At 36.7% G+C, this 140,760-nt stretch overlaps 15 protein-coding genes and 1 non-coding gene across 26 annotated transcripts; 8 read left to right on the top strand and 8 right to left on the bottom strand.

Annotated features, from left to right (window-relative positions):
* Positions 1-5,575: 5,575 nt before the first annotated feature.
* On the top strand, positions 5,576-8,518 carry LOC103958554 (inactive beta-amylase 9). The gene is given in 4 exon segments (XM_009370828.3): positions 5,576-5,926; positions 6,874-7,356; positions 7,456-7,650; positions 7,652-8,518. Coding segments are annotated over 4 exon segments (1,593 nt in total). The 5' UTR covers positions 5,576-5,698; the 3' UTR covers positions 8,339-8,518.
* A 1,221-nt stretch (positions 8,519-9,739) lies between these two features.
* LOC103958553 (tubby-like F-box protein 3) lies at positions 9,740-12,727 on the bottom strand. Its single transcript, XM_009370827.3, is given in 7 exon segments — positions 9,740-10,041; positions 10,280-10,753; positions 10,990-11,084; positions 11,086-11,170; positions 11,260-11,389; positions 11,654-11,741; positions 12,260-12,727. Coding segments are annotated over 6 exon segments (1,179 nt in total). The 5' UTR covers positions 12,569-12,727; the 3' UTR covers positions 9,740-10,041; positions 10,280-10,281.
* A 5,803-nt stretch (positions 12,728-18,530) lies between these two features.
* On the bottom strand, positions 18,531-25,172 carry LOC103958552. Its single transcript, XM_048584434.1, has 13 exons — positions 24,828-25,172; positions 24,408-24,503; positions 24,009-24,095; positions 23,602-23,648; positions 22,496-22,553; positions 21,954-22,067; positions 21,511-21,636; positions 20,966-21,077; positions 20,258-20,346; positions 19,690-19,794; positions 19,352-19,473; positions 18,992-19,205; positions 18,531-18,855 (listed from the first exon to the last, which is right to left on the bottom strand). The coding sequence occupies exons 2-13, from the start codon at positions 24,487-24,489 to the stop codon at positions 18,803-18,805; spliced, it is 1,209 nt and encodes a 402-aa protein (XP_048440391.1). The 5' UTR covers positions 24,490-24,503; positions 24,828-25,172; the 3' UTR covers positions 18,531-18,802.
* Positions 25,173-33,364: 8,192 nt separating this feature from the next.
* On the top strand, positions 33,365-37,898 carry LOC103958551 (sodium/hydrogen exchanger 2-like). The gene is made up of 15 exons (XM_009370824.2): positions 33,365-33,571; positions 33,860-34,110; positions 34,309-34,427; positions 34,758-34,855; positions 35,128-35,187; positions 35,271-35,317; positions 35,405-35,599; positions 35,723-35,769; positions 35,861-35,927; positions 36,026-36,126; positions 36,242-36,343; positions 36,464-36,602; positions 36,693-36,755; positions 36,936-37,019; positions 37,122-37,898. Exons 2-15 carry the CDS (start codon positions 33,970-33,972, stop codon positions 37,476-37,478), a joined length of 1,620 nt encoding a protein of 539 aa, XP_009369099.2. The 5' UTR covers positions 33,365-33,571; positions 33,860-33,969; the 3' UTR covers positions 37,479-37,898.
* Positions 37,899-38,090: 192 nt separating this feature from the next.
* Positions 38,091-41,534, bottom strand: LOC103958550 (vesicle-associated protein 2-2). The gene is given in 9 exon segments (XM_009370823.3): positions 38,091-38,456; positions 38,716-38,793; positions 39,289-39,347; positions 39,350-39,557; positions 40,003-40,182; positions 40,266-40,381; positions 40,745-40,826; positions 41,065-41,135; positions 41,276-41,534. Coding segments are annotated over 9 exon segments (966 nt in total). The 5' UTR covers positions 41,331-41,534; the 3' UTR covers positions 38,091-38,339.
* Positions 41,535-48,894: 7,360 nt separating this feature from the next.
* On the top strand, positions 48,895-52,372 carry LOC103958548 (acyl carrier protein 1, chloroplastic). 2 transcript variants are annotated; one of them, XM_009370822.3, is made up of 4 exons: positions 48,895-49,056; positions 50,235-50,342; positions 51,718-51,840; positions 52,031-52,372. In XM_009370822.3, exons 1-4 carry the CDS (start codon positions 49,000-49,002, stop codon positions 52,154-52,156), a joined length of 414 nt encoding a protein of 137 aa, XP_009369097.2. In that variant the 5' UTR covers positions 48,895-48,999; the 3' UTR covers positions 52,157-52,372. The 2 variants fall into 2 exon arrangements, with proteins under 2 accessions (XP_009369097.2, XP_009369096.2); XM_009370821.3 differs by having other exon boundaries at positions 48,906-49,056; positions 50,232-50,342.
* A 1,009-nt stretch (positions 52,373-53,381) lies between these two features.
* Positions 53,382-54,161, bottom strand: LOC103958588 (classical arabinogalactan protein 25-like). Its single transcript, XM_009370871.3, has one exon. It carries the CDS (start codon positions 53,981-53,983, stop codon positions 53,591-53,593), a length of 393 nt encoding a protein of 130 aa, XP_009369146.1. The 5' UTR covers positions 53,984-54,161; the 3' UTR covers positions 53,382-53,590.
* Positions 54,162-57,377: 3,216 nt separating this feature from the next.
* On the bottom strand, positions 57,378-63,624 carry LOC103958547 (serine/threonine-protein kinase RUNKEL). Its single transcript, XM_009370820.3, is given in 11 exon segments — positions 57,378-58,795; positions 59,361-60,230; positions 60,503-61,474; positions 61,476-62,141; positions 62,250-62,309; positions 62,399-62,477; positions 62,577-62,638; positions 62,826-62,901; positions 63,025-63,077; positions 63,206-63,295; positions 63,405-63,624. Coding segments are annotated over 11 exon segments (4,089 nt in total). The 5' UTR covers positions 63,453-63,624; the 3' UTR covers positions 57,378-57,682.
* A 10,882-nt stretch (positions 63,625-74,506) lies between these two features.
* On the top strand, positions 74,507-96,537 carry LOC103958546 (chromatin structure-remodeling complex protein SYD). Its single transcript, XM_048584508.1, has 35 exons — positions 74,507-74,659; positions 75,481-75,595; positions 75,712-75,773; positions 76,474-76,562; positions 76,678-77,499; positions 77,885-78,060; positions 79,564-79,730; positions 79,835-79,899; positions 80,008-80,571; positions 80,741-80,910; positions 82,716-82,813; positions 83,290-83,475; positions 83,631-83,811; positions 83,896-84,090; positions 84,158-84,201; positions 84,490-84,546; positions 84,744-84,840; positions 84,927-85,099; positions 85,183-85,396; positions 85,540-85,665; positions 85,763-85,852; positions 87,321-87,437; positions 87,515-87,595; positions 87,752-87,859; positions 88,011-88,180; positions 88,811-88,889; positions 88,988-89,062; positions 89,223-89,320; positions 89,399-89,506; positions 90,066-90,123; positions 90,255-90,485; positions 90,600-91,812; positions 91,911-95,200; positions 95,541-95,859; positions 95,941-96,537. The coding sequence occupies exons 2-35, from the start codon at positions 75,491-75,493 to the stop codon at positions 96,321-96,323; spliced, it is 10,011 nt and encodes a 3,336-aa protein (XP_048440465.1). The 5' UTR covers positions 74,507-74,659; positions 75,481-75,490; the 3' UTR covers positions 96,324-96,537.
* Positions 96,538-100,465: 3,928 nt separating this feature from the next.
* On the top strand, positions 100,466-105,398 carry LOC103958545. The gene is made up of 2 exons (XM_009370818.3): positions 100,466-100,681; positions 102,031-105,398. Exon 2 carries the CDS (start codon positions 102,189-102,191, stop codon positions 105,051-105,053), a length of 2,865 nt encoding a protein of 954 aa, XP_009369093.2. The 5' UTR covers positions 100,466-100,681; positions 102,031-102,188; the 3' UTR covers positions 105,054-105,398.
* Positions 105,399-106,146: 748 nt separating this feature from the next.
* TRNAP-UGG lies at positions 106,147-106,218 on the bottom strand. The gene has a single exon. It is a non-coding gene; the product is annotated as a tRNA-Pro (tRNA).
* Positions 106,219-106,397: 179 nt separating this feature from the next.
* On the top strand, positions 106,398-112,687 carry LOC103958544. Of its 5 annotated transcripts, none has more exons than XM_048584376.1 (10): positions 106,398-106,837; positions 107,178-107,723; positions 108,282-108,338; positions 108,744-108,836; positions 108,930-111,145; positions 111,224-111,493; positions 111,571-111,651; positions 111,784-111,895; positions 112,152-112,218; positions 112,399-112,687. In XM_048584376.1, the coding sequence occupies exons 1-10, from the start codon at positions 106,723-106,725 to the stop codon at positions 112,493-112,495; spliced, it is 3,654 nt and encodes a 1,217-aa protein (XP_048440333.1). In that variant the 5' UTR covers positions 106,398-106,722; the 3' UTR covers positions 112,496-112,687. The 5 variants fall into 5 exon arrangements, with proteins under 5 accessions (XP_048440333.1, XP_048440332.1, XP_009369089.2 ...); XM_048584375.1 differs by having other exon boundaries at positions 108,744-109,361; positions 109,404-111,145; XM_009370817.3 differs by having other exon boundaries at positions 106,399-106,837; positions 108,744-108,827; positions 108,915-111,145.
* Positions 112,529-117,709, bottom strand: LOC103958542. Of its 4 annotated transcripts, XM_048584378.1 has the most exons (9): positions 117,549-117,709; positions 117,313-117,396; positions 115,888-116,259; positions 115,325-115,484; positions 114,853-115,165; positions 114,378-114,450; positions 113,930-114,020; positions 113,770-113,849; positions 112,529-113,579 (listed from the first exon to the last, which is right to left on the bottom strand). In XM_048584378.1, the coding sequence occupies exons 2-9, from the start codon at positions 117,367-117,369 to the stop codon at positions 113,439-113,441; spliced, it is 1,287 nt and encodes a 428-aa protein (XP_048440335.1). In that variant the 5' UTR covers positions 117,370-117,396; positions 117,549-117,709; the 3' UTR covers positions 112,529-113,438. The 4 variants fall into 4 exon arrangements, 3 of the variants coding, with proteins under 3 accessions (XP_048440335.1, XP_048440334.1, XP_009369085.2); XM_048584377.1 differs by lacking the exon at positions 117,549-117,709 and having other exon boundaries at positions 117,313-117,542; XM_009370810.3 differs by lacking the exon at positions 117,549-117,709 and having other exon boundaries at positions 115,325-115,439; positions 117,313-117,542.
* A 4,402-nt stretch (positions 117,710-122,111) lies between these two features.
* On the top strand, positions 122,112-126,561 carry LOC103958540. 3 transcript variants are annotated; one of them, XM_018650210.2, is made up of 4 exons: positions 122,112-122,130; positions 124,544-124,640; positions 125,588-125,736; positions 126,321-126,561. In XM_018650210.2, exons 2-3 carry the CDS (start codon positions 124,550-124,552, stop codon positions 125,710-125,712), a joined length of 216 nt encoding a protein of 71 aa, XP_018505726.2. In that variant the 5' UTR covers positions 122,112-122,130; positions 124,544-124,549; the 3' UTR covers positions 125,713-125,736; positions 126,321-126,561. The 3 variants fall into 3 exon arrangements, with proteins under 3 accessions (XP_018505726.2, XP_018505727.2, XP_018505728.2); XM_018650211.2 differs by lacking the exon at positions 122,112-122,130 and adding an exon at positions 124,263-124,407; XM_018650212.2 differs by lacking the exon at positions 122,112-122,130 and adding an exon at positions 124,278-124,437.
* A 4,011-nt stretch (positions 126,562-130,572) lies between these two features.
* On the top strand, positions 130,573-132,928 carry LOC103958587 (peroxidase 24-like). Its single transcript, XM_009370870.2, has 4 exons — positions 130,573-131,081; positions 131,386-131,577; positions 131,707-131,872; positions 132,045-132,928. Exons 1-4 carry the CDS (start codon positions 130,848-130,850, stop codon positions 132,446-132,448), a joined length of 996 nt encoding a protein of 331 aa, XP_009369145.2. The 5' UTR covers positions 130,573-130,847; the 3' UTR covers positions 132,449-132,928.
* Positions 132,929-135,319: 2,391 nt separating this feature from the next.
* Positions 135,320-139,537, bottom strand: LOC103958539 (probable 1-deoxy-D-xylulose-5-phosphate synthase, chloroplastic). The gene is made up of 10 exons (XM_009370809.3): positions 139,127-139,537; positions 138,845-138,976; positions 138,591-138,755; positions 138,324-138,474; positions 137,565-137,836; positions 137,183-137,456; positions 136,637-136,944; positions 136,210-136,491; positions 135,829-136,113; positions 135,320-135,713 (listed from the first exon to the last, which is right to left on the bottom strand). Exons 1-10 carry the CDS (start codon positions 139,250-139,252, stop codon positions 135,564-135,566), a joined length of 2,145 nt encoding a protein of 714 aa, XP_009369084.2. The 5' UTR covers positions 139,253-139,537; the 3' UTR covers positions 135,320-135,563.
* Positions 139,538-140,760: the final 1,223 nt, after the last annotated feature.

The following is a 140,760-nucleotide window of genomic DNA, read 5'->3' as shown; positions in this document are numbered from 1 at the left end:
GATAATCCATCAAGTACACGGATCCGAACTATTGAAATTTGATCTAATGGTTACAAATAGGGGCCCACTCTAAAATATTTTCTCTAAAAGCATTTTCAATCATTTTAAAAGCACATTCAAATGAGCCCATAATAATTTTAGCCGTTGAATCAAATTTCAACAGTCCGAATCCCTGAACTTGATGGATTAAGAGGAAGGGATCCGGAGAAGATCCTTCCCATAATTCAGACCAGGAAAAAGCACTAGTTCAACATTTGCCAACGGTTTTTGACATTGGCAATGCCTTATCCAGCGTGAAAATCGTGTCAAATTTCAGAGCTTACTTTTCTTGACCTCTTTTCGTTTAATATTTTGTCACATTGCAATTGGTATCCCTTTTTTCTTGATGGAATTAGAGAAATAATTCCAAGTTTTCCATCGGTATCAGGCTGAGCAGAGGAAGATCAAACAATCAAACTTATTACAATAAAAACCAATTCGTAATACGGAGTATTCATGCAAGTGTCCATTATTCTTCTGCGATTGGGGATTCACACTCCCAACATTGAATATGATAATAATTTTGACCCTATTTATTATTTATTCATCTGCAATCTAAATTGGATATAGCTCCAAGAAACCGCACGAGATTAATTAAAGACCAAGTTTCTTATGCTAAAAAGATTGTCGCAAGTCACGGGCTCATGGCGTAGATGGATTTATAGAAAACTAATGAAAAATACTTGAAAACTTTGAATTTTAACAATAAGGACAAAATAAAAGGTAAAATTAATAGTACCATAATTAACTTTTTAGTGTAAAAATGTGGTTTTTCGTTAAAGTGAACAGTACCGGAAGCTTTTCGTTAAAGTTCTCTTAATTTGTATATCTTAAAATCGTAGATCTCGTAAAAAGTTGGAGGTTTTAACCTTGCAACTACTCTTCAATATACGAAGTAATCCAACTCTTTATAAACACACGTGAGATTTGTGTTGGAAAATTTAAGGGAACTGTTATTAGCACTCCAAAAATCTCATTCTACATTCTTCACGAGTGTATTTTTCTTTCTAATTATAGAAAGTTTGAAGTGCCAATAACAATTCTCATTTAATAATATTATTATTATATATTAAATTTGTTAATTGAATTAAAAGTGAGGTCTTTTGGCAAAAATATGTGTTTATTTAAATGAAAAATTGCAACTTTTGACTCTTCATGAATGATCACATGTTTTCCAAAGAGGTATCTCAAATTCTATAAATAGGGAAGCCTCGTATAGTCATTAAATAAATTTTAATCATGCACATATTCATGTACTAAATATTAGAGTCTCATTGAGTCCATATGAGAATTTTTAACACAATTGTGGTTAATGGAGTCTTGTGATTGGGAGACAAGTGCCGATCAACCATAAGCACCGTAGTAGAATGTAAACTTATCTTAAGGACATAGTGTCCAACACATGCATTGACTATATTTTTAGGTTTTTCTAATTCATTATGTTATGTTCATTTAACATTGGTTACTCATGTGCATATTTTGATATATAATTACATGAATTATTTCTTGATTTTCTGTTTATTGATTTAATATAAAGATTAGACCTTGTTTTCCGGAAGAAATCTTCAATTTAAGGCAACACTCGACATCCTAAATAATGCTGTTGGTTATATAAGGTAATCAAGAGAGCTCCTAATCGTTTTGAACACGTCTGAACAAGTGGCTGAGGCTGATACGATGCCATGTCAGAGTTTTGCAAGTTGAGTTGCTAATTGAAATGGAAGATGATTTTCTCTGCTCCAAATTTTTTTTTTTTTTTCCTTTCTTCCTATTTGAATGATTACGGATTAATCACATTAATATTTTATATTGATTTTTTATAGAGACAATAAGATAAAAAATAATATATGAGAGAAAGGGAGGAAAAGGGATGAGAATAGGAGATAAGAGAATCATTTTCCAATTGAAAGTATTAATAACGCGTTTACTAACTCGTAATCAGAATGAGAATAAGGAATCTGATTCCGATTACGGATTATATCTATATTTACTAAAATTGGCTATCCATCTTGGGAGACAAACTCCAATCAATCATAAGCATCGTAGTGGGACGTAAACTTGTCTTAAGGACATAATGTCCCACATATGACTCGACCATATTTTTAGGTTTTTCTAATCCATTATGTTATATTCATTTAACATTGGTTACTCATGTGCATATTTTGATATATATATATATAATTATATGAATTATTTCTTGATTTTTTATTGATTTAATATAAAGATTAGACCTTGTTTTTCCGGAATAAATCTTCAATTTTAGGCAACACTGGACATCCTAAATAATGCAGTTGGTTATATAAGGTAATCAAGAGAGCTCCTAAGCGTTTTGAACACGTCTGAACAAGCGGCCGAGGCTGATACGATGCCATGTCAGAGTTTTGCAAGTTGAGTTGCTAATTGAAAGGGAAACTGATTTTCTCCGCTTCTAATCTCTTTTTCTTTTCCTCTCTTTCTATTTGAACATTATGGTTTAGTCACATTAATATTTTATATTGATTTTTTTTTTATAAAAATAATAAGATAAAAAACAATATATGAGAAAAGAAGAAGAAAAAAAATGAGAATAAGAGATGACAGAATCCTCCTCCAGTTGAAAGCATTAATTGCTTTGTGCTGACTGTATTTGTGTAAACGAACAGAATCTAGATGCTCACTGCTCACTGCTGACTCTTAATTATTTATTAATTCCTAGTCCAATCCCAACTCCTCTTATGCACAGCCACAAGATCTGAGGGCTCTGATGTTGTGGGCTTTGGGAGAGATCAATTTTTTACTCTTAATTATTTATTAATTCCTAGTCCAATCCCAACTCCTCTTATCCACAGCCACAAGATCTGAGGGCTCTAATGTTGTGGGCTCTGGGAGAGATCAATTGTTATAGTATGAATATACTTTTATATAGTAGTATTTTATGTACCGTCAAGCGGCAAAAAAAGCTTACAAAAAATATTACATATGCACTTCGGTATGTGCTTGATTTGCGTATGATGATGACAGCGTAATGATGATGCACCAGCTATCTATGGTGAGGATACGCTGCCAATACACTAAATATCCAATTTATGTGCACAACTCAGGTGAACGGATGAGTAAATCTCAAAAAAACTTATACATATATAGTATTGTATAAGTGATAAGAAAAGTGTTATCCTTCTCATCGCTGGACCCGTATGGTTGGCGATTGATCAATCTCATAAGAAAAAGAGAAAACAAAACAAAAACTGAGGCATCAAAAATCGGAACTCAAGTTTGTCCATGAAAATATATTAGGTAGCAGGCTGGCCTGGACATGAGTCACCAGCACCACAAACAATATTTGCTTCCTCAATTATTTACCACATGCGCTGCCACACCAATCCAAACCTCCTTCCTTTCAATATGCCAAAATATAAATCATTGAACTACTTTTCTGAATAAAAATAAAAAGAGAAGAGAAGTGGGTTTTGTGATTGGTGGAAATTGGACTGAGGTGGCTGCCAGATATTCCATGCAAACCAAAACCACCGCCCAACTCATATCCTCCTCCTCTATCACTCTCTGACTACTTGACTATGACTACTCCCTCCGTTCTTTCCACGCCACCCAAATCTATTCAACTCACAATTCTAGAATTCTTGGTTAAATATAATGTTGTCAACTAATTTTCTGTAATTTTTCTACTAACAATTAACGCTCTATATTCAATTTATCTTTCACAGTTTTGAACTACTCAGTCGTATGAGAAATAAATGGTGAATAACTGAGAAATGAAACAGGTAACTCTAAAAAATCGACGAGAAAGAATATTTACAAAATCAAAACTATTTGGCAGGTTGTACTGCCAAAGGCAATCGGTTCTTGAACTTTACCTTTGCTTTCTCTTCAGCTCGTGATGTTAATCCTCGTTCTTTAGCCTCATGCATTGGTTACATTTTTTTCATTGCATTATGTACTACCAAAGTATCACAGACATAGACATAGCATATATAATATCAGTTTATACCAGCAGGATCCTCTCTGGATCCTTTTGATGAGGATCCTGAAGATTCGTAAATCGTGTCCGTTTATCGTACATTGTGCGGATCAGTTTTTGTCAGGTACTATTTGTATTTAATTTTAAATAAAAATATTTAAAATAATTTCTAACCGCACGATATACGATGAATATATATAATTCACGGATATCCAAAATCCTCGTAAAGAAGATCCGACGAGAATCCGGATTCCAATTTATATACCATTATTGACATTTGTTTATATAATGATTTTGACAACATCAAATTCTTAATAACAGTATCTAGATACATCGCATGTACTCAAGCTTCTCGCTATTTTAAGGTTTGAATGATTCAAAAAATAATTTTGTTTTTGGAATAATATAAATAGATAAGCATGTCGTGCATGATTAATAACCTAACAAGACATCACCAAAATATCATTTGGATAACGAAAATTTTTCGGTTTCTTATCCAAATAGCCCTGATTGAAATATAACTCATCATTTTAGTTTTTGATATTTAAAATCAATATAATTGGTCTATGTATTTGTTAATCATCAATCATTTTATTTATTTCGTAAAAATCTCAGTTAAATAATGATAAGATGACTAAAAAATGAGAATTGAAAGATATTTATTTCGTAAAAATCTCAGTCAAATTATTTTGGCACATTATTTATTAAATTGAAAGTATTATTTTTATCATTTTGGTCCTTATGTAACAAAGATATTTCACGGCGGGCCAAAAAAGATTTATGGTGGATAAATTCTGGGACAGTTATATTGAATTTAAATATCAAGGATCAAAGTGAGAAGTTGTAACAGGAACAGGATCCTCGCCAGATCCTTTTCCTGGGAATCCCGAAGATCCCGTGATCGTAATCTTTCATCGTACATCGTGCAGTCATAAATCATTTTAAATTTAAAATCCAAACTTAAATATAAATAGTACTTAACAAAAACTAACCGCACGATATACGACGAACGATCACGATTACGGATCCTCGGGATCACTTGTCTGTTATAACAAGTGATCATTTTGGAGGACCAGGATCCTCTCCTAATCTAAGGATGAGGATCTTCATGACCAAGGGATGTGGACCATTGGATGAAAATCCAACGGCTACAAACAGGGGATCCCTTTAAAGTTATAATAATTATAACCGTTGAATTTTCATCTAACAACCCACATATCTTGATCATGAGGATCCTCATCCTTAGATTAGGAGAGGATCCTGATCCCATTTTGGATAAACAATCAAATTTATAGGAAAAAAAATATTAAAAAACAAATTTCAAACCATATTCTATCCCTTCTTTTGAAAAAAAAAATTTCGAATAATTTAGCGCCGGACTACTTTAGCCACCTGTGCGATCGACACGTGGTAGAGTCTTATTGGCCTTTCGTTTTATTTTTTATTTTTTTCCAAAGATAAAAGACGCGTACGAGGTCCTCTTTTGTGTGTATAAAGCTCAGCATCGGGGCCTTAACTAGTCAAAACTCGTCAGCGCCTCATTCGTATGCATTCAGAAGCTCTCAAACTTTCTGGATTTTCATAAATTAAAGTCACAAAAATCAAAATTTCAATTGTTTCTTTTCTTTGTTGTTGATCTTTTAAGTCTGTTGATTTCGGGTTGTGAAAAGTTTTGAGTCTTTGGGGGAATCGGGTGTTTGGGAAATGGAGGTTTCGGTGTTTCGCGGCTCTCAGGCGGTGGTCAGAAAGGCGGAGTTGGCGCGAACGGAGCTTGGGTTTTCTAAGTTGAATGGAAATTTGAAGACCAACCTCTGCTTTGGTCAGAGCAAGAGCTGGAAAAGCGCCCGGCTTCAGTTTACTGTGAGGGCCGTACAATCCGATTCACCAGTCCGATCCGATAAAATTTCGGGTCCTGCCAAAAGATCCAAACCGGTAAGTGGTTTTTTCTTCCATTTTTTTTGTGTTAGATAACTTAGATTTTTGTTTGGTTTCTGAGAAATTGGAGAAAAATGGGAAAATAGTGATTGAATTTCAAATTTTTATTATATAAATTAGAATTGACCTCAAGTTTATGAAATTATAAAGGGGTTTTCAAGAAACATGATAAGTTTTGAATTTGCCTACAATACTTAGCATGATAATTTAATGTTTTGTAGTTTCTTAGTTGGTTTGAAGCCTAGAATTTCAGCTAAAATGGTATCTGGAATTTGAATAACTTCTCACTTTAGTCCTTAAGATTTGAAACCTATAGAAGTGGTCTATGATTTTGTTCAGCATCAATTATTTTTATCTTTTTATCCTCGTTTAATAGTGATTTTTCATGGAGTAATCAAAATGATTAAGGGTCAACAAAATCAGAAACTATGTCTATTGATTTCAAATCTCAATAACCAAAATGAGGATGTTTGCAAATTCATTTTAACTAAAAAGCCTTTCAGTTAAAACATGTTTGGAAGCAAGTAAAACAAAAGACTTTTTAGCCAAAATGATCATGAGAATGTCGTAACTATTTACTTTGGTCCCTAATATTATCTACCGTCAATTATTTTGATCATTTTAGTGCAAAAAAAATTCCATTAAATTAAAGAAAATCTAGTTCAAGAAGAGGTTAATTTGACAAAAATATTCTCAATTAATGGAGACCTATCGCCAAAATGATTGACGGTGAACATCTTATGAACCACTTCTATTGATTTTAAATCTCAATGATTAAAATAACGAGTTATGCCAATCTCACTAACCATTTTGGATAAAAAGGCCAAAATATTAATTTAACTTATTATCTAGTCCTAGAAGTTTAATGTTCTATTTGTTGATTTTCCGGCCTGATTTATGTAACTTAATTTACTCATTTTTTTGTGATGTGTTATACTCTGCAGAATGATGGAGTAAGATTATTTGTTGGGTTACCTCTAGATACAATTTCAGACTGCAACGCGGTGAATCATGCTAGAGCGATTGCTGCCGGATTAAAGGCTCTGAAGTTGTTGGGGGTGGACGGTGTGGAGCTCCCGGTCTGGTGGGGAACGGTTGAGAAAGAAGCCATGGGGAAGTACGAGTGGTCAGGCTACCTAGCCGTTGCAGAGATGGTTCAGAAAGCCGGCCTTGAGCTCCATGTCTCGCTCTGCTTCCATGCGTCGAAACAACCGAAGATGCCACTCCCTGCGTGGGTATCTCGCCTTGGCGAGTCTCAACCTGGTCTATTCTTTAAGGACCGGTCAGGGCAGCCCTACAAAGAGTGTTTATCGCTTGCTGTCGATGAACTTCCTGTTCTGAATGGAAAGACTCCAATCCAAGTTTACGAAGACTTCTGCGAAAGCTTTAAATCTTCATTCGCACCTTTCCTTGGTTCCACAATCACGGTAAGGAGTCATGATACTTGAAAACTCCACGTTTCATTAGTCATCATATGTTTTGTATGCGTACTAAATTGTCAATTTCCTGTATTGGCTAAATTTCAGGGCATCTCAATGAGCTTAGGACCAGATGGTGAGCTTCGATATCCTTCTCAGCACCGACTGGTCAAAAATAAAACTCCTGGAGTTGGAGAATTTCAGTGTTATGATGAAAACATGCTAAGGATTCTTAAGCAACATGCTGAAACAACCGGAAACCCTCTGTGGGGTCTTGGTGGTCCTCATGATGTTCCTAGCTATGTACCAGTCACCAAATGCAAACAACTTCTTCAAGGATAATGGCGGTTCATGGGAGTCTCCGTATGGTGACTTCTTCCTTTCCTGGTACTCGAACCAGCTCATTTCTCACGGAGATCGCCTCCTCTCTCTTGCCTCGTCAACTTTCGGTGACACTGAAGTGGAAGTTTGTGGCAAAGTTCCACTAATGCACTCTTGGTATAAAACAAAGTCTCACCCTTCTGAGCTGACTTCTGGGTTCTACAACACATCATCTAGAGATGGTTACCAAGCGGTTGCTGAGATGTTTGCGAGGAACTCGTGCAAAATTATATTGCCTGGAATGGACCTATCAGACGAACATCAGCCACGGGACTCCCTTTCAAGTCCCGAGTTATTACTTTCACAAATTAAAACAGCTTGCAGAAAGCATGGGATTGAGATTGCTGGCCAAAACTCATCAGTTATGGGAGCTCGCGGAGGCTTTCAACAGATAAAGAAGAATTTGTTGGGAGAGAATGTGATCAACCTATTCACATATCAGAGAATGGGAGCTGATTTCTTCTCACCCGAACATTTTCCTTCGTTTTCTGAGTTTGTTCGGAGCCTTAATCAACCACAACTGGAGTCGGATGATCTACCTACTGAAGAAGAAGCTGCTGAGCCCATACCTACAAATTCGGAATCAGTCATCCACCTGCAAACCGCTTAATTTCAATTAGAATTTATAGTTGTATTTGTGTATATTAAACTTGTTTGCTATACGTATATCTGCAGAAACGACGCAAAATTGTATAATCCAATCAGAAGAACAGCAGTATACCACTGCGTTACATTGTACCAAAAACTATGGTCCTCAAGCAATTTTTAGGCTTTTATTCTTCCTGGTAAATGTTACTACTTTAGGCTCCCAAATTTGTTTAAGTTGTATCTTGTTAACCCATTTTTTTCTTTTTTTCTTTTTGAAGTGCCGAGTGCGGGAGAAAACGGTAAACATGGGGTAGGGGTGTCCGAACACACGCTTTCGGATCCCTATAAAATGCATCGGATCGCACTATATTTTAGTACCAGTCGACAACAAGCTATCCCACTTGATAAGAAAGCTCTGTAGTGACGATGCTGGCGTTAGTTGACCTGGTTAAAAAATATAGAATACGCTTCAATTAGGCAGGGGGGAGCGACGAGGATTAGACGTCACCCATGTCCTGCGGTCTGTACCTGGTGCCGTCTTAGGATGGGGGCTGGCCCTAATGCCTCCTAGGCATGCAACAGTAAGTAATCTCGGTTGTATGCTGTACACAGAATGCACACCAAAGAGCCAAGGTTTGGTATCGACCTCTGTACCAAATGGCATGCAAACAAACTTTGCAAATTCCAGAGTTTGACCAACTCAGAGAGCCCTGTTCTGAAAACTAGCAAAATAAGGGCAGCATACAACTCAAAAGACCTGTTCAATCAGTACCACAGTCGAAATACGCGTAGATTCTTGATAAGAAACAGAAGACGATGAAGTTTGTTGGAATTTTTTTATCGACGGGTTCAAGGGACCCACTCTAACGACACTGATACTACTCCCAACTTGGTAATTATCATCTACCCAATCCGTCTTATGTGTGATTTTTATGACAAAAGGTCTCGGTATTAGTTAGAGTGGAGTAATCCTATTTAAATTCATTATTTTTCTTTGAACCCACCGATGTGGGATAGCTAACACGCCTCCACATATGGAACCCCATTTAGTGACTCACATGGAGATCCACACATTGGCAATTGAAAATCAGAGGTTAGTTTCAATGGAGTACAAACTTGTTTCCAATCCCTTCAAGAGGTGCTTCTTAAGAACTCAAATGCCTGACTCCATGTTAAGAGTCCAGGCTTGTTTCCAAGTCCACACTTCCTGATGACAAGCAGTTCGGCTTGCACGGGCCTGTAACCAAGGCTGATACCATGTTGAAATTTTGAAGTTTGTAATTTTTCTTCTTCTCTTCCTTGTCAAAAGGACATAACGGGCGAGGTTTGGAACAGTGCCAGAAGAGCCACCGTCCATGGATGCAGCTTTGCAAAGCAACTCGTTATAAGAATTCTGAATGCAACGGGGGATCGAACAGCCTACTTGGACGAAACAAAATATACATATAAAATTAAATGTGATCAAATTTCGGGAAAACAGGGTTTTGTTAAAATAGCTAATATATACATTCAAAACGTTAAATTTACAGCACATGGTGGAGTGATCAAGAACCAAGGCTCTCCACCTTTATATTCCAGAACTCCGGGGTTTGGCAAAATCATGATACAAGAAGGTCTGGAGCGTCTGAGCACGCTGTATGCCTGCCAATCCCAGCACTACGAACACCTTCAGTGAACGGCCTCATTGAACTCAACCCACTAAGTTACCTTTAAACCTAGCTGCTACTAGAATACGAGAAAAAGATAGGGTCAATCATACTCGTTTAGCAGATATTGGCACCTAAAGAGCAACCGACTCCATCAACATTACAAACAAAGCACAAACAACCGTATGAATTCTGGAAGTGTTACGGGCGCTCGGGGTGAAAGAGTTGTGTTCAAGTATATAATAGTTGGTTAACTTAGGTTCAAAACTAATTACCAGACTCTGAAAGATTCATCATTTAAATTACTAAATCTATACCTTTATTCACAGGCAATCTTGGTGTCAAAGCTGCTGAGGCAGATTGAAAATGCCTGGAACGCTGATATTGGATACCGGTAATCCATGGTAAATTGATCCTTGCCCACTTTTCCAAATTGGAGGATGATCTTCTCGTGTTCTGGCCCAGGGGGTCCATTTTCCGGAGAAGCCACCAACTGAAAGTTCTTCACTGAAGCAACTGTTACTCGTCCATGAAAGTTCAAACACCAACACTGGAGTTGCTCGTGCCACCGAGGAGACTTGTTTCTTAACACCAGCACCCCATCTTTCTGTCTGGCCAAAGGCCCTGACAGGAAACTCTCCATACGGTTTGATTTCGATCGATTAAATGAGAGGGATGGAAATAATTCTGCATTGCTATGTGAAAACTCTGCCTGTGTGGGGGCTACTCCTCCAGGCTCAATTGAAGAGGATGGAATTGAATCCATGGTACACTGCATTCTCCTCGGACCCCTGCTTGCAAGAACTCTGTGAGCTTTCTAATTTCTCAGTATTAAAATGAAAATGCACCCTTACCTAAGTGTACTGAACAAATTATGATCACAGCTCACAATGTTCGTTGTGAGGATTGCGGAGAATAAGAGAAAAGAATGAAAGCATCACCTATGCCGATGGAATACTAGATGTACTCTAATAATTTCACTTCTAAAGTACGGTTCTATAACTTGTCCTACAAGCATAAGGTTTACCTGGAACCCAACATATTTAGTTCATATTGAATTTGAGCCACCGGATAGTTGCCAGCAGGGACTCTAGGGGAAACTTGTTTCAAATTGACAAGCCTAGGTGGAGCGACTTTTTGCAATCCTGGCTCCCGAATGACTCGGCTGCCCATCAAAGATTGTAAACTTTGTTCCCAAGAAGTTTGATCTTCACAAAGAGAGGGGGAAAAGTGTGTTAATACTTAAGCTCATGGTGAACAAGAAAACAGGTTACATCATATGCATCTTTCGGCACACCTCAGTTTCCCAACATAGTTGCTGCTCCCCTTTGACATTTCATCAGCACACAGTGAGATAACATAATCAGTGCAGGTGGGGCGTTTAAACTTGCGCGCAGCAAGTAGGAACTTGCCTTCGTCAATTAGAGCTGCCATTGACACCAGACAAACAAGAAAAGTTAACACAAACTTATAGCTCAAAAATGAAACCGAAAGAGGACAGGTCCACTATTTACAGAAAGCAAAAGCGATTTCTTAAGAGAGAAATCAATACCTACATGACCTAACTGAAAAAAAAACTAGAGCAAATATGGAAAACCCATATCTTCGAAAAACAAACAAGAAAAGTTTACCTGTCATTCAAAATGAACTCAAAACAATATTACTTCCCTTCTCGGTTAAAAAATGCTCACCAGGGGTCAAACCAAGAAAAAGATAATATGTTTGGTTGGAACGGTTCCGTTTGATAAAGCACTGCACGAGATCATCCCTTGGACCAGGCTGCAATCAGATAAAACACATATTGAAAATATGTACAACGACCATTTCAAAGGTAGGAGAACACTGAATCAAAATTTTGGTAAACCAAAGATTTTCCAACCCGAAAATCGAACATAATAAGAATTCAGAACGTGATTCACGTGATCTTAGGCTCTTCCCCTCGCTTGTTAAACCAATTTACACTACATGGTTACTAAAGACTGAAATTTTGCAATTTTAGCCACTACAACCGTTAAGAAAAATTGCTTTCCAATTCCAAAAAACTTTACAAAGATTGAAGATTTGGCTAAACTTGCCTGGAAGGCCAAGAATTATGCTAAAAAGTTCACTCCAGTCACACTCCAGAAGCATCACAAACAAATCAAGCAATGCAATTTCCACTGAAACCCAATTGTAATACATCCAGAATCCATGAGAAATGCAAACAAATGTAAATTTTGGACATAAACTCAAACAATTAGAGAAGAAAAAGAACTCAATCAAAAAATTTTCCTTTTTTTCTAGAGAAAGAGAGAGACCTGCTTGACGGAGATGGGGAAGGTCAACTTTCCAGAGAGTTCAGGAGCCTTGACGATCTCCTTGGTGAGGTGTCTCCAACTCCGGCAGACACCGGCGCAGGCGACGACGCTCTTGCGCGGCGGCCAGGCGGCCTCGGAAGCCTCGATTCTGACCAGAACCTCTCTGAGTAACTCCTGAGGCATCTGAGCCCAGCAGCTCTGCTTCAACGACTCCCCCACCGCCTGGCCGCCCGACCGAGCAGCCGAGTCCTGCACCACCCGCTGCGACCGCGAGAACTTCATGTCCTGGATTATACTCCTTATCGACATATCCCAATTGATTCAAACTCCACGACGAAGCAGAATACGATGGGATAAGAAGTTGGATTTGGAATGGAGGATTTGGGAATTTTGAAGAAGAATCGAGTGGCCAGAGCAACTAGGAATATTTATTCTTTTTATTTCTCTGTTATTTTGTACTCTTTCTTATTTGTTGTTTGGTGAGTGGGAAAATTTTTCTTTTTCGTTTTTGGGGCATCATTATTATGCTCTTCATCATGTAGAGGGATTAACTACCCGGGTGGCAATTGTGAGTGGAAATTTTCAAACTCGTATTTCACACGATACGTTTGGGAATCACACAATAATAATTAAGGATTTCTATGAGTTTTTTCGGTCCCAAAAGGTTGGACTATAAAAAGAAACATTATTTGGTGGGATTTTCTAATTAATTATTCGAAATTGTTCCGCAACAAATTGTAAATCTGTGAATTGGAAAACGTGATTTTATTATATTTTTTTTGGAATAAAACTCAAATTCTAAGTTCTAAACTTACTCCAATTTGCTCCAATCTTGAGGTAAACATGAGTTTTAACCCAAAACTCAATTTTAGTGCAAATTTAGGCTAGAATTCTCCGTGAGTTAAAAGAATCCAACCGGCAAATTTAGGCTATATTATTTTAGTTTTATATTTATAATTTCATAGAATCCAACCGGTAAATATTTAATATGATTAAATCCAACAATAAAACAAAGATATAACAATCCAAATTTAAATCCAACGGCAAAAGTAATTAAAAAAAATCATTTATGTGTTTCATATTCTTTCATAATGTTCCATAAGTTTCATAATGTCGGTTTAGTGTTTTTTTCAATATTTAGGAATCAAAATATTTTTAAGGGGGTGTATTCAATTGAGATTTTGAGGGATTTTAATTTTTTTAATGAATCTAGAGGTATTCAATCAAGATTTTAAGTAATTCTCTAAAATTCAAAGTGTATTTAATTAGAATTTTAAGATAGTTTATTAAAATTCTTAGAAATTCAGGTGTATTCAATTAGAATTTTAAAGAAGTTTATAACATTCTAAGTGTATTCAATTAGAAATTGATTTTAAACAATTTGAGAAAGTTGAAGAATTAGAGGGAATTAGAGAGATTTCGTAGTGTATTTTAAGCATCCACAAATCTTACATCTCCCCATGGGATTTTGAGAGAATTGAATCAGAATTTTATATGGAATCTCTACAAATCAATTAAACTCCATAAAAATCCATGGATTTATAAATCTATTAAGGTCTCTCAAATTCTTAATTGCTAAGTTAAAATATTCATAGAATTAATTAGGATATTATATATATATATATATATATATTTTTAATATTTTATGAAAAAAAAAATTATTCCTAAAATTCATTCTTTAATAATTTCATACTCAAATTTAATTCAAAATTGTTAAAAAAAAGAAATTTTTTTCTAAGTTAAAATCTAAATTTTTTGAATTTAAAATTTTAAAGTTCAAATCCAGAGTTGAAAATTGTGAAAAGAGGATTTGGTCAGCCTTTTTTTCCATATTTTCCATAAATATATTATTATACATCTAGACTTTTCAACTGTGAAATTATTTTATAGTGTACACGTGGCGAAGTGGGATGATTGATGTGTGCGATGAGGAGATTTATTTAATAGTGTGAACGCAAATCTTAAATTTCGAGCACTACCAAGGGCGTTGAAAAAATAACCCCTCAAAATGGTTGAAGGCGAGTGTCAACCATAACATCATCCAAGTCAAAAATAATTTTCTCTTATATAATATGCATCTTATTGTAATTTTTATTAGATTAGGAATGCGATTGTGTAAATTCTAATATATCTATAATATTTATTGGGATTCGACCATATGTCTTAGATTAATATTATACTATTACAGTTGTAATCATGTTGGGTAAAGAATTTGCCCTCCATATTATTATAAATAAAGAGATTGCCTAGGTTAGTGATCTTCTTCCTAAAAGTTGGGTACGCCCATCATTTCGTACAATCAAAGTAAATGTTGATGGAGCTTGGATCACGGCATCGAGTCATGGTGGATATGGATAGGTGGCAAGACATTATGCAGGTATCCAAAGTAAATGTTGATGGAGCTTGGTTCACGGCATCGAGTCATGGTGGATATGGATAGGTGGCAAGACATTATGCGGGTATCTTTCAGGGGGCAGACGACAGTGGAGAATTGCCATATGAATCTAGTTTAATGGTGAGGGCTGAAGCGATACAAGCGGCAGTGTTGGCTTGTATTGATAAGGGCTTTGAGGTGGTTTAGATAGAGTCGAACTCCAAATGTCTAGTGGATATGCTTAATGAGAAAACTTAACTTGATATTGTGATTGAAGGCATCATCTTTGATGTTCAATGGTTGAAACAACAGTTAAGGTCAGTAGAAGTTATCTTTGCTCATCGTGTTTGCAACAAGGCAGCACATCCAGTGGCTTCTTTTGTTACGCGAGAATGGGGCTTTTATAATTGGGATGGTCTTGAGCTAGAATCGCTATTTAATACTTTGGCTTTAAATGTAAACATTTACATTCAAATATAATAAAATTTCTTTCTTTTGGAAAAAACAAAATTACTATAAATAAAGACATAGCGTAGCATAACACACATCTCACAAATGCTCATCTCTCTCATCTCTCTGTGATGCACTCCTCTCTCACTCTCCTTTATATTGTTCAGTAAATTAGACTTACAACACATCTCTCAATTTCCTTTTCTTTTATTTTAGAAATCTTGAAGAAAAAAAATACAAACCCTAAAATATAAAAAGTAAGTTTAACTGTACCAAACATGTTATAATTTTATTCTATTTTATTATTAAAATCATAGTATTAACTATAAAATACTGTTGTCACCTAGTAGTACGGTCAGTGATATTCATCTTCTTCATTTGTAAGTGAGAGGTTTTGAATTTGAATCTCATATTATTGTTTCGTCCATTATGAGGCTTAGCCTACTGGATAATATCACTTGTTCAAATAAATAAAAAAACTACAAAATATTGTTTACGCATTTTAATTGGAATACCAAATTGCCACTTAGTACTACGGTCTAGTGGTATTCCTCCTCACTTGTAAGTGAGAAATCTTAAGTTCAATTCTCATCAAAGGCGAATTTGAACCACATTATTGCTAGCTCATTATGAGACTTAGGACACTTCTTCCGTTTTAATGTAGATAATATTGCTTGTTTAAAATAAAATAAATTTAAAAAAAAATGGAATACCAAGTGATAGTTCTACACTTGCACTGAAAGTTTATCCCAAAAAATTAATGGAAAATTTTATCCGAAAAATGAATGGATAAGGTTGGACTTTAGTGGAAAGAGTATTTAAATTCAATACAATTTAGCCAAAATAATCAACCAACTTTTTTTTTTGCCACTCAATATTACGATATGTGGTATTTCTCTTCACTTGAAAGTAAGAGGTTTTAGGTTCGAATTTCGTGGATGGCAAATTCGATACTAAATTAGGTTGCCCATTATGTGGCTTTGCCGAACTTCCCCTCCTCTTAATGCAAAAATATCAATGTACTAAAAAATATATATATTCAACCAACCTTTTTTTTGGTCAATAAACCAATTAACCAAATTAAGTTCAATCTAATCAAATCTAATCGAATTTGGTTCACCTTTTTATTGTTTTTCTAAAAAGGAATCAGCTTGTGACTTTGCCATGACAGCCTATCATTTCGGAGGTTGGGACGACTCACAGAGCCATTTCATCCTCCTCTGACGCCAAGAATCGATCCAGAACGTGCAGTGTGGAATGTTAATGTAGAATATCTTCTGCCGAAAGACCTTTCTAAGCAAGGCAAAGCCTAACCCCCAACTAATATTTTTTGTATCCAACAACAGCAAAAAATAATAATTTGGTATGGTATCCTCGTTTAATACGGTTGCTGCCGGCTGAAAATGCAACGCAAGAAGTCAGATGGACGACCTCAGAAATACAAACTACGTAGATAATCCGTCTAAATCGATGGGCGGAGATGACACAAAGTTTGCCGGCTAATCAGTGGATGGAATCTTATGGAACATAAGCAATTTGTATTCGACTAATCCACAAATTAGCCTTCCCTTCCTCTTTATTATACACACACAAATTTTTGTTTTAACGTAAAAGTAAAGTAAACTAGTATCCAAATTTTACGTACTCTACTAGTATGACAGCCCTTGGTTTTGTTTTTCATATTGCTTAGTACCCAAGTGATGATTCTGACGGGATTCTCTAACCTTAATTCATATTTTATCTGTTTTTTTGTTACGTTTTTCTAATCGACTTAACTATTTCTAATCTAAATTCACAATTATATCTGTTTTCTGTGTTTTAAACTCGACATTCCAACTCACAAGAACAACTTACATGGAACCAGTTCACCATCTATGTGCCATCCGGTCCAATAATGCATTGCCACATGAAAAAACTTATGCATAGCTATGCATTATTGAACTGAAATGCTACGGGACAGTGAACCAGTCATATATAAATCTTCCAGACAAAACTTGAACGGCAAGCAAAGTTCGTAAAGATAAGGGGACAAAACCAAAAGGAAACATATGAGAAGAAAACATGTGTACATGAAGACACTTGAATTGAGAGGAACACTTTGTTTGTCGGTTGTTATATTTCAATTATCTGTCTCTCCCTTTGTCTAATCAGAAACCACCAGAAAAACAAACTGGCAAATGCTCATACTTTGAGATATATATGAGATCCTCTTGGGGGAGGAGCCAAACCTGATGTGTTGAGGATCGTATTTGACCTCTCTCCCATACGAGGATCTAGGATTTACACGAGGTTGGTGTGGGCCTCTGGTTTGAGAGTATCATATTAGAGAGAGGTTTTATGTTGAAATATCAATTTTTTATCTGCAAATCACAGTCGTTTGTAAAACCAAATCATTCCAATCACATAAACGAGAGATTTAGATCCATTACACGTCAAACTGTGACTTGTCCGCAACATACGAGGAGACAAGAATTTTACTTAGTGCTAGCCCACAGGATGGATGGATGCTACCCCAAAAACCACCCACTCTTGATTTATTTGCTCTCAAAAAAGTATGAGCCCACATGCCAATTGGTAGGATGAGGAAAGTGACACTTCCCAACTTTTTAAATGGGGGCACTATTGCAAAAGAGAGGATGCCAGCCATATCAATCACACGGCCACTATGATTTCTCAAAGCATATTCCTACACCTACACCTACATCAGCCTTAAATCATCTTTTAATCACTTGGCAGAGAATTTAAGGAATTCTGACTGACACTCCCAAAAATTTTATCCAACACTTCCTTAGACGCAATTTCTCCTTTGTGTTTTTCCGAATAAGAAATGCAAAATGAGTTTTTTAGAACGGCAATAATTGCTCCCGAAATTCGTACAGATAAGGACGTTGATTAAAAATTTCTTATTTCGATAAACAAACGAAAGCATCAAACAAAAGAGACCCAAGACATAATTAACATTTCTAGGTGTTTCTTTTATCATGATATCTAGACACGCTTTCGGAACAAGACCCCATCACACACATAAGAAGTAAGAACAAGGACATAATTTAGCATTACCTTTAACTGGCGTGCCGTTTATATCTAAGGATCAAAATATCCAGGATATAATTAATTAAAATATCTTACCACAATAACAAGAGGCTGTCTTAAGTCTGTTGCTGTCACGCACAAGTCTTGTCTTGCGCTGCCTGCTGTTTTCACACATTAGGCCTGTGCTTCTTTCATTGCATAAATGATAAATGTTGATGGAAACTTACCAGGGCCCCGCCAACTGAGAGCTCCCGCTTAATTTCGTAATCGAATTGGAGAACATGTTTCCGTCACCACCAAACTTTCGATAGCCACAGGATAGGAAAAAAAGGATGACATGAAATTTTTCTCCATGCAGCAGATCGAAGATCGTACAGAAGAATTATAGTAAATGGAAGGCGACTTCAACGAAACTAATGTAACAGAGAGAATATTGCATCAATTAAAAGGCTACAAATAGTCATATTTACAAATTTGAGAGTAGCATTTCTTCGGACAGAAACTTGGGACAGCATGCACAGCAAGTGACATACAAACATTGCTCAGTCATTGATTATTATGTAGAGGCCTCGAATGAACGTTTTAATGATGAGTATAGTCAATTTCGGAAAAGAAACCTAAGTCCTAGCCTCAAGTATTAGGTTCAATTTGAACCTAAACCGAGGCAAAATTTCCTACCAGGACTCCTATATAACGTGAACGCTGCCAGTTTTCTGTTGCATGGTCCGCAGTGATTGTCCTACAAAACCAAAGAAATTGTCTGGGTCAAGGATTTATTTACCATTGTGGAAGTACTACAGAACAAACAAGTATGACCAAATCTAATGTACGCTTCTAATGAAATACTACACATCTTACAAAGGATTCAAGAATACCTGAGTTACCCGCAAAGGAATAAGGTTTCAAAAGAATTTTGCTTCTAGTTAAACCAACACTAGCCACCTCAGGCCTTGGAACATTATCCACAGGTAACTGATTCGAGAAGTCACCATCACGCTGGCAACCTACTGAGCTCCCCAAGCAAACTTCAGAATTTTGTGCGAGAATTTGAACAGGTTTCCGTAAAGAAGGCAAATGCTGTGAGTCTCTCTGTTTTACAAGTAAGTAATTATATCTCAGATTAGCTGTTTGTCACTAAAAAGTTTGATGGAAAAGGGAGAGGGAGACAATCTTGTTTTGATGCAATCCAAAGTGTTGTCCGATACTCATTTAACGCCTTCATACTAGTGACTCACCATGTCACTACAAAGCTCCTCAGTTGATGCCATTGCCTCATGATAAAGATGACTAAGATCTGACCGAAGCCGATTGCGTCTTTGAGAGTAATATACTTTAGTAGCAAGGGGAAGAGGACAATCTGATTAATACGACACTTTTTGTCAAATACTGTGAACAGAGAGCACGTACAGTAGATTATTGGGAAAGAATGATCATCAGGATAAACTTTCCCAAGAAGTCGATTGAAGTTCAAAAAGTACATATGATGACTCATCTTTAAGATCCAAGACCTTATTGTTAATCTTTGCATGCTAAAGTAAAAGAATTGAGCAAACTGACACTACTATTAGCATACCTTTAATTGGCAGGCAGCATTCAAGGGCTTGCCCGGACTTCATATACTTAAGAGCAGGATAAGGTATTTCACTTGCAGGAATGGCTACTTTTGGAGAATCCCTATCTGCACACATGCAAGAAATAGATACCTAGACGTGAATACACCATAAATTTAGAAGACTAGAGAATCAATAAAGTTTTAGTTATGTTAGAGGTGATAGTTACCATATTTATGCATATTTAAAATAATGAAACAATGAAATCCATTTGTAGTTTATTCCCAATTTCAGTTCTTCGTTTCCTCTAGGGTGTGGAGTGGAAATCTAAAAGTTCTCTGAATTAATGCGTAATGAGAATCAAACATCAAAATCAACCATATCCAACTTCTCATACTATGAAAAATGGTGGTGATATACGCAAGCCCAAGTAATGAGGGTAGCTATACATGAAAAGTTCGCTCTATTTTAACATTAGGGAGGATTTAAAATATAAAATAAAGTGATTGGATATTCAATACTCGACAAGCAACATGAGAGTGTACAAGATGATGATTTAATATAAAACTTCCAAAAATTAAAGATCCTCACAAGGACATGCATCCTGAGTACTTGCAAGTTTTGATACAGCAGATGCTGTTCCTGTATCATCTGATAGTGGCAGCTGCTGAACTGCTACCCTACAAGCGGGGGAAAAGGCATTTGCATCATTTAATGGAAATGAAAGCCAAATATCCAACACCATTTAAAGGCTTCTTCTATATAAATACAAAAACAAAACAAAAAATAAAGCGACTGAACATTTCCAACAAGCCATTACGTTTGACTTATATACAGGATGCAAGAATGAATCCCACTTTTGTAACATTGCATCACCCTACCCACAATGGGTAGGTAGCTAATAAACAAAAATAAAAATATAAAATTTTTGCAATAAGGCATCAATAAAAGTAGCAAGAAGAAGTCAAAGGAAGTGCCCATGGTCTAGACATTCTTTCTGACCCCACTACAGGGTAAATGTCTAAAGCCACTAAGAGTCCATTTCTCTAAATTGCTCATTAAACACAATGCACAAGTACTCAAAATCCTTATAAGAGGAAAATGAAAATTGACAGTCCAGAATTTGGCTGTGCATAAGATCAGAGGAAGTAGGGGAGTGAAAGAAACTGACTAAAGGGAAACAGCTAGAGCAGTTGTGTGCATTATATGTTCAACGTTCAAATAAACTTTTAAAGTACTTAAGTATGTATATAATCACAATGCAAAGATAATTAATGGTCACAAGAATAACAATCGTACATTTTAAATCGTTTTGTTGGTGGAAGTATCACAGATGTTGAGCCATTGGTATTTCCTGGACTAACTCCGGAACCATCCATCATGATTGTCACATCCGCGTAAGTTGAATTCACTATATGAAATGGTACACATATGAACAAATCCTTATGCAGAATAGCTGTATAATAATTTATTTGATTGCTTTATTTGGGAGCTCATTTTTGCTCTTTGAAAAAGTCATGCACTGCTTCCTAGTGGAAAATAAAGGAGGGAGGAGTGCACATTATGACTTTGCTAGATGATATTAAGAATAGAACTAAACTCTAGGGAGAATCTTATATATAAACAAAATCTGCAATATGCCAATACTTCATATACCAGGCCCTAAGTTACAGCCTGATTCATTTGTTCAGGAACATGTTTAAATGGAAAATTGCACCCTAATGGTGAAAAGGTAATAAGTCGGGCAAGGAAAGAAAAAAGGTGATAAAAACAAAACAGAAATTTAAAATTAGGAATGTCAAGATATCAAATTGAAGACAATATTAAGCACAATAAACAGTTACTTTTTGCCTCCATAAAAGAGCCAGGATTCATTCCCATTTTCCCATCCAACTGGAATCGTGACACAGAGATATCATCTGCATCTATAGATTCAGATCGTTCTAGCTCCCCAACTAAAGTGGACTGGTCTAGAAAAGGTTAAGAATCATCAAATTGTCACACCATTTGGTAACATTATCCACTGAATCAGAAAAAAAGATAAATAAATAAATAAAATAAAAAAATAAAAAATAAAAATAGCACCAAGATGCTACTTGAAAAAAAAAATTCAGAAAATGGTGTTATATTAATAACTACTATTAACTCTTCCATAACACTAAACTTTACTCCACTTTGTTCCAAATAGAAATGAATAAGAGAAACGGGATGAGGCATCAGTACAAAATGTAAGAAAGAACAAGGAAAACACTAAACTTTACTATTGAAATAAATAAAAAAAGGATACTAGAATGAGCAATTGATAACTTTTTCCTCTCCTTCTTCGGAGGCTTCCTTTGCCCCATACTTCCATCAAGCTCCAAAGTAGTTTCCTGCATAGAATTTAAGGACCTACAAAGTTCTGAAAATTTCGGGCCATCCAGCACACTTAAAGAGTTAGGAAGGAACCAATCGGCAAACACTACTTGCAGTCCAATAAACATGGATAAGGTATCTGCCATATTGAGAGATCCTAGATTGGAACATGAATTGGGCTATGCATGCAACACATTTTTCTCCATCGAGCATGCAACAGACCACATACAAACATTTGAGCAATAAATATTATGAAGAGAACTAATTCAAATCCAAAGGTTTCCACTGGTTGCTAGCATCGAGTATTTTCTTATATGGTAGCATGCTTCAAATGGTAAAGCGCAAGAATACTGGGCTGACACACATACACACACAAGAAAGGGAAAACAAACATGTGTGTCTACATATGAAAAACCTTAGGAACAGAGAGAAAACTATTTTGAAGGAAATAGCAGAAAAAAAAGACCTCCAAACCTGCATGAGCCACATACTGACTGGCCTTGACTGGTTTTTTACAAGCATTGCAACACACCTTCACAGTATGTTAAATAATCAAATTAAATAGAGGTTATGCATAGAGATAAAACCACACAAACACATCAGATATAAACAATTACACGGATCAATCAGGTACCTTTTTTATTTTTTACTTAAAGATTTAAAGCAGATCAGCTATATAAAAAGCAATATTCTTCATATCTAACACACTCCATGCAGTAAAGGCAACTTGTGTTGTGCATAATCAAAATGTTAATTTTTTGGAGATTACAGAAGCAGAGGGCTTATTGCTGCCACAAACACTCTCACAGGCTAAAGTAGTAACTAGTCAAGTGATGATATCTTGTTTAACCTACATAAATCTAAACCTGAGAGAAATGTATTAATTTCTCAGTCCAGTAAAGGACAGTGGATGGTAGTCCTCTCCCATCCACAAGACCTCAAACCAAGGTAAAGGCCAGATTCAACCCCTCGTCCCTGGATGTAAACCCCAAGGAACTTTACCTACTTTTCTGCTAACCACAAAATCATAGTCCATATCAATTACTGTATGCAAGAAGTCATAAGGTTCCTACAGCAATCACACAGAAAACTGTCGATAGTTCCACTCAGCCTCTCACTGCACCATAATTCAAACCAACACATTTGTAACCAATAATTTTGGTCCGAGACAGAGACCATCGTATTGCTGAACATCACATTGATCCACTGTACTCAATTTGACTTTTGATGACTTCGCAATCATTTAATTTCTTCAATGCGTTACTGCAACTATCCACTACTTGAAGTTTATTTGCCCCCATGAAATAAATTCATGCTCATTTATTAGCAAAAGAAGTCACTAGAGACTTAGATGGTTAAGGTCTCCTTTATTTCCAGTTAAGGAAGTATGACCACTATTGTATTAGTACTACAAGCACAAAGGTGGTCAATATGAAGTTTCTAATGTTTAGGACGGAAGAAATAAAGAATGTGCCAGCTTGAACAGTGTTATATACCCACATGATAACGTACAAGTTATTTCTTTGCAAAAGCAGAAATACTCAGCATAAATGGGCAGATCGATGTAATCTAAACCTTACCAAATGTAAAGGATCATCCATCGGCTTCAAACCAAACACATGCATATCTGCAGACCCAGATGGAAATCATCAAACAAAATTATCGAACTAATTATCGAACTACAAACTAAAGGCTTACGTGAAACTATAAAATGTTACAATACAGAATTGAACCAAAAACTGTGATACATATGCATCTTGAAAACCAGATTTTAAGAAACGGAATGAAAACAATTAAAGGTGCACATTAATCTGGCAAATTTGATAAAAATGTTCTTAATTATGTTTATAAATATATAGTATTATAATGTCGAATAAAAGATGTTCCTAGTTGAAACCACCATCACCAGATTATCATTAAGCCGTGACCATAGAACAAATACACTTGTTTATTAAAAAGGTGCGTCTGAATTAAATAAAGAAATCACCTTCTTCGTCAAGCAAATTAGCTTCACTTGCCCCACTTAATTCTCTGCAAATTATTTGAGCGGCAAACTTCTGATGGCCAACATCTTCTGTACATAGTATACAGGGAATGAGGTTAATGACAAACCAAAACGGGGCAATTGAGTACTGCTTATAAGAAAAAATAATTAGTTCCACTAAGCATAGATAGACCATAAGTGAGGCAGAGTGTAGATAGCCCACAAAATGCACAAAAACATACAACCCCAAAGTCATATTGTACCATGCAAGTGGCCATCAACAGTGATGGAGAGGAGTGTTGCCCTTGCTCCATGGCGTGTGTTCAAACCCCATCGGCTCTCTAATCTAACAAATCTATCGTTTGATAAAACCAAAAAAAAAAAAAAAAATTCATATTGTACCTGTTATGCTTTGTGAGACAGTCCCGCCCGCCAGAAGCCTTGCCATGACAGCCATCCTCCCACTTCCAAGTGAACATACCATCGAGACTCGTATACCTGTATGTAACAATACGCTCTACTAACTTCCACTGTCCCAGAAAGAGTCCATGTAAGACCGTACGAACACTATCCAGCCTCGCATCATTACCACAGAAAAACCGAAAATCACTACGCGGATTGTGAGCCTGGGAGTAAAAATAAATTCATACAGCAACACATTTCAAAATGCACGGGCAATTGCACGAAAGAGTCCATCTTTTTTTGCAATTCAAACGCATAAATAACCGCTACTCTAAACCCAAATTTAGCAAAACAAAACTAAAGCTTAATCAACCACTTGAAACAATCGAAATAAAAATTCAAGCAGCAGATGAACCTCACCTACACCACAGTCCGCACAAGCAGCCTTCCTCCGAGTCCCAACAAAACGCCTCGCAATTACCAAAAACGACACCGAATCGGAGAATCCCAACCGGCAGCAATCGAAAGTTCCGGCGAGCTCGGAGCAAGCAATGGTCGCAGTGGCGGAAAGAGAATGCGCGAACGTGCGTGGCAATGGCGGAAGCGGAAACCCTAGACGGAAGAGGGAGAGAGAATCCCACTTTTCTCTTTCGTTTCTTTTTTCGGAGTGAGATTTGAAACTGGAAAACGATAATTTGAGTGTGCGTGGGTTTTCTGCTGCTCCGACACCGAGAGGGAGCGAATAAGAGGTGGCAAAGCAAAGGCTACAACAACTCGAGTGGGGACGGTTGAGGGGTTTTGTCTTTTTATTCAATTTGTTTGGCTGCGCCAACTGCCAACACGTGCCCACGGGCCCCACTTGATTTGTAGATAACGTTTTAATTGTAGAGGTGAAAAACAATCATGTCTATACATTTTAGTGCGAGTTCGATCCTCATTGATCCCCTTACTTCTAATTGTGTTTAAAATTTATTCGATACGGTCGATATTTTCATGAAAATATAAAATATATATATATATGAAAATTAGGGTTTAAGTCTAAACTTCACCTCATATTAGAAAAACTAAGTTTAGACTAAAATCGACATATATCATCGATATTGTTGACACATTTTTTAAATATCTGAGGAACTTTTATATTATGTTAAAACTAATGTTTGACAATTCCTAAGGTTTCATTTTAAATTTTCATTATTTTCCTCAAAAGTAATCAATATTGATATTCGATATATCCGTTCATACTTTCACAAATTTGCATATCAATATTTCTACCGATACTGCTATTTTAAACATTGCTCCTTACAACTAACATTTTAACACGTTTGTTAAAAAAAACTTTGATTTATTTAATTTAAACTTTAAGAGAAATGGGATACCACAAAGTGAAATGAAAAAAAAAGTGCGAAAATGTCTTTATTTTTTATACAATGATATATTTACACTATAGGGGAAGAGAAATAATTCGGTTGCGGACTTGGCATTCATGAAATTTAAATTTAAAACCTTTCACTAACAAGTGAAAAGAAATATAATTAAACCGTACTACTAAATATTGAAAACAAAATGTTTTCTTATTAAACATTTTTGTTCCGTATTGTTATAGACACTGATAACTGTAACTCATTGAAATGATTAAAACTATGGACCTATTCTAAAATCCTAGCCCATCACCCAGTCTTCTTCTCCACTTTTAGCTAAAATCCCAAGGGCTTATGCAAGACATCTTCTTGAGTTCAAATTTTGTGTACACAATTTGTCGTATTGTTGAAATTAAACGCAAAATCTTGAGTCCAACCAATAATTTGATTTCAAACAAATTTTAACATGTTAAAGTGGTAATGGGATTGAGTAAATTTTCTTTCTTACTTTGATTTGTAGATAACGTTTTAACCAGTGGTGAAAAACAATGTCTATATATTGTAGTACGAGTTTGATCTTAATCGATTCTTTTAATCTTAACTAGTGTTTAAATTATTTTTTTTATACAGTCAATATTTTCATTAATGTATCCAAAAATCAGAGAAAATTGTGAAAATTGGGAATTAAGTCTAAACTTTACCTCATATTGGAAAAATTATGTTTAGACTAAAATCGACATATCGTCGATATTTCTAACACATATGTTAAATATCTAAGAAACTCTTATATTTCATTCAAACTAATGTTTGACAATCCCTAAAATTTAATTTTAAATTTCCATCATTTTCATCAAAAGTAATCCATATCGATGTTTGATATATCCATTTATATTTTCACAAATTTACATATTGATATTTCCACAAATTTACAGATCGATATTTCCACCAATACCGATATTTTAAACATTGCTCCTAACAACTAACATTTTAACTCGTTTGCTTAAAAAACTTTGATTTATTCAATTTAAACTTTAAGAAAAATGGGATATTGCAAAGTGATAAAAAAAGAGTGCGAACATGTTTTTATTTTTTATACAATGATTTATTTACGCTAAAGAGGTAGAGAAATAAATCTGTTGCGAACTCGGCGTCATGATATTCAAACCTAAAACCTTTCACTAATAAGTGAAGAGAAATATCATTAAACCGTAATACTAAGTATCAAAAGTGAAATGTCTTCTTATTAAACATTTTTGTCTCTTATTGATATAGCCATTGATAATCGTAACTCATGGAAAGGATTTAAACAGGGAACTTTAATGAAAAGCTTCACATTTGTTCACTTTAATGAAAAACCATATTTTTATACTAAAAAGTCAATTCTGGTACTATTCACTTTACCCTTTATTTTGTCATTATCGTTAAAACTCAAAGCTTTAAAGTTATTTTCATTAATTTTTCTTTTAAACTATGGACCTATTCTAAAATCCTAGCTCATCACCCAGTCTTCTTCTCCACTTAGCTAATCCCAAGGGCTTATGCAAAACATCTTCTTGAGTTCAAATTTTGTGTATATAATTTATCGTATTGTTGAAATGAAATGCAAAATCTCGAGTCCAACCGACCATTTGATTTCATTTAGCAAAACCACATAAGTGAAATTTTAGTTGTACACGTAGAAAGTGAAGATTGAATGTCGTTACATCCTCAGTGATAAGACCTAACTTTTTTATTAATACACTTGGCTAATACCTTTTTTTATCACCTTCATTTATCTTGGGTTGAAGACAAAATTGAATTGATTGGAATTTGGAGATGGTGGTAAACCAACCCAACAAGTATCCATACAGGCTTAGCCATGGAGCTATTGGATCCAAGCCCACTGACTATATAGCCCAGCCCAACTCCTTAAGAACCTCCTCAAGAACCCACAACAACCGTCTGGGCTGGTTAAGCCCATGTTGAATTTGATCTTCGTGATGTTCGTCTTAGGCCCATTATAATAAGATCTAGCTTTTCGGCAATCTTATTAGTGTAATATTACCATATATTTATGTTGTCTTTACAATGGTTGAAAGTATTTTGGTGCAAATATTTTTGGAACTAATTCTTAGTAAAAATGTAAATAAATCTTGAAAAATCACGTTTTTGGAACCCAAAAACGTTTTCTTTAAAAGCTCTTTCAATCATTTTAATAGCATATCCAAACAAGTTCTATGTTTATGGCATTGTTATTCTCACTCTCGATTTTTCGTTTGATTTGAGCATGGTACATGAGCTGCAATGGCGTAGCCAAGATTTTCAAATAATAGGGTCATAATATCAACCAAAAAGCTTCATTGGGTCATGTTGTCGAGCACCCAGTAGGTACCTGCCAATTTCTATCAACATATGTTGAAAGTTTATGCCAGTGTATGTCGACAACAACTATTACTTGTAGAGGCTTGTCAAGGGTGGATGTAGGACACTGTGGAGTAATGTTGAAGACTGTCAAGCCTTTTCAACCAAAGTATTTCGTGCAAGAGAGAAAATGAAGACAAATCTCTATTAATTAATGAAACCTTTTGTCAATCAAAAGAGGGTGAAAATACAACTTAGTCTTCTATCATATAAAACAAAATGATGGGCAATAATATAATTTCACAAGTCCAAATTTTACTGTTTTTTTATTGAAATTTCATCTACAAATAATGTTAAAATATATCTAATATTTAAAATAAATAAATAAATAAAACCAAAAACAAAAACCTCCCACGTTCTCTCTCTATCTCTCTCCTCATTTTCTAAAGAGTAATGATATTCATACCATATTTTTATATCACATTTTCATATCACCTTGATGTTATTTGATGTGGACAGCCACATCATTTGAATTAATCAGATTTTTAAATTTAGTTCACTATTTAATAAACTAATAATTTTAAAAAATTAGTTAATTAAATGATGATTGTAGTATACGAGAAGTCTTTCTCCTTCATTTTTTTGGGTTTTGCAAAATTTTCAAATAATGTGGCTGTCCACATCAGATGCCACCTAAGATGGTATGAATAACATTACTCTTTTCTAAAAAAATGTGTTCATACACACAAAGTGTGAAGGTAAATGCTAGTATGATATAAGAAAATAGAAGACGTATGAAGATGAGGTTGTAATTTAGTTTCCCTTATCTGTTTATAAGGGTCAATACAATATACAAACAAATATATATGGGGTTTTAAAATTATTGAGGTTAAAGACAACCAATGATCCTATATTGACTTCGTCACGGATGAACGGTATAGAATAATAAAATAATGTATGTAGTTGGTCTTCTGTTTCTAATCTCGTGTATGCTTATACTGTCATTCTGATTGTGCAATAAACATGATTTAATACCACTAACATGCTAGATTCAAGTGAAATTGTATTTTATTACACGATACAATACTTTACTTTCTCGATGTCAGATTACACTCTCAACGTGCACTTCTTACGTAGGATTTTGAATTTGAAATCATGCACGAAAAGTGGAGAGAACTTTTAATCTCACGCCAACCGGTTAAAAAATTAGGAGTGTTTGAAAGAGAAGATCAACACAATAATCATGATTAAGCACACATCCATGCGAGAGGCTAATTGGGAAACAGAATCAGTGAGATGGGTTTTGGGGTTTATACGAGTTGCGCAACTCATGCAAACAATGGGTCCATGCACAATGGGTAATATTAGAGATATCAAAATTTTAAACCAAATTTATGAAAATGATACGTCATCAATAGGAAATAAGCACGTTAATCAACGCTTAAGTAATAATCCAATCATCCACAATCATATCATTTGATTTATAAATTTGGTTTTGAAAATTTGGTCTCCTTAGATTATCCATGCATGATACATCTAACACATAGTCTATTAGCAAAGAAAGACGTATATGAAAGAAGTTCATTGTTATGATGGCATCAATGGCGTCATGAGTTACTAATATAAAGTTACGTGTACATCTCTCTTGCTTTGTATTAGTGGTTCAAGATACACTTAAGTCATTCTCCCTATAGTAACCTCTGTAACAAAATTCTCCAATCAATTTTCCTTTATGTGATCTTTAACCTTTATATGATGATATAAATTCACTATCAGTCTACTTTTAGCTACGTCTTTGAAATTCAATTTTGATCTCACTTTGTTTCCTGTAACTCAAAAGTTATCACTCTACTCTCTGAAATTCAAAATTCGTTTCACTTCCGACTTGTGAACTCAACATTCAACAATCATAAAACATTAAATTTAAAAGAAGAAATTAAGAATTGAATTTTTTTTTTTTTTTTTGGGGGGTTGCCTTGCTTGAGTTGCTGAGATGAAAAGAAAAAATGAATTAGCCTGGTGCATACAAATCAATCCCACATAACGAAATTAACAAAATTAAGGCATTGTGGATCGGGTTTTTAGTTTTATATAGAAAAATGATAACTTTTGAGTTTCAGTAGATAAAATGTGATTAAAATTGAGTTCTAGGGGCAAAATAGAGCAAATTTTGAATTTCAAAAAATAAAATGACGACTTTTAAGTTACAGTAGATAAAATAAAATTAAAAACCAAATTCAAAGAATTTAGCTAAAAATAAGTCTTTCACTATGTTATAACACGCCATGTTATAGTGTGCTCGTCCAAAAATTTCTCCATCAAACAATGAACGTGTGTACGTAACCACGTGGCAATAGAATGGTGATGATTGTGGACCATGCGATTGACTGATCTAATATAATGATGATGATTCTTCTTCCGCTACTCGATCGGTCCCTGTACCTGCATTGTATTGATCGATCTTTAAAGGTGCCGGCATTGAGCTAAGCAGTTATCATGGCTTTGCACCCATAAATGGTGCATCGTCAAGCAGCATGCACCACAAATTGCTTAATGTTACTCTTTCCTCTTACACTGCAAATAGATTACCATCATCCGTACAACTTAATTAAACACAATTCTCACTTGAGAAATGTTAAGAACGCTTTTTTAAAAATGAGAATATTTTTCACCTCATGTTTTTTTAGCAATGTTTTATAATGTTGACATGAAATTTAAGACATTCTTCAAAGATTTGCACCGTCTTCTCTAACACTGGCCGAACGGCAGTGGGTGATGGAGTAAGAAACTTAAAAGAGGATGCTCTTCTTTTAGGTTCTTTATGTTGTATCCGCATTTCCACTGAGTCAATTTGATCTCAGTGGTCCTGTGAGTGGTTGAAAAAAAGGAATAGGGGCATTTCCATTGCGAAGGAGGTTAGTCGGTTTAGGAAATACAGCTTGATCAAGTGAGGATGGAAAGACAAGCGAAAGTACGAGTGTGTTAAACTATGAGGTGGTAGAAAATTTATGAAGTGTCTCACTTTGAGAAAGCCTCGTTCACTTTTCTCTTCTCACTTTAGGGTTGATCCATATTCCACTATATTAGAATTTGTGTTCATAAACATATTAGTTTTGTGAGTCTAAATAGTCTTGTGTAAAGAAATTTTTGTTGTTGTGATCGGAACACGAGTGGTACACGAATTATTTTTATATAAGTGGTGGGAAAATTTACTTTTTAAGTTATTAACTTTTTAACATACATATCTCACCATTTGTATATTGACACATGATGTAGCATTCCGTATTCTAGTTACACTGAAAAATCTCTCGTCTCGCCTATTATTTAACCAGAGAAATGCTAAGAAATCTCTCTCAAAAATGAAACTTTTGTCATCTCATAATTTTAACGTCAATTTTCATACAAATATTATGCTAAAAATATGAATCGATTAAGAATTCATAGAGAATCTAAAGATATTTCTTAACCTTTCTCTTTAACCAATAAAGAAGAAGTCAGAAATATTTTGATGGCGATTGTGGGGATTATGATTTCCATAATGGTGGCCGTACGAACCCTCACCAGCACTGTGCCTTGCGAACGTGGGGAACCAGTGTGGTGCAGTGTTAGGTGGGGTTGGCCCATACGTTGAGATTCTTAAACGGTCCTGTTCAATTCAATTGTGAGAAGTCTTTAAGAGATGAGATATCTATTTTTTATTTATAAAAATACAGATTAGTTGTACGGTTCATACGATATTGAATTTTAACGATTTAAATTATTTATTTTTTAAGTTGCATCTCATAGATTATTCTCATAAAATATTAATCAAATCGAAAATATTTAAACATCTAATTGCGTTTTAAAAAAAATTAACGAATACTTTGTTATATAAGAAACAATAAATTTTTTAAATAGGCAAATGATTTTGAATTGAATTGAATATTTGTAAGGATGATTTATGAATCAAGACTTAGACGGTTCAGATCGTTGAAGTTCGATATAGAATGGACCCCATACCTAATCTCTATTTTTTTGGAAAAAATGAGAATCCCTTTGCATAAAGGGCCTGTTCGACTGTGTATTTGAGAATTTAGTCTATAGCGATTGCCACATTGCCTTCTCTATATTTTATGGGCAAAACCTACCTAGATTTTGTTAAGATTTTAAATAGTAAAATCAACTGCCTTGGGCTAAACATATTGATATTATATTTATTTTATTTTATTATTTGCACAGCATGATAAGTGTGAGAGTTTTAACGTAACTAGAAGCGGGATTTGTATTCTTCGTTCACCTTCAAGCCTACTGGTTAGGTAGAAGATTTGCTGCTCGTTTGGAAATACATTTTAAAATAACTGAAAGCGAAATTATTGACTATGATTTTAGTTTATGATAAAATATCAAATTGTATTTTCACTCTCTTTTGAGTGATAAAGAGAGTTTTTTAACGGGTGAGCTTGTTTGTGTTAATGGATTGTTACCAAGCATGAATGGTTGTATTACATTAATATTTTTTTCATAACAAATGAAAAAATTATCTACACTAAGTTTAAAGATGGTGAGTTGAACTTTACAATGGATTTAAAATAATGTGATTCAAATTCACCTTTGACGAAAATCGAACATAAAACCTCTCACTTATAAATAATAATAAAAAACCACAAAAACGTAGTATTAAATGATAAATTAATTTAACATTTTAGAATTCTATGATGGATTTGGATCCTCTCTTGAGCTGATGGATTTGGATCCTCCTAAGCAATCATCATGGACCATTAGATTTTTATCTAACGACTACAATCATTATAATTTTAAAAGGATTCCTATTTATAACCGTTGGATAAAAATCTAATAACTTACTATAATTGATCATGAGGATCGTCTCAGGATCCAAATTCTTCTATGACAATGAAAGCCCGATCCCTATCAATCGCATGCAAAACAAAAAAGCGACCTTCCACAAAAAAGAAAAAGTAACACAATAATAATAAAATAATAATAAAGGATCCTTCATTCAAGGCGACAAATACACAAACACAATGATGATGACGCACAACACAACACAACACAACAACAGAGAATATTTCATTCAATCTCAAGACCGTCAAGGCACCTCGTAACACCGCCGCTTAAAGTCAAACACAGGCTTACTTACATCTCCACCGTCCATCTGTTATCACTGCCGCTCAATCAACGGTCAGTTTCCGTCCAATTTCAAACTCCCCCTTAGGCGAGGCGACCGTATATATTCCACTCGCTTAGCGGTCTCTCTTCCTCTCCTCATCACTCCTCGCACTCCTCCCCTGCTCTGCTCTCTCTCTCTCTCTCTCTCTCTCTCTCTTTCTCTCTAAACTTTTCTGGAACTAACAAATCTTGAATTTTGGTAGTTTTTTTCAGTAGGAATTATAGAATCCAGATCCAAATTTGGACCATTTCCCCTCAATTTTCTTGTTCAAAGATCAAAACTTTGACCTCCAAAAACTGGTTAGTTACTCAAAAAATGAGTTTTTTTTTTTTTTTTTTTGAAGAATCTTTTTTATTTAATTTCGACAATTTAAGGTGAAATAGTTAGCCTCGGAAAATTTGACTTGGGTTGTCAACTCAACAGTCACTACTGTTTTGATGTCTAATTCTCTTCTGTTTTGCACTCCTCCCGAAGTTGACCAGATCAGTATGCTTTGAATAATATTGGTTAATCTAGTGTAAATTATCGTTGGAATAAAATAAAATGTTAAAGATGTAATGTTTCTTGCAAAATTTTCCACTTTTCAGCTTCCCAGAAACGAAGTCTTGACGTGAACTCGAAGTGCAACTTGAACTGAATTGCTCTCCGGTACTGCTAGCAATGGCAGGTCGATGCGAGCTCAATTGCAACGGAATCAATGAGAATTCTGATGGCCTCCGACCACACATCAGTGGTTTCGATGAACCTTTTCGTGGCGCTTCTCTGCGCTTGTATTCTACTCGGTCATTTGCTGGAGGAGAGTCGATGGATGAATGAGTCCATCACAGCCCTTGTAATTGTGAGTCAGCTTTTATTGTTCTACGACTGTATAGGAAATGATTTCCGCACATCCTGTTCATTTTTGTCCGTTGATTTGTTCAAGGAGAGGAAATGGATGTGCGGAAATCACTTACGTATCCGTATATGTATTTATTATATGTGTGTGTTTATGGAGAACCGGAAATGATTTTGCGGGAGTTTTTGTGTTGGTGGGCAGGGACTGTGCACAGGAGTTGTAATTTTGCTCACAACCGGAGGAAAAAGCTCACGTTTGTTAGTGTTTAGTGAAGATCTCTTCTTTATATATCTGCTTCCGCCGATCATTTTTAATGCCGGGTAAGTTCAATGCGGTTTTAACTGATTGTTTTCCTGATCAGATTCGCAATTTACTCATTTAGGTGTTGTAATTATGGGTTTGTCTAATCAGTTTAATTAAGCTTCAAAACGTACGCAATCGGTATATGGTTGGTTGCTTTTGATGTAAGTTTGCCAATTTATCTAAAGTAACATAAACGCCATGAAATGACCGGAGTTCTGCTCGATAACTCGATCGATGTAAACTTTAAAAGAGTATATTAATGGAATTTAGTAAGTATTTATTTCGATTATTTTACTCGCTAAGTTGGCAGTACATTGTAATTGATCTTTTCTTCTCAACGTCACCAGGTTCCAGGTAAAGAAGAAGCAATTTTTTCGTAATTTCATAACTATCATGACGTTTGGTGCTGTTGGAACTCTCATATCCTTTGCCATCGTATCGTTAGGTAACTCGACAACCTGAGGATTTTAGCTTTTGTAGCATAGGTTTCTGCTGGAAGGTTTAAAGATGCGAGACACTTGTGTGTTAGGATATTTGTGCAAAGTAAAAATGTTCGAAACAATAAATCGTTTAAAGTATGAGCAGGACTGCCTCTTCAGTATAATTGGTTTCAAACAAGCTTCTGCGTTACTAGCTTCTTCGATTTTGATTGACCAGCGGATCATTTCAGTGATGGTTTTAATGGTTGTTCATGAATTCTTTTGTATTTCGAACCAGGTGCAATGCACTTTTTTCACAAGTTCAGTGTCGGTTCCCTCAAGATTGGAGATTATCTTGGTATACTTTACGACTTCAAATTATTGTTGTTTTGTTTTTATCTTGTTATTTTCTGCTTAATTGGATCAGTCCCTTGGTTGCAGCACTTGGCGCGATATTTTCTGCAACCGATTCTGTTTGCACCTTACAGGTATGCATGGTCTTTGTGTCTTGTGAAGGATGTGCTCCTGTTGCAGATTTAAACGACGACTGAATTAATCCAAACTTTTGAATGCAGGTGCTGAATCAGGATGAAACGCCTTTGTTGTACAGCCTGGTTTTTGGGGAAGGTGTCGTTAATGACGCTACGTCAATAGTGCTTTTCAATGCAATCCAGAGCTTCGACCTCTCTCACATCAATACAAGCACTGCTTTGCAATTTTTTGGAAACTTTTTATATTTGTTTGTTACAAGTACAATCCTGGGAATCGCGGTAAGCCTCCCTCCCTCCCTCCTCTCCTCTCTCTCTCTCTCTCTCTCTCTCTCTCTCTCTCTCTCTCTCCCAAAATAAATTGCTGACACATACATCTTTTTTCTTAACGCTACTTTCTTGCAGGCTGGACTACTAAGTGCAGTTATCATCAAGAAGCTCTACTTCGGCAGGTTTGTATAATTTTACAGTGAAAGACGGAGTTTTTAAATGTGACTTCGAGTAGGGGTCTTATACTTGTTTTTTCTAATTTTCAATAATCAGGCACTCAACTGATCGCGAAGTCGCTCTTATGATACTCATGGCTTACCTGTCATACATGCTGTCTGAAGTAAGATTTGTGACAACTCGTACATCGTGTTTCTTTTGTTTTGTTTCTTATCTAAAAAGAACTCTGACCATAAAACAAAATTTTGATTTATCATTCAGCTATGTTATTTGAGTGCCATTCTCACTGTGTTCTTTTGCGGAATTGTTATGTCTCACTACACATGGCATAACGTGACTGAAAGTTCACGAGTGACAACTAAGTACGTTAAATATCCATAAACATCTTCCTGGAAAATTGAGAGGCATTCTCATTCGATCTGTCGAAACCTGTGGAAAACATTGCTGATGTTTCATTCTCTTTACAAACTAATGCAGGCATACTTTTGCCACTCTCTCGTTTGTGGCGGAGATCTTTATCTTTCTTTATGTCGGCATGGATACCCTGGACATTGACAAGTGGAGATTTGTGAGTGATAGGTATGATCAGTGCAGAAAGAGGAAATCAGCCTCCTTTTAAACTCGTTACGTCTTGTACAACGTGTTTAGTTGATCTCCGTTAGTTGGTTAATTTTGCTTTGCTGTATTTTCATTGTTCAGCCCTGGAAAATCCATGGTGGTGAGTTCGATACTGTTGGTACTGGTTCTGATTGGAAGAGCAGCCTTTGTTTTTCCCTTGTCTTTCTTATCCAACTTGACTAAGAAATCTCCACAAGACAAGCTTAGTTTAAAGCAGCAAGTAGGAGTTTATCCAATTCTAGCTCTTTTGGTGTACATTCTTTGAATCGAATGAAATATTACAGATCTCTGCACATTTCCTGGTTTTCAGGTTACAGTTTGGTGGGCGGGGCTTATGCGTGGCTCTGTTTCAATGGCACTTGCTTATAATCAGGTAAAGATTGAACGCTACGTAGTCCTTTCTGTTGCCTATGAACTCATTTTTTGTAATCTTAGGGACTTTTAAGACAGTTGGATGAAAGCGAGAAGAACTTCATGATTGTGTACTCGTGATCTTTGCTTGGGAAAGTTTTGTCACACAAACATTGATATTTTGTTGTGAATGCGTTTGCAGTTTAATAGGTCTGGCCATACGGACTTGCGTGCGAATGCGATCATGATCACCAGCACCATCACAGTTGTTCTTTTCAGCACAGTGGTAAGACACCAGCGACTTGAAATCCGGACTCATTCGGGACACATTTTGTATATAAACCCGCAAGTGATTGGTTTGGTATATTACATCCTTTTGTTTATGCAGGTTTTTGGTTTGATGACCAAACCACTTGTGAGAATCTTGCTTCCTGTCTCAAAACACGTCTCGAGTATGATATCTTCTGAACCGTCTAGTCCAAAATCAATCGTTGTGCCACTACTCGGCAATGGCCAAGATTCAGAAGTGAACTGTGGGGTGGAAGATTCAGAGGCAAACATAGGACCCACGGACATACCCCGTCCAACTAGTTTACGTATGCTCTTAAGCTCTCCTTCTCACACCGTCCACCATTACTGGCGAAGATTTGATAATGCTTTCATGCGGCCTGTTTTTGGCGGGCGGGGTTTTGTGCCTTTCGTTCCAGGCTCACCCGTTGAAGAAATTGGAAATCAATGGCATTGAGACGGAACTAACACACATATATAACTACTTATACACAATCACAGATGAGCACTAATTTATGTAATGTATAGGTTGTGCTTGAGAGTGGCTGCAGTGTGCATTTGTTCATACAAAGGAGATTTTGGAGTGTGGTGACAGCATTTTACACAGGATGAGCTGCTTGTTTCGTGTGGTGGTTCGGAAATTTTCATGTCTGCATAGGTTGCTGATTAGGTTAAATCCTTACCACAGTTGACGCCCTTGTAAGTTTTGTGTGATTGGTGTTGTAATGATCTTTCAAATTTTTTGATTTCGGAAATTGCATCGACTGAGTGGTCTAAGAAATCAACGGTTGGATCTTGCATATAGGAATCTAATATATCTTTGCAACAGTTAGATGAAAAATGAGATAAGATTTTTGGCTCGTCGTTTCCATTTTCATCACCTATGGAAGAGATTAATGTCGTTCGTACAAACAAGCAATCATCAATAGATGAAAATACCCTTTTGGCCTACGCCTTATGCCGAAAAGGAAGATTACCAACTAACTCTTCGTTTAGTGGTACTTCTCAACTGAATGTCGAATGTTTATCAATTTTTTGATTAACATTCGAAAACCTAATCACGCTCATCTGATCACTGAATTTCTTGGAACATAAGCTTCAGAACAAACTTCGATATCCACAGAAGGGCATTTTTTACAAAACAAAACATTATTGGGAGAAGTTCATACATGCAGAATTCAGATTATATCCACATATTACGCATCACACGGAAGAACATCTTTGGTATCAGAAACATGCATGCAGATCCTTCTCACTCAGTCAGAGAAGGAGAAACAACTTCGTTTCACTGTCTAAGATCCAGGACAGAGAATTGTCTCTACGGATGGATATAGTATCCGATTGCTAGACTGACGAGGGCAACCATACAAACATGGAAGAGAGGGAAGCCAACCGTGACTGTTTTTAAATTGTTCTTCCTCCTCCTCAACGACTCCTACGAAGAGAAAAGGCGGACATCAGATCCCCAGACGGGGCACATAAGAGCAGCGAGGTTCAAATGATGAAAAAAGAAGACTGAAACAAAATAATGAATTGATTGGATGGAAAATCTACTCATCCATATCTCTCATTCTTCATACTATCTGATTCAAAGGCGGTTATGGGAGAGAACGCATACTACATTTACAGATTATGCAGCTATCCTCTGATGAAGATAATAGAAAAGTGAAGGATTCACGGGATAAATTACTCACCAATTCATGTTTAAGCATATTCTTCTCTCGAGTGGACCTGCTACTCTCTTCCATTAACTTCATGATGGTAAGTTCAGCCTGCAAGGAATATGTGACAAATTTAAGATCACTTCTATTTACAGTTTCAATGAGGGGTCACAAGAATGTTAACATTACAAAGAGTACTAGAAAGTAGGATCCACATCCACCCAACGGCAATTTGAGGAGCGCACACACCCGGAATTGGGCCATGTATGGGATACGATCTTCCTACCCAGGAATGAAAAGAATTGATGCATTATAAGCCTAGTTGACCACAATGGAATATGGAATGTGGAAGAGGGAGGATGAGAGGAGGAGCGGGGGTGGGAGAGTGAGAATCTTACTGCTGAATGTATTTACAACAATTCACAGTTAACTACGGCACTTCAACATGCTTAAATAGTAACCTCTTCCCATATTATTCCCCTCTCAACTTTCTTAAATTCAGATATCTTTCCTACTATCCTTCCATGAGAATGACAACACCTTTTGTCAAAAATAAGTTTTTCATGGTTACCACGCTATAAAGATATCTAGATGAGAAAAACAGACCTCTTTTAGCTTTGAATCCACTGTATTTAGCTTTGATTTCAGTTCCTCAAAATCCTTGTTAAATTCAACTCAGCAGCACCCCTAGCTGGTTCCAGATCCTCCATATCCTTAGCTGTTTTCAATTCTTCCATATTTTTAGCTGGTTTCAATTCCTCCATATCTTTAGCTGGTTTCAAATCCTTCATGTCCTTAGCTGGTTTCAATTCCTCCACATCCTTAGCTGGTTTTGATGCCGCAACATCCTTAACTGCTCTTGACTCATCCACGTCCTTACAAGTTTCAAACGCGTTAACATCCTCAGCAACCCGGCACAATGGAAAACAGATTATGGTTTATTACAATATGTGAACAACTCTTTTTTGACACATCTGATTTCAAAATTGATTACAATATAAAATAACACTTGCACAAAATCATTTACTCCTACTAACATACAGATGAAAATCAATGCTCTACCACATTAAAATGCTAGTGCAAATATCATTTGGCACTCACACACACATGCAAATAATCAAGAAAAATTAATACTCGAACACATATACACAGAACAAAGAAACGATAAATAAAAGATGAACATCAATCAAACGAAGAAGGAATATTCGAACACATACACAGAACAAAGGAACAATAAATAAGAGATGAACATCAAACAAATGAAGAAGGACAAGAGATCAGTCAAGAATTCAGTTCAACGGACAACATTATTGCTCTTACCCCATGACTCGGAGGTACATTTTCAACTCCACTCAAAACCCTATCCTTTTTCACTGAAGTGTCATAGCATGGATCTTGCTTCGACTCTCCATTGATTGGTACAAATACTGGGGATGCGGGGCTGATAAGCATCACTTTTAACCTCCTTTCTTCAACGTATCTGCTACTATCTTTTGAAAACTGTCAAAAAATTGAGAAGTTAAAACGAGAATTTTACCAAACAACTTAGACCAAGAGACGGCCAATCATTCTTAATATCTTACCATCTGAGATGTAATCTCCTCTTCAGTTGTCCCAAAAGGAATAACAGTGCTCTGGATTAGGAACTTGTCTTTGCACAGCAAATCTGGTGGAGCTACATTCTGAGCTTGCATAGTAACTGCATTGACCAAAAAGGTGAAGAGTCAAAATCCATTTAGTTTCAGCGCTACATTTTGGGTCAGCGCCATAACAGGCAACTAACAATGTCGATGCAAGTTTACGCTTAACATTATGTCCTCATAATCTTACAAACAGACTCATTACAATACATGTATGAACAGCAAAACGTTGGTAGACTGTCAATTCCAATCAAGTAATTCGTGTTCCAATATCTGATCCGTGTTGACAATCATAACATATAATGCTTCGCCTAAGACGACATATCATCAATGCATGCATTAGGACTCAAACCACAGGGACAACAACACATTACAGAAAAACACAAAAACCCCAAGGTGTAGAGAGATGAAGAACACAAGACCTGTGAAATCACATGTTGTCTTGGGATTTACAATGCCTGCATTCGGGCGCACGCAATATTTCTTCGGAGAAGTGGTCTTCACCTGCAAACAAATTTTGCCAAATAGCAAACCAAAACATAAAGCACACCCAATTCATCTCCTAAATCCCAAATCAACCCAAATTTTTCTAATTTCGGCCACATTTTCATCAAAAGTGACTAAATCATATATGTTTCCATGCACACAACACACGATCTACAAAAAACAATAAGCAATTCAGAAAATTTAAAAAAAAAAAAAAAAAAAAAAAAAGTGTGAAAGTTTGAAGCAACTACATTACCTTGAAAGCAACATAGTGATCGGACTTGTTGCCGAGTTGAATCGAGCACGTACTCTGCTTCTTAACCTCAACTACAAAGGGGAAACAAAACAAGACACGATTAATAATAATAATTACACAAGAAAGTGCGATCGGTTGTTTCTTAGGTGTGATGAAATAATACTAATCAAAGTTAGGAACCAAAAAAAAAAGTGGGAAATTAGCAAATTACATGTGAATGTGAGCTCGGGGGGATGAACATCCAGAAGCTCTGGCGCCGTCGTCATCGGCAGTTCTTGAGGGAATGCAGGCGGATGAGAAGAACCCAGACGAAGAAACTAGAGAGAGAGAGAGAGAGAGAGAGAGAGAGAGAGAGAGTGGGATTCTAGAGAGAGAAAGTGTGGGAATGGAGGAATGGGTGGTGGTGGTGCTCAGCTGCTGAAACACAACCACTGACAGTGGCAATGGGTCTCTCTCAATTGTTGCACCGTACCCTCTTTCCCACTTTTATTTTCTTTCTAAGCAAGCACCCCATGCAAACCAAATTTACCCAATTGCCCCCAACATGGTGAGGTAAATAATTGTAGTTCTGGGTATGTGTTTGTTGTCTGTCTCATGTCAAAATCCAACTTCCAACTCAAATTATGTCTAATTTCACCCATATATTATACGTTTGAGAGAGGAGATATTGTAGCAAATGCATAGTTTAAGTAGCATCACCCGTTCATTAAATATTTATTAGTTGTTTGAAAATTACTTCAATTACTCAATAGATGTTTTTTATGCAGCGCCACTTGTTACGTAAGAGTATTTTATATAAGCAAATATAACTTATGTGCTCGAGTGAGGATTTTTTCTATTCTCTCAATTTAGATTAGTTCAAAGTAGAATATCACTTAAATAAAAATAAATAAAAACTTGTTGGATCTTAAATTTAGACTTGAATCGACATTTTACACTTGATAGTGAAGAATTGGATACCATTTGAATGGAAACTTCGACGCAGACTGAGACGAACAAAAAATTTAGGTCAGTGCTATATACGCATCTATTTTCACTTCTTACACACTCCTCTCAATTTTCGATAATCAAATCAAATGAATTGAAAAAAAAAATCAATAAATAAAAATTAACAAGAATGTGTGATAAGAAAAATAAATGTATAAATAAACGCTCCTCAAAATTTACCACACACGTTATTAAGAAAATTTTCACCACAAATGTTAACGTTGACGTTCCATCCACGGTAATTTTGTGCAACTTAAGGCATGGAAGGGCAAAGGGAAAGTAGCAAGTAGCACAGCAAAGCCACCAAACGAGACAAGAACTGGCCACTGCGTTCCACGTGGACGTGGACGTGGACGTGCACGCTATCCTTTTTACTTTACCGAAAGTTAAAAGCTTAAAAAGGAGAAGCCAAAAATAAATAACAATGATTTTCTTCTTCTTTTTTCTGCCCTTTTTCGGTTTTTCCTCTTCTTTTTCAAAAGGAAAAGGTGGGAAGTCAAAAATGAATCTAAAGAAATAATTGATTAATGTTATTTTTGTATGTGATGTTGTGTCACACGTGATTGCTATGAAATGAAAATGTGAAGTTTAGACTTTTAGGTTTGATTTTTCTTGTCAATATTATACAACGTATTAATTTAACTTTAGGCTTTTCTTTATATTTGGGTTGTGTTTGTTGTGAAGAAATGTACAAGGATGAGACACATCTCACTTCAAAATGTTTGTTCATGCATATGCATTTCACATCTACATTCATGCTTCATTCTGACTAGCTTAATTGTCTAGTCAGGCTTGCGCGCAAATTTCCAGCAAGCTGGGCACGAAAATTAAGACCTACCCACATGGGCTTCCTGATAGCTTTCTATCGATAGTCAGATCTCAGCCTTTAATCTTCTCTGATCAGTTTGTAAAACGACATGTGTTCCTGGTAAGTGAAAAACAAATCAAAGCTTTTGGAGTTAAGATCCCTAGCTAGGGTTTTTTTTTTCTTCTTCTTTTTTTGGGTATTTTAGATTATATTTCTAGTGAGATGTTAGTGTGAGAAAGGCATTAAGACTTTACCTACCTCTTTGTTCTTCATTTATGAAACCCTAGTTGCAAAACCTTCTTACATGCATTGAACACCCAATCATTCAAGAATATGGTTGCATTGTCTTTGGTTTTGCATTAAATTAGTGGTCAAATGTTTCTAGTTTCAAATCTTTAAAACTTACCCACTTTAGGATTCTTGTCAGTTTCTTCCTTCAACTATTTTACTGGAGAAACTGACTAGACATTTAAATCCAGATCTACATATCATTGTCACATCATCATATGCATAGTTTGTGAGCTGGTCTCGGTGCCATATGGTGAAAAGCTCAGGATGAGCTGCCACTTCGTGAAGATCGAAGGAGTCCATCTCGTGTAAGGCAAGCTTGCACAAAGGTAAAGTTGCTCCATAGATAGGGATCTAGAAATTGAGCTTGTGTGGCCTTTGTATGAACTTTTGTTTACACTAGTGGATTGGACTCAGTGGGGAGTCCTCGGTTTTTTAACCCAACAGCGGGTTGTTCCGGCCAAAAATATCTTGTGTTCAAGTTCTATTTATTATGTCACACATCCCACATATGCATACATGGTATATATATCTGTTGAATATTTAAATGGTATGTGCTCACTATCATGCCAACTTGACACATTAATAACCTGCAACGATCTACAACCTTGCTGACTAAGATAGTTTTTGAGAATTAAAATTGGTATTTGAATCTCAGATTGATAGTGGGCTTGACTAGTCAGTCTAGCGAAATATAATTTTTATATACAGGATATTCCACCTAGTACCAATTTCAGTCTTTTTAGGCAAAATGATTTGATAATGCAATAACCATCAAACTACGTTGTAACATGATATTACCCAAGAAAAATATATAATTTGCTTCCTTTTTCATTTTTCTTGTTGTCGTAAAATTTGCGATATTGAGTGAGAGAGGATTGCTTGAATACAAAAACCTTAGATGCAAGATATAAGCTCTTTATTACTTGAGCTGCAATTCTTTTGTTGTTTTGGAATGGGATGAAGTGGTGGTGGTACTCATTTGTGTAATCATCTGGCAATTTTGAAAGAAGTAAAAGGGATACCAAACTCATGTTTTTGGACTCATTTAGAAATATTTTTTAAATGATTAAAAGCGTTTTTGATGAAAATATTTTTGAAACCAATTCTTATTTAACATCCAAGTGAATTCTAGAAAAGCACTTTAAGTGCTTCTTGCAAAAATAACATATCTGGTGCTTTTTTTAAAAAAGCACTTAAAATGTTTTTGAAATCCAAAATGAATTTCACCAAAAATGATTTAGCCATTTAGTACACTTCCAATCGAGCCCTTCATCTCTTTTGAAATCAAGACAAAAAGGGAAGCTGGATTTTTTCTCTGCATTGGTACAACTTCACAACCTCTTCAATTGTAAATCGACTTTTAGATTTCAAATCCGTGATTTTTCTGTGTAGTTCAACCACTTATATGTCAAGAAATCAAATTAAAATTTGCAGAATAATATTTAAATTTGCCAAGCAAAACCTCAAATTATAAAGTTAATTAAGTAATGCTTTTACTAATAGACACTAAGTGGACAAAAGAAGCAAATCGTTTTGGATCCCTTGCAATAATAAAGTATGCAAAATACAGCAAATGTAGCAAGATTGCTAATTTTTTTATTACCAGGCCCTTTATTTAAAAGGAATACTCTTTTTTTTTTTTTTTTATATATATATCGAAATTGTGACTGATTATGGGGCTCATTTCTCAACAAACTTCAACGATCAAACCATGCACTTCATAGATCATCATTACAAAATATTAGTCAAATCAGAAATGTTTGAGATATTTAATTGAGTTTGAAGAAATTGAAGAACACTATGTTATAAGAAATATTGAAATTTCATTAAGACAATTAAATGGGTATATGCGGATTGAATTGGTTTTTTGAAAGGGTGATCTATAAACGAAGACTTGAAAAATAGATGGTTCAAATCGTTGCAATTCTATGTAGAGTAGCCCCACAACTAGATCCTATTTTTATTTTTAAAAAAATAGTTTTCCCTTTGGATAAAGACTTTGTTTTTATTATATCCTTTCATTTAAAGGAAAACTAATGAAAATGACTTGAAAACTTGGAGTTTTAATGATAAGACCATCTCCAATGATTGGGCTGAAAGCCAAATTTTTTAGCCTGAAAATTTAGCTTTTAGCCCAGAAACAGCTTTTCTGCTCCAACCATTCTAGCCTAAAATTTTAGCTCGAGATTATTAAAGAATGAACTTAGGCTATTTTTTTGTTAAATTAAATTTGAAAAAAAAATAAATAAATATGTAGGCCATCGTAAATTAATTTTATAAACATTTTAATCTAAAAAAATTTAAATTCTAATAAATATTGGGTAGAGTCCACTCCGATTTCTTGGCTAAATTTTAGGGGGAATTTGGCATTGGTTTAGCATTTAGCATTTAGTCCAAAATTTTCCCTTGGGTTGGAGTGGGTTTGGTGGGGAATTTTGGAAGGTAATTTGGCTTTTAGCCCACTATTGAATTGGTCTAAGGATAAAATAAAGGTTAAAGTAAATAGTAACAGGAATGCCTTTTTAATGTAAAAATATGATTTTTTTGTTAAAATAAACAGTACCTGTGAGTTTTTCGTTAAAACTTCCTTCATTTAAGTATATATTTTGCAAATGATAAATTTACACATGCAAGGTCAACCCACTTGCTGGCACTTTTTAATCGAACTCGCAAACAAAAAGCATCACCCTTTGTATGAACAATAAAATTATATGACAAAGACTATAATTATAATTATATTAAAGAAATGCTAAGAAGACTAAAGTGGGACTCTCCACAAACTTTGTGTCACCTCACAGTTTAATGTTAATTCTCATACCAGCATTATAAAACATTGTGCCAAAAATATGAGGTGACAAATAATCTATGGAGAGTCTCACTTTTAAGAGTGTCTCCTTAATATTTCTCATTATATTATTCAGAACACAAAGCTTTATCAAAAGAATTGCATGTCTCTAAGTTTGAAAGATGATTTTTACATGCTAATTTTGGCTTCTCACATAATTTTCTTTATTTATGATCATTAAATAAAATCAAACAAAACTAACAATCGTAACTAAATAAGGGTTTGTAAAAAGTTTAAAAAAAAGTGCGTGTTGATCATTCTTCTTAAGTTTTAGATCTCTTATCCTATGAGCTTGTCAATTCATGCTTTCATCGAATTAAATTATGGATTTATGATTGATTATGTTTAGCAAATGGAAAATTAAGTTGGTTGGAAATTTAATGAAACAACCAAAAAGCCAAGGCAAGCACTCCATATAATTCTTGTTTACCTAATGCATTGTGCTCTAAAACAACAAATTATACGCAAGTATAAATGAACCCACAATTTGAATTAGGGAGTTTTAACGAAACATTCATGGTACTGTTCATTTTTAATGAAAAATCACATTTTTACATTTTCTTGGTACTATTTATTACACCTTTATTTATCATTTTTTATTAAAACTTAAATTTTTTTGGACTTTTCGTTAGTTTTTATTTTGAATTAAGCAAACAAAATTATGTACGTTTATCGAAGATGTTTCAACAATTTATGTTCGTAGAATGAATAGAGTATTGCTAGGGTTAGTAGAGCAGGTTTGCGTGGGATGATTTTGATCACTGAAGCATGTGGAGCTCATGATAAATAAGGGTCAAAATTAAATTACTTACGTGATATATGGGCTATTGCAAATGACGTGGGGATTGCTTCGTTCGAGTTTACTTGTAGGGAAGGTACACGAGCGGCGCATGTCGTGGCTTTATTTGTTCAAACCCATGGTGGTTCGTTTAGCTGGTAGTGTATTGGTACAGAGTTTCATTTTAATATTCTAGCTAATGATGTAAATCTTTCAATTCGTATTTAATAAAGATCTATCTTTCGACAAAAAAAAAAAAAAAATGTATGCACAAGCGATTGATTGTGACATCTTTACATGTGAAAACCTAACACACTGTCTTTCGTAACATTGCTAGTAGGGCTCAAGGCATTCAAATAAGTTGGTAGACTTTGGGAATTGGATCCTCTCCGGATCCAAAGAATTGAACCTACTCATTAAATGATTCGGGTCATTAAAATTTGGTTCAATGGCTACAAACAGGGACCCTCTAAAAGTTATAATAATTGTAACAGTTAGATCAAGTTTCAATACTCCCAAATCATTTGATTATTGAGCTCTGTTTCTTTGGGTCCAGGGGATTTGGTTCCTAGACTTTGGTGTTTGATTTGAAATGTAAGAAATTGATGTCTAATTATTTGATCTTTTAGTTGAGTTGACCTGCCCATAATTTTTTTAAATTGAACCTTAGAAAATTGGATTTGGATTGTCTGTCATCCCCATCATATATCATTCCCATCCCCTTCTATTTTCTGTGAACATGGTTAAATCACGTTAATATTTTATATTGATTTTTTTTGTAAAAATAATAAGACAAAAGACAATGGGAATATAGAATGTTGAAGTGGCTTAACAATGATCACATAAATAAGAAGGGATGGCATATGTATGAGATGAGGAAGGCAGAAAATCCAAGTCTCAGAAAATTATTCCTTTAAACTTCCGAAGTTGTTTGTATTTATTTAAATAAATGTAATTATTGAGAAATAAGAATTAAAGAAAAATAAAATCCCTCTCCTTCCCCTCTTCTGGACTCCTTACTTTCTCTGTCAGCATTGGCATTTCAACGGTCACCATTGCTACTTAGCCAGCCGACTTTAAATATATTTAAAGAAAATACGCATAAATATAATCAATTACAAATTATTAGTCATAAATAGATCTCGATAGATATGAAAGTGTTTTTGGATCTCAAAAGTGCTTTTAATTTGGCTTCTTGTATAAAGTATTTAAAGTGCTTTTTCAATATTCATTTGCATTTTTAGTAAGGATTAGTTCCAAAAGCACTTTCATCAAAAAACTATTTCAATCATTTTAAAAGTATCCTTCTATGTAATAATTTTATAAATTATGTATGCTTCTTTTGATGATTGTGTGTAATTCTCTCTACATCATGTTTGTTTTGCGTTTGAATTTTTCTGGAATATTAGGTTCAGTCATATTCTATGACATTTGCTATTTTGCGTTCTCTTCTAATTGAGTTTCTATTTCAATAATATTAAGTCACTTCTTCAAATTTCATCAAACTTCAAGTTCTAAACTAAAAGTTGCGCGCTCCCAATAGCACTATTTGCACTCTAACATTGGTATAGAAGACGGGAGTGTTAATAATGTTATACATGGTTGCGATGAACTTGTCATTTAGTATAGATAATATCGTTTGTTCATAAAAAAAAAAAAATCTAAACTTAGTCATAAATCGCAAGTGGTTGATTTCCCTAGACAATCTAAGTAGATAGATATTTTTTTGTACCTAGACTATAAATCTAAACTTGTTAAATTATAAATTGCAAGTGGTTGATTTTCCTATGACGGCCTCAATTCACTGCGTCCTGATTTTAAACATTTTCTCTTCTCTTAGTTTAGAATATCTCTTATAATAAAAATTCAGAAATCAACTTGATCAAAGGTACAGATTAGTAGTGCAATGAAGGAGCCAAACAGAAGATTTGATATCAATACCTCCTTGAATCCTGAGCCAGGAGCCAAACAGCAAGAAGGAAAACAGAAGGCCGAGGGCCAAACAGCCCCATATTTCGATGGAAACAATGCGAGAAAAAGGCCCAACAAATCCCAACAAACACCAAGAAACAACCAATCCACGGCACTTATAAAACCCTTGTTTGAAGACTCTTTTCCTCCCAAATCACACACTCTCTCTCTACACACTCTTCGTGCTCTCCGCCGCCCTCTCTCTCCTCCATTTCTCACTTCTTTCGATACCAGATCTCTCCTCTGTCGACGCCAATGGCTTCCCTCGCCCAAGCTTCTGCTGCCCTTTCCACCTCCTTCAAGCCCGCTTTGGTAATTGGATAAAGTTTCAATCTTTCTTCTCTATGCTTGTTTGTTCTGTTTTTTCGGATTTGGGTTTCTGGGTGTAGATTTGGATCCTCATATTGTGTAGTTTGTGAATCTGGTTGGATTTTGAGCTGGGTATTGATTGTTTTGGTCAACTGTAAATCTAGAAGCTTTTGCTTCCATTTCTGATTGATTGAAAATTTACTTTTGATGATCATAAAGTATGAGCTTTGAATGATCTGAGACTAGCTTGAGTATGACATATTTGATTGAATTGAGTTTTTAGAATAATTTGATCTGCTACTTTGAAGTTTGGAAATGGAAATTGATTGCATGCTACCAGTTGGGTTAGACATTTGATGAACCCATTGGGTGATTTGAAGCTATTTGGTCAGTTTTTTTATTTCATGGGGTGGCTTTTGAACTTCATGATTTTGTCTTAGTTCTAGCTTTTGGACACAACAATAAATAACTCGGTTTCGAAAATCATTTATTGAATTGTGCTGGTTGCTTTGCTTTAGTTCTAGCTTTTGGACACAACAATAAATATCTTGGTTTCAAAAATCGTGTGTTGAATTGTGCTGGTAACTGCACGTATTGAACTTAGATTAACCAAAACATCAAAAGAAAATTATGGTACAAGTACAACTGAAGGATGTGTTTTGTTTCTCGTGTTTTATGACTTTAAATAGTTCTAAAAAATCACTTGTACGGATTGTACTTGGAGAAACTTATGGTTCAAGTACAACTGAAGGGATACGATGAGAGTTCGGAGAGACAGGGAAGATGGTAGTGAGTAGTGGATACATTGTTTTAGATCTTAGGAGATCCGAGGTCGTCTTCCCCTCCATCGGTTCTCTCCCTCTAGAAATTTGTTTTTAGTTAGTTTTCTGTTTCATATTTACAACATTTTTGTCACTGCTTAAGAACAATTTATGAACTTTCAGTTTGACTTTCCTTTGATTCCCTTCGTATAAGTTAAAGAGTGTTGGGTATTTGCCTGTGGGAGATTGGCTATTTTAGAAGGTTTATGATGAAGGGTGTTTATTCCATGATCTCTTTTTAGATAAGTGAACAATATTGGCTTGAAAATTTTCAATTCCTTAGATTCTGCTTTTTCTTCATGTTCATTTGATAAGTTTTCATTCATGACGTTTAGTTTTTATGGTTGAATGTTGAAGCAGGCACCTGGCAGCAGGAGCTCTGGTTTGAAATCAGTTTCCTTTTCCGTCACTGGAAAACGCTTTCCATCTCTCAGTTCCCGACCTGGGCACCTCCAAATTTCTTGTGCGGTAAGCTTGATGGATCATAGTACTACCGTAATCTTTGCTTATATTGTCATCTGTCCCATACATAAATTTCTGCATTCTAAATATATTTTCACTTCTGGTGATGTGGCATTGGATTAATTTATTGTATACATGTTCTTTTTGAATTGATAAAATATGATTACTGGTTGGACATGTTGGAAAATCCATTTGTTCCCTTAACATTTTCAATCCACTTTTTAAAAGTTTCCTGTAATGAAGGAAATTATACTTTGAGGTCCTCTTAAGACACGGAGTGCTGTTTCCTCTAACACAGACCTCAGATTGTCTTCCTTATTTTGCTAAAAGAGGGCCTGATAACGAATAATGGTATCTCAGAAAGCCAGTGCTTTGTACCAATCTGCTCTCGGCTCGCTATGATACCTACACTCTTCCATAGTTTTCTTTAATCTATGAAACAACTTTTCCTTTGAGGACCTCTTAAGACACAGAGTGCTGTTTCTTCTAACGCAGACCTCAGTTTGTCTTCTTTATTTTGCTAAAAGAGGGCCTGATAACAAATAATGGTATCTCAGAAAGCCAGTGCTTTGTACCAATCTGCTCTTGGCTCGCTATGATGCTTACACTCTTCCATAGTTTTGTTTAATCTACAAAACAACTTTTCCTTTGTGGTCCTCTTAAGACACAGAGTGCTGTTTCCTTACAGACCTCAGGTGTCTTCTTTGTTTGGCTAAAAGAGGGCCTGATAAAAAATTATGGCATCTCAGAAAGCCAGTGCTTTGTACCAATCTGCTCTTGGCTCGCTATGATGCCTACACTGTTCCATAGTTTTCTTTAATCTACGAAACAAGTTTTCCTTTGAGATCCTCTTAAGACATGCAGTGCTGTTTCCTTTAACACAGACCTCAGATGTCTTCTTTGTTTGGCTAAGAGGGCCTGATAAAAAAACTATGGGTCTCAGAAAGCCAGTTCTTTGTACCCATCTGCTCTTGGCTCGCTATGATGCCTACAATCTTCCCTAGTTTTCTTTAATCTATGAAACAACTTTTCCTTTGAGGTCCTCTTAAGACACAGAGTGCTGTTTCCTTTAACACGAACCTCAGATGTCTTCTCTGTTTCGCCAAAAGAGGGCCTGATAAAAAATTATGGCATCTCAGAAAGCCAGTGCTTTGTACCCATCTGCGCATGGCGCGCTATGATTCCTATACTCTTCCACAGTTTTCTTTAATCTACAAAACAAATTATCCTTTGAATATCATAACCATGTCATAGGATGCTTAGCCTTTTGTTGTCTAAGAAAGCATTTTTGTTCTTTGAAGGTACTAAAACTCTGTCGAATGTAAGTTAGGTAACAGTGATTATAATTATAATAGTAATATGGTATTAATACTTTTTGCAGGCCAAACCGGAGACTATCACCAAGGTGTGTAGCATAGTGAAGAAGCAGCTGGCTTTAGCTGAAGACGTGGATGTGTGTGCTGGCTCAAAGTTTTCAGAACTTGGTGCCGATTCTCTTGACACAGTAATTACCAATTATCTTTTGTTGTTCCTATTTTCTACCTTGCCGATTAATCATTCGCTTTCTATTATTTTTCCTTTCCTATAACGCAAGTAGAATTTTAGAATGATAGGGGTTGCAACTTGGTATAGATGTTTGTTTTTCCGTGTTTAGTTGGTTATCGTGATTGATATATTCGCACCCATTGATACAGGTTGAGATTGTGATGGGACTTGAGGAGGCATTTGGCATCACCGTGGAGGAAGAAAATGCCCAGACCATCGCCACTGTTCAAGATGCAGCTGATCTGATTGAGGATCTCGTTGCGAAGAGTGCTTAATGAAGTTTGAAGAAAACCAACACAAACATGAGGACCCTTTTTTCTCCCTTTACTTTCTTTGTATGAGGTTTATATTTTATGATTTTGGGACTTTAATTATCTCTAGTTATGGATGTTTTAGCGCGCTTAATTGAAGATCGATCGTTAGTGGTGTTTCTAATGTTATGTATTTGTTTGCTTTTATCTCAAGAAAAATAATGAAAAGTTGTTTGCTCATGTGCGGAATTTTACTCTTATCATACTTGCATAGGCTGCAAATATCATGGACGACAATTCTCGAAAGAGAAGGCAATCAATGTGACAAGCACTAGTAAGTGTTGCTTAATTACAAACACTACTGATAATCTTCAACCTTTGTAAGATGGGTGGCAAATGGCAATTCAGAACCCCTCTCACCAATTCAAATTCTTACTTGATTAGTAGTGGGGAAGGGGATTTGGGAGATTCGGAATTAGTCAAGAAGAGTTTGGGGAATTCAGACTTGGGGGGTGCAGAATGGCGGACAATTGCCCTGGTGGTCGAGAAGAGTTGTGGAATTCAAACTTGAGTGCAGCATGGCTGATGAACTGTCATGTTAGTCAGGAAGGGATTTGGGGAATTCAGACTTGAGCGCAGAATGACGGACAATCACCCTGCTAGTCACGATGAGAATTTGGGAATCCAAACTCGGGTGCCTAGTGCCATGTTGAGTAATGGGCCGTATTAGTGTGGAAATGCAAAATGACGGATAATTACCATGTTGACTAACTGACTTAACTCACGTATCTACTTCACATCTTACACAAGAAAACTTGATCATTGGATGATTCAGGCCCCATTACCCACCTCCAAGTTGGACATTTTCTTTGCTCAAATTCGTGCCCCCACCCACCCACTTGGTTGGCGTCTGACAAACAAATTCACTAGAGACATTAAAATCCAGCTATCACTTTTTAGATCAACAAATCTTATACGAGACTTGGTGTTCAATGATCACGACAGCAGAAACAGACAGATTAGATTACCTAAAACGCCAAATTTATTCGTTCCGGTACATCTTAGGATGTCACATGCACTTACAAATAAATTTACTTTCAATTATTCGATTTCGATCCGGTTAAAACAATGTGCGACTTTACTTGGTACTGTAATTTTCGGTATTTTACCTAAGTGATGAGTGTTGCAGACTCATAGTCTCTAGTGAGAGTAGCAAGACACCAAGAATTTCTTTCCTATACAATCGATGTCGAAAAAGAGGATAACTAAATGCAGCCTCTCAAATGTAAAAATAAATGCTCTTCCAACTATTCGAGCTACAAACTCTGAATATTACTCGAAATCAATTAAAAGTTCTCTAACCTATACAAAAAGAAATACTATACATATATATTGGACAAATTTTGACTACAACCAATGAGAATTGAATCTGTATCCCGCAAAAAGATGACTTACACCCTAAGAAACTGCATGAAGCAATACACATGCAGCTGAAATTGCAAAAGTAGCCAACTTCAAAGTCCAAAATAAGTCCGCAGATGCTGCTGAAGAAGTTGGCAGTGACCCAAATGGTGAAAGTGCAGAGTAAGGCAGTTCGTCGGGATTCGGAGGGCTCGGGTTGGAGGGAATGGTGGGTATGGAGGAATCAGTTGGAGTGGTAGGCACCTCCGGACCTGGAGATGGCAAAAGTGGAGCTATTTCTGGAGGCAGTCCTTGGAGATTAGAAGATGGAGGGGAGTTGGTGAAGAGTGCTGGTGAAGCTGAGTTGCTTGAGGCTTTTGAGTTGAAGGAAAGAAGAGGTGAGACAATGAGAGCCGTAATGAGGGCTATATTTAACCAAAAAGAGGCCATTTCTAATGATGAAGATATCAATTCCCACAAAATTTAGTGGAGTGTGGTTTATATATTTGTGTAGTGGAAGTGCTTTTGGAGCTTAACCAAGGGAAAAAATGCTTTTGGTGGAAGTTATGATTGTGCTTTTTGAATTTCGTAGACGACTAATTTATCCTCTCACGTCTTATGTAAATATATTGTTTATATACATAGCGGAAAGGATGATTAAGTTTTTAATTTTTATATTGTTATACAAACAATATTTGTGAGAGGAATAATTGGACTTAGAACTTCTTATGCAGGTAAATGCTTTTAATAACTTAGTAACTAGTACCAAGTAGATGATTAGAAGTTTTAGGTTGAGAGATTTTTTAATGGGTCGGGAATATAGGTTCGATACACTAAGTGTAATAGGATAAATTGGTTAGAAATTATTTTTCAAAATTCTAACCAATTGTATTATTATTTTTTATGTACCGAAACATGTTTTCGTCACATTGAAAAATTTCTTTTTAGATGGGACCGATGTGCCACATGGGTAGAGTGAAGTTTCGATGGATTTGAGCGAATACAGGTTGGCGTGTGCAGGGAAGAGACAAAGATCAATGATTGGAGATGACCATATTTTTTAATTGGAATCAGATTGTTTTTTTGTTTTTTTGTTTTTGCTTTTGATCTGAGACCTTGCTGTCCCCTTGATTTACTGATAATCCGGAACCCTAAATCCTATTCTACTTGATTACTTAATGTTATAAAACCATCAATCAGCCTAATAAAGAAGGATTCTCTCTCCTCTTTTTTTCTCTTCCCTTCTCTATCCTCCTATTTGAACAGGTCACGGTTAAGTCATGTCAACATCTTATATTAATTTTTTATAACAAGAGAAAGACAAAATAAGAGAATGTGAGAGGAGGGGATGGAAAGAGGAAGGAAGAGAATCCTAGTCCATACTCAGGGCCGGCCCTGGTCAGGGGAGGAGAGTGCGACCGTCTAGGGCCACCGATTTGAAGTGTATCCAAAAATAAATTATGTTACCTGTTAAACATGTGTTAAAACATTATTGGACAAAATAAAAAAATGACTACTCACTAGTGAATATCACTAATAAGTACTCACATTAACCCAATAACTAAACTCCAATCAAGCAAATTAATTAATTAAGTTTGACTTTACTCAATTTGTATTTTCGGATGCTTAAAGTCCCAAAAAGAGCTCTAATATGCATTAACAAACAATTACTAACTACTACTACAACTTACTATTAGTCTTCTTCATTTGTAAGTGAGAGGCCTCAAGTTCAACTCAAATGGATAATGAAGATATTATATTTATGTTGAGTTCTAAAGCCATCAATTAAAAGAAATATTCAAATGATATGTTTTGGTGTGGCCTTTTTTTAACAAATAACAACATAATTTATACTAAATTCGTCTACACTATGAATAAGGAAGAATTTTTGAACCCAAGAAGCGGTGAGATTGAAGAATCGGAACAATCCACCACTTTGATGCAACCTAATTGCAAACTCAAATTAAAATTAAAAAATTAAAAAAATTAAAAAATCATGGAAGAGTTGATTGATGTCATAATCTGTGAATCAATAATGCTCATGTCGAAAAATTTAACCGTAAATCTTTCATATAAAGATTTAATGAACCTTTCAACGTGTAGATCTTGCATAAAACTTTTAAAATGAGCAGAACGTAGTATAAAACAACTTATTAGTAGTCTCCAGTCATGATCCACATCCAAGTCAAAATTCAAGAATTCCAAATATTTGTCACACTAGGGTCAGTAAACAACTATTGTTACTTTAATTTAAAGAAAATTTTAATGTGAAAGAAGAACAAAACACCATGCTGCATCGGACATTATTGGCTCATAAAAAGGGCAAGAAGTAAAGGACAATTATATACACCCACTAATGATTAGTCCTACCTTTTAGGGTGCGAGATACCTCAAACTTCCGGAAAAAATGAAAGGAACAACTATATACCAACCACCAACCCCTCCCTCCCTCCCTCCCCAAAAATCACGGGTCCAGCACGAGCAGGTCAACAACTAGATTGATGATTGAATTGAACCATTCACCGACGAAGGATGTTCCAATCAAAGGAATTTCACGGGATCAAATCGAAACTTTGTAATGCTACACTAAAATTTTACTGGGGTCGGTAAACAACTACTGTTATTTTAACATAAAGAAAATTTAATGTGAAAAATGAAAAAAAATCATGCTACATCGGACATTATTGGCTCATAATGCAGAGATCTGCGATCAATGATGGATTAGAAAAGGGCAACAGGTCAAGGACAATTATATATACCAACTAAGGATTAGTCCTATCTTTTAGGGTACGAGTTACCTCAAACTTCCGGAAAAAGAAGAAGGAAACAATTGTAAGTTATATACCAACCCCAACCCCCAACCCCCAACCCCACCCCCAACCCCTCCCCTCCCTCCCTCCCCCAAAAATCACGGGTCCAGCACCAGCAGGTCAACAATTGGATTGAATCGAACCATTCACCGACGTAGGATGTTCCAATCGAAGGAATTTCACAGGATCAAATCGAAACTTTGTAATGCTGTTAACTATTGCAGCATGCATGAACGTTGAATCAAAATAAAAAAAAAAAAAAAAATCCTTAATTTTAATTGGAAAATGATCAATTTTTTAGCAGATAGTCGATATCTAATTATTAGGTTTTGATATTTTATTGTAATATTGTCACTATATTTTTGGCATTTGATTTTAGTCGGTGAGCAATTAAGATTTAATTTCCTATCATTTTAAATTTTTTTTTTTTTTTTGGTTCGTAGATGAAATCAAAGTTTGGTTTGTATTTGATTATCTCTTGAGAAATGTAACAGTCAGTTAGACACGCTTATAAACAGTAATTAACTGTTGATACATGTGAGCCTTTTATGTGTGCATCAAATATTTGCGTGAATTACAATAACCAGTGTCTAAGTGAAACATAATATTTACTATCTAGTGGTATTCCTCTTCACTTGTTAGTGAGGTTTTAAGTTCGATTTTCACCAAACGCAAATTTGAACCACATTATTCTGGCTAGCTTAAGGTTCGTTTGAATGTATTTTTAAAATGACTGAAAATGTTTTTAGAGAATGTTTTTAGATTCCAAAAGCATTTGAAGTGCTTTCTACCATAAGCACATCCAAACAAGCTCCTAGTGTAAGGTTTAACCCACTCTCCCACCCCCTTAGCATAAATAATATTGTTTGTTAAAAAAATAAAAAAGATGGGGTTGGGGAAGGATTCAGAACAAGCCTTGCCACAAAGGCCAGGAATTCACAACCCTTGTGTACCAGATTTCAATGTGGATTCGTTCATCCTTAATCGAACAGCTAAACAATTTCGTACCACAAATAATCAGCATTTTGGGATGATTAGCATATGAAGTTTTGATCGAATTGCAGTGAAGCAAATTCCAGAAAAAGATATATATCGAAAGAAATTGAAATCCAATGGAGATATAAGTCTGCAAAGATTATACAAGAAGCCAACCAGAGCTGGATTGGCCCTAACGTAATGCAGAACAAATACTCACCTTCATTGAGTTGTCGATTCTTTGTCAAGAACTCAGGAGAAGCCGATTGATTTGCATGCCAAAAGAAGAAATCGTTACACTTGAGAGATTATAATTGTGATGATACGAAAGAGGGAAAAGAAACGAGCATCTTGCCTCCACAGTTTACAGGCAGCGAGGCAGCCGTTGCAACTCCACAGCCACATGGAAAGCGGCAGTGGCTAAAACAGGTACACCTGAACCTTTAAGCTCAGAAACAATGCCTTCAATTCTTGAGATCTCGGGTATAGATATCGACAGTATCATTGCGTGTAACAAATATTGCCTACATGAATAACCGAGGGCATGCAGCACCCGCTGCACCAATAAGTGAGATGTGCCCCTACGCCAAGACTCGAGGACTGCAGTAATTTTTGGAAGATTAGTTAGCAGACCAGCAGTGGCTTCCCTTGGAGCTGCCTTGAGCAACAAGACAACGCATTCTGAAGCTAGATCTGCCACATTTACTCCGTGGGATCTACTCAACTCTAGTAAGACGCCAATGTTGCTGCTGAAGTCCATGATATCTCTAATGCCTTGTTGCTGATCAGCACCGCTTGCCTCGCAAGATGCATCACCTAGAAGAGCAGGTTCTTTTGAATAGATGAAGCCTTTTCTACCACTCACTGACCGAAGAAGGAAAGCCCTGCATAAGCCAAGGGTTGGTTCCAGAAAATCTTCCATATCTTTTGCACACACAAACTCTAGAAGGTTTCCTGTTTTCCGAACTACCTTCAGTTGAGAAAGCAACTTGGTTTCCATTTCAGGTGCTGATGTCAGAGCCAGACATAGCATGACATTATTCACATTTGCACTTGAGAGATCGCCGAGCAAAAACTCAAAGCATTGCGAGACTATCTTAAGATCTAGAATGTCTGCAATTTTGATGTAATTAAGTTCAATAAGCATCACAAGAAGCTTTTGTGCGTACAAGGGAATCGGATCTTCATCTTCAATTAAGGATGGGTAAAGAGGAAGAAAATTCTTATTGGATATGGATTCCAGTTCATTGGACCTTTGCTGATTTTCAGATTGTTCATTCAGAAAAATTACCATCACGTCAAACAAAATTTTCAGGCACAGACACCTGGCATCACCATCCTTGTTACCCTTATAAAGAACAGCCAAACTGGGGAGAACTTCATGAATAAAAACGTCAGGGCTTTCAAGAATTACATGTGACTCCTCTGAGACAGACTCAAGAATTCGAAGAAGGGTAATCTGGAAGTCGTCCCTGCCCTGGAAATCAATAGTAATTATTTATCAGCATCAACGTCACCATATTACGTTTTCGTTTTGTTGATGTACAAAAGTGGACCAACTTAGATCTGACCGGTTAAACCACACAAACACACAAGAAAACATTAATCTGTTACCACTTCTCATCATAAATTGGGACTATAACTGCCTTTCACTCCACATAGTATAAATGTACCAGAAGTCCAAGCTAATGCACTTTTATGCCTTAGCCCTCCGCATGTCAACTTAAAAGGTAAGGAGTCTATTACTAGTGATTTATTTAGAAAATAAATGGCATGTTGTGTAGCGGAAGTGATCAGGTTGTCACTTGCTCAAGCATTTTAACAACCTATAACAACCTGGGATCACTTGCCAAGACACAGTACCTAAGCACCGGGCAAGTTACATAACATCCCAAGTTCCAATAACTAACAGTTAGCTCATCCAATCACACAGAACAATTTAGTATTACTAATTTATCATATCATAATTATAAGCATCGTGATAGCAACGAGAAGACTAGCAATGACTATAAATAACACAGAATGGTTAGGCTGCCACCCACCTGAAATGGTGTCTCCACGAGTTTCATTAGATTTGCCAACTGCTGCAGGACCTGTTCACCCACCACCTTGCGCTTAAAAGACAAGCTCCGAAGAAGATGGAGAAGTACAGGAAACATATAAACATTGGTCTTTGGAGCAGCCCTACTGTTAAGGGGAGATTGATACCCATGGCGCCTGCCTCCCATCGTTTTCTGAATATCTCCAGTAATCGTATCCAGTAAACTGGGTATAGTTGACGCCATAACACACAAAGATGTCTCTAAACATTGCTGCACATAATGGTCCTTCTCTTTCACCAGCCTGTCCACCACAGAAAGCAACTTGGCATGGCAAAAAAAATGTGGCAGCCACCTCCTACTGCTCTTACAAAGAAGAGCAACGAAAACAAGTGCCTTTCCCTTCAAAACCTCACTTCCCTGATCAATAAGAGACACTAAACTTGGGACAAGATTCTTATCCTCCATCAGTGGGAGGAGATACCTGCCAACATTAGTTAACATATGACTTCCAAGCATGGCCATGTTTAAGAGGTTTAAGCTTATTTGCTGCTCACGCAGACTGCCCTTCACAAGTGCTGATGCTATTTCCTTTAAAGAGAGCTTCTCTATTAATGGTTGAATGCTAGGTGGATTAAAACGAACCAGACGGACCAAGCATGATCCTGCTGTAAGCCTCATGCTCTCCTGTTTTCCAGCAGCCCTGTATAAATAGCATAGGTTATTAATCATGTCCTGGCTAGTCAAACGAGCTGCCCAGGGCCCTGCTTGACTGCAAATATTTTCTATCGTCCTCAATGCATATAATTGAGTTAGATCGTCCTCTCCTTTTCGTAAAATTGATGAAACCAATGAAAGCAATGCATTTGACACCTGCCCCAAGGAGAATAACTTATCAGTGACAAAAAGAAAGGGTAAGTACTCAAGGACATCCAGTAGTAACAGTTCTCTTGGTAGAACATATTTTTAAGTTCCAACTGATGAGGAAACAAAAAATGATAGTTTTACAAGAGCATATACATATATAATATACCACTAAACCTTTTACTCGGTTAAGAGTAAAAGTACAGACTATTAGAGTATAACAGTCAATCTTTCTATGAACAGGAGCATATGCAACAAGTTGCAATATTTATGACACTAACCTGCCACCCAGATGTGGACCGGCTTTCCTTTGATGGACATTCTACTGGATTGTTGTCTGCATGATCAATTTGGGTGGATATATAGAATAGTAACTCACCCAAAGCAGCCATAGAAAACCTCCTCACCTTTTCCTGCTTGTCTCTAAGGCCATCAGCAAGTGAACCCAAAATTCCCGAATCTGCCAAATCATCTTGAATAAAAGTAGAATGTCGAATCAACAAACCAACCAGTGAAGCAAGTTGGACACGTAAAGCCAAAGCCTTGGACAGCCGGAGCATTTTAACCAGCAGAAGCATGACAGGTCCATTGGTCAAGACATTTGCAGCATCGGCATTAATGCTTAACATCTCAAGGTATCTAATTACATTTTGCTTCTCACCAATGCTACTGTTCCCATTAAAAATGGCTATAATCTTACAACTGAGTGCATCCAACTGCTCTTTAGAGATCTTCACAAAGTCAGAGGCTTGCAGTGCCTCAAAGGGAAGAGAAGGAATTACCTCCGAGTTTTTATCAGATTTTCTGGTGGGCATCACGGGTCTGACTGAGAGATCTGATGGATGCCAAAGAACTTGTGAAAGGTTATTCGGAGATTTTGAAGAATCATAGTCAACTGCCGATCCTGAACCTTCTTTAAATCTCTGATTTTTAATTTGAGGACTGGCACTGGGTGGAATTGCAGCCATTTCAATATTCTGGGGAGATGGTTCCTGATTATGAACTTTGGATTCATCTGAGGCAGGTGTACTAACAACAGGCAGGGCATCCAAATGGTTCAAGTTGTTTTCCATCTCTTCCATATTACCCTGGTGCTGACTTGAAAACTTGTTATCAGGTGTACAACCTTGGATATCGGACCCATCAGATTCATCCTGTGTGTCTTCTTCTGCGTTCTCATTAAAGTCAAGTTCCATATCCGTGTTCTCAATTTTGACTTCAGAACTATTAGTAGACACCGGCCTGCGATAGTTTTTCCTTCTCATTTTCCCTCTGCAGGTTCTGTTTTGCGATTCTTGAGAGCCTCAAAAGATTCACACCCCTAGTGGCACAAGAAGGACCCTTTTGGTTTTCATCAACCCCTCTGCCAGAAACCTTTGCTTGAGTTCTGCGGCCTCCAGATGTCCCCTTTACTGGAGTCTCATGACCTTTTGCTCCTAAAACAGAATTCTCATCCTGCTTAAAAGTTCCTTTAACATCATTTTGGCGATATTTAGGAGTTCTGATTTGGGAAGATTTATCCCCATTGCGCTCTGACAGACATGGCTTAGCATATTGTTCTAGCATATTATCAAAAGCAGGCTGAGGAGGCAGAGGCACTACAGTTAACTTAGTCCTCCAGAAAGCATGACAACAAAGTTCAAGCCACTGTATTCTTTCTGCCGGATCCTTTATGAGTAAAGAATTTATGAGATTGACAAAAGGACGGCTAGGAGTGCCAGGTAGAGGCGGTGTTGGATCTGAGATAATGGATTTTACCAGCTGAGTAAACTCTCTACCAACAAAAGGAGGCCTCCCAGCATAGCACTCATACAGTACACAACCAAGGGCCCAGAAGTCAGATGCATACGAATGAACACCCCCTTCTTCAAACAGCTCAGGAGCCATATAACAAGGTGTTCCACGTTTTGCTTGCGGCAACTAAACATGTACAACAAGGTAAAGCTACATTAGTATTCTCATATTTTCTAATTACATTCAGATTACTTTATCCAAAAGATTTTCACATGTTGGGATAAGATAACCTACAGAAGAAGAAGGGATTTGTGATATGTCGCTCAATTTTCTTGCCAATCCAAAATCACATAGCTGCATTGTGCAAACATACAAGTTCAGATGAAGAGAAAAAACATAAAACAATCGAGAAAAATATGCAAGGAAAATATCCTTCCTCGTACCTTTGTACGGCCATTCTCATCCAACAGGATATTTGATGGTTTCAAGTCACAGTATATGATTCCCTTTGAGTGTAAAAACCTAACACAAAGTGAACATTCCGAAAACATGAATTAAATGAAGTAAAGAAATAGAGACTTGTAAGAAGAACAAAAAAATGAAGCAATTCAAGATTCTTACAGCAAAGCTCTAACAAGGTCACACCCAAGGTCATGAATCGACTCTTCAGGTAGCTGTTTATCCTACATTTCCATACATTATCAGTATTAGAGTTCTAAAAACACCGAATCATCTTCAATAAAACATTAGCAGTTTAGCACCATTCTAAGACCAACCAAATTCGCAATAATTCCGTCTTACACATAAAAGAAAAATCCCCAAGCTCTACACATTACTTTGATGTGAAGCGCAGACTAAGTGATCAATTACCTGGTTTAATAGTGTCATCAAATTACCCCCAACGCAATACTCCAAAACCAACCACAAGTGAGCAGAAGTTTCATACCTGCATTTAATAGCGGCACACAAAAAAGGAAATTCACAAATACACAACTCAATTGTTAGCTCAAATTAAATAAAAACAAGTATCGAAATTACAGAAGCAAATATCAGACGAAAGAATTCTTACCACCAGTAAAACTTGAGGATATTTTGATGATCTAGAGTGTGAAGAATCTTCACCTGCACCAAATGCAGAACTCTATAACCTAAATCGTCTTCGAATTTGAATTAACCAAACCAAATTTAAACCCTACAATGCTAAATCCGAATTTTGTTTCTTAGTTTGCTTACTGAACTTAATTACTTACTTCTTGCAGAAGCTTGCTCTTCTGCGATTTCTCGACGCTCTTAATCGCGAAGTACTCGATGGTCTTCTTCTTCCTCCCCTTGTACACAGTCTGCAAATCCAACAGCAATCCGATTAATTAAGCAACTAATTGAACTTAAAATCGTCGCATCGGAGAGTTCGGAGATGAAGACGCGAACGAGCTTGTGAATCAATCTTACCGAGCATTTTCCGCGGCCAATGGCTTCGTAGACGTGGTACTGGTTCATCTCTGAGCTTTGCTTCCTAGGGTTTGCAGATTTGAAATTTTAGAGAGAGAGAGAGAGAGAGAGAGAGAGAGAGGGATTAGGCTTTTGGATTGGGGACGAAAGGTCAAATGTTTGGTACAAGGGAATGAGCGGGAATGTGGATTTACATTGAAAATAAACGAGGATATTGTAGAGAGGCGAGAGCGTGCGCTTTCCGGGTTTAAGGTTTGAGTTGTATCCAAACGGTGTATTTCGATCCTTTTCATTTTTAAATTTTGATAGGATGCAGTATGACTGCCACGTGTCCATCTTGACCGTTGGTAGTAATCCAAGGGCTAAAACTTGGCCACCTGTTTAATAGGTTAATTTGAACTATTTTTGGGTCGTGGAAATTTTTAAGAGTAATGTTATTCATACTATGTTTTTATATCATATTTCTATACCACCTTAGGTGACATCTGATGTGGACAGCCACATCATTTGAAAAATTTGCAGACCCCAAGAAAGGAAGGAGAAAGACTCCTCGTATACCATAATCATCATTTAATTAACTAGTTTTTCTTAATTATCAGTTTATTAAATAATGAACTAAATTTAAAAATCTGATTAATTCAAATGATGTGGTTGTCTACATCAAATGTCACCTAAGGTGGTATGAAAATGTGGTACAAAAACATGATATGAATAACATTACTCATTTTTTAGATTGTTGGTTCGTGTAATTTTATTTTCTTTTTTCTCTTCACGCCCCACTCTCTTTCACAATGTATGGATATATTGTAGGTATCCCACATCGGTGGGGTGAGGGTTGGTCCCTGGCCTTATATGTACATGTCCATCTCTTTCTAGCATGATGCGTTTTAGGTAGTGAGGTTCTCTTGCCCAAAAACAAATCCGTGAGACTGCGAAACAGACAATATCGCGTTACGGCAGAGGCTGGGATGTGACATATATTGTAGTTTAATTTTATTTTTCAGTAACAATATTGTAGTTTACTTTTAATTTTTAAACTCTCGTATTAGTTTCTTTAGTAACACCTCACTCTCTTTTAAAATCATGTGATTTGTTAATTGTTTAAGTCCAGCCACAGTTCGATCTTCTACCAAATTTGAAATTGCATTGCATTTTACAAGTTGCTAAAGTACTGATTTGATACTAATGTGCTTTTATAAAAAGTGGGTATCAAAAAACGTTGAGCTTAAAAAGGTGTTTGGTAAACACTTAAAAACAGCTTATTTTCACAGTTTTTGATGAAAAAGCTGAAAACGTGAAGCAGCAAAAATGAGCTTTGAAAGATCAGTTTCTTTTTGCGAAAACACAGATGAATAGTGTTCATTAAATGAAACTTCCAAATTCCGAATGTCACGCCCCGATCCCGACAAACGTTGAAAATCGACATGTGGCCAAGGAAAAAAAATAACATTCGTTGAATAATATACCCCATACAGAATAAAATATTTTAACTGCAACCCAAAATAAAACGAAGGTGGCTACGTTCTTCACAATCTATTTACAAATATACACATCCCAAAAAGAAGCATAATCTTTGCTTTACTAAGAACAAGTTGCTGGAAATGTGCCCTAAAACCAATCATATGATGATACTTTATGGACATTTCACATGTTAAACTAATCTAGTTTAATATTAAGGGCAAACATTATTGTTTGAGCCGTCTCATATAAATGTTATATGCTTAAACGATAAGTCCAAGGAATATGTGATTGGAAGAATGCGATCTAAAGAAGTTAGATTCATGAGACCATTCTTTCGTTGACACATCCTAAACGTTCCTGATCATAGGATTGTCAATTGAGCATTAACAGTCCGTTAAGATCAGTATGTGCTATGTCTTCTCTCAGGGAGAGTGACTAGTCTCGAGTCATTGGTGTGTGTGACATCAAGACAAGTACGTAGGTGCTCAATAGAGAATGAGTTCACTGAACACGATCAACGAAAAGTTTTCATATTCATGTCACATGAGAACTTATGGTTGGGATAATGCAAATTAGTCTTTTGACCTGAGGCATCACAGTTGTCTTGTGGTTAGGTCCTTAATCTTTGATTATGTCAAAGTCACTCCATCATGAGGGTGTCCATGGCATCGTTGGGGTTAAGCCACTTAGCCATGGAGGCAAGTGAATGCGCAACAAGGGATCTCTAACCTTCAAACTGTTTGAGGGAGAATACTCTATGATATGATTTAGAATCTCTGGCCAGAGTATGAATGAGATGTTGGAATGCGTTCCAGATCACATTCAAGGTAATCATATAAGTACAAGATTCACATTGAATAGTAGACATGAATAAACTATCAAACCAAACAATGTGGTCAAGAGTATTGTATTAGAAAAAGACCGTATTGCATTTGTAATCCTAAACTGAATAGGTTCTCCACCTCTTCTGATTAGCTTGGGTAATCTGTTGGAAATGTGCCCTAAAACGAATCATATGATGATACTTTACGGACATTTCAAACTAATGTAGTTTAAATGTAAAGGGCAAAGATTATTGTTTGAGTCGTCTCATATAAATGTTATATGCTTAAACGATAAGTCCAAGGAATATGTGATTGGAAGAATGCGATCTAAAGAAGTTAAATTCATAAGACCATTCTTTCGTTGACACATCCTAAACGTTCCTGATCATAGGATTGTCAATTGGGCATTGACAGTCCGTTAAGATCAGTACGTGTTATGTCTTCTCTCAGGGAGAATGACTAGTCTCGAGTCATTGGTGTGTGTGACATCAAGACAAGTACGTAGGTGCTCAATAGAGAATGAGTTCACTGAACACGATCAACGAAGAGTTCTCATATTCATGTCACATAAGAACTCATGGTTGGGATAATGCAAATTAGTCTTTTGACCTGAGGCATCACAGTTGTCTTGTGGTTAGGTCCTTAATCTTTGATTATGTCAAAGTCACTCCATCAGGAGGGTGTCCATGGCATCGTTGGGGTTAAGCCACTTAGCCATGGAGGCAAGTGAATGCGCAACAAGGGATCTCTAACCTTGAAACTGTTTGAGGGAGAATACTCTATGATATGATTGAGAATCTTTGGCCAAAGTATGAATGAGATTTAGGAATGTGTTCCAAATCACATTTAAGGTAATCATATAAGCACAAGACTCACATTGGATAGTAGACATGAATAAACTATCAAACCAAACAATGTGGTCAAGAGTATTGTATTAGAGAAAGACCGTATTGCATTTGTAATCCTAAAACTGAATAGGTTCTCCACCTCTTCTGATTAGCTTGGGTAACCATGACATGCTGCTAGGCGTCAACCATGGTTTGTGGAAGCCCTAAAAGTGTATTATCACTAACGGGAGAATTGAAAGTAAGTTTCAATTCACAATTGATTAGAAAGAGTTTTAATCGCCCACTGTCTCGCTAAAAGGAACCTAATGGATCGTTCACCGAGTAAGGTAGAGTTTGAAGAAACAACGGAGATGAGTAAGAATAATTAAATGGTTTAATTATTTATCTAAGGCTATGATTAATTAATATGTTAATTAATCAAACGAATAAGTTCGTTAAAGACCTCGGGTTAGTTTTGGGCCGCAAGGCCCAATGGGATTTGAATGTCAAGCCCATTAACTCAAGTTGTATGACAACTTGAATAAACAAAGGGCTTGAAAGCCCAATAAACCCTATGGCCGGCCATGATTAGAATTATAGGGCTTTTGGTCCATTAGGTCACTTATTTGAAGGGACTATATAAAGGACTTTATAGCCTAAAATTTACATATGGTAATTTTTGGGGAAAGGATGAGAACACAAGCTCTCCTTTCTCTCTAAAATTTAGGCCACCTTGGAGGGATCATCTAGCAATCAAACTCCTCCAAGGTCACTCATTTCTTCTTCATTATGTCTTGGTGATGAATCATTAGAGGTTCTCAATTTTGGGAACTTTGGAGAAACTTTTTCATCCATCCAAATCCATGGATCTAAGATGCAAGGAATGAAGGCCCTCTCTTTGGGTGATTAGCCTTTACTTATGCAAAGAGGAATCTACAAAGGTATTGATTTCTCAACTCACTTTGTTTTGAGTTGAGTCTTGGTTCACCTATCTACTAGGCTTTGAATTTCATGGGTAAATGTTTTGTTTTAAGTGCATACAAGCATGATTCCGCCTTTAATTGTTAATTGCATGCTATTGATGTTGCTTAAATGAACATGTTTTTCACAAATCTTCCTTCATAACCATGACATGCTGTTAGGCGTCAACCATGGTTTGTGGAAGCCCTAAAAGTGTATTATCACTAACGGGAGAATTGAAAGTAAGTTTCAATTCACAATCGATTAGAAAGAGTTTTAATCGTCCACTGCCTCGCTAAAAGGAACCTAATGGATCGTTCACCGAGTAAGGTAGAGTTTAAAGAAACAACGGAGATGAGTAAGAATAATTAAATGGTTTAATTATTTATCTAAGGCTAGGATTAATTAATATGTTAATTAATCAAACGAATAAGTTCGTTAAAGACCTTGGGTTAGTTTTGAGCCGCAAGGCCCAATGGGATTTGAATGTCAAACCCATTAACTCAAGTTGTATGACAACTTGAATAAAACAAAGGGCTTGAAAGCCCAATAAACCTATAGGCCGGCCATGTGTAAAAGAATAGGGCTTTTGGTCCATTAGGTCACTTATTTGAAGGGACTATATAAAGGACTTTATAGCCTAAAATTTACTAAGGGTTATTTTTGGGGAAAGGATGAGAACACAAGCTCTCCTTTCTCTCAAAAATTTCGGCCACCTTGGAGGGATCATCTAGCAATCAAACTCCTCCAAGGTCACTCATTTCTTCTTCATTATGCCTTGGTGATGAATCATTAGAAGTTCTCAATTTTGGGAACTTGGAGAAACCTTTTCATCCATCCAAATCCATGGATCTAAGATGCAAGGAATGAAGGCCCTCTCTTTGGGTGATTAGCCTTTGCTTATGCAAAGAGGAATCTACAAAGGTATTGATTTCTCAACTCACTTTGTTTTGAGTTGAGTCTTGGTTCACCTATCTACTAGGCTTTGAATTTCATGGGTAAATGTTTTGTTTTAAGTGCATACAAGCATGATTCCGCCTTTAATTGTTAATTGCATGCTATTGATGTTGCTTAAATGAACATGTTTTTCACAAATTTTTCTTCACAAGTTTGAGGTGCTCAAAAGAAGGTCCCAAAATAAGGTACAAGATAAGATATAAAGGTAACCTAGCACTCCAAATCTCTGATAACTGTACTGCTACCCCACTTACGAGCCTCTCGAAGTCTACTCAGACTTGTTACCTGTAAGATCAGTGCCTACACCATCGGAATGGTGCACCGGCAAACAACAACCCAGATAAGTTACAAAACTTGTGTGAGCGACAAATAATACAAAGTATATGATACAATGATAATACCAGCTATCATTCACAATTTATAAACCTTGAATATGATTCATTCATAAGAAATCGCTACCAAACCTTGCAAACTCCGAAGGAGTCACATATAAATCCAAAGACTTTTCTAAATCAACACTCAAAAGTTCTCAAAGCCACAATGACGGCTACATTCAAACTAGAGTTAGAGAGATGTCGTTCGGCCGAAGCCTACGCAAGTAACCAAATAGGTAGTGACCCCCCAAAGCGGATTAACCAAGCAGAGTCACCCTTGAGAAAGTAACCAAGTAGGTAGTGACCCCCCAAAACAGATTAACCAAGCAGAGTCACCCCTTCAACTATTGAGAAGTGATCACCCAATGTGAATTAACCAAGCATGATCACCTCTAAATGTGTATGGCCATACCTAGGATATAAGGATCGCCTAACGCGGATTAACCAAGCGCGATCCATAAATAGTATGGACCCCTTACATAGATTAACCAAGCAGGACCATCCATGTACCATTACTACGTGGTGCAGACTTAGTGTCGCCTAACCCCATGACACTAAGGTAACAGTCCTTTACAATCCCTTCTTTTTATCAAACCATCAAATATATAATCCAAAACACAATCCATCACAGTTCAAATATCCAATTCACATAATGTTTCATAAGTAGATCGATGGCAACTTAACAACAACAATTATTTAGCATAAGACCTATTTTAAGAATCCATGGTGTAATCACAAAGCTTATTAGTCCGAAAGATTTCAAAGTATTAATCATATCACATAAATTAAAATAACTCACATGAGATCTACACTAATGCACTCAAGCATGGAATTCAAGGCATCAAGCTCTGTCACCGCCTAAAACAAAGCACAAATCCACATCTAGGTTTCTCTCGATAAATTCACATACCCAAAACTCTCATAAGTCTCCCACAACGACATTTAGTGAGGAATCGAACTGTTGTATTTTGGCGTTTCTCAGCTGTTCTTAGCTAATCAAGAGAAGTTTCATGCTGAGGTAGACAAGAAGTACTGGAAGGCAATTGCGGACCTCATCCCCAATGAGGTGCCATCAATAGAGAAGAGAGGGAAGAAAGATATGGAAAAGAAGCCATCCATTCTTGTTGTCTAAGGTCTAAAGTTTGGAAAGCCAATCGAGCTTTCGAGGATGAGGCATATACTTTTAAAATTGAAGCATAATACACCTTCCCACCTTAAGCTTTCACCTCCAGCCCCATCTCCCACCAAGGATGCAAAATCGAGTACTTCTACTCCCCCGAAGGCTGCAGTTGTGGCGGCTATCCCCAAGGCTGTAGTAGCTGCTTCGTAATTTGCTTGGCGTTCTTTGTTAGGCTTATTTTGTAGAAACCATGTACTTCCATTACAACATTGTGGAGTTTTTCTTCTTTAGTTGAACATTTCTTGATGGGTATATTCCGTTAGATTTTGTGTTTCATATGTACAAATGCGAGTCAGAAAATGCATAATAAACTCTATATTTTACGTTAAATTTTCATCTAATGGTTGAACTAATCATTTGAATTGGATTAAATTAATGACACATCTAGTATCATACAATTTTGGTCATTTCAGATAGTCACATCTATTTTACATAAAAGTTTACCAAACACTATAATACTGTTTTTTTTCTTTCTAAAAGCACTTTTACAAAAAAAAGTTTACCAAACACTCTGCTGCTTTATTTCACGCAGCTGCTTATTCTCACAACACAACAGAATCAGTTTTTTTTCAAAGCACAACAATACCAAACCAGCCCAAAATCCAACCATTTTCATTTTGTGTTTTTATAGTTCAAATTTCATTTTGATTTAAGTTTTAGATATTAATTCATAAGTTTTCATTTGTATTTAAGCTTCTTCTATTTTTTTTTCCTAAATTTTTAAATCGAAGTTCCTAAAATACTCTAGATTTAACAACAACAACAAAAAAAAAAAAAAAACAACGTTAGTGAAAAGGAGCAATGGTGTAACACATTGTTAAGTTCAATGACTAAATAAAATAATATGAGAGTTTAGGAACTAAAGTTAAACTATGACTAAAATTCAAAGACCATTACTATAATTAAGCATATAAATTTAGGGAAAACTAATGAAAAATGTTTGAAAACTTTTGAGTTTTAATGAAAATGACAAAATAAAGGGTAAAGTGAATAGTATCAGGATTGACTTTTTAGTGTAAAAATATGGTTTTTCGTTAAAGTGAACAGTACCAAGAGTTTCTCGTTAAAGTTCCCTATAATTTATGTACTTGTTATTTTGTCTTTTTGTAAATTAGCGTTATTTATTTCATAAACTAGTACGTGTTTTGTTATAAGAATTGTTATTATTGTAGGATACGAAGATAACTGTAGATGGTAGGTTGGGTGTGCTTGTGGACAGGTTTTCCAATGTGCTGGGAATAAGGGCACATGCATCATATGCCATTATCCAAGTGAAGGGACATGTGAAATAAAAAACTTCCCTCCATTTTTATGATAACATATAGCGTACCGCCCCCTATTCCAAGCACATTGAAAAATCTCTAGTGATTGTGGTTTTAACTTCTAACCAAAGAAGTGAAATTGTTCCGCTTTTGAGTAAAGAAAAAATAGTTGGTAGAGCTAACCTCATCAAGGAATTACCTAGTGTGGCCAAATGTTGCACTTTCAGTGGGATGTCGCCCTGCATTTTCCCCTAATCTTTTGTACATGTATCCCCATTGTACACTAGTTTGAAACATGTTGAAAGGTTTTTATCTTGTCATCATGTAGCTGAGTCAAGCCCATTAACATTGAAAACAACCCGAAATAGTAATTTTATAGTCACAAATGAATGAAATGGAAAGGAATTCTGAGTGCCCCTTATGCGAAGTTTGACTGCTTATACACTTGAAAATGAATTTTATATGGAACTGATTTGCTGCGCAAGAAATGAAATGGAGAATTCAAAATTGTGATGGTGTCAAGTTACGGAAAGACCTTTAGGTGTTGAATGCTCATTTAATTAATTATATTGATGATAATAATTTTTCCAATGAGGACTTTCCAATCTCTTCTTTCTTTCGTGATGGTTAGTCGGATGTCAATAAGCTAAGAACTGTTATTATAGAAAACTTGGTAAAAAAAAATAATCAATTGGCATGCTGGGACTATTGGTGCTGGAGAAGACAAACTTATATGGGAATGCAATTCAAATGGAACTTTCAGCGTAAAGACAACTTATAATGTGTTATATGATTGTGAAAGAAGGCTTGTTTTTTATTGGATTGGAATTTGGATTCTCAAAATTCCCCCAAAACTTAAGTTCTTTCTATAGCTCATTGGTTAAGGCAAGTTACTTACCAATGAGCAAAGAACCAAAAGAAACCTAACTGTGGATTCCTCTCGCAATCTTTGTTCTTAGCCTTTGGAAACTATCTGCATATTCTAAAGGAATATAGCATAGCTCAATGCATTTGGGATATTTTGCGGGTTCCATATCAGTTGCGCAATACTTTTAATTTGGACTTGAAAGCCTAGATGATGGCTAATGTGACGTCCAATGCAATGTAGTCTGACAAGATAGCATGGAATTGTTTGTTGTCTTTGCTTGTTGGTATATCTGGAAATGGAGGAATCATTAGATTTTTGATGTTGAAAAATCCCTCCCTAGTGATCCTAAAAAGGTTATTCTTGGAGCTGCTTCTGAATCGTTGGGTTCACTTTTAAAAATTAGAAGCCACTTTCTTGAATGCATGTTATGTTGAAGTGGGAGCCTTCTATTATTGGACGACACAAGTTGAATGTGGATGGCTATAGAAAAATGGTTTCGAGCAAGATCAATGCTAGAAGAATTCTCCTTGACCACAATGGTGATTGAATGGGAGGTTTCTCTATTAATCTAGGGCAATGGCAGATTATAGAAGCTGAAGTTTGCGGATTGTATTTCGGGCTCTAGCTTGTTATTGAAAAGCATATCTAAGTTAATCGTTGAGATGGACTCTTCCTCTGCTGTATTATTGTTGAACCAATTTGTGGAAGATACTTTTCACCCCTTGCTACCCCTTTGAAGAATTGTAGGGATTTGATGAGATGAATTGCGCACTGTGAACTAAAGCATATTTTTAGGGAATTGAACAATGTTACAGATCAGCTAGCCAAATGGAGCTATAATTTGGACCTTGGTTTGTATTCTTTTCAGCTTCCTCCCCAATGGCTTATGCAACATTTAACAGATGATCTTGTAGGTGTCCCTATGGGCCACTCAATTGTTATTAATATTATGTCTTAGTTTCATCTCGGATGTCTTCACCCCCTCTATTCACAAAAAAATAGCCACAAAACAACTACAAGAAGTAGCAGACGCAACCACAAAGCTTAGCATTACCACGATTATCACCAAAACAATTACCAAAACACAAGTCCAGAAATAGACCTATAGAGACCATGCGAAGATGGGGGCGAATCAGCACATACTTTATTGGTCAAACGATAAATCCAAAATAATCATCAACTCTGAATACCTTGCATCAGATATCCATCTATCATCGAAAATGTGATGGGGGGCGGGCAAAGGAAAAGAGGAAACAATGGTGAACTTAGTGGTTGAGGAGTAATATAGTAAACTTTTTTTTTTTTTTTTTTTAGAATTATTTTTTTCTTTTTCTATTTTCGGTTTTGGTGAGTGAGCGTGCAACAGACAGAGAGAGAGAGAGAGAGAGAGAGAGAGAGAGAGAGAGAGAGAGAGAGAGAGAGAGAGAGAGAGAGAGAGAGAGAGAGAGAGAGAGAGAGAGAGAGAGAGTAAAAAATAAAAGAAATTTGGTATTAAATTTTTGCCTAAGAAAAATGTTTTAGTCTACGACATAATCCAACACTGCACCAAATATTTTGTTATTCTTAGAGTATTGCTAGTGGAGTTTCTAAATAGAGTCCTTACCACATTATACCCAATATGTCTTTAAATTTAGGAACTTTGTGTCTTCTAGTGGGGTGGAGCTCCAGTCCCTGTAGTATAGGAATTGGCCGGAGTACTCGAAATTTCCTCACATTTAAGGACTATATAGAGGGACAACTTTGAGTGGGGATGGAGGCCCACCCAGGTGAAAGGTTGCATGCTTCTTCCAAATATTGGGTTTGAATGATATTGCAGCTCATCCACTTGCTCCAGCAATGCGGGTGGATGCTAGTCGCCAGACAACTATTGATGCATTTGCAGGTTGGATCCCACATATTTCTTTTCTTCTATTATAAATAAACGGTCCATATTTAACTTAGAGTTTTTAATTATATAGTCTTCAAATTTAGAGTTTATACTATCGAGACTTTTTCACTGGAGATAATATTCTTTTAAGGACTCAAAGATTCTCTTTGGTACCTAAATAAGTCTTTAAAGGTGGTGGTGGGAGTTCCTAAATAGGGACTCCCATTGGAGTTGCTTTTATCCTGCTTAATCCAAACCAAGTTAGTCCAACTTAAACTTTGAATCTAGTTGAAAATAGTTCGGTACAATAAAAACACTGAGTGGATGGAAAGGACTACATTCGTAACGGAGGTTTACAAAATGTACCGAATCAGCTAAATAATCATAAAAACACTGAGTGGATGGAAAGGACTACATTCGTAACGGAGGTTTACAAAATGTACCGAATCAGCTAAATAATCGATAAGCACTAACCACTAAGCACAAAGGGCTCTCCGTTAATTTAGACGGAGTTAAAGTCTCTCACACAATAACGGACAGAGAGCAGCTTCCTCAAATTACATCTCTGAGGGCGAGGGCTTTCACAATTGCGTCTTCTCGCTCTGGTTCTTATTGATGAAGCTGTCCAGCTTGCAGCAGCGTCTCCGTCGAATTCCGGGTCGGATCTCCGATTAGGTAAACCTTTTTGCCTTTCAAGCTGCCGCTTCTTAGTATTTTATATTGCCGTCCACAATTTTTTACTGTTTCCGAACTCAGTCACCGAAAGTTGATGAATCGAATTCGAATACGGGCTGTCAGTGTCAGTTTTTATTTTCGAGACCGAAATTTTGCTTCTTAAATATCATTTTCTTGGGTTTTGGGACAGGAGTTGCCTGTGTTTTACTAATTTTCAGCTCAACTTTCCTGCAAAAGGGCCAAGGTAGGGTTTTTGTAAAAAATTAGGGGTTTTTTTTGGTTCTAGTATATGAAAATTGACTTGGGTTTTTGTTTAAAGTGAATTTTGAAAAGTGGGTTTAAATTGACAGTATCATTGCTTTAGCCAGTTTTGGAAATTAGTTAGAAAGGTATATGGGAAGTAGAAGTAGCAATCTAATTGATCCATTTCTCAAATAGAAAGTTTATATCGGCACCATTTGATGTTTTAATGAATTGTTTACTTTACCTAAATAAAATGCACTTATTTCGTCTGCAATCAATGCTTCTCTCTTTCCCTCTCAGTAGTTGAGGGGGAGAGTAGTTGTGTTTTTGTCTTGTAACACTTCTAGTCATGGGTGTTTATGAGATGTCGACAAGCGGCTGTAATTGCTAGGCGATCTTTGTGGTATTTTCCCCCATTTGATGCTGAAAGCTATTGGTCACTACTGTACATCAAAACTGTAATTCTCAACCATAAATATGCATTGAGCATCTGATTCCAAAAGTTGAACCAGAAAATTGATTGATTGACTATGCTCTGATAGTTATACTGTCCTTTGATTTCACTAATTGCATGGCAGTTCGAATGAGATGGCATCTTCACATAATGTCGAGTTGGAAGCAGCCAAGTTTCTCCACAAACTCATTCAAGATTCTAAAGATGAGCCTGCCAAACTTGCTACGAAGCTTTATGTGGTTTGTGCAGTTTTCTCTTGACAATTGGTCTTTTTATCTCACCCCGCCCTCTGTTCGCTCCTATTTATTGACGCGCATGTACAAATATTTATTTGCTTTGTGTTTGGGAAATGCAGATACTACAACACATGAAGTCAAGTGGCAAGGAACATTCCATGCCATATCAAGTGATATCAAGGTAAAGGTTAATCATTGTTCACCTTATTTGATGGTATTTTGTTAATTCCGGACTTATATTTAGGACACTCAGAAATTTTAAGATTGCATTAGTTATCTAGACATGTGAAAGAGTTTCAAAACTGTGCTAGCATTGTTATCATTTTACATGGTGAATCCTAAAGATAATTTACTTAATTATCTGGTACCATCGAGCTTGCAGTGTCCAAGAAAATAAGTTTTCTATACCTTATTAATCTGGAGGATGAATCTGCCTTTTCTTTTATTCGGGTATTTACCCCACATAGTGGGGATAGTTGTACTATATCCAATAATATTGGTTAGGTAGTTAAATAGTTTACATAGTTTTTGGCAAAAAATAAGCTTAGTTCAAGACTAAATTGCTTTAGTATGGAGATCATTTTACATTAAGCTATGTTTCTGTTTTTTTGCGTTTAGCTTTTCTTATCACTACCTATTGTTTTAATTTTTTTTTCAACACTCCTATTTTTCATGGGTTTTCTTTCTGTTTTGGTATTTCAATTTTTTCTGCGTATATGTCGACTCATAACCTGAAAATTTTGATTTGTCATAGTCATAGCTGATTTGTGAATTGGGTCTTCCTTCATCATCTTCATTTATTTGGGGACTGGGAGAGAGAAAGGGGGAGAGGGGGGGGGGTCTTATACTTTTCTCTTACTTATCTTCCTTGATCCACTTAGGGCCATGGAGACTGTTATTAATCAGCATGGTCTTGATATTGAAGCTTTGAAGTCGTCACGCCTTCCTATGTCTGGTGGAACTCAAACAGGTAATTTTTCAGTCACATTGTGAGGTCAATCAGTCAATGTCGTTTTATTTCAATCAAATTGGCTCATTATACTATCTTGGCCAGCGTGAGGTAATTGGCAGCCATTTTTCTGCAGGTTCTTCTCATGCTGTTGGTGTTGCAAAAGATTCCAAAGCAGGCTTGACCGAAAACGAGATGTCTAATATGGACACATTTTCTTCAAGCAGACCACCTGTTGGTCCTAGCAGTACAGGGAATGATTATTATCAAGGATCTGCAACTCATCGGAGCAGTCAGTCTTTTGATCATGAAAGTCCATCTAGTTTAGACTCTAGGTCTACCAATTCACAGTCACAAGAAAGGCGTGACGCAAACAAACAGGTGAATCGAAAGGATGGTAAAAAACCCACCACTAAGAGGAAGAGGGAAGATACATCCATGCCTATGGAACTGCATCCTGAAAACCCTCAACATCTTGATACTGGAAACGCTGCAGTTACTACAAGGAAGGGAAAGATAAACAAGGTCGAACCACTGGCTGGTTTCTCAAGTAAAGGTGGTGAAAATGCTAATTTTAATATTGGTCTGAGTGGTGGTCAAATGGAACATTTTACATCGTTCTCTGGAAGCATGAGACCACTGCTCAGAGCCAAGCAAGAAGGTCAACCTTCAGAAAAGCAGTTGGATGTGACAAATACTAGCAACTCGGTGTCTCGGGCTCTGAGTTCAAATCACCCTGAAGAAATGGAAGTTTCCTCTACTCATAATGCGTTAGCACAGCAGCAAGCCACTTCTCTAACTCCTACACATGACACTAGGGGCATATGGAATCAAAGTAAAGCTGGGTTTCCATTTGAAAAATCTCAAGTTCCCAGATTTTCTTCTAATGTTGCCGTCCCAGGTAATATTTCAGCAGAGATTCCAATGCAGCAGTCAACATCTCCATCACCTGGATCAAGTAAGAACTTGGAAAGAAGTTGATATTATTGTGGAATTAACGCGTTGCAAATCAATGCATCTGAAATTTCAGCTTGCAAAATTGAAGAGTTTCCAAATATAACTGGTATAAAATGGTATTAAAAAAACATGGACCCGACTGTGTCCTTAAACAGTATCCTCTCCGTGGGATTATTTGATTTGATAACAACTTCGGTTGAATTATTTTGAAACATGACTTATCTATATTTTGGAATGATATCTTCTCCGCTTTCTTTTGTATTGAATTAATATACGAACAAATAAATGATTCTTAAATGAGGTTAATCTTATTAAGGCTGAAACTCTTCTACTATATCCTGGGTTTTTGAGTAATTAAGGCTCACATGGTATTCTTGGAAATTCAGGCTCTTTTGGCAAGATTCAAGGAGGCGTGCCAGTTGCATCTGGTTCATTTCAAGTAGCAGAACCTGGATTCTCAAGTCCAATCCATTACAGCAGCACATTGGCCTCAACTGGAAAGGTCTCTGAGCATGATGGAGGAAATACTGATATACTAGCTGATGCAAATAAGACATCTCAGGTACTTAATCTATATCCATTCTGTTCTCCACTTATTGGAAAAACAAGGGTGTTGTACGTACCCTTGTCCTTCATGCTGAATTAAGTTGTTTCTAGCATTCTTACTTGATATATATGGAAAAGACATACTAAAAGAAAACATAGCTCGTACAATATACTTTCTATTTGTGTGTCTTTCAGATCTTATGGAAACATTTAGTTTTAAGAAGGGTTTTTATCGCAAATGGTCCCTGACATTGATCCAACTCCTCATTTTGGTCCTTGAGTTTCAAAATCGGTAAATTTGGTCCTTGACTTTCACAACCGCACATCAATTTAGTCCTTCTGTTAAAATTTTGTCAAATTTTCTATTAGTGTGCTGATGTGGCACATGATGGGTCCCATTAATCCAATCATATGGCGCCACGTGGATTAACTGTAAGCAACTATTTTTTTAAGATTTACAACCTAAAGTAAAATAAGAAACTAAAAACCAAAACTAAAAAAAGACATCATCGTCTTCAACTGGGTATGCTAAAAAAGAAAAAGGAAGGCACCATGACACCACTAAAGCACTTGGCCTCCCTAAACTCACTCCACATTGTCTCCAGTTTTTTATAATCCTATCAAATTTGAATTGAAGTTAGATTTGATTTTATCTAATTTAGATTGAATTTTTTCCCAATTGGGGTTGTGGGATGCTAGAGAAATGCCAGCACGGAATACTCATCATTTAGTTCTAACCAAATTGGACGTTCAGTCTTCAGCCGAGATGTAATTAGTTGGATTCAACGGAGAGCCACAACCAAGTAGTGGGTGGTGGTTGATTGGACCTCAATTCCTTCCAAACCCATGTCTTCAATTGCTTCGTCCACGGCCCACCTCTCTTCTTCCTCCAGGAACCTCCTCTCCCTCCAATGGCTCCAAGAACTCGTTGATTTCTTCCTCTGCATTCACCGAGAGTTCGAAACCCTCCTCTTCTTCCTCCACCAAAACCCACATCTCCAAACCAATTGTATTCATCTGGGCTGTACCTTCCTTTTTTATTAGTGTTTATTTTGTTTTATTAATTTTAGTTTTAAATCTTATACAAAAATGGTTTTTATTGAATAATCCCCATGGCACAATATGATTGGATTAGTGGGACTCATTGTGTGCCACACCAGCACACTAACAAAAAATTTGCGGAATTCTAACGGAAGGACCAAATTGATGTGCGCTGGTGAAAGTCAGGGACGAAATTTATCGATTTTGAAATTGAGGGACCAAAATAAGGAGTTGGATCAATGCCAAGGACCATTTGTGATAAAAACCCATTTACGAATGTGTATATGGCATGTGGTTTGTCTGAGTTAGATCTTTCTTTTTTTTTTCATTTTAGCAGTCTGCTTAAATGGCATTCCTCATGTTTAGTTAATACCGGTATATTATCTGGAAATCTGTTCCGCACATGAAATTATTTGTCCTTTGCTGTTTGAAAGCTTGTGCATGTGCTGTAATTTGCGTTTGACACATTTGTTCATAGGCTGGCAGGCAAAATAGTGCTGTAGAAATGAGTGTGCTGAGAAGTGCAGCTATGAGAGATACTGGTAAATCTCCAGTTCACTTGGCTTCTGGATCTCCTGGCACACCTTTCCAGGAACAGCAGTTGAAACAGCTCAGAGCGCAGTGCCTTGTCTTTTTAGCCTTCAGGTAGATAGTTATATTTTGGATCTGATGTTCTCCTATTTGGTCAAGATGCTATCCAGTTCAAATCTTTGTCTTAGTTGGGTTAAATTCTGGTGTTTTGCGTGCAGAAATGGTTTGATGCCAAAGAAGCTACATCTTGAAATTGCACTCGGTAACATTTTCCCTAAAGAAGGTAACTATTTTCATTTTTTTCTAAATCCTCAATTTTTACTGACTTGCTGCCCCAGAGTTGAATAACTTTGTATTATCGGCCTTGATGTATTAATGTAAAAAATTTCAGGTGGCAATACAGATGGGCCTCATAAAGAGTTCATCGACCACAAAGGAAAAACACAGTTTTCAAATGAGCCAAATATCATTTCTGATGCTACTACACCATATGGAAGGCTTAACAATGAGAGGGACACTGATAAAATGCTGCCCAGTGCCTTGTCCACTGGAAAAATCCCTGAGACTAACTCTTTGTCCAAAGAAACCGAAAACCCAAAAATGGAAGAAAGGAATGGCCCACCTCCAGATGACTTTGTACTTGCAGAAGAAAGAAACCATCTTCTTGGTTTACAGAAACCAGAATCTGAGATACAGACCCAGGAGACCACAATCTCGCCGGCATGTTTAACTATTGCATCACAGCATCCCGAATCTTCAGGTGCAAGGAGTGGTTCAACTGTCATTAATCCCTTGAACAATGTGGAAAATGGACATTTGCAAGTTGCAAGGGCTAGCCAAACCTCTTCTTTTTCACTTAGAGATCCTTGGAAACCAATTTCTGGAATTGGAAATGACCAACACACAGCAGTTGCATCAAAGGATGCTCAGATCATGCCGAAACATATGTCTCAGGGTGAGAACAATATATTTAAATCAATCTGTCCTTTTTCTTTCGTGTGATCTTGCTACTTCTGGTAATTATGGTGTAGATGGTTCATAGGTATTTGTATTTCAGAAGAAATGCTTTTTGAGAGTAAGAAATCATTTGTGAATCTCTGAAAAAGACCTTTTTTCAACTGCAGGACAAGTAAAGAACGACAACCATACTGACTTGCCACCTTCACCAAAGTACACTATGTCAGAGAAGTGGATTATGGATAAGCAGAAAAAGCAGCTTTTGGATGAACAAACTTGGATTCTAAAACAGCAAAAAGCGAAGCAAAAAATTGCGACATGTTTCCACAAGTTAAAGGTCTGTTATAAAAGCATTATGTGTCTTCAAATATTGGTTGTTCTTTTATTACCCCAAAACATAATTTTCTTAATTCTTGCCTGGTAATTGTTATGGTCTTAATTTGTAGTTACGGAGGTTTTTTTTTTTTTTTTTTTTTTTATATTCTCGTGGGGAAAAGATAGAGGGGTGGGCCCGGGGGGGGGGTGTTGTTGGGGTTTGAGGGGTTGCTGTAAAGCTGAAATTCAGCGATACCTTAGTTCCCTAACTGGACTTTTGTGAAATACAAAAGGGATCATCTTCACACATTTCAAGTAGAATTATGCTGATGCAGGTGTTGGTTAGGCCATTTGGCTCCCAAGTTTGAGCCCCTCTCTACCAAATTAGAGTAGTTTATACTATTTAGAAAAAGTATTATGCTGATGTGTACTTTAAAACTGATCCATCTGTGTTAGAAGTTTCATGGGGAATGATTGATTTTTGACTTAAAAGAATAATATATCTAACTTAAGTGGTTAATATGGAACAATGTCCAGAATGCCATGTGCCATGTATGTCTTCTATGAAAACAATGGAGCCATCCAGAAAAGTTAACCATGTATAGATTTTGTGGTTTTTTTCTTTGTTAGAGTAGCATTAAGAAGGTTTTGGGGGGTCGGGCTTAAAGGCAATAGCTCTAAAATTACTTGATCATGTTGTGAATCTTGCACTTAAGAATGGGAAAAACAAAACAAACTCGGGAAATCAAAAACAAAATAACCAAGATAAGTAACACAAAGAATTAATGTGGTTCGGCTATATGTGCCTATGTCCACGGGACAGCAACAACAATCTTTCACCATATCAATAATGAGTACAATCAATAATCTTGCCAAGTCTCTAGAATTAAGAACTTGACAATAAACCCGAGAGAACAAGAACAAGAAATACACTCTTTATCTCTTTTCTTTTCTCTCGCACACACTTTGCCCTTACAATATTCTCTCACTCTAATCCCTTGAGTGGTATACAACTTATTGTTTTGCTCCCATTCAAAACCAGTACAATAGCCCCTTTATATAGACATAATAAAGGTCATCTTCAATAAGGATTACTATTCTTAATTTGAATCTAGTTATGAATCTTTCTCCAATTGAGAAACTAACTCCAATTGGATAAACAACTCCAATTGGGAAAGCCACTAAATCTTCTAAGTCTATAATTCCTAATAGACTTAGGACAACGCATCGTGGGCTGGAAAAACCCAACAGATCATAGGTGCATCTCTCTGCTGGAAGAATAGAAGAATCAAATTATTTGGGCCAGTTTACTTATTCAGTAAGTTGGCACGTCATAGCTTGTATGAAGCACAGATCACGTAGTAAGAGATGCATAAAAGAGAACATAACCAACCATGCACTGCCGTGCTTGTTTTGTTATGAATTTCATCACAACTGTGTTTACATGGTGCTGTACAGAGTTCCACAAGAAACGGTTTGGGCACATCGTAATGTTCACATCACTGAAGGGATAATTATTTTATTGTTATTTTTCATGTGCTTTCATTATTCCTATAACTCACCCTTCAAACAATACATCCGTTATGGAAAGGAGTTTACTCAACTACTTATCTTGTTTGCTCTGTATTCTTGAAGTTGTTAAATGATCTCCGTGTCATGTTTTGACCAAATGCTTATCCTATATTTACTCAATTCTCATCTATATGTGAAATTCGTGAATATATCTTTGCAAAAAGATAAATTCAACTAGATGGCTGGTGTGATAGGTTCATTTATCCTATTTTTAATACTGTTTTTGCCTCATGTAGTGCGTTTTACTACTTGTAGGAAAATGTGAGCTCCTCTGAAGATATATCTGCAAAAACAAAAAGCGTCATAGAACTGAAAAAACTACAACTCTTGGGGCTGCAACGCCGTCTCCGGAGGTTATTGATTATCCTATACAGGCTTCCAAGTGAAGACCAATTACTCCTCTGTCCCTTTAAAAAATTATCTGTGCTGCAGAAACATAAATTTTAAGTACGGCTTTAATGCTTTCTTACGAAATTATTTGGAAATGTTTTAATGCTTTTCTATAAAAATTTAACCATTTAATGCTTTCCTACTTCTCAGGTGTTTGCATTCAATTGTTTCTCTTATTTTTAAATCTAAAATTATGAAGTATTTCATATCAAATTCATTTAAAGAGATGACGGCTTGTGGAAAAAGTGGAAAGAAATTATTCAAGTTTTTCACAGTGGGTAAAATTCTTTTGGATTCCTGAAAAGGAAGCGTGGACCATTAATTTGGGACAGAGGGAGTATATATTTATCTTTTCAGTCTAATTAGTGCAATTTTTTTTCTGTATAATTTGTTTTATTTCTCAGACACTTAAAAACCATGTTTTGACTCGTTTTGGCAGTGAATTTTTGGGTGATTTCTTCAAACCAATCAGTACTGAAATGGATCACTTGAGAAGTTGTAAGAAATATAGACATGGTAGGAGGATTAAACAACTTGAAAGGTTTGAGCAAAAGATGAAGGAAGAGCGACAAAAGAGAATTCGGGAGAGGCAAAAGGAGTTCTTTGGTGATATCGAGGTTCACAAGTACGTGTTTTATCTTTGTCCAGTGCGTGTCAACATTTTTAGCATTCTATGTTTTTGAGGAGCTGTAGTAGTCATTTATTCTATTTCTCATAGTCAATTCAGTTTCCAAAGTGTGCTGTGCGGTTTTCTCACTTGCTTTCTAATCTGTACTTCAGGGAAAGACTGGATGATGTGTTTAAACTTAAGAGAGAGCGCTGGAAGGTTTTCAATAAATATGTGAAGGAGTTCCATAAAAGGAAGGAACGTATCCATCGTGAGAAGATTGATAGGATCCAACGTGAGAAGATAAATTTATTGAAGATCAATGACGTGGAGGGATATCTGCGAATGGTGCAGGTATGTTCTAAAGTTTTATTGACTTCGGCATTGCATCTTAAGTTTACTCTTTTTTTTACATAACATTTTTGGAACTCATGCTAGGATGCCAAATCTGACCGTGTTAAGCAACTTCTCAAAGAGACTGAGAAATATCTTCAAAAGCTCGGTTCCAAACTACGAGATGCAAAGGCTTTGGCAAGCCGGTTTGAGCATGATATGGATGATAGTGGAACTGCAAGTGTTGTGGAGAAGAGTGAGCCTACTTTTGAAAATGAAGATGAAAGTGACCAGGCTAAGGCAAGTTTATTCTCTGTGCACTTCACTTCCTAGTTAAGTCCCCGCTAATTTTGTTATTGTTTTGCAGCATTACATGGAGAGCAATGAGAAGTACTATTTGATGGCTCATAGGTACTGATACGGCTTCTTTATCTTGGGTTTATTTTTTATTAAACTTTATTTGCTGCTTTGGAATAGCTATCCCTCACTACCTAACATTTATTTAGTGGTGGTTGAACTGAGCTAAGCTCTGGTTCCTTTTACTAATCCCTCTTTAAAAAATTTCCTTTCTGACCATAGCTCTTGGAACATTAATTCTTTATAGAAATAAAGTCTTGCTTTCTTGAGGCTGTCATTTGTACTGCTTTGTCCTTTACATGGTCTGCCAAAGTATCTTACAATCAACATTGGCTTTTGCAGTATAAAAGAGACTGTCGCTGAGCAGCCATCTATTCTTAATGGTGGAAAATTGAGAGAGTGAGTAGAATGTGCTTTGTCATATTAATATATTTGTAAATATAATATATTTTTGGTGGTTGGGGATGGAAAAACGTTTGAATTTTATTTTCCTCAACTTTAAAATGGTCTAATTTAAGAACAATTTTAGAATTGTCGTATCCATTGGAAAAAATTGAGGAAGTGTTTTGATCAATAACAGTATTTTTGATCTTCAGGTATCAAATGAATGGCTTAAGGTGGTTGGTGTCACTATACAACAATCATTTGAATGGTATTCTGGCTGATGAAATGGGACTAGGTAAAACTGTTCAGGTAGGGATTGATACTCGATCTACCTAGACTTATGGCATTTTGTTTCCTGTTTACACATGTAAACTCTGTAACATGTTTGTTTGTAGGTAATATCTTTAATTTGTTACCTGATGGAAACAAAAAATGACCGAGGACCTTTTCTAGTGGTTGTGCCATCTTCAGTTTTACCTGGATGGGAGACAGAAATTAACTTTTGGGCCCCTAGTATTCTTAGAATTGTCTATGCTGGCACCCCTGAGGAGAGACGTAGGCTATTCAAGTAATCACATAAAACCAAACAGCTACTTCATTTTGTGTTATACTTTTGGTATACAGTGGCTCAGGAGTTACTTTACATTGCAGGGAAAGAATAGTTCAACAGAAATTTAATGTTCTCCTTACGACATACGAGTATCTGATGAATAAGCATGACAGACCTAAACTAAGCAAAATACATTGGCATTATATAATAATTGATGAAGGTCACCGGATAAAGAATGCTTCCTGCAAGCTAAATGCCGAGTTGAAGCATTATCAGAGCTCTCACAGATTGCTGTTAACTGGAACCCCATTACAGGTTTCAGGCTTTTATTATCTTGTGCCCTTCTTTTGTTGTTGTTTGCACTCATTTTCCGTTATGGTGTAGTAAATGTGTATTGTCTTACCTTGGTTGGCGTGCTAATGTGGTATCCTGATTACCTTGTATTTCTGTTTGATTAGAATAATCTCGAGGAGTTGTGGGCGCTATTAAACTTCTTGTTGCCAAATATTTTTAATTCATCAGATGATTTTTCTCAGTGGTTCAACAAACCATTTGAAAGTAGTGGTGATAACTCAGCTGAGCAAGTAAGCTTTGAAAGATTGTATGAGTCATTGACATTCTCTTATGACTCCTGTTACATTAAAATCTAATAGTTACATGTTGTTGGCTTATGTTGACAAGGCCTTGCTGTCTGAGGAAGAGAATTTATTGATCATAAACCGTCTTCACCAAGTACTTCGACCATTTGTCCTCCGTAGGCTGAAGCATAAGGTACCGAAAATGTGTTTTTAGCTTATCAATAGCATTTGCCATTTGGAAAGTGCTTTTTTGGTACATATTGCCATATTGGATTCTTATGTCTTGTGTGGATTTAGTATCCCTATTATGATGTGTAGACATACAGGCATGCATCCGTGTTTGGGGTTCTACCATGCTTGTGGTTCTCTGGAGTTCTTTGTGTATCCATTTATGTTGTTTCTCCGGGCAGGGAAACTTTTGTGTCATCATAACTTTTGTAAATGACTTGGAATGCTAACATTGTGCCTTTTCAATGAGAATGTCATACATCCCAGTCATTTTAGAAACTAAGGGGCTCCTTAGTGGGCAGGACTAGACTGGAGTGAACTATTATTTTGGGCTGGTCTGACCTTAATTGGACCCAATCTAGTATTTTCTTATGTTTGTTCAGTGTTGAACTAAGAAATTAGATAAATTTCTATATATTGTTATCTTGTATTTAGCATGTGAACTGTACTGCTGTAGTTCTTAAGACTTAAATGACCATATATATATATATATCAACTACGATAATTTTCCAAATATATTGAAACATCTGAGGTAACAAAAATTAATTAATATGAATGAAATGTCTCAAGTAAACTGAACATCGATAAATAGTATAGATTTTGTTTCTTCAATGAACTCAGTTTTTATTTTTATTTTTTATTTTTATTTTTTTGAGGGAACAATGAACTCAGTTAAATAAGTTCATTTATTTTATTCCAAGCCAACTTTTATCACCTGCATCCAGCTTTTATCCAGAAATTAATAATTCATAGCCCCAAGCCATACATTTCAACTGCAGCCAGCTTTGTTCTTTGGCTTCCTTCATTTGATGATAAAACTTAGATAACGTAGTCTGAGTTTGATAAAAGCTGATAAAATGTATCCCGGCTTAACCCTACCAAAATAAGCAGACAGAATAAGCGGGTGGAACCCCCGCGTCTTCTCTTAAGTGGACCTGCCCATTGTAGTCTATGTAACTACCAAACATGTGACTAATTCTTAAATAAGCCAGTCCAGCCTCTTATCCGGGCTACGTGTGCTCGTAAAGGATTTAGCTAGTTCTATACTAGGAATGCCGAGATGGCTGCTGAACAACAAAATCCTTGTTAATTTCATTACTTTTGTGTAGAAGGCACGTCTAGACTTGGCTGCTTAAGTAGGATATGCAAATGTAAGTTGATCATATGATTGATGAGGGCCTCATCATGAGGCCCAATATGACTGGACTCCTGAATATTTTATTTGGGTTCTTAGTGCCTTTACTGGTTGTATTTGATTTGTTATGGTGTTTGTTACATCGAGAAATTTTGGTATAAAATATATTGCTTCTGGGGCCTTGCTGACGTTTTATCGAAGTTTCTGTTTTATCATTAACAAACCATTTATTTTCTTAAACTTGAGTATGGCAAGTCACTATGTTTAATGTTGTGGAATTTTATATTCTTTTTGGCAGGTTGAGAATCAACTACCTGAAAAGATTGAGAGACTTGTAAGATGTGAGGCTTCTGCTTATCAGAAGCTTCTAATGAAGAGGGTAGAAGACAATTTGGGTACAATTGGAAATTCCAAGGTATTTTAATTCCACTTTCATTAAGACAGGTGAATTACAATGCATCTGTTATTATAATATCTGCATATTGGTTGCAGGCGCGGTCAGTGCACAACTCTGTTATGGAGCTTCGAAATATATGTAATCATCCATATCTCAGCCAGCTTCATGCAGAGGAGGTATGTTCTTTACCTGTTCATTTTAAGTTCTTATTTGCTCTCCTAAAGATACTGAAAGGGAGGAGAAGCATTGTTATCTTGTGCTCCCAAGGCTTTCCGTTGTTTTTCCTGAGTTCCCAATTAATATAAACTTCTTTATCTTATTGCTTCTTGTAGGTTGATAACTTAATACCAAAGCATTATCTACCCCCAGTTATAAGGCTTTGTGGGAAGCTTGAGATGCTAGATCGATTGCTTCCCAAGCTAAAAGAGACAGATCATAGGGTATGGAAGACTTTTTTTCCTGTCTCTAGCCACATGAATATTTTGTTTAACTATCCTCTCATTCTTTAATATGTATTCATGTCTCTTTCAAATATTCGAGTTTTTTGGTTTGACATTGGACTACAACTTAATGAAACTTGTCACTGTGTAGGTTCTTTTCTTTTCCACAATGACTAGGCTACTTGATGTTATGGAGGATTATCTTAACTATAAACAATATCGGTACCTTAGGCTGGATGGACATACATCTGGGGGTGATCGCGGTGCCCTCATTGATATGTTCAACAACCCGGATTCTCCCTTTTTTATATTTCTTCTCAGGTGATTCTTCATGTTTTGTGTAAATATTTTTGTATGCTTTGACTAGGTGGTTCAATAGTTACTGGAACCTCGGGTTCTTGGAGGTTATAAGATAACCATCCCCCCTCCCCCTTTTTTTCCACTTTTATATTTTTACCTGAGAAGTCAATAAGGGGTGAGATTTAGATTTACATATGAAGTGGAAGCAAAAAAGGGCGTGTTTGGTGGTGTCAAAACGACTTTCAGATAAGGGTGCCTTTTATTTCGTTTGTCTGAAATAGACATAGGTTTTTGGGGTTGAGAGGAGCACTTTATTACTTTCTTAGGAAGCACCGCTAGGTGCAGATGGAGGATGCATTTCATTTTTTATGAAAGTTCTTATGTGCCTCTAACAGATGCACCTTATACAGAAACACTCCCATATAGGGTCTAAAAATCCAGCATTAATTTTTTAATGTCACTGAGTTGTGCTACTGTCATGTTCTTGGCCTTAAAGCTAGGCTGCTTTGTGCTTGATTCCATTTTTAGGGGTTTGCTAGAAAGTAGAAAATGGAAACTATAAAAGCTTTGATGTGCTGTTCATATATCTTGATGTGTGTCTGCATTTGCTCTTGCCTGTTAATGTTACTGACATTCGTATGATTTTGATAGCATTCGGGCTGGTGGTGTAGGAGTAAATCTTCAAGCTGCAGATACAGTAATAATATTCGACACTGATTGGAATCCACAGGCAATTTACAAAATTACTGTTCATTAACTTAAATTTTGAGTTTATAACATACAATTCCAAGTCTAAAGTTTTTAGTTTTTTGGTTGGTAAATCTTCAGGTTGATTTGCAAGCACAGGCAAGGGCTCACAGAATTGGCCAGAAGAAGGATGTACTTGTGCTTCGATTTGAAACGGTAGGCACTTCCCCATTATTACTTCCCCTTTGTTTACAAGACAAAAGTACATCTATAAGCTATAACCACTCTTTCTCTTCTATTTACGTCTTGAAATTAAATTGTCCCTAATTTGGAGTCTTATATCTAACTGCTTGAGTTTTTTTTTCTTTTGCACAAGGTTCAAACTGTTGAGGAACAAGTAAGAGCTGCAGCTGAGCACAAGCTGGGAGTTGCGAATCAGAGCATTACTGCTGGTTTCTTTGACAACAATACAAGGTTAGTTGCCTATGTACTTGCTCTCTTGCATACTTCTAAAGCTGTTTCTAAGTTTTCTTGAAATTCTTTTTACCACAGTGCTGAAGATCGAAGAGAATATTTGGAGACCCTTTTGCGTGAGTGTAAGAAAGAGGAAGCTGCACCTGTATTAGATGATGATGCCTTAAATGATCTTTTAGCTCGCAGGTAGATAGTTTTATGCGACTGTTCATCTAAATAAGGTGGACTAGTTAGATGCATCGTTCCTGTTCCAGCTTAAGCATGTCCATCATAATAAAGAAAAAAAAAATCCATGCATGGGTTTCTTGAAAAGATGGAGCCACTGTAGACTATGGTACCTAATTGTTTTCTTTGATTTTGTTGATATTTAATGTTTGTCATAAGCAATGATGAGTTTACTGCCCTATTTTTTATATATTTATCCTCCGGGTAGAATTATCTACAAAATGAGAAGGTCTGGAAATTTCACAATCAAAAGTCATTAGCGTGTTGGAATTTGTTGCTGATTAAATTGCAAAACCATTGGTCTCCTGCCTGATTTTGTTTGTCACCGGTTTAAATGTCATTATTACTTCCACTTGTTTGAAAAGCTACCCCCTTTCAAATGAAGCAAAATTTATTTACTTATTTATCTGTTTGTTTGTTTGTTTGTTTGGTTTTTTTTTTTTTTTTTTTTTTTTTTTTTTTTTTTCCGCTTGATTTTTTATTTGGAGTAGAATATCAATGGTTGCCTCTTTTCTTGCAGTGAGCCAGAAATTGATGTCTTTGAATCAGTTGACAGAAGAAGGCGAGAACAAGAGATGGTATCTACTTAATCATTTGCAGTCAATGCTGTCTGTATCTTTGGTTTTACATTGTACAAGTATCCTTGTATATTATCGAAAGCTATTTACTTCTCTTAAGTGGCAGCTTTTTAAAAAATTTAATTTTGCAGGAAACATGGAGAAAGTTTGTATGTGTACAAGGCATGGATAGTTCTGAGACTCTGCCTCCCTTGCCTTCTCGCCTTGTTACAGATGATGACTTGAAGGAGTTCTGTGAAGCAATGAAGATATATGAGGTTCCAAAAACCGGTGAAAAGTCTAATGATGGGGTGAAGCGGAAGGGTGGGTCTATCGGGGGCCTTGATACTCAACGTTATGGCCGGGGAAAACGGGCAAGAGAGGTTTGTTTGTCATATTGGATTCTAGTAGCATAAATGTTTCCTCTCTATCCTTGTGTTTCTTATACCACAAACCTGCTAATTGATTATGAACCCTTTTCTTTGAATGCTTTTTAGGTGCGTTCATATGAAGAGCAATGGACAGAAGAGGAATTTGAAAAGTTATGTCAGGCTGAATCTCCGGATTCCCCCACAAAAACAAAAGAAGAAGTTAGAGAGTCAAACATGCCAAAAGTTGACAATGGGTCTGTGGTGGCTGTTTGTGAAACAGAACTTCCTGCTCCACTCCCACAACACATATCGTCACCCTCTGTGGACCTTTCCCAGATGCAACAAAGTAAAGAGGTTACCCCACCAGCTAAGCGAGGCCGTGGAAGGCCAAAAAGAGCAACATTAGTTCAATCACCAACTGCGATGGCTCTTACAGCACCTTCTGGAACTATTAAAGTGGATACTGGGTTGCAAAGAGGGATGGTATCTAGCCCTGCCACAAACTTGGTCCCTGGTTCATCAACTAGTTCTGCTAACGCACAGAGTATTGGAGGAATTGTACAACATACTAGTATTGTGGCCTCACCTAGTTCTCAGCCAATTTCTCCTAAACCTTCTGTTACTCCTGATTCTCAGACGACCACTGTTGGCCCTTTTCCATCAGCACAATCAAGAGGAAGAGGTCGGAAGACTCAAAGTGGACCAGAAGCACCCAGGCGTAGGGGAAGGAAACAGGCTCCAATTTCACCTGGTGTTGGAGTATCTGGTCCTGATCCAAAACAAAATGAAGCATCACAGAACACATCTGTGAATCCACTAGAAAATCAAGCCATTGGCATGAGTGGAACTGTTTCTAGTACTTCCGCAGTCCAACACCCTGATTCTTTTTCTGGTTCTGCTCCTTTACAAGTTGTGAGTGGGGCTGATCACCAAGTTGGTGATGCTGTAGCTTTGAGTTCGCAGCCAGCCCTTTCTTCTCCATCTGTTGCTCCTTTGTCTCAATCTTCTCCTTCCCCTTCTGTACCCGTGCAAACAAAAGGGCAAAACCGGAAGGCGCAAGGTGACGTAGGAGTACCGCGGCGTAGGGGGAGGAAACAGGCGCCAATATCACCTGCTGTTAGTGATGTGTTAGTTGGTCAAGATTTGAAACCCAATCTGCAACCACAGGATAAACCTGGGGATTCATCTGGAAGGAAAGACATTGCCATGCAAAGTAAGCAAGAGGCTGATGATTTAGCTGGTCAGGATCTGAACTTAACCGAAGAGTCAGTAAATTTTGCCCGAGCCAAGCAAATAACAAGCTCAACAATGATGCATGATACATCCGTCAGATCCCTTGGTAAATACTGTGCATATATGCACGACTGAATTTTTATTTGTTTACAACTGAATTCATCATTATATTTTCCTCACATGAATTAATTTAACATTTGACAGGTCCTGCATTGGGAGAAAGTCAAAAGGTTGTCACATGCAATTCTACTGTTACAGTGACTAAAGGTGCTGCAGCACCTGCTATTCCAATTCCCGTAAATGCACCTCCAGCAGTGGAAAACACCAGTGAGGCAAACTATGATGTTGCTAAGACTGCTCCTAGCTCTCAGTCAATGCCTACCAACCCTTCTGCTCCTCTAGCTTCTCAATCTCTCACTCCTTGCCCTTCTGAAACAGTACAAGTCAAAAGACAAGGTCGAAAGACTTCAAACAGAGCCGAAGCACCCCGTCGTAGGGGAAGGAAGCAGGCTCCGGTGTTACCTTCTGTTTCTGATGGTCCAGCAGGTCAGGATCCAAACTTAAGGTTTGAATCACAGAATGCATCTGTTGATTCATTCGGGAGTAAGTCTGCTGCACTGAGAAGTAAGCAGGGTACTGATGGACAGGAGTTGACAAATGGTTCTCAGGCCCAAGCAAGTCAAGCCCATTTAGCTAGCAGTTTAGTGAGTCATGATTCAAAGAGGAAAGAGGAGCCAGTCTTTTCAACCCACAGTAAGCAGCCTTCAAATTCTTCGTCAACACTTGACATTCCTCCAGGATTCTCTGATAAGAGTTCTGCTTTGGGCCGTATCCAGACTGCTGATGTAAGTGATGTTGCTCGTGTGATGAAGGAGGTCTTTTCTGGAACACGTTTGTCAAAAGCTAAAATTCCTGAGTCATCTGGGAGAGAAGGTAGGGTTGTCCCTTGTGTACCTGTATCAAGCAAGGCTCCTGTGGAATTAGCCAAAAACCAAAGTTTGGAGGATAAAGCATCTCCAATTGTGTCAACTTTGGAAACAGCAGCCCATGTACTTGACCTTCCAGCGAATTACGAGAAGCAATCCGGGACTGGTGTTAGTGCAGAACGGGAGAGGGACAAGCCACCTGCTTTGAATGAAACCCATGTTCCCATCACAAATATGGACCAACACGAGGGCAAGGCAGCTGTAGGCTCCACTAAAGAATTGGAAGACTCAAAACAACTCTGTGTTGATGGTTCGACTATGATGAGTAAAACAGATACTGTTGTTCAGACATTGGCTCGAGATGTTGATGTGCCTGCTTCTAGTATAGGCTCCTCTGGTGGGGAGATGAATTCATCGTTAGTATTGGAAAGTAACATTGAGCATCCTGAGGTGATTGGGAGAGATTCTGGACAGAAAATTGAATCTTTTTCAGCAGAGTCTAATAAATCCTCTTCTGTTGAGCAACCTTTAATTTCCAAGGATACTGATAATGCCAGTCTTCATCTTGGTGTTACGCCTCCTGTTCCTAGGGTCCCATTCGAGTCAAGCGAGGTGGGCCTTCCTGCCATGGTTGATTCTGAAAACAAAAAGGGGAGTTTTGCTAAAGAGAATCCAATATCCCCTTGTATTACTGAGGATGCCGGCTGTCATTCTGAAGACCCTTCACCTATTACTTCAAGTCCAGATCATTCAGTTGCTGCTCCTGGTGTTACTGAAATGACCAAAATAAATTCAGCAGACAAATCAGAGCATTCTTCAAAAGAGTCCCGAGAATCTTCCCCTCATGATAGAAAAACCATTGTGCTCACGTCATCTGAAAATGTTTGTCCTGGAGAAAGTGCACCCTCTTCTGTGGGTTTAGGGGATGTAGTGCCTCCTGTTATGGCTGAGAATAACCCTGGAAGAAAGAATGAACCTGCTTCAGAAGGTTGTACACAATATTCTCCTCTGAGCCATGAGAATTCCACAATTATTCCCTCAATGCTAAATATTGATTCTGGACGGGGTTCTCTTGACAAAGTTGACATGCCCTTTACAGAATCTGGAGTTGTTAATGATATTTGTTTAAATTCAGAAATTTCATCCAAGATTGTTGATTCTGAAGCTTCTCATGAATCAGTTGGTGGTGCTTCAGGAAGTAATACCACTGTTCATGTTATTCCTTCTGAAAAGGGCATCTTGGAACTTGGAACTGAAATGATTGGGGATGGTAGTATTGATGCTTGCAATAAGGAAGTGGTCCCTGCTGAGGGTGATCAAATGGATATTTCTCATGCTGTTAGTTGTCCACATGAAGAAGTATTGGAAATGGTTTTACCCTCATCTTCTTTGATAGTGGCGGGAAAAATTCATGAATCATCTGACAGAGCTCAAGTTTCTCAGGATGGTAAATTCGTATCAGAAGATAAATCAGAAGTCTTGTTGTCATCTTCTGTAGGGGAAGAGGAAACAGTGGAAGGCTCATCCATGAAATGCCAGAGTAGCAGCTCACAATCTCCAGTTGATCGGCATCACTGTGTCACTGAAATGGATGTTAAATCGCCACAACATATCTCTGAAAAAATTGATCTTCCTTCATCTTTAAATATGCAGGAAGAAAAGATTGAGGGTTCATCTGAGAAGAGGCCAAGTTGCAGCTCAGTACTACTGGAAGACGTCAAGGGTTCTGGAGCTTTAACAGTTCAAATGGATTTATCTCAGGTTCATGGACCTGTGCAAGAAAATATTTTATCAGAAGGTATGACTGAGGAGGGGATGACTAAGGATTTATCTAAGACTTTTCAAGTTTGCAGCTCATTACCTGTGGATGAACCAGAAATTTCTAGAGCTGAAAGAGATGCTCTAATTAATTCATCTCAGATTGATGAGAATCTACCAGAAGGAGATAGTGACATATCTGGAAAGTGTCTACTCGGCAGTCCAGTACCAGTGGAAGAAGACAAGATTGATGGAACATCTATGGAACATTTAGGTGGGAGATCAGACTTACTGGGAGAATCGAAAGGATCTGATACTGAAATGGATGTTTCTCTGGTTAGTGAGCTCCGACCCGAAAATATATCAGAAAATGTTATTGTGCCATCATCTACTGTTGCAGTTAAGGAAGGAAGCAGTCCAGCCAGATCAATAATGTTGGGGGACGCATCTGAAGCTTTAGTTTCTGATAAAATTGTTGTCTCTGAGGTTGACACGTTTGTGCCTGAAAGGATGTTAGAAAATCTGCCTTTATCTTCCTTGACAAAAGAGCAGGAAAATGCTGAGGGCTCTTCTGAGAAAGGTCAAGATGGCAGCTCAGTACAACTTGAGGAATCAACTGGGAAGGAAGATGAGATGGGTCATCTAATGGAAACACCCAGATCTTCTGGGGATTTGCTTGTAAAAGAAAGTGTTGATTCCGAAGAGGAGGTTCAGCAGTTATCCAAGAAGCATCCTATAAGCAGTTCAGCGCCGCTGTTGGAATCATTGATTTCTGAACCTGAGACAAGTGATCATTCTGATGCATCCAAGGTTCGTTGCACTCATTAGGAACTAAGATAAACACTTTTTTGTCAATTGTATTTTTTTCAAATAAATAGGTGTGTACCTTAATGCTGGAAGCTAGGCTTGTGTTTCAAAATTACAAGAGCAAACCTCACCACCACCACACCCGCTCCTCTTTTCACCCAGCAAAACAAAACCTGTCTTATCTCAGAGCTTCCTACTAAACAGAATTATAAACTGTAATATCTCAAAGCATATAACAATAACTTGTGAAATTCAAATGCATACAAATGTCCACAGACAATCAAAAAGTTGGTTTATTGCTCTCAATTTCATTAGTAATGTATATATCATATGTACGACTCAGGTTGGCATGGTGCTGCTAGAAGATAGAATGGCGGAGGACGTTGACCTGCCTGCATCCTCCTTAGAGACAGAAGGAAGAGGTATGGATCATCCATCTGAGGTTCTAGATGGCAGCTCAGTGACGGAGGGTCCAAAAACAACTGTAGCTGACAAGGATACTCAGATGAATGCCCCTGATGCTTGTGAGAGGGAGCCAGAAGTTGTGTGTGAATCTGTGGATATGCCTCTGGTTACCTCGACCATGGTGGATGATGGTGTCAAAGGCTCGTCTGAAGCAGAGTTGGAATCTGAAGCTAAAACATTTGATGCGTCTCACGTTTGTGTGGAATTGCCAGAGAATGTGTCTGAAAGCATGGATCAAACTCCGGTTATCTTGATCAATCAGGGTGATGGTGTTGAAGGCTTATCTGAGGCAAGGCCTGTAGGCAGCACCGAATCACCAGAGTCATCAAGATCCGAAGCTAAAGTTGCTGATGCTTCTCAGTCTTCCGGGACAATCCCAGAAGTTGCATCTGAAAATGTGGATCAGCCTCCAGTTAACATGGCTGTGGAGGGTGACAACATAGAAGGCTTGTCCGAGGCAGGGCCTATGGGCAGCTTGGAAACACTAGAGGAGTCCAAATCTGAAGCTAAAGTGTGCGATACTTGTCAGGTTTCTGGGACAATGCCAGAAAATGCGTCCGAAGACATGGATATTCAGCCATCATTAATGGCGGAGGAGGGTGAAAAGGTGGGGTTACCAGCTGAGGGATCTGTTGGTGGTAGCCCAAGGGAACAGCCTTGAAGTTAATTAAGTGCCTGACAAGAGAGTTTTTGTACAGCTTCTTAGAGCATAAAAACACCTAAACCAACTATTCAGCAAATTATAGTTTGTCCCTTCAAAAGGGAATCAGGTTCCTAATTTGTATGTAGATAAAGTACTTTTTGGAAGTGTCTTCCATTAATTTAATCTGTCATGCCCTCCTTCTGGGTTTGCTGCCTTTTAGTTGGGTTTCGTACGCGCTCTTGTTGCTCGTTGAGAGTCTGTTTGGCAACGTTTTACAAAACGATTTTATTACAAAAGTGAGATGGACTCGGTTAGGCTGGACTGGACTGGACTAGACTTCAATAAATTTAGAGCTTTAATAGAAATGTTGAGGTCACTTAGCATTACGGTTTTACTAGCTAAGTAGCCAACTCCTAGTATAGATAATATCGTTTGTTTAAGAAAAAAAATATAGGGTTTAAATAACCGACTTCCAGCATCACATGTGCTTGTGTAGAAATTGCAAGGCAGCAAGTGTGGGTTTCTGGTTTTCACTCCAACCACCCTGGCGGCTCCACCTATAGCCGCCGTGGTTCATCGCCTTCCGTATTTCCTCCGTCGCCCTTACCATGCCAAGGGTGAGTCATCTTAATCCTATCGCTCCGCTACGAATAAGTGCATCCACCACCTCATACAACCTCATCCCCACCCCCTTTTTCACTACCCGCTTTTCTTGATGAGAAAATTTGTAGTGTAGCAGAAACATAGCCCGGTACACATGTCATAATACAATTTGGTATATTTTTTTTTCCTTTTTTTAGTTTCCAAACAATTGTATTATGATAGTTAGTGTACCGGACAGTGTTCTCGGCAATATTGAAAAATCTCTTTTCCCCGACATTTCGGAATCACATCTCATTTGGTTTGTAATGTTGACTCTTTGATTTAGAACATTTCTATTGGGTTTCTTAAATGAACTCCTGACCAAAATATGTGGAGAAGTTGGAAGATTTCTTCCCCAATCACACTCCCTATCATGCTCTTAGGATATATAACAAAATCTCTAGCAGCTCCTAAATCTAGGGAGTGAGAAATGAGCTCATAGCATTAATTATCATTGTTTTAATAATATCTTAAATAAAATATGAATTCCTATTGGTCCACAATTCTTAATTTCTTATGATTTCCTAAATTTGCGAGAATGGTTGAAATTTAGGGAGCTCTTAAAATAATTTTAGAATAATTTTAGTTAAATTTTGACTTAAAAATAGAGAGCTTGATTGAAAATGCTCTTAGTTTGTAACTTTTAACTTGTATCATGAATTTTGACGAATTGCTGCTTGGTATACCAAATGTGCGAATAATAAATGTTGATGGTAGGTAATAGGTATGGTAGACTACTAGAAGAAGTTTAGTTTTGCAAAATGTGTGTGAATGATGCCTTTGGAGTGGTCTTTCTCTCCCTTTGTGAAAGCTTTCTCTCCCCCAATGAGTCTTTCTCACCGACGTGTGAGTGGTTTTCATTTTCATCGATTTGCGTCGACGTCGGTCCTAGCTTTGGCTAAAGATCGGGTGTTTGCATCACCGCCCTTTTTGGCCCTTGTTAGTCCTCCCCATTGTTTGCCCTTGTTGGCGATGTTGCTCGTGAGTTCTTTCTACCAGCGTGCTTCCTTGGTCTCGTGGCGACGATCCTTGTGCTGGTCTTTGGAGGATGATGCGGCCTCTTTCTTCACCCAACTATTGGGTTCTTGCTTGCGTGATTCCAGATGCTTGTGGAGGGAGCCAGATCAAGATGATTGTCATGTGGTTTTCTGGTGCAGGCGACATCGTTTGCAACTTCAAGAAGCAATTTTCAAGTTTTAGGCCTTAAAAACTTATTTGGTAGGACTATTTTAAAAAACTGAACTCAAGATTAACTAAAAAAATATAGTCTATTCTCTAAAAATATAAGAAGTGAGTTTTTAGAGTTTTTAAACTTAAACTTACTCATTTCTTTGCTCTCACTCTTCCCCTCTCACTCCAAATCTATCTCTCCCTCTTTTCTTCTTTCTCTCTCCTCTTTTTGTTTTTTAATTTTTTTATGCATTTTTCATCTTTCCTCCAATCCGCTATCTTCATTCTCTCGGTTCATTCTCTCACTCTTCTTCCTCTCTATCTCGTCTAATCCTCTCTTCTTTCTCTTTCCTTCAATCATTTCTTAGTTTATTTCCTCCTCTCTCCTCTTTCTCCCTCTCTTACGACCTCATCTTTTTAGATCTCTTCGTTTAGTTTAAGTTGTAAGATTTAAAATTTTTAAATCACAAACCAATCAAGTTTTTGAGTCTTAAAGAAATAGTTTTCAAGAAATGTTTTAAGAAATGATTAAAATGTTCAAATAGGATACCAAACAGGCCCTTAGCTTTCTAGATTTTTTCATGTGGTTTGTTTGTGTGTGCTGGGTTTCAAGGTTGGCTTTGGAGCTTTGTCATCTGTGTGTTTGTGGTCCATCTTCTTTATTTATGCTTAACTTGTTTTTGGGCTGCTGTTGTATTTTTTCTTGATGGTAATGAATCTACCCTTCGTTAAAAAAAAAAAAAAACAAAAAAACATAAAAAAAAAAAACTTGATGCCTTTTTGGTTTGGTCAAAAAGTTGGGTTCCTTTTTGGTGTCTTGTACTACTACATCAAAGTTTAAAGATGGCGTTAACATCTTAATATGTACATTATATCATGTTTTATTACACTTTTTAAGGCCTTCACCAAAATATAAAAAAAGTGTTTTCGGCTAGAAGAAAATAGTTATGAATCTTAAAACAAAAAATAAATTTTGGGTCCAAATGAAACAATCAAATACTAAATTAATTGACAGGACCAATATCAAACCTTACCAACCAACTCATTCGACATACCAACTTTGCCGCACGACAACGGTAATATTAGCATATGGAAGGTTTGGTACGGTAATCAATATCCTATTATTGGTTCGTAATCGTACCAAACTCAGTTATATTATTATGTATCTTATTTAAGCTATTTTTATTAAAATTTGTTTTATTTTAAAGTAAAGCAGTAAAAAAATATTTGATAAAAATAAAATATTCTAATTATTTCAAAAGAAATGGCCTCTAGACAATAACTTTTAAAAGCAGCTTGTAAATTGCTTTCAAAAATTGCTTTAATAAAAAGTGGAGTTGAACCTTTAATGAACATTTTTAATTCATGTTATATGCTCATTATTTTTAAAGACGACATTATTTATTCTTCTATACACATGTTATCCTTAGAGAACAAAGTGACGACCACCATCTATCACTACAAGCCCAATCCTCTTATACCACCATTTCCATTACTACCACCATTGTTGCCACCACCACCACACCGCAATCGCACCACAACCACCACCACAACCATACCCGCCGCCACTACCACCATAATTGCTACTATCATCGTTGCCGCCACCGCCATCACTGCCACCATAACCACAACTGTCACCATCACCGTTGTTGCCGCCCTTACCATCATTGTTACCTCTGTAGCCCAACCACCACACCCCTTTATTGGAATCACCACCACCATCACCATCACAACCATTGCCCTCGCCACCGTTGTCATCATCATTGTCCACACTATCATGTCTATTTTTGTCACTGCTTTACATTAAAATTTACCAACGCTTTTATATTGCTTTTTATACTCAGAGCACTTAAAAATACATTTTAACAAACGCTAAACCGCTTTATTTTGCAGCTGATTATATTTAATGCACAACAAAAGTAGTTTAAAAAAAAAAACACCGCAATCCCAAACTAGCCCTTTGTAATTTGCAAGAGAGTTGTAGCTTATAAGGTTAAGAGCATTCACCATTACACGCAAAGTAATGAATTCAATTTCCGTCTCTCCATATAAGCATATTTTCAGTATACGGGCTCACTTTGATTCATGTCAACGAGTTTCAGGTAAGACCCGAAATATCTCTATTTCCAAAACGGTCCAACCCAAGTCGGGCTCGAGCCCAACTTTAAGAGTTGGGCCCGGCCCGCGCCATTGATAATTCCTATGCCCTAATTGATGAATGTCCTTTTTGGTAATTTCAGTGAGGGTAGAATTGTAATTTCAGTTCATTGTCAACGAAGTTTAATCACAACGTTGCTCTTTCTCAGAACGAAGTACAGTTCTTTACTAAAAAACATTGGGGCAGAACAAGGGACTCGAAAATTCACAAAACAAAAATGCCCCTGAATTTGAAGTAAATTACAACTCTAATTACCAATAAACCCAAATGACTGAATGAGTGGCATTAGAGAAATAAGCCGAAGTATCATAGGTCTTCTTCTTTCCCACTTCTGAAAACCCCAGGTCCCTCCAGAATCCTGTGTCTCCCAAATCGGGCTCTGTGATTTCTCAGCCAAAACAAACGAGTAAGCGCTTCTTTTCCAAAACCGCTTTTTCTTTCTTTTTTTTGTTTCTGAATTCGTTGCGACATTTTTATCACTTTTTGGCGTTTTCCCAAGGTTGTTCAAGCTTCCACCCTTAGCTTGAAGAACGATGTTTGACTCTGGTTGTTCGATGTATTAAATTACGCATGCTTTTGGGGGTCTGTTTTTAGGATTCAAATATGTCAACAAATTACAGTAGTTTTTCAAAATTATTTATTGAGTTTTGGGTAAAATTAGGGTTCTGCATCCCCAATATTACTAATTTTTAAAAGGGTTTTGCTTCCCGTTGTGGACTGTGATGTGATGGGTTCTTTTGGGTTTGGATTGCATGTGGGTAAAGGCTTCGTTGTGGGAGCAATTGGTATAATGTTTTTGGTTTATAAAGTGAACTGTCATACTTTCCGGGATTAAATGGCAAAAAAAAAAAAAAAAAAAAAAAAGTTTGGATTATTTGCAAAAGAATTCATTTGTGAATGAAATTTAAATGTTTAGGACAGAGTTCAATGTTTATTATTGTCAAAATTAAACTTACAAGTCGTAATTGCTGCAGGTTAGTTTGGTAGTTTAGCATAGGACCAACCCTTGTAGTTGGAACAAATTTTCTGTATTGTTCGGGTTGAGGTAATTTACAATTGTCTCAGTTTGAGATGGTCTTTGAAAATTCACACTATTCAAGAATTTGAGAATGAACTCTACACAGATTTAGCTTTTGAAGTATGAGGATAAATATTTGGAATTGAAATTCTATAAATTCTAGGATTTCATTTGGGTTCCAAAGAGACTGTTGAGTAGGGGACTGTGAGATAAGCGGTTATGTCTAGCTCCGGGAAATGGGATATATTTTGTTGTGTATTTTGCGTTCTTATATCTTCCTTTGTTTTAATTCGTAATGTTTTATTATTCTATGGTTTTCCTGAGAAAGCAATTCATTGTATTGTGGGTTTTCTATATTTATTTTTCAGTTTTAGCTATGGTTTCCTGTTTTTCATTAATTATTTTGAATGTTGTTCTGGGTGGCTTACGGAGTTCGTTGAGTTGCTTTCTAATATGTGATGAAAATATTTGCGTGGTTTATTTGGTTATTACTCAGGATTTTGTTTTGTTTTTCATCTCCCACCTTTTTCAAGTTTCACTTCATAAGTAGGTGCTTAGTGATTTACTATTAAACTGCAAAAAATGCATTTTACATTGCGTTTCTTTAATTTGAATATCAACTTAATAAGTAATACTGGGGGTGAAACGTTGCACACATGTAATCGCTTACACCTTGTTTATTTTTCTTTATGTTGATTAAAGGCTTTTAATTGGTCCTAACTCTTAAGTTGATGCAGAATTGGCAGGGTTCAACTGGATGTGACTTGTGATATTGAACGGAAATCAAACTTGGCTTTTTTTCAATAAAGAAGCATGCTTTTGGGGTTATAGTGTTTCCTGTTGCTTTATGCACTATTAAATCAGCTTAAGTGAACTCAGGTTCTCCAGATTAGTGATGGATTGCAATAAGGAGGAGGCCATTAGGGCCAAGTCGATTGCTGAGAAGAAGATGCAGAGCAAGGATTTCGTGGGGGCTCGTAAGATTGCTATAAAGGCGCAACAACTCTATTCTGATCTGGAGAATATATCTCAGATGCTTATGGTTTGTGATGTGCATTGCTCTGCTGAGAAATCATTTGGGACTGAGATGGACTGGTATGGCATCCTTCAGATTGATCAAACAGCGGATGAGATAACAATTAAGAAGCAGTACAGGAAGTTTGCTCTCCAACTTCATCCAGATAAAAATAAGTTTTCCGGTGCAGAAGCTGCTTTTAAGCTGATAGGTGAAGCTCAAAGAGTACTTTTGGACCGTGACAAACGGAGCATGCATGACCTGAAACGCAAGACTTCTGTGAGTAAAACAGGTGTACCACATTGGCCCCCGCAGAGGGCAAGTTGGAACTCAAATCCTGGAGTTCAAAACAACTCCAGAGGCAACTTTTCAGGCGTTAATCTCCAGAGCCAACAGCAACAGCAACCTTTTCCACCAGGGTATTCAGATGCCCGATCCACTTTTTGGACTGCCTGCCCATTTTGTTCAGTCAAGTACCAGTATTATAGAGAAGTTCTTCTTAGATCTCTTCGTTGTCAAGGCTGCAGTAAGCCCTTCATTGCCTATGACACAAATGTGCCAGGTGGAGCACCACCAGCACCACCACCAACTAACTTAAGTCAGCAGGCATTCCCCCCCAAAAAAGTGAATGTTAACATGTCTGAAGTGAGATTTCAGAGGAATGTTGGAGCTGAAAACTCCAAAGCTAAACCTTTCCAAAAGACACAGAAAAAGGCAAGTAGCTCTTCAGGTGTTCGCTCCGAAAAGGTAAAGCGTAAGAGAGAAAGGAAACATGTAGTAGAATCCAGCGAAAGCAGTGTCTCTGAAAGCAGCAGTGATTCTGAAGAAGATATGGTCATCAATGATGCTGTTCTTCAGGCTGGTTTGAAATCCGGAATTTATGGAGAGCAGCAACCACGAAGGTCTTCACGGCATAAGCAGAACGTTTCTTATAAGGAACATCTAAGCGATGGTGAAGACACTCCTTTATCAAAAAGGGAGAAGAGGAGTGGTTCATCCTGTGCCACTGAAGAGGAAGATGAAGACACATTAAAAGAGGGGGAATCTAACATGAATAATAAATATGATCGTGCTGCTGACGCTACAGGAGATGAGGAAAAGGTGAAACAGAAAGAAAGTGCTTATTTTGAAGAGTGTTTGCCAAAGGGAGTTGGTGAAAAGAAGTTTGGGGCTAAAGAAAGGGTGAAAGTTTTCGACTCGAAGAAAAGAAGTCTTGAGAATTCTCCATTAGATAAAAACTCCAATGAGAAACAAAAACCAGAGCCCTTGTATTCTTTCCCTGATAGTGATTTCAACGACTTTGAGAGGTACCGGAAAGAAGAACTCTTTGAAGCTGGGCAGGTGTGGGCTATTTATGATACTCGAAATGGGATGCCAAGATTCTATGCTAGAATCAAGAAAGTTCACTCACCTGAGTTCAAGTTGCAGATAACCTGGCTAGAGCCGGACCCCGATGATGATAATGAAATGAAATGGGCCAAAGCTGACTTGCCATTTTCTTGTGGTAAATTCAGACAAGGTCACTCTGAAACCACGAAAGATCTTCCCATGTTCTCTCATTTGATGATTTGGGGGAAGATTAGAAGTGCTTACATGATATATCCAAGAAAGGGAGAGACTTGGGCCATTTTCAAGAACTGGGATATAAAGTGGTTCTCTGATCCGGACTCCAATGAGAAGCACTTTGAATATGAATTTGTTGATATTTTGTCAGACTATTCTGAGGATGTTGGAATATGTGTTGCACTCTTGGAGAAGGTGAAAAGCTTTGTGAGTGTTTTTCGAAAGGTTAAGGATGGGAAAGGCACATTTCAAGTTCCGCCCAGAGAATTATTGAGGTTTTCCCACAGAGTTCCATCTTATACATTGACTGGTGACGAAGGAGTAGGAGTTCCATTAGGATCTGTTGAGCTTGATCCTGCCGCTTTGCCTTTTAATATTGAAGAAGTTCCTGTTTCTAGAGAACGGAAATCGGAGGCTAGTACTCGTACTAATGGTTTTTCTGCATCTCCGGATACAAGGAATGAAGATGGTAATGTTCCCAAAGGATCATCCCCAGAAGGTATTGATATTCCGGAATCTGAGTTCTACAACTTTGATGCTGATAAATCTTTGGAAAAGTTTGAGATTGGTCAGATCTGGGCATTGTATAGTGATGAGGATGGCTTGCCAAAATACTATGGCCAGATAACGAGCCTTGATAGTCACCGATCCAAATTGCATATTGCATGGCTTGCCAACTTACTACCAGACAGGGTGATCCGATGGCATGATGCGGAGATGCCCGTCAGCTGCGGGAGATTTAGGGTTAGAAGGAGTCCACTCCAGGACTATGATTCTACTCTCTCCTTTTCACACCGGTTAAATGCAGTTTCTATTGGTAAGAATGATTTTGAAATATATCCACACAGAGGTGAGGTTTGGGCTTTATATAAGAACTGGACAGCTGGTCTCTCGTGTACCGATTTGGATACCTGCGAGTATGACATAGTGGTAGTGCAGACTGAAAATGATTTGCAGAGAGAGGTCTTGATTTTAGAGCGTGTGGATGGTTTCAACTCGGTTTTCAAGACTCGGGTGAAAGGAGGATCAGCTGAAACCATGACCGTCCATGGGGTTGAACTACTGAGGTTTTCTCACATGATTCCTTCTTTCCGGCTAACAGACGAAAAAGGCGGCAGCCTCAGAGGATGCTGGGAACTTGACCCTGCTGCTTTGCCGCTTCGTTTCTTCAGTCAGACTTGAGTTGGTAATCAGACTAGCCTTTTGCTTCATAGGCCTTTTCCCAGAATGCCGGTGTGGGAAATGAAGCCGTCTATTGATTGGAATTACGAGGCAGGCACATTTTGCAGCCGGCTTTTGGTCTTTTGGTGAAGGAGGTGGCTCTGCTGTTTTTGTGTTGCATATTCTGAATTTCTTGTTTATATACCCTTGAATTTTCACTGAACCCTGGGCTACCTATGCTGAAATGTTGGCCGACAGTGAAAGAAACTGATTTTTTTTTTCTTGCAACTGGAACCTCGTATTTGAATTCTCTGATGAACAAGAACAACCTCGTCTTCCTATATAAATGCTTCTGTTAGTTTTTTACTTTGGTGTTAAAGTATTAGCTTTTCTACAAGTGGCTTTCTGTCACAGAAGTGGTTCTCTGTCACAGTGGTTGGAAGGAGTGTTGTTCTTGCATCATGACGTGACTTCAAACCCTGTCGACTCCTAATCTATCGTCTAATCTTCAAATCTATGGTTTGTCAAAAAAAAAAAAAAAAAAAAAGCGCTAAACAAAGTATTAGCTTTTCCTTTGCCCTTCCAGGCTATGTTTTGTAGTCGTTCTTCCGACAAGTTTGTTTGGGACAGCCTTATTGCTTCATAGAATTTTGCAAGTCATTGGATAAACGGTCGAAACTGGCTCTGATCAGAAAATGTTCTGCACGCAAGTTTAGGCGTCATATTGATTTTTGGTTGCATGCAAGTTTATCTTTTTACTAAGACTTGTCAAAGTATGCAAGACTTTTTTGACTTCATTTGTTGTTATGTTGGAGGAATCAAGCTCTAGACGACCTATTTTAATTCTAACTTATTTTTCTACTATCCTCTTATGGCGTTGACACTTGTGTTAGACTTAAAGTTTTGAACTCCAAAAACTTGGACTTTTATTTCTTCAGGATTTGAATATGAACGATAAGTAAAGATGAAAAGAAGTGATTGTTACCAATTTCTTGGTTGATTTCTAGAACCAACAACTTCCAATTAATCCCACACATCAGATCAATCTTCTTGCCCTTTATATAAAGATTAAAATTAAATGAAAAGAGAAAAAAAGAAACAAAAATAAAAAAGGGGGCCGTTCCGAGAATCGAACTCGGGACCTCTTGCACCCAAAGCAAGAATCATACCACTAGACCAAACGGCCGGTGATGGTATTCCATCATCATTTACCATACTCTACATTAGGAATTTAAGCTGATGATTTTCAGCCGTTGGATTTTGATTTGATCGTTTCCTGGTAAGTGGTGAAAGTTTCCGTGGTATTTTTATTTACAGTCGGAAAAGTAAAAGAGAAGAGAGAAACGTAGGTGAAGGAGAAGGAGAAGTTACCAACTTCGGTTCCGATTATAACAGACACTCACACGGTGTTCCACTCCTTCATTTTCCCTCCAAAATTTCCCACGCCCCCCCCCCCCCCCCCCACTATTTTCCCTCCACCTCCAAAAACCCTAATCTTTCACTCTCTCGCTCCCTCTCTTTCCCCAATTGATCGTCCTTCGCTTCTCACTTCCGCATACTTCCTACCCCACTTTCGATCGTTACCGTCAATTTTATTTTATTTTATTTTTCGTATTTTTTCCTTCTGAAATTTCGATGCTTTTTTCTAGGGTTCTGGTGGATTCTGATCTGGTTTCCGATAAGAGTTGAAATGGGTTCCCTCTGGGACGGCGACGATGAAATCAAGCCGATGGAGAAAAACTCACTCGTCGACTGCGCCGATACCGAGCCCATTGATACTCAGATTTCAAGCCCTCCATTGTCCGGTAACTATTTTTTAGTTAAAGTTTTGTCCTTTATGGTAATTTTAATGTGAATATATAGACAAGGGTTCAAATTTGTTAAATTCATGTTCGCATGGTAAAATTTTCGATTCAACGATTTCTGTTACGGTTTTTCTCTGAATTTTTTCGTGGAAAAGTAAGATTTTTACATGTTTGCGCATATGTTCTCATGAAATTGTGCATATCACTGTGAGAATTTTTATTTGGCTGTGTTTTAGTATGATTTTCTCCCATTTTGGGATGTGAATGATGTTGTCTTTTGGTTTAGGATTACAATTGTTATTGAGATTTCTTTTCTTCATTTTGTTTTATTGAAAATTAGATGAGAAGGGCCAATCGAAGGATGCGGATGAGTTAGTGCGAGACATTGTGCCATGTGATGATACTGTTCCAGTTGAAGATGCATTTGAAACCCAAATGGTAGATTTTAGTGATGAAACCCAATTAATGGATTTCGCAACTGAAACCCAAGTAATGGATTTTGGTGGCGAAACCCAAGTATTGGATTTGGGTGGTGAAACACAAGCGATGGATTTCGGTGGTGAAACACAAGCGACGGATTTCGGTGGTGAGACACAAGCAGTGGATTTCAGTGGTGAAACACAAGTATTGGATGATATCAACTGCTTTGCAAACATGGAGGATACTCAGTTATTAGAGTTTGATGATGTAGTTGTCAGTGACAGTGAAGAGTCGGATGCCACTGAAGTTTTGGATGATAGTAAGGATCTAACTGACAATGAATCGGTACGGAGAGGTTCTGATCAATTAATGAATGGGGAGAATATTTGCCGCACTCCTTGCGAAAATAGTGAAAATGGGTTAACAGAGCAAGCCAATCATTTGGTCGACAAGCAACATAATGCAGGTTTGACCTCTTTAATCTAAACAAGAATGCTAGTCCTTACCTTATTTTATTTTTTGTAAAGAGACAATTTTGTTAGGAAAAAAGAAGTAAACAGAGAGGGTGGTCTAGCAGACCAGCCCAAACACCGCTACCACAACAAGGACCACAAAACCAAGCAAACAAAAACAAATAATAGCCTAAAACAAAAACACAACCAGACTAACAAATAGCTGATTTCCAATCTAAATAAAGAAAGGAAAGCGATATTCCAGTGAACTCATTAGAAACCGAAGCCTGTAATCTTTAGCTTCATTTGCGGTCTAAAGCTTTACTATGCATAACTGCATAATTCTTTGCTTTATCTACTATTTCAATGATGAGCTTCTGGGAGAGTCTGAATTACATAATGGGCTCATGGATTGCAAATTAGAACATTTTCCTACTTATTGAATGAAATATCATTCCTTGGTTTTGGAATGTTTTATTTAATCTTCAATTCACATGAAGTTTCTTTTAACAAATTGTGCTTGTAAATTTATGTGCTAATTCATAAAAGTAAGTTGGGGTTTTATCTTTTAGGGCTCCATGTTTCTGCTGCAACACCTGTGGATGACGGCTCCCCGGAACTGGGACCAGGTATGAGCTATCCTGCTTCTTCATGGTTAGACAGTGCATTTTTGTTAATAAAAAATTTGGTAAAATTGTATGGAATATGGATGCTAGGATCTTGTGTATTAACTCCTTCAAATTGCATGGAATCCATATCAATTATATATTTTGCTAAACAGGTTTTGGTTAATGGTGCTGCCAGTTTGTTTGAGCATACAATTGTTTTCTTATTTCACAGCGCAAATATCTATCTGGGCCTAGTTTGTATTACGATTATGATTTTCTACAAAATAAAATAAATATGAAGGAAACATCGTCTGAATTTATTTTCCAGCTACTTACATCTGGAAGTCAGAGTTCATGATTGCTCAATCGAATAGTATAATACACTCCTAATATGAACTATTATGTCAATCTACCCATTTTGCTCAGGTTCTGTGCATATGCAATTTACCTCAGTCCGTGCAGCATCCTTACAGGCCTCCGGTCTAGCAGCTTGCAGTACAGCTTTGAATGGTACCAACAGTGAGTCTCGTTCTGTTCCAAGTAATAACCAATCTTTGAATCAACTTTCCGGGAAAGATAATGCAGTATCTCTTTTAGGGGGTTCGACCATAGATGGGGGAAAAGTCAACGAGGAGCATGATTCAAGGAATGAGAACAAATGGAGGACTGGTAGTTCAACAGCAAGAAAACTTTTTACTGAGGATTCAGATGCTGAAAACACGGAAATTTCTCATAACAGCGCTAGTGATGAAGAAGCTGAAGATTTGCTTCAGTTTCCTAGTAATTTTGCAGGGTTGAGCTATATTGACTCTCAAGAACCAGGTGAATTATCACAGGCTAATGCACTTGATTTTGTGGATAAATTCCTCCAAAATAATCTTGATGAGTCTAATAAAGAAGTTGGCCATGGAAAGAGTGCAAGGGACATTTCAAAATTTGTCTCAAGTGCAAAAGGGCCACAAACTTTGGCCAAGAAAGCCAATGAAAAAAGCATAGATAAAGGGATTTTCGATTGGGATGATAACCGTGAGGATGAAGAAGGAGGTGAATTTTTCCGCCGAAGAAAAGCAGACTTCTTCGACGGAGGTGAATTTTTCCACCGAAGAAAAGCAGACTTCTTCGACGGCGGAAGCCATGGGTGGAGATCTCTTCCCCAACCCCAGAAGTCCAAAGAGAAAAGACAGGATGTGGAGAAGGATTGCAAAAAACAATTACAAGGAAAGAACAAGAGAATAGGTGTAGTTCATTCTGATTCAAAACTATTGTTGCATAATTCAAAAGTCGACAAGAAGACAGCACATGAAGATGAAATGAAACATATAAAGAATCTTGTCAGTGAGTTTGACGAACAGTTTAACAATGACTCCCCTAGAGAGCAGTTGGATGCTAATATTAATAAGAACGATGCACCTGAAATGATGAATGTAGGCTTTGATACTCAAATGGCAGCTGAAGCTATGGAAGCCTTGTGTTATGGTGAAGGGATTTCCAATTGTGATGCTAGTGATGACCATCAAGATGCTCAAGGAAATCAGAGTTGTCCTGAAGGTTCGATGGGAGAAAAATCAAAGAATAGAACTTGTTCAACGAAACTGTCTTCTCGAAAAAGAGGGCGTTTAACTGATGCAGGGGTTTCCCGAGAAACTCGACAAGCAAAGAAATCGAGGGTTGGTAGGAAGGAGTGTGAAACAAAGTTGGTGATAGCAAAATCAAAGAAGGGGAAGTCCAATGCTAAAAAGCATCTTAACATCATTGGGAACAGAAACATGGAGAAAATGCCTTCTGTTGCTATTGGCCTAAGAGCAGAAGGATCTATAAAAAAGCATTTACAACAGGATGTTGGTACGTTTAAGCTGATCGCACATCGAACTAGACGGTCTATGGTGGTAAATCAGTTAAAGAAAGCTGACGATGCATCCAGTGATTGTGGAGAAGAGTCGAGCTCTCAATCAGAGGATGTTGCAACTAGAGAAAAAATAATTAGTTTCACAGGTGTTCAGGTGTCTAATGCGTTGAATGCAAAATCTTCAAAATCAGGTCCCAATCGATCCGGAGAAGTTGGAAATCATAAACCAAGCCAACATCATGGTTCAGATCTCAAGTTTGAAGCTATTTGCAATGGCATCAAATTGGATGCTTTAAGCTTCCCCAAAGGAAAAAGATCTAGGAGAAAGTTATCTGATCAGGTTTATGGGCCTGATAACTTGAATGATCCACCAACCCCATCTGTTCACCCAGACAAAGTTGGACAACATGTCACTAGGCACACAAGGTTGCAGGGTGCTGCTCAAAGCATTTTTGTTGATGTAAAGTCAACAAGAAGAACCCGATCAGCTACACGTGGTGACAAGAATTGTGCTAGAAAACTTGCACATCACAGTTTAAAAACTGATCCTTGGAAAGCTCCTCTTCGTTGTAATTCTTCTCATAAGGATGGGATAATGATATCAGAGATTACAACTGGTGGAGAGGCAGTTGGAATTCTTGACAGGATGAGTGATGCAAATCCGTCTTCTGCTACTAAAATGAGGGATGAATCCCCGCTAGGGAAATGCAAACCACTGGATTCAGCTTGTGCTACTCCAGTTAACAGTAAGGTGCCTGTCAATGATGCATCTCCAGTTTGTATGGGTAATGAATATTTCAAACAGTCATGCAAGAAGACCCCTTCAAGGCCAAGTCTTTTGAAAGAAATCCGTGACTTAAGTGCAAATGGGCATGCACCAACTTCAGCATCAAAGGATTTAAGGAAGAGGAGAGATATGACTGATGTTCGAGTATTGTATAGCCACCACTTGGATGACTATGTAATTAAGCATCAGAAAAAGGTATTTTGTGAGTGAGTTGAATCTTTTTTTAAACATGCAAGTTCTAAACTAATCTTATCTGCAAATTTTTTTTTGCAGATTTTGGCCCGACTAGGAGTTTCTGTAGCATCCTCTATGACAGATGCCACACACTTCATAGCAGATCAATTTGTGCGTACGAGGAATATGTTAGAAGCTATTGCTGCTGGAAAACCTGTGGTGACGCATTTATGGCTTGATAGCTGTGGACAAGCTAGTTGTTTCATTGATGAGAAAAACTATGTACTAAGGGATACCAAGAAGGAGAAGGAGTTTGGCTTTAACATGCCGACTTCGTTGGTACGTGCGTGCCAGCATCCACTTCTGGAGGTAAATATTGTGTTTATGTTGGTGCGCCCAGATAGATTAGACTTATATTGCATTCCCATTAACACATGATTTTGCAGGGTCGTAAAGTCTTCATCACCCCAAATACGAAGCCTGGTAAAGAAATCATTTCTAGTCTGGTCAAAGCAGTCCATGGCCAGGTATGGTTTTCTCTCTCTTCATGCATGCATACACAGCAGCATGCACGTATAAACTTCATCCTGTTTTTATCTGAACTTTTGATTGCCATTAATTCCAGAAATGATTTTAATTTTGTTCGAAATGCTCATTAGGCTATAGAAAGAATTGGTAGATCTGTTTTGGAGGCTGATAAAATTCCAGATGATCTGTTGGTTCTATCTTGTGAAGAAGATTATGAAATTTGTGTGCCTTTACTTGAAAAAGGTTAGCAGACATTGCTTTTATTTACCAAGTATCTATAAGAAGTGGGGTTCTATTCACTCACCTATTTTTACTTCTCTCACATCCCTTGTTAATTTTTGTCCGTTGATCTTCTTCAATTCATCCAATCCGACGGTCGAAAATTAGAAGGGTGTGTGAGAAGTAAAAAGGGGTGTGTTAATATCACACCCCTATAAGAATACGAGGGTTTTTTTTTTTTTTTTTTTTTTTTTTTTTTGACACTGCTTTATACTTTCAGGAGCTACAGTTTACAGCTCAGAGTTGCTTTTGAATGGGATTGTTACTCAGAAGCTGGAGTTTGAAAGGTTAGTTTTACTTCCAGGATTTCATCCTTATTGTTCGAAAGTAATCTCTTTTTCTTGTATATTCATCATTGTATTCAATTGGTTTTGTTCTCTTTAAAATAACGGAAGAAACTAAAGATTATGTGTATCGAGGATTCGTATCTTGGTTTTCCTAACACGCTTGCGCAAATGATGTGGCAGGCATCGCCTCTTCACAGATCAAGTTAAGAAAACCCGTTCGACCATATGGCTAAGGAAAGATGGCAGTAAGTTCCTCCCTGTGACAAAAAATAAATAAGGTCAATTATATTTGTTCATCTTTTCATTTTTCTTCAAATATCTTTCTTTCTTTATACGGTTAGGCATTTTCGTTGCAATAATGTGCATTACTAATTGAGTTTTCTTTTGTATATTTTCCCTGTAAATATCTCCATGTTGTATATAACCGTGCTACTTGCAAATATGTGAGAAGATTTCTTTGTTCTCCCTTTTTTACCGGGTGATGTAGCTAGTTACTGTTTACTGCATGTAAAGATTTGCTTACTGTAACGTAAATTATTTTTTTTACCATAAGAATATTCTTGATTACTCGGGAGGGACGATGATGCTATTAGATAGATCAACTTACGATTTTCGACGTTATAAATCTTGTACTTTTAGGCCTAGTTTGGTGCGTATTGGATTGGATTGGATTGGATTATGTTGAAGGAAGAAATGGATATCCACTTCCAATCGTATCCAAGTTTAAAGTAGAAGATGGACTAGTGAAGGAAACGTCGCACTTCCAATCCTACCAAGGAGGACGCAATAAGTTTTCTTCACGTCTAATTTATCTTCCACCCTTAGCTTGAACAAGGTTTCAAAGTCGACATCCATTTCTGGCATCAGTATACCTAGAATGCGGTGGCTTATCCAATCCAATCCGATCCAATCCAATAGAAACCACCAATGAGTTTGAGCTCTCATTGTTCGGAGTTACGGGTTTGAGCTCATAAAAGCAAACCAATAGTGCTTGCTTTAACTTGTACATGTTACGTCCTTTAACCAAACCAAGGTGGTTCAAGAGCATCTACCCTTGTACTCGAGGTCGTCTTCCTCCATTCCCCCGCCCCAATGGCGCAACATTGTTTACAAAACTTTAAGTAAAAAAATTATGAACATAAAGACAAAGGATGCCACATTTAGCAGTCTGACTCTTTTGCTACAAGTCATATGGTGCAACTGTTAAATCCAGGAATGAGTCATACAGGGCTAGAGCTTTGAGATTGTGCAACTTGAACTCTCCAGGTGAAATATTTCATGTACAATGAGTTGAGGCTCATCGCTATTCCGAAACCCAACACTGCAGCAAGCAATATCGCGTAAATGGCCATCAGATGAAGCTGAAAGAAAGAACAAAAAAGATTTAGTTAATAAGGCAAATTGTGAAATAATCAAGCACACGTAGTCTGGCATTAGGCAGTTTGGTGCACCGTAGAAAAAACCGCAGTAAGCAACAGAAAAACGCACGCAGATCATGGAGCATATTATGACAGGGTTTGGATAAAATCACGAATCGAAAGCATCACTCACTAAGCTGTAGAACAGGTGGACGATGAGGGCGACAAGCGCAAACTCCAGAGCTGCATATGTCCATATGTACTCCCTGATTGCTGCAATTAAACAAGCAAATGGTTAGACGGTTATAAACTTAGACAGAAGAGAACCAGAAATCTCAGATGCTCTGCTATACCAAGGATGATGGCGAATGTGGATGCCAAGAGACCCAATGTAAATGCAAACGGTGCTGTAATTACAATCGCTCTAGTTTTCAAGTCACGAATCTACACATTGGAAAAGACGTAGAATTAGCATTGTTACGCCAACTATCAGTCACAACTTGAACCAGTTCTGTCCTTTCTTTCAATGCGTTCTTTTTGGGACCCTGTATGTGCTCAGATAGTTTGTAGACCATACAAATGAACAGATAATATTTCATGGCACCTGGAGCCGCATAATTTAGGCGTTCTTACACAATGTCTTGCATAGTGCTTGGTATGGTCTAATTACACACAATTAGATTGGATTATTTTGAATTTTATTGGAGGATATCAAACTCATCAGGAGACACAAACAAGTTCTAGTTTAGCGGAAATCAAATTCTTAGTTCTAAAGTTTTTTTCACCAGAAGAATGGCATACCAGTAGCTGCTCAAGGAAGAAGAAATAGCATATTGTGCTAATCAAGACCAGTACCACAAAGTCCTGCCAGGCACTGCATTAAATACGACTTCATTAGCTATAAAAGAGTAAAAAAGGAAGCATGATATCTATCATAAGTTGAATTCTACAAATAATGCACAGGTGTGACTTGATCAGAAAGAGAACCCTACAGTAGCACTGTCGCCTGCCAATGATGTGGCTATGATGGCTGAAATTTGTCTCTACAAGATAAGAAAATATGATTTGGATCCAATCGATATGACTTAGCCTCTTCTGGCATTTAATGTTAGAGAATTCTAATTGGACATTCATGACTCAACCGAAATGGATGCTTCATGAAAAGGTTTCTACCTGTTTTTTCTTTCCCTTTACTAGTCATGATATCATGAGTCTCCAAATAATACCATCTATCAAAGTCATAAATGGAAAGGATCTCAATACCGCATTATCTCACCTTATCGTTTCTGGATGCAAACCCTGTTGGTTGCGCTGCTGTCCACTACCCCTTTGAGCAGTGCTCTGCACCCGAAGCAATGTTACAGGTAAATTCTGAACCTCTTGACCACATACATCACATTTCTTGTTTCCTTTTGTGCTGAACCACTTAATGGCACACTCTTCATGTAGAAGTCTAAGAGCACCTTTGCAAAAACATTCCATTTTGAGCGTATTTTGTTCATCACATACATCAAGACATATCCTGCACACTGCTTCTTCTTCAGGAATTTCTTCATCATTGGCCTCCACTGGAACTGGAGTTATTTGATCTAATTTGCCGAAAATAAAGTTAGAGGGGAGAGAGAGAGAGAGGAATACATAAGCCAAAAGTAGTTGAAATGTAGTGAGTAAATTCATTCATTGTTACAAATATGTGAGTTGTATTTGCAGCATGAACAAAAAACCAGAATAATAGATTCACTACATACCATCACTAGGATCTGCTTGAGTCTGCTCATTTCGAGTTGCAAAAGATACGGATCTTACAATGACTTTATTACATCCAGGCATGGAAAGGGACCTCAAAACTGTTGTAGTTTCTTTCTGCACACAATTAATCACAACCATCTCTTTCAGTTGGATGACTTCCTGATTAACAAGCCATTTTTAGGAAGCATTAATGAGGAAAAAATTAGAAGAAGCACAAAGATTCAGATTTAATTTTCTTTTTCATAGTACATACATAGTAGTTTAATGGAAAAATTGACCCGAATTATCATATAACACAGTTAAGAGGTAACTTGAGTGTCTAAACTGAAAACGTAAATCAGATTCCATTTTCGGGACAATGAACGCTCAGACATCATTCTTGGAAACAGCATTTAGGGGATAAAAAAACAATCTACAATGTCTCTAGGTAAATCATCAATCATAATTTTTGTTTGGAAGATTATGATCTTTTGTTGCATTACCAGTTTTATACCTCCAAATGCAAAGAAGTTCATGTGAAATCTCAAAAACTAGGGAAACTGTAGAATGCATGACCACTTACACGTGGCTTGTGCACTTCATTATACATCCTCGCAGAGCTGGGTGTAGCAACAGAGGCGGACAAATTTGATATCGGTGTAACAGGAAGAGAGGTACATCTTTCAGGATCTCTACTGGGGTCTGAATTAAGGAGGGAGCTTCTCTCACCATCCGGTTGATTGCCTTTTCTCTTGAAGCTTAAACCCCGGAAAAGGCCCCCTGATAGCGAGCTGCCCTTAAAGGAACCTTGAGACTGCAGTAAACCCTTTCCGCTACGGCTACTGCCAAAACCCACAGGCCTTCGGGGTATCTGAAGTGATATGTCTGGGCGCCTCCCAGTAGGTTCCAGGTCGGTAGCTTCTTCATTTACTGTCTTCAGATTTTGGAAACCAGCCTTCACAAAACAAAATATCTAATGCTACATCTCATTTGGTCTATAAGCTTTCAGAAGATTTCTTATATCAATTAACAAAATGAAAAGACACAAACTTTTCATACAATAACAACCCAAATGGCTATAAAGATTTGGGATTTTCTAGTATACTCCGGGTTTTTTAACCGTTACTAAAAAACAGATCATATCTGCAATAATCAGAAAAAAAGTAACAGAAAAGCAGCTTGCAGTACACAATCAAGATCTGCAAAATACTAATAAAGGAGGGCAAAAGAGAATGTAACAGTTTGGGAGTAGTTTTAACTAGTAATGAAAAATAGCATTAAACCAGTGAAACCAGAAACTGGGCAAGGGGTACCCCTAAAGTTTCATGCTTAACTTTATCAGGTAACATTAGTTCTCGTCTGAAATCCAACCACCAGAGACAAAAATAACCAAAAATCCAGCTTCAATTAGGAGTTTAAAGATTATAAAAGAGTTTACAAATTCTTGTGTATTCAATCAAGAATTTAAATGAATCCATGAAAGTCCATAGATATTCAGTCAGGATTTTAAAAGAGCTTGTAGAACTCCACAGAATCTGAGTCTAATTTTGGATTTTAAAGCAGTTCATAAAACTCCATACGCATTCAATTAAGATTTGATTTTAAAGTATTTTAAAAGATGAAGATTTTAATGGATTTGGAGGGATTTTTATAGTGTTTCTAGGCTTTATAAAATCAGACCTCTCCCTTAAGACTCCACTCAAAAATCACATAAAGTCTATGGAGTCCATAGACTTATAACTCTTTTAATCTCAATTAAATACACCCCCTAATAAAGCAAGCAACACGGCAAATAAATCGTCCCGGCAAAAATCTTCGTTTTACCCAGTTGATTTCTTGAGCTAAAAAATGATAAATCAAGTTCAAATCCTCCACTTTATCCACACAAAAAAGTTCAAACCTTGCGAAAGCAAAGCATAGGTTGCATCCAAAAAGTTGCAGAAACAGTAAATGCAAACGTGGAAAACATACAAAAACAGGTGAGAGATGGGGAAGTTGAGATATAAACCTGAGGAGAAGGAGGAGGTTCTGCAGCTCCATTGGGGACTGATTCAGCAGCTAGCATTGTTATTACTGATGACCCCAAGAATTACTTTTGGGAAGGAAAAACAAGAACCCAGCAAATATAAGAGTGAGAGAGTGAGAGACTGAAAGATTATTAAGGAATTGGAGAATTGTAGTGGTTTTAATTTAAATTAATTTATTAGAATAATGGAAAATGCTATTTAATTGGTGAGAAAATACATGGAATTATCTGGGAGGACGATCGTCTGGTCAGGTCGCGGAGGAAGATGACGAGAAGTTTTGTAACTTTTGTCTGAAGTTGAGCAGAGGTTTTCGTCTCGTTGTTCGTTCACTTACCCATTTGTTTCCCGAGAGGATTGAATGAGGATGCTGTCGGATGCTTTTCGGGAATCCTTCAATCACTTCCGTTTATCGTATATATTGCCATCAGAAATTATTATTGATTTTTATCTAAAATTAAATATAAACAATATCTGACGAAAACTAACCCGCACAATATACGATGAACAGACGTGATTGAAGAATTCTCTGAAAAGTAAATTTTATTGAAAATTGAATACAATACCTCTATCATCATCATTTTTTTTAAAAAAAACAATATTATCCACACTAAGGGATGAGATAATGAACTAAAAACTTCACACGGAATTAGTTATTTATATATAAGGTCAATGGAAAAGTGAATATTGATTTTGGTGTCACCAAGTTTCAACAAAAATACCCCTAAGACAAAACACTTTAAGGAAAATTTTATTTGAACTCATATAACATCTCTTTACACCAACTTACTCTATTCACCAATATTGTTTTTTATTAAAGAAACAATCTCTCTTTAAACCCAAATTTATTACCTAAAATATCATCTCAAACCCAATTCAAAATATTAATTTATATTTACACTCATTCCTTTATAAAATAACACTGTAATTGAATTTAAAAAAAATAAAATAAAATAAAAAAGAGGCGTCCTTGCCCCACCCTCTCTTCCCCACTAGTATTTCCGTGGCTACTTTTTTTTTTCTTTCTGCTACCAAACCCAGACATTTGTCTTTTTTCTTTTTACTGATGTGCATAAGCAACAAATCAAACAATTCATCCCCTTATATTTATCAACAAGCAAGGAAGTTTATAATTTAAGAACATTGGTAAGAAGTTTTTCTGTGACATCCCACATCGCTCAGGGGAGTGATCCTTATATGTATATTCCCATCTCTACCTAGCACGAGGCCTTTTGGGAGCTCACTGGCTTCGGGTTCCGTAGGAACTCCGAAGTTAAGCGAGAAGGGGGCTAGAGCAATCCCATGATGGGTGACCCACTGGGAAGTTGCTCGTGAGTTTCCAAAAACAAAACCGTGAGGAAATGGTAAGCCCAAAGCGGACAATATCGTGCTACGGTGGTGGAGCGGGCCCGGGAAGTGACCCACCTTGGGCCGGGATGTGACAATTTGGTATCAGAGCCTAACCCTAGCCGTGGTGTGCCGACGAGGACGTCGGGCCCCTAAGGGGGGTGGATTGTGACATCCCACAACGTCCAGGGGAGTGATCCTTATATGTATATTCCCATTCCTATCTAGCACGAGGCCTTTTGGGAGCTCACTGGCTTCAGGTTCCATGGGAACTCCGAAGTTAAGCTAGTAGCGCGCGAGAGCATTCCCAGGATGGGTGACCCATCGGGAAGTTCTCATATGAGTTCCCAAAAACAAAACCGTGAGGGCGTGGTGGGGGCCCAAAGCGGACAATATCGTGCTACGGTGGTGGAGCGACCCCGGGAAGTCGTCCCACCCGGGCCGGGATGTGACATTTTCCTTAGAATTTTCCAATTGCAAAAAGTTTTACAAACCATTCGGGATTGATGAAAAAAATTGAAACTCAAATACTCATCTTCTAAACTTTAAAAAAATTGAAATCAAACAAACAAAATATTCATAAATTGAGTCATACCATAGTTGGAGGATTCAAAACTTCAAAATCACCATCCATCAATAAAAAAAAAACTTGTTTTTTTTTTTTTCTACAAGACCTATTAGGGTTTTAGCTAGAATGAATGTCTGATAAACATGAAGTGATGGTAGGGTTTAATAGGTTAAATTTGAGTTTTATTATTAATTTCATTTTGTACTTAATAGTAATTATGCAATAGGGTAAAATAGACAATTAACAATTTAAATTTAAGTTGGGTGTTAGAGGTTACGTGAGTTCAAATAAAATTTCCCAAACTTCAAAGACATCCCAAAATAATGCATCAAATAAGGCAGGGGTATTTTTGTCATTTTAATAGTATTTTTTTAATAATTAATTTTTTTGTGCTATTTTTTTTAATTAGTGCCTCACAATAGGCTAGCAATAATGTGATTCAATTTATCTACTTTTAAACATATTCAAAACATCTTAAGAGTCGTGTAATACTGGTTATAAAAAAAGGGTTTTTGCGGATAATAATGTGATTAAATTAGTTATCAAATGATTTTTTTTTTTTTAACAAACAATATTATCTACACTAAGGGGGAGGAGGGTGGGCTTAGCCTCACAATGGGCTAGCAATAATGTGATTCAATAAGTTGTTTATTAAATATTATTTTCTCTATTTTTAAACACGCTCAAAACATCTTAAGTGGTGTGTAATGCTGGTTATAAAAAAGGTATTTCGCATACGAATAATAATGTGATTAAATTAGTTGTTAAATGATTGTTTTTTTTTTTTAATAAACGATATTATTTACACTAAGGGGGGATGAGGGTGGGCTTAGCCTCACAATGGGCTAGTAATAATGTGATTCAATCAATTATTTATTAAATATTATTTTCTCTATTCTTAATTGAAATTCTATAGAGACCGATTTTATTATGTGAATTCAGTTGCTTTAATTGGTTTATGAGAGCTTTCTTTTAGCATGATCTAAGATTATTCATTTACTTCAAATATTTGACTTTTCTTTTGTCAATTTACTCTAAATATATTTAAACATGTAAGTCACACGTAGTATGCTGTAATTCAAAAAATACTTTATGCACATGCGTGAGCACATGCATGAAAGCTAGTAATAATGTAATTTAAATATGCATTATTAAGCTCAAGTTAATCACTAATAAGAAAGTAGGCACACTAATATAGGACTAATAAAATTTACTTTTCAGACCAAGAAAAAGAATAGAGGGTTTGGTTAGGATTACTCCACGTATTGATCTGCTAGGGTTTCAACACAAATAAAATAACTCTAGAGTAGAAACCTAGAAGGAAGAGAGCCAATGGACAAAGCATGCTAGCATTCGTTCTTAAAATTTAACAATTTAACTCGCTAATGTTATTATTTATAATAAAAATAAAAAGTAAATTCCGTAAAAATCCTACACTAATTATATAATTAAAAAATTACATTGTAATAATACATGTGATAACTAAACAGATGAGTACAAATTAAATTCTTTATCTGAAAAAAAAAAAAAAGATATCAATGTAATTACACAATTCTAGTAAGGGAAGTGTTATTGACACTCCAAAAATCTCATTCTACACTCCTCACAAGTGTATTTTTCTTTCCTAATATAAAAAGTTTGGAGTGTATAGTAATTCTCAATAGAACATTAAGCTCAAATTGGGAAAAGCAATTTGCAAGTAATTTTGTGTTGCACACCCGTTTTTGTTTCACCAAGCGGTTTTTGTATGGTACTCAAAGGAAGGAAAAGGATTCTTTCCACCAAGTCTATCAAGGCACACAATACGAGCTTTTGAAATTTGATTCAACAACTAAAGTTATTATAATTTTTAAAGTGATCCCTTGTTTGTAGCCGTTGGATTAAATTTTCAAAAAGCCAGATTGTGTGTCTTGATGGACTTAGTGGAAAGGATACACCAAATAATAGTTGAAAAAAAAAACTTATAATTGTCGAAGAATATATCACAAGTGTTCAAGCAAATAATACAAATTATGCAGCAAATAATACAAATTATGCGGTTCGGTTGTGTTTAGGTGGTTTCAAGGTCAATTCAAAGAAACTATGATTTGGTTAGTGTTAGTTTTACTGCAAACGATATCACTACTCTAATTTATATAAAAAAGGGAGAGAGTTTGAATGCTAAACGCAGTGAATTGAATAAGAATACTCTCTATCTACCAAGGTAATCTAGAATCTAGGATTAGGAGGAATGTTATAAAGCTGTCATGAAAACTTTATTCTTCTTTAATCTACTACGACACTCACAAGTAAGACTTTGATTTTCTGCTTATTTTATTTCTTTTAAGAAAGTTGTACAATTTTTAGGAGGTTTCAACTTTCAACACTAAATTGGAATTTTGAAGGCCAAAATAAGCCAAAATAGAATGCCCCCTCTCCTGTTGAAAGTGTATTTCTAAGGGGGAGTTTGGTGACCATTTCGCTTTTAGTTTTCATTTTTTTAGTTTGTGGTTTTCAGTTTTTAATGAAAATGAAAATTAAAAACTATAAAAATGAAAACCCAAGGCCATGTTTGAAAACTCAAAGAAGTAGTTTTCAATTTTCAATTTACAAAAATAGTTACCAAACAAATTTGAATTTTCAATTAAAAAAAAAGTAAAAATTGAATTGAAAATTAAAAACGATATGTTTACCACACAGGCCTGAATTTTTCACAAAAGAAAATATTGGTGGGGATTTAGTTAGACATAAAAACCTGGAGCCCAAAACGCAGGCCCATCTCCGAAATTATCCAGTCCAAACTCGAAAAGATGGAGAAACTCGTTACTCGTGCAGTCAGAGAATCTCAGCCTCCCAGAGCTCTGCCTACTGTTCAGACATATAAATCTCGAGCTATTGTTCTTACCTTGTAATTCTTTAAGCGAAAGCATGCCCTGATCATAATATACTAAGAGATGAGATAATGAGCTAAGCTTCACATTAAGTTAGATATAATAATGTGATTCAAATACGCCTAGAGATCAAATCTTTATTAAGCTCAATTTAATCACTAATAAGAAAGTAGACACACTAATATAGGACTAATGAAATTTACTTTTCAGACCGAGCAAAAAAAAAAAAAGACGGTTTGGCTAGGATTACTCCACGTATTGATCTGCTAGGGTTTCAACACAAGTAAAATAATTCTAGACTGGAAACCTCGAGGGATGACAGCTAATGGACAAGAAGCTTGGTTTGACCGAGACAAAGCATGCTAGTGTTTGTTTATAAAATTTAATAATTTAACTCGCTAACATTATTATTATAATAATAAAAAAACCAAATTCCGTAAAAATCTTACACTAATTATAACTGAAAAATTACATTATTATAATACATGCTATAACTAAACAGATGATTACAAATCAAATTCTTTATCTAACATGTACTTTAAGATATCAGTATAATTACACAATTCTAGTGATTCTCAATAGAACATTAAGCTCAAATTGGGAAAAGCAATTTGGAAGTAATTTTGTGTTGCACATCCCTTTTTGTTTCACCAAGTGGATTTTGTATGGTACACGAGGAAAGCATGGACCAATGCAATCTCTCTGTATTTCATGAGATGGGACGATGAAAAGTAACTCACATGTAGTTTTGTCGGGCCCATGTCATTTAATATTTGTGAGATTGGTTATTTAGATTAAATTTTGTAAATTATATAGTAATTGTTGATAATTGAATTATTAATTAAATGCTAATTAACGTGCTAATTTTTTATCAATAACACATCATATAATTTATATATTTAATCTAAAAAATTAATGTACCTAGCATTACACTTGAATATTAAGCATTGTCATCATCCAAACGTTGGTCCACCAAAGACAAACCAAAAGAGAAGCACAAACGTCCGTCTACCGTCGGTTATTATGGCTGGTATCAGATTCTTTTTCCTTTCACAAAGGTATATGATAAGGTGATGCATAATTAAGCTCATGAGCCACGTGTCATGAAATAAATAAATCAAACCACACGTTGGGTTCGATCAGTTTGGGTTGCTGTCTTGTGGGAAAAAAAAAAAAAAAAAAAAAAAGCTGTTTTCAGAAGTAAGGATAGAGCTGCTTATGCTATCTGCTGTTTTGAACTCATGATTTTTGACAAAATCATTATTTTTTTTCATTTACTAAACACAATTTAACCCCAATTAAAAAAAAAAAAGAAGCTTTTAAAATAATTTCAGCAATGCCAAATCAGTCTTTCATTTCATCATAGTTTCATATCAAACTTCATATGCGTACACCAAATAGTAGTTGGAAAAAACTTATTATTGTCGAAGAATATATTGCAAGTGTTCAATCAAATAATACAAATTATGCGATTCGGTTGTGTTTAGGTGGTTTCAAGGTCAATTCAAGGAAAAAGTATGATTTGGTTAGTGTAAATTTTACTGCAAATGATATCACTACTCTAATTTATATAAAAGACAGAGAGAGTTTGAATGCTAAACGCAGTGAATTGAATAAGAATACTCTCTATCTAACAAGGTAATGTAGAATTTAGGATTAGGAGGAATGTTATAAAGCTGACACAAAAACTTTAGAGTATTCTTCTTTAATCTACTATGACACTTACAAGTAAGACTTTGATTTTCTGCTTATTTTATTTCTTTTAAGAAAGTTATGCAATTTTTAGGAGGTTTCAACTTTCAACACTAAATTGGAATTTTGAAGGCCAAAATAAGCCAAAATAGAATGTCCCCTCTCCTATTGAAAGTGTATTTCTAAGGGGTAGTTTGATAACCATTTCGCTTTTTGTTTTCATATTTTTAGTTTGTGGTTTTCAGTTTTTATGAAAATGAAAATTAAAAACTAAAACAAATGAAAACCTAAGGCCAAGTTTTAAAACTCAAGAAAGTAGTTTTCAATTTTCAATTTACAAAAATAGTTACCAAACAAATTTAAATTTTCAGTTAAAAAAAAAGTCAAAATTAAATTGAAAATTAAAAACCCACACGAGCCTAAATTTTTCACAGAAGAAAATATTGGTGGGGATTTAGTTACACATAAAAACCTGGAGCCCAAAACGCAGGCCCATCTCCGAAGTTATCCAGTCCAAACTCGAAAAGACGGAGAAACTCGTCACTATCGCGGTCGGAGAGTCTCAGCCTCCCAGAGCTCCGTCTACTGTTCAGACTTCAGCCGTATAAATCTCGAGCTCTCGTTCTTACCTTGTAATTCTTTAAGTGAAAGCATGCCCTGATCATAATACACACACACACACACACACACACATATACAGTTGCTGAAATTGGAGTTTTGATTTTTCTTTATGTGTAGTGGAAAATGAAGTTTCTGGATTGGTATTTGAAGATCGCATTCGGGTCGGCTCTGGTTGGAGCTTCCATGGAGTTTTTCATGATCAAGACCGGCTTCTGTGTGAGAACTCTCCATTTCATCATTACCCTTTTCTTTCTTTTGATTATGTACCTGTTGTTTCATTTTATGACATAATTAATGGAGCAATATTGCAATAATTGTTCATAAATTGTTCCCGTAATTTTTGTTTTTTGTAAATTAAATTGTAGTTTGTGAAACCAAATATCAGAGTTGCAGTAGGAAAATTGTGAAAAGGGATCAGACAGAAATATCATTTGTTTTGGTTGAACTCAACTTAGATGAGGTTTCACATTCACATGGATTTTATTGAATTTAGAACCCTTTCAATTGGAATTTGTGTGCAAATGTAACCAATTACCAGTTGTGCTGGTTACTCCCAAATGGTTTCTGGGATTGAAAGATTTGAAGTTTGATCAACTAAATATTTCCTTTGATTTGTCTTGCTCCGCATTTGAGCCGTCATTGGGGTGCCCTTTGAGTTTGACTATGGTTGGGCCATCTAAGTTGTTCCTTCGCTCCCATCGCCCTCTAACCTCGGTTCTCCACTACTCTTAGCATTTTTTTGTTTTCTGCAAAAAGCCTCCACTCTGTATCGTCCCCTCTTTACAAGAGACTAGTTGCCTTCGCATGTTAATATTGTTTCAAACTGCTCTTTTGCTTGATTGGAAATCTGCAATTAGTTAGCTTAATGGAGTTTCTCTTCTCATAACTGTTTCAGTTTTAGGGGATTTAGTCTGCTGATTTGCTGTGTGCTTTCTGTTTTTACTTGTGGTCGTCTTGTCCACTTTTTGTAATTTTATTGTCATTTCCGATAAAATTTGGTTTCGTTGTTCTACAAAATAGATTCCTTTTTCTGTTTGGTATAATCGAGTTGAATTGTTCTGTACCACATTATCTGAAAGAGCGCCTGTTGCGTTCTCTCTTATGACTATTTTTTGTTCTTGCATAATGTAATTCTTAATTGTCCTCTTTTCATACATGCAGATGACAAAGTAACTGTTCTGGAGTCAGAGAAACGGGCTTATGAAAATTCACCGGAGGCCCAAGCTGTCAGGGAAGCTCTCAATCCTTGGAGAAATCGTGATGCAGAAGCAAGCAAGGAATCCTAAGTTGGATGGCTGCATGTTCACAAGGTTTGTTTGACCACATCATAGTTGGGATCTAGAGATCGGCACATTACTATCCAATTGCTTGGTAGAATTTACGACTTCAAGAACTGATATTTTTTTAGCCCTTATACAATTCGACATTCACAGTTGCTAGCAGACTCTAATTCACTATCTTGTTTTCTTTATTTCCTATTCCCTCGCAACTTCTGGCTGGGGGTCACGATTCTAAGCCATTTTTATCGGGGGTGTTATCTGCCTTGTTTTGTTTCAAATATCCATTAGAGTTACATAACACAGATATTATTTATGAACTCGGCCATTTCTTTCCGTGATCGATTGATTTTGACTAACATATGTGTTTACAAAATTTTAATGATAGCTGATAGTATTAGATTCTGTTTATTGACTCAGCTTGAACTAAGCGTCGAAAGTATCATGTAACTGAATATATTCATTATCATGGTAAAACATCTGATTTACGAGAATGTTAACTCTCAAAACTGCACCTACGGTTTACTTGCTAGTTAGACGTTGTAACTGCCGAAGATTTTTTTTGTAAACAAGTTCGGTTTATTAAACACTAAACAGTTTTTTGTGTGGCTCTGCAGGAAGAAGATAACAGTATTAGCAGGAGATCAATCTGAGAAATATTGTAAAAGATGACATCGTTTCTTCTAGTTGAACAACGTTAGAGGTGACCTTGATTATCCCGAAAATTATTTCATTCCTCTTATTTATGTAACGTATCGTTCTTGTCCTGGGGAACATGATCAACAGTTTTTGAATGTATGTAGCCATTTTGGTTGGTTCTTCCAGTACGCATCTATAGTTTGCGAAAAATTTATGTTACTCTTGCCTCAGTCTCTTCGCTCTTTATGCACCATGGCTACAAACTAAAACCTTGCTGCCTATGCATCAAGCATCCCATTCCAGAAATTGGGGACTATATTATTACTACATCTTTGAATTGCAAATAGCAAATTCAGGGTGTTCTAGTGCACCAAAACTTGTCCCTTCTGTTTCGGGGTGTATCATACCAGTTTGTCTCTCTCCTCGCGTGATTTAATTCCGAAACATTGAATTAGAAAAGCAAGTGGCTAAAACTGTCTAACATTCCCTTTGGGGTCAAAGGATTTGAATCCACACATGATCTCTTGAGGATGCAAGCAACAACACATCCTCAGCTAAAAAAAATAATTTCAAAAATCACAAATTTGAAACACTGGATACTTGTCGGTAAAACCCCCATTAAGGGTTGGTGAAAAGGGTGAGTTCAAGATTTCAAGTATCCTTGCTTTGCTAGTGCGCCTTCAATAATTACAGTATTACTTTTGTGCTAATGAAGATCAGCATTTGAGGAGTCGGTTCTAATCACAAAATGAACCATCGAACTTTGGGATTATCAAAACCCACTTTAGAATGATAATCAAGTACACGAGTGCTTCATTCCCTTCCTCTATTAGTGCTTTTACTCGTGCTGGTTAACCAGTTTAGAGACTTTATACTGGTGTTATCCTAGTAGTGGATCGTACTTGCACCTGCAAGACAGATCAACTCATTACTAATCAACATCGATATTTTTCTTGACTTGCATATTACCACATATTACCACAACGTGCGTGAGGTTCTAGCACAAAAGGCATCAATATAATTAGTTATTGAAGATGTTGTAGCTTATCAAACTTTCAATGTGAAATTCTTCCATTCCTCTTCGATATAATTAATCGTGAAGCCATTCATTACATTGTAACGTGTATAAGGCATATCTTCCCGACATTAAATTCGCACTGTCTAGCATTCTTGTGTGGAAGATGAATAGCAAGATACTTTGAAAGATGGAGTGGATGGATGACATAAAACCCACCACCAAATTGGAATGTCAAGCAAGAATTAACCTACCACATTTTGACCAAACAGGAGTGAAGAGTGCGTTTTGTCACTATTGCATCAACAAAAAGGAAGGTTTTAAACTACAGCCCTAGCTATAAAAAAAAATGTTATAAACGAACTGTCAAGATCAAAACCCACCTAATTAAAACCATCACAAAGCTTATTAACTCGATGAAATAGTAGTGGTGAAGATTATGGCTTGCAAGGAGGGTAATTTTGTTGATGTTTCTTGTTTCTTTTTATTTGAAGGCACTGCAGATTCAGAGGCAGCAGACCATCACACTACTAAAGCAGCACTAGTACTACTTGAAGATGATGACGCAGAATCATGTAGCTCTCATACATTTGGTGCTTGTGATCATAATTACTCTAAGGATCGTGTAGAAGATCAGCGTCGGGCGCGGAGTTGGTGTCATAGCAAGGTGTGGCTGCAGTACTCAGAAGGAGCAGCCTCAGGATATGAGGAAGAAGAAGTGGAATCAAAGCTGGTTGGTGTACTTAGCAACATGGATGAAATGGTGGATAGCCTCTTTTGGGAGAATTGCATGGCAGCAGGGTACCCATGAATTTATTACGAATTTTAAAGTCCTTTTGAAATCTTCATCTATTCTACTTTCATTCTTATTAGGATTTATTATAAACCTAATTTAAGCGTTGTTTTATAGATAGAGAAAATGTCATCCTACGTGTATATATACTACTTATTTTGATGCATGCCATAGCTAGAGTTGTGTTAATGTTTGTCGGTAGTAATACGGTCTAATGATATTTTTCTTCATTTGTATATGAGAGGTTTCAGATTCAACTTTCATAAGTGGCGAGTTCGATACCTCATTATAACTAGCTTATTGTGTGACTTGGCTCAAATTACCCCACTAATATTGTTTTATCAGAAAGGGGAGAAAAGAGAAAAAGATCAATGTGTATATTATGTGGTGGTTAGAGTGAAAGTCTCGATTCTTGCTGTCTTATCGCCCAAATAAGATATGTGCGAGAAAGATTAATACTGGAAATGATAAAATTTTGCATTTGATTAAGTAGTATTGATATTAAAAGTTACATGCTTATACAAATTGTTTTCAGGTTTAGGTGTCACGCCCCAGATTTGCGGTGGAGCGAGAATAAAAGTAAAAATAAAAAGAAAAACAAACTTCTCTAATATAAATAATCCGAAAACCTTTACGGTTGTACACAAATAATAAGGTTTAGTAACTAATACAACAGATGGGATGGCGTAAAGGCTTTAGCTCAAAAAGGGATTGAAATAGTAACATTTAAACAAATTCCAAAAATACGGAATCTCACATTAGGCCTTTGAGCGCTTTTAGAGCGATTTATGGCTAGAGGTTACACATAACACCCAAGGCTCTATTTTTCTTGCTAGGTAATGCATTTGTGATAATATATGCTTCTTAGATCAAGTAGAGTTATGTTACGGTTAGTCGCTTAAGCATGTATGGTCACATACTAATTAACATCCATTTATACTTTGTGTAACGACTAACCATAGCAAAATCTTGTCACAAAGTAATATTTATGTGTATTCATCTTCACTTCAGTGCCTTAGCTTTCTCTTCAAGGTGTTTCAGCATGACTTTAATGATGGTTTCTTGAGATATAAACTAGAAAGTTGATTAACATTATCATTAACATTAATTTAAATGTTATGAATATTATCGGATTATTGGACTCCAGTTCTACAAGAGCATAAAGATCGACGTGGCGAGATTAATATGTGGTTAATCAAGAATATCCAAAACAAATCTTTGATTTGAAGCTATCCCCAAATCGAACAGCACATATATGATATATTATGCTTTGAATGAAAGAGATTTTAACTAGCATTTGTGATCAAAGTCCACGAACAGACGTACATGGCTAGAAAACGAGCTGTTCTGACTTTTTTTAATGGTCATGTGTGCTTTATGCCCGTAAAGCTTCACACACACACACACACACACATTGCCAGATTGAAACTCTATATATTGCCAGCCATTACATATTTGTTATGTTTCTTAAGGAAAAACAACAGCAGACAACTTAGATAATTGATCCTGGGACTTACAAAATCATGCATTATATTAACAGAAAGTATATACCTTAGCTACCATGAAACATTGAATTTCTGTCAGCTTCCAGACATTTGCTCGCGTGTACCAAAATGTATGTATCGAAATATAGTATATTGAATTAATGTACCTAAAAGTCAATACTCAAATGTGTGTACCAAAATATACGTACCGAAATGCATTATATTGAATTAATGTACCTATATGATTGTATCGATGAATATACCGAAATATTCAAATGTATTAATGTACCTAAATGAAGCATACAAAATTGTTATTGGAATATATATTATAAAAAAAAAAAAATTAGTTGCCTAAATGTAGACATTAAAATATATTATGATAAATGAAATAAAAATTAAATTTAAATGTAATTAATACATTAAAATAAAAATAAAAAGATAAATAAAACATCAAAATATAACTAATAAATGAGATGATTAAATGTACTAGGGACTAAAATTGGATTTTAATCTTACACAAGGTTATAGTCTAACACTCATATTTTTTAAGGATTAAAATGAAGTTTTCTATTTTATTATGTAATTTAGATTATTATTAATTGGACAACCGTCATATGACTAAACAGATTTAGATTTGGTTGATTTTTAGCAAGACTTGATCTTTGAAGGACGACTTAGAAAATAAATCGTTTGAATCCTTCAGTTACATTGCAAATTGAAAAAAAAAAAAAAAAAAAAAAAAAAATGAGAAAGTTGGAACGAAAAAAAAAAAGAAAAAAGGAAGATTGCTAGCACTCTAACCCTAAATCCTAATATGTAAAGTAACGTCTACGTTCTTTCCCCAAGCTGTTGTTCTTCTTTTTGTTTTTCATTTGGTCAATAGCGGCCATTATTCAACGAATAAGGAGCGATGATTAGCTAGCAGCTACATGTATGTTGCAATTAAACAAGTAGTTGACCAAACGAATCATATACTTCAATTACATATCAAAATGTATCATGAAGAACATCGAATGTTATACAATTGATAATCGAGATCACTTAAAAAGTATTTAATTGATTAATTTATAGCTCAAGGAAACCAAAATAGCTACTTCGAAACTAGCTTTTCCAAGGCTATATATACTCCTAGAGTCCTGGTGCATTTCATATTACGTGTTCAGAAAACAAACTCATACTCAAAAGTTGGGTTTTTGGATAAATATCTTTGATCATGAGGCCTAGCATAAATGTGGTGTTAGTTTCTCTTATTGTGCTCGTTGACGTTGTTAGCGTTTGTAATGGCGGTCGCGGTCGTGGTCATGGTGGGCTGAGTCCGGTGTTCTATCACAAGAGTTGCCCTGAAATTGGAAGAATAGTGAAGAATATCACATGGAGCAAGGTTGCAGAAAATCCTACCATGGCAGCAAAGCTTCTAAGGATGCACTACCATGACTGTTTTGTTAGGGTACGTATGAGCACCAATTCCTTCCCATTTCAGTTTATTACCACATGCATGGATCATGTAGCAAAACCTTAAGATACACCTTAATTACCTTATTATATGTATGTGCACACATACACGATCACACGTTATGCATCGTTGAGAGTATGTTTCCTAGTATCCTAAAATTGACTTTGGGTTGGATACTCAGAGTGTCTACCGGCCTTTTTTCTTGTTATCACAGCATCATCACCTGTACAACGTTTATATATTCTAATGTGTGTGTGTGTGTGTGTGTGTGTGTGTGTGTGTGTGTATCTTGTTGTAGGGATGTGATGCATCACTATTGCTAGATTCAACCAGCGACAACACGGCGGAGAAGGAAGCAATACAAAACAGGAATATTAGAGGTTATGAGGTTATTGATGAAATTAAAGCCAGATTAGAAGAAGAGTGTCCCGGCATCGTCTCATGTGCTGATATTGTTGCCTTGGCAGCCCGAGATGCTGTCTCTTATCAAGTACGTGCCATATATATATATATATACGCTCAAATCATTCCTATATATATTATTATTATATCAAATAAAATCATTCATATATATATTAAATTTGGTTGTGATATTTAATTATTATCGATCATTGGACAGTTTGGAAGGCCGATGTGGCAGGTTTTAACCGGGAGAAAAGATGGAAAAGTCTCCCTTTCGTCAGAGGCTTCAGCAAACTTACCCTCCGCAGGTGCAAACTTCACCACACTCTACCAGCACTTTATTGGTTTGGGGCTGAACGTCATAGATCTTGTGGCATTATCAGGTATGTATCAAGTTTTCTCTTCCCGTTTGATAATTCAATGATCATGTCATGTTACGTCTTTAGACTATCAATCTGAATTACACGTTCAAATGATCACTTTATCCAATTAATGGTTTAGTTCAACTGATTAAATTATTGACCATCTAATAAAAGAACATTTTTCGATGTGTAGGGGCACATACAATTGGAGTGGCACATTGCTCTGTATTTCAAAGGAGACTGAACGTAACCGGAAAAGGTGACATAGACCCTACACTTGATCCAGAATACGCAGAGTTTTTGAGAACACAATGCACCACTCCAGTCGTCGCGGTGGCGCTGGACGCCAACAGCTCAGTTTCCTTTGACAGTCATTACTTTGCGGGCTTGAGGCAAAACAAAGGCCTCTTGACATCAGATGCTGCCCTACTCACTGACCGGCGTTCGGCTCGGATTGTTAGACGTTTGGAGAGGTTCCATGTTTTCATGACCTACTTTGGGAATTCAATGAAGAAAATGGGTGCCATTGGAATCAAAACACGAGAGCAGGACGGTGGAGAGATTAGAAAGAATTGCAGGGTTGTTAATGCTAATTAAGTATTAAATTCCAGTTTCTGTAATGTCATAGTTGCTGTAATTTTTTTTTTTTATATTTTCCAATGGAATAAATAAATGAGCAGGGCTTTGGTTGCAACATCCAAAACCTGTACTCTGAATCTTTTATGAAATGACTGATTTTTTGTTTTTGTCAATAGGATAATTTATATTAAATTCTTTTAAATTATGAGCAAAAGAAGATTTGCATTCAAAATGTAATGGATTGAAGACGAAAGAATTATCCACTAAAACAATTCATCATTTACAACTCTCTTTTATTTTTATTTTTTAAATTGTTATGATCTCGATAGGCCATATATTCATTATCAACTAACTCTTAATTTAATAGCATCTAGTCTCAACTTTGTTATCATTAAGTCAAAATCTCATGTACGACAATTGTTGAAACAAAAAAAGTTTGGTAAATAGTATGTTAACTTACATTCTTAAAGTCAAGTGCTTAAAGCCAAAGAGAGGTTGACTCAGTTGGTAATTAAGGTCCCTGTCTTATGTATCGTCCCACCAAGGTTCGAGTGTCGCTGCTAGTGATCCTAAATATTGGTGAGAGATTTGTAAATTCCTACGCAAATTACAAATCTATACTGATAAAAGTTGTCAATTAAGCGTTACGCATAAGTCCTTCTAAATCGACGTTATGAGTATAGTCTAAAGAAAGTTGAGATTCCACCATAAAACCAATTAGTAATATGGGAAGTAGCCCAACCTCTTATAAGTCCATGTAAGATCCCTTCTCCCATAAATGTGGGACTCATTTTCAACACGCCCTCTCACATGTGGTGAATTTTCGAGCCTAACACGTGGACAACACAATGAGGTGACGTAGAGCACATGTGGCCATTTGGCTGCACACGTGGGATAACCTGCTCTAATACCATGAAGAAAGTTGAGGTTTTACCATAAAACTAATTGGCAATATAAGGAGTAGTCAACCTCATGTAAGCTCATGTAAAGTACCTCCTTCCATCATTAATGTAGGACTCATTATCAACATAGTCTAATGTTGGTGATGAGAATAACCCTAAACATTTTGTTCACCAAAAAATAGTCAATTGCATAAACTAAGTTGGGTAAGATTGATGTGTTGAAGTGGTAAAAGAGAAACTCAGCAGTTGGAAACGTTGGAACATCATTCAGAAAATCGCGGGGAAACAAATAAGGGACCAAAAAAAAAAAAAAAAAACTGACAAACTGTTAATTCGTTTTCCGACCAAGGAAAGGGGCATGTCCGTAATTTGACCACTCGATTTAATAACCGCTCTTACAAAACACATGCAAATATTTACCGAACTGCCTTTTTGTCTCTTCAACTTCCATCCCTGCATGGTTAATTTGCATGCTTTGCCTTCTCGTCGTCAATAGTCAACAGTGTCAATGGGAAAGAGTAAGAAGAAAAATGACCAGGAACTCAAAGTAAGATTCCACGTTTTAATCCACATTTACCTTTTACCATCAAATGACGGACTCAAAATTACATAACTAGATTTCATTTTCGTTCATCCATAGGTTGTATCAGTACAATTCAAGGTTTCAATGCACTGTAATGCATGCGAAAGAACCGTCGTCAAAACCCTTCGCAAAGTCAAAGGTTAACTTCTTTTACAGTTTTATCTTAATTTTGTTTTAATTCTAATTTAGTTTTTGGGTTAATTTATTTATTAGGGGTGGAGAAATTTACGACAGAAATGAGGAAACACAAAGTTGTGGTGACTGGGAAAATCGACCCACAAAAGGTGTTGAAGAAACTGAGGAAAAAGACGGGCAAAAAAGTGGAGATTGTGGTTGACAAGGAAGAAAAACCAAAAGATGCGTCCGGTGAGGGAAATCTGACAAAACCAAATGTTTATCCACCATTTTTTGATTGCTGTAAAGAGAGTGAAATTCTTTTCATGTTCAGTGATGAGAATCCAAATGCGTGTTGCATAATGTAGTAGGGACGAGGGAGTAACAAAGTTTGTGTTTAAAGAGAGTGAAATTCTTTCAAGTAAATGGTTACGGGTTTCACAACTACAATTTTTTTTTTTTTTGGGTATTTAGTACACAAATCAATTTATTTGTTTCATATTAATTATAGGCGAATTTAATGCAATATTGTTCATCTTGGTGTATTTTGGGTTCTTCTCAAATAATCAATTCGAGACTCAATTTTACAGTTAAAAACACTTAAAAAAGATTTTGAAGAAGAAAAAGAATCTTTTAATTCAACTGTTATTTCATCGACTGTCATTTAATAATTGGTGAGGAATTTTCTTTTTCTTTCTATAGCTTGATTCTTTAAGTAATTGGGGAACTAATTAAGTATGTATTTGTTTTGTATATTTTATTTCATGATCAATAGGGCAAAGTGGCATAACTTTTCAATTTAAGGGAAGGTTTTGGAGATTTGACATTCATGAGATATAATTGGAGGATTGAGAGATGTGGGTTTATCACTTGGGAATATTTTTATGTGCACCATCCAATTGTTGTTGGTTGTTTTTCTTTGGGAAGAGATGACATGACATTTCATGACATATACTTTGTATAATGTGATTTCGAATCAATCACCACTAACTAATTTCCTGCCTACACATATATGGAATGTTCTCTTGGCCAAATCCTCCCTAGAAATGCCACAACCCCAATTGCTCTCTCTCTACTAAAACATGTCAACAATCCCTTAACAATGCATTATTAAAATCAAACAACGGATTCCCACCGCATGACATTTCAATCTAGTAACACTTTATAATGCGTAAAATTCTTTCTACAACCATGCATTATTGAATCAGAACGCTATTGTGACGTTGAAACCAAACTTGTATGCGGATGGGTTAAGCAACTAAGTTAAAAACCCAAAAGACACCGTGCAAAAGACTTGAAAAGAGTTTTCTTCTAGTCACAAATCAGTTGCATTTGTAGGCCATGTTACAATCTCAGGTGCCTCAACTAGTTGGAGCTCCTAATTGATGAACTGGATTGTTTAGGTTTCCTTCAGCTACCTAATGCAACACCTTGCTCAAATATGGGACTTTTTTATACAGATGGAAATAGAGAGCGTCACAATTTCGGTTTTGTATACAGCGAAAAAATGGCGCTGCTTTGTAAATTTCTGTCTTCATGACATTATCTCCAGGGCCTCTCTTGTTTGTCCAAGCATATTGAATACGGTTGCTGCAATGTGAGAAGGGGTGAGTCCGGCCTCGGCCAATTGATCAGCAGGGGAACCGTGGTCAATGTACCGGTCAGGAAGAACAATTGGTCTCCACTACAAGATATTGAGCATCAATGTGAGTTTTTAAGGAATTTGAGGAGTATAATGTTTATGCAAGAGTCATCGAAACATCATACGTAGAATATCGTAACAAAAATCAAATGCGTACCTTGAGTTTTCCATCAAGAAGGCCATCAAGGGCCAGGAAATGAGCAACGTGAGAACCAAACCCTCCGATGGATCCTTCTTCCACAGTTATCAGAAACTCATGTGACTTCGCAAGGCTGCGAATGAGAGCTCGGTCCAGTGGTTTGCAAAATCGTGCATCAGCAACTGTAAGACGCAAACCATGGGATTCCACCAAAGAGGAGGCAGCCAAACAGCTCTGTACTGCTGCTCCGTAACCCAAAAGTGCAACTCTTTCCCCTTCGATCAATATTCTTCCCTTTCCCACCTGTAGGCAAATTGCCAACGTTCAATCATCTTGTAATTATTGAAATTTATGGTTACTATAGATAGATACATAGTAGTAGATACTGCTGAAAGTCACCTCGAGAGGAGTGCCTTTATTCCCTAGTGGCAGCTCAACACCAACCCCATTTCCTCTTGGGTATCGGAAACAACTTGGTCGGTCATCTATGGCAGCAGCAGTGGCTACCATATCGAAAAGCTCTGCCTCATCAGAAGGGGCCATCACCACCATGTTAGGAAGGCATGCCATGAAAGTGACATCAAAAGACCCGGAATGCGTAGGACCATCAGCTCCGACCAGCCCAGCTCTGTCCATAGCAAATCTAACCGGAAGCTTTTGCAAATCTACGTCATGTACTACCTGAGGCCCAAACATGGAAGCCAATATTTGAGTTTATATACTCTTTCAGTAATATTCTGACCATCTAAGAGTAGCACCATATCAGTTTTTGAAAGAAGATAACAATGATGGATGAAGTTAAAGATGAAAGAAGCTAATAGCTTGCCTGGTCATAAGCTCTCTGCAAGAAAGATGAATAAATTGCACAGAAAGGTTTTAGGCCTTCACAGGCCAAACCAGCAGCAAAAGTAACCGCATGCTGTTCTGCTATTCCAACATCAAAGCATCTTGTTGGAAACCGGCGGAGGAAGAGATTCATACCTGTTCCACCTCCCATTGCAGCATGGATAGCAACAATATCTTTGTCCGCTTCAGCTTCTGCAATCAAAGCCTCTGCAAAGTATGTTGTGTAAGATTGTGTACTAGCACTTGCTTTGAATTGCTTTCCAGTTGCCGGATCAAATTTGGCCACTCCTGCAATAGCAAAAGAAAAACTACTTTATTCGCATTTCATTGACTATATCTAGATTACGCACATGCAGACCACATGAATGAGATCTTTTAACGGCATTAAAGACGTTCAGTTTTCCTTTTAAAGAATCATCAGCGAATAAATTGTTTGCGTACAATAATGGATTTAATTTCAGAACCAATTCAATAAATAATAATGCACTTGTTGCTTATTTGTCTCTTCAGAAAGAAATGTATATACCATGGTACTTGTCTGCCGCTTTTTCTGCATACGGATATCCCCTGCCTTTCTCAGTGATAAGGTGGATCAGGACAGGACCCGTTGTTTTGGTAATTTTAACCTCTTTGAGAATGGAAATAAGATCATCTAGGTTGTGACCATCAACCGGACCTATATAATATAGTCCAAGCTCTTCAAATAGTGATGAACCAGTACCACTGATCATTCCTCGAGCATACTCGTCAACTTTTGCTGCCAGATTATGCACAGGGCCACCAATTTGTTTAGTAACTCCCTGCAACAATCGCAAATCAAAGTTGAACCATAATCAGAATCTCCACATTTTTGGAAATGCAAGTGTTTTCTGTATGCTGAATTATGTTCGGACTTAATTATTACTTACTTTGGCGACCTCTCTTAATTCTCTGAGCGGCCTGTTTGATTGCAACCTACTGAGAGCACTACTCAAAGCTCCTACCGGCGGGATGGGTCCGTCAAGACTAGCGGTAGGTAAAGAAACCTGTTTATTGTCATTAAGAATAATAATCATGTCAGAATCGAGGTACCCCGCATTGTTCATGGCTTCATACGCTTGCCCTGCTGTCATGGCACCATCACCTATTACAGCAACTACATGATTGTTTCCTCCCTTTAGATCCCTGCCTACTGCCATCCCTGCATTTTCATTAACATCCTCGATTAAAAACCAAAATGAGGAATTGACCTTTAAATCGAAAAATGTAATCGGGATTGAAATTGTAGAAACTAAATAGAAGTCAATCGGATCATTCGGAAAAAAAAAACTGGCGTGAGGATAAATATAACATTTTTCCATAACATTAGATGCATGATGCAAGTATATCAAATTGTAACTAGTTACACGAGAGTTTAGTTAAAGGAATCAGATTTTCTTCACTTAGAATTATAGAAATATTGTTAACAAATAGGTTTCTAATCTACAATACGATAAACTATCTTATAATTACAATTGTGTGCAACTTCCTAAGGGACGTTCATGTTTTGATCCCGATTGTTAAACGGAAACCTTTTACCTCAGATCATCAGTTAATATTCTAATCTTAAATTCAATTCCTAACCACAAAGGAACACTTATAAGTTCAATACACTTGAGTTCTCAACATTTATCAGAAGAGGAAATTACCCAAGCCTGCAGAGATAGTGGTAGAACTGTGACCAGTGCCAAAGCAATCGTATTCGCTCTCAGAGCGCTTAGTGAAGCCGGCTAATCCATTTGTCTGTCTCATGGTGTGCATCTTTTCTCTCCTCCCAGTCAAGATTTTGTGTGGGTAAGACTACACAAAACAAAACTCACAATTTGCAATCAAAACACGGAAAATTTTGAAGTTATTGAATCACTGCTTTTTCGATATCAGAAAAGGAGAGCAACCAAAGAAAGAAGGTGAGAAACCTGATGGCCAACATCCCACAAGATTCTGTCCTGAGGAGCATTGAAGACATAGTGAAGAGCCACAGTGAGCTCCACAACACCAAGGCTTGAACCGAGGTGGCCTCCAGTTTTTGAAACATTGAAGATCACATCAGACCTCAGCTCATCTGCTAGTTGTTGAAGCTCCTGAATTAAAATTAATTAGCACAAGCAAGATCAATTAAAACCAATGCAAATATATCAAAAATTTAAAATTTAAAAAAAAAATTATATACCTTGACAGAAAGATTTTTCATGTGAATTGGATAGTTGATGGTGTCCAAGAGAGGAGTGGGAGGTCTCTGTGAGTGATACTCCCCTCTCTCTGACAGTGACGCACAAATCCCACTTGGCCGTTTTCTCATCACCTGCTCCAATTGACAACAAAAAACAACTAAATTTTTGTTCTGAATTATAAAATTGACATTTCGAACAAAACCCATTTCTCCAAAACTCAAATCATCCATGCAGTGAGTGCCCCTTGTGAAATTCACAAGAAAGATGCAAACTTTTCTGACCTGATTGAGCTTCTGCTGAGATGGGCATGGAAGAGGTGTTCCCACAGAGAAGTGGGATTTCTGAGCATCTGCAGATGCTGCTGGTTTGCTGATATGTGCAGGAAATGAGAATGCGCAGAGAGCCATTGCATATACAAGAAGAAGAAGAAGAAGAAATGGATCTCAAGAGCTTCAAATTTGCAATCAGAGGTGAAATGGATAGGAACCCAGAGAAGGGTATCAAGAAACTAAGGTCTCTGGGAGTCTCAGAGTTTTCCCCACTGAAATGGTGATAGTGTCAGTGGGAGTTACTGAATAAAATAAGGGAGGGATGGGGAGAGAGAGAGAGAGAGAATGAGTGGATGAGCAGTGTATTGGAAATTAAGAGCCTTTTTTCAAGGACCAAAAATGGTGACTTTGTATATGTGATTACTCCCATTCCATGGCTGTGTTTTTAGCAGCAGTGTGTATCTGGGTGATTGTTTTGCATGTGCATTCATTGGGCCACGTCATCAGAAATCACAAGAGGATAGAGTGGATGATAGCTATGAATCCAACAAGCAAATACACCAAAACATTTTTCAAATTGTGCGGAGTGACTGACGTGTCTAGACCAGGATTTGCCACATCAGCAATTTTAATTAGTTAACAAGTCTGGCAGTGTATTGTGTCGGAGATCCACTATCCACCAATGCAAAAATGCATGTACTGAAAATGAAGTGAAACGAAATGATGTTGATGGTGTATTAGTCAATTCCAAAATAGTTGAAGGCAATTATTATATTAGCATTATTTACACAATTTATCTTTCTTACGCGGTTAAAACTAAACGACAGAATCACCTTTTTCTTTTTTTTTCTTTTTTTTGGTTTTTGCAATTAAAATCAATCAAATGACGATACAATTGCATATTCTTTTCATCGTGGTTAAAACCAAAGAGATCACAGTAAAGCCGTATTTTCCTTAAGTTGTTCTGTTAAAAACTAATAGGATCACGACAGAGTCGTATTTTCATTGACTTTTATGGTTAAAACCAAATGATCACAATAAAGCTGTCTTTTTCTTGATTTATGCGGTTAAAACTAAACTAATTGGATCACGATAGAGTCGTCATTTCCTTTAAAACTAAATGGATCATGACAGAGCTGTCTTTTCCTTAATTTATGCGGTTAAAACTAAACAGATCATGAAAGAGGCATCTTTTCCTTGATTATACAGTTAAAACTAAATGGATCACGACAGAGCCGTCTTTTCCTTGATTTAAGCAGTTGAAACTAAACGGGTCACAAAAGAGTTGTCTTTTTCTTGATTTATGTGGTTAAAACTAAACGGGTCACTACAGAACCGCCTTTTCCTTGATTTATGCTATTAAAACTAAATGGATCACAATGAAGCTGCATTTTCCTTGTTTATGCGGTTAAAACTTAAAACCAAACGAATTAGGACAAACCTACCCTTTTCTTTTAACTACAAACGAATAACGAAATAGACACATTTTCTTTTTCTTTGCAATTAACGACAGAGCCGCCTTCTTTTTTTTTTTTTTGGAATTAAAACCAACATAATCACAACAGAACCGTTGTCACCCGTTTTCTTACCGTTGTCACCCGTTTTCTTACCTTACTCTAATGTTTATTTCTTAGCATTTTGGTCTC

Source organism: the organism of the source record quoted next, unplaced genomic scaffold (assembly GCF_019419815.1).
Source record: "Pyrus x bretschneideri cultivar Hongxiangsu unplaced genomic scaffold, Pyrus_bretschneideri_v1 Contig21, whole genome shotgun sequence".
In the NCBI taxonomy this organism is placed as follows: Eukaryota; Viridiplantae; Streptophyta; class Magnoliopsida; order Rosales; family Rosaceae; genus Pyrus; species Pyrus x bretschneideri.
Note: the sequence above shows the minus strand (reverse complement) of the source record. Positions and strands in the feature narration are given on the sequence as shown.

Excerpts from the sequence above, each read along its gene's own strand:
- LOC103958552 (XM_048584434.1), bottom strand. The coding sequence starts at position 24,489 with ATGGTATGTTCACTTGGAAGTGGGAGGATGGCTGTCATGGCAAGGCTT. Across the intron at positions 22,554-23,601 it reads TGGATGATCCTTTACATTTG|GTGTGTTGCAATGCTTGTAA; the intron begins GTAAGGTTTAGA and ends CATACTGTGAAG. Across the intron at positions 18,856-18,991 it reads TTCCTTTGCGGGTAACTCAG|GACAATCACTGCGGACCATG; the intron begins GTATTCTTGAAT and ends TTGGTTTTGTAG.
- LOC103958551 (XM_009370824.2), top strand. The coding sequence starts at position 33,970 with ATGAGAATTCTGATGGCCTCCGACCACACATCAGTGGTTTCGATGAAC. Across the intron at positions 34,428-34,757 it reads CCGATCATTTTTAATGCCGG|GTTCCAGGTAAAGAAGAAGC; the intron begins GTAAGTTCAATG and ends CAACGTCACCAG. Across the intron at positions 36,756-36,935 it reads TGGCACTTGCTTATAATCAG|TTTAATAGGTCTGGCCATAC; the intron begins GTAAAGATTGAA and ends ATGCGTTTGCAG.
- LOC103958548 (XM_009370821.3), top strand. The coding sequence starts at position 49,000 with ATGGCTTCCCTCGCCCAAGCTTCTGCTGCCCTTTCCACCTCCTTCAAG. Across the intron at positions 49,057-50,231 it reads CCTCCTTCAAGCCCGCTTTG|CAGGCACCTGGCAGCAGGAG; the intron begins GTAATTGGATAA and ends TGAATGTTGAAG. Across the intron at positions 50,343-51,717 it reads ACCTCCAAATTTCTTGTGCG|GCCAAACCGGAGACTATCAC; the intron begins GTAAGCTTGATG and ends TACTTTTTGCAG.
- LOC103958588 (XM_009370871.3), bottom strand. The coding sequence starts at position 53,983 with ATGGCCTCTTTTTGGTTAAATATAGCCCTCATTACGGCTCTCATTGTC.
- LOC103958546 (XM_048584508.1), top strand. The coding sequence starts at position 75,491 with ATGGCATCTTCACATAATGTCGAGTTGGAAGCAGCCAAGTTTCTCCAC. Across the intron at positions 82,814-83,289 it reads CTGCAACGCCGTCTCCGGAG|TGAATTTTTGGGTGATTTCT; the intron begins GTTATTGATTAT and ends TCGTTTTGGCAG. Across the intron at positions 84,202-84,489 it reads TACTATTTGATGGCTCATAG|TATAAAAGAGACTGTCGCTG; the intron begins GTACTGATACGG and ends TGGCTTTTGCAG.
- LOC103958545 (XM_009370818.3), top strand. The coding sequence starts at position 102,189 with ATGGATTGCAATAAGGAGGAGGCCATTAGGGCCAAGTCGATTGCTGAG.
- LOC103958544 (XM_009370814.3), top strand. The coding sequence starts at position 106,723 with ATGGGTTCCCTCTGGGACGGCGACGATGAAATCAAGCCGATGGAGAAA. Across the intron at positions 111,494-111,570 it reads GCCAGCATCCACTTCTGGAG|GGTCGTAAAGTCTTCATCAC; the intron begins GTAAATATTGTG and ends ATGATTTTGCAG. Across the intron at positions 112,219-112,398 it reads CAGAAGCTGGAGTTTGAAAG|GCATCGCCTCTTCACAGATC; the intron begins GTTAGTTTTACT and ends ATGATGTGGCAG.
- LOC103958542 (XM_048584378.1), bottom strand. The coding sequence starts at position 117,369 with ATGCTAGCTGCTGAATCAGTCCCCAATGGAGCTGCAGAACCTCCTCCT. Across the intron at positions 114,451-114,852 it reads TTGCATCCAGAAACGATAAG|TGCCTGGCAGGACTTTGTGG; the intron begins GTGAGATAATGC and ends TATTTAATGCAG. Across the intron at positions 113,850-113,929 it reads CACATTCGCCATCATCCTTG|CAATCAGGGAGTACATATGG; the intron begins GTATAGCAGAGC and ends GTTTAATTGCAG.
- LOC103958540 (XM_018650210.2), top strand. The coding sequence starts at position 124,550 with ATGAAGTTTCTGGATTGGTATTTGAAGATCGCATTCGGGTCGGCTCTG. Across the intron at positions 124,641-125,587 it reads CATGATCAAGACCGGCTTCT|ATGACAAAGTAACTGTTCTG; the intron begins GTGTGAGAACTC and ends TCATACATGCAG.
- LOC103958587 (XM_009370870.2), top strand. The coding sequence starts at position 130,848 with ATGAGGCCTAGCATAAATGTGGTGTTAGTTTCTCTTATTGTGCTCGTT. Across the intron at positions 131,578-131,706 it reads GAGATGCTGTCTCTTATCAA|TTTGGAAGGCCGATGTGGCA; the intron begins GTACGTGCCATA and ends ATCATTGGACAG. Across the intron at positions 131,873-132,044 it reads AGATCTTGTGGCATTATCAG|GGGCACATACAATTGGAGTG; the intron begins GTATGTATCAAG and ends TTCGATGTGTAG.
- LOC103958539 (XM_009370809.3), bottom strand. The coding sequence starts at position 139,252 with ATGGCTCTCTGCGCATTCTCATTTCCTGCACATATCAGCAAACCAGCA. Across the intron at positions 136,945-137,182 it reads AGCGGCAGACAAGTACCATG|GAGTGGCCAAATTTGATCCG; the intron begins GTATATACATTT and ends TTGCTATTGCAG. Across the intron at positions 136,114-136,209 it reads ATAAAGGCACTCCTCTCGAG|GTGGGAAAGGGAAGAATATT; the intron begins GTGACTTTCAGC and ends ATTTGCCTACAG.